Consider the following 142743-nt stretch of genomic DNA (forward strand, 5'->3'; position numbering starts at 1 on the left):
TAGCTTCTCCTTCTCTCCTCCCTTTTCCATTGTCTGGGGAGGAAGAAACAACAAAATGACCTCTGAGGTGGACTTCACTTTTGCTTTTGGTTGGGTTCTACATGCTTTGGGGAAAACTTCGTTCCGTGGGGTTTTTAAATCCCAACCAACACATTCATTTTCCTGATAATCATAGGGCCTCTGAGGGAAGGAACTATCCCCTAGTTATTTCTATATCTCTCATAGTGTCTGTTAAGTCACCTGTAACAGGTAACTGGTACTTTATCATTCATTCAACAAACTCAGTGAGGTCCCGGGAAGTAAAGACCAGGGCACGGGCTCTGCCCTCAGGGACCCTTTTGCCGTCATTTGTGTAGAGGACAAATGTGTCCACAGTAATGACAACCTCGTGTGACAGCGAATGAGCTACACAGGTCGTGCAGGGTCAAAAGAGCCCAGTATTTGTTGACTTGAACCGTTTAAGGTTGGAGGGCACTGGGTGTCTGGAATGTTAAATTAATTCATATGTTTACAAAGTTGTGAGAATCTGCGGCTCCATGAATATCTGTGTGTTCTACAAACTTGCCTCGCTTAACCCAACTTCCTGAGCCTGGGCTCAGCCCTACTCAGTACAGAACTCCCGGTGTCCGCACGCCCCTGGGCTCTTGGGCTGCTCATTGTTGGGAATGCTCATCAGCTGGATCCAAAATCCAAGCTCAGCTCCTCCTCTCACCCTACAGAGGGCCAGTCTCTGTCCCTCAGTGAAGACTGCTAGGACAACAGCAGAGAACTGGTAATCTAATAGGAAAAAAACAAACAAACAAAAAAAAACAAAAAACAAGAAGCTCCATATCATCCTTGTTGATTTCGGGGAGGTTGGTCAAAATCTTCAACAAGGCTTCTCAAACTCAGCATCCAGGGTCCTGGTTACTGGAGCACCTTCGTTGCAGGCCATCCAGTCATTCATCCTTTCAACATATGTTGGTTTGTTACCTACTATGGGCTCTAAAGACACACAAACGAAAAGTTGTGGTCTCGTGGGAAGAAAACAATACAAGCAAACAATGATGCAATGTGAAAATCCCTGGGAAGAAGGTGTGTGGACTAGCAATGAGACCATCGTACAAGTATGGAGACGCCTACTCAGTGGGGCCGGCACACAGTGGGAAGGTAATTACCATCTGTGGAAGGCAAACTGATAACTGAGACTTGAAAGATGAAACAGAGGCAGAGGAAGGAGAATGCATTTCAGACGGAGGAAACCGTGTCTGCAAAGAATGGAGGTCGGAGGGAGTATGTCAAGACTGGAGAATCACAGGGTCTGGGAGGGAAGTTGGGGGAAGAGAGAAAGGAAATGAGGCTTAACAGGAGTCAGGAGTCAGACAGAGATGTACCTGGTGTACCATGAAAAGTGATTGCACTGCATCCAATAGGTGTTGGAGTCACTGAAGAATCTTGAGCAGGGAAGTGACTTGTCTGAAGTGGGAGAGAATTTCAAGGAAGACATGGTCAACAGAGTGATCTAAAGAAAAAGAAGAGCTTAAAAACTACCCAACTTTGGACTAGGAAGCTTGGAGGTGACTTGGGTCATTTTGGAGAGGGGAAAGGCATTGGCAGGAAGAAAGGTAAAGAGGACATTTATTATAATAGGCGGAGGTCACGGGGATCCTTGACAAGAGCATTTGCTAGGTATTGGTGGGAACAAAGGATAGTTTGAGATGAGTTCAAGACAGGAAGGGAGGACAGGAAGTAGAGATAGGTGCTTCCAGGAGTGTCATGATGAGAGAGCTCAGACATAGGGCAATAACTGGAGGCTGCTGGGGGTCAAGGGGTCTTTTTTTTAAGATAGAAACGTCAGAGCACGCTTGTATGCTGATGGGAATTACCCCAGAGAGGGGGGAAAACTAGGGGTGCAGGAAATTAGAGACCCCTGCAGAGAGAAGCAAGCAGCATCTGCCAAAAAGAGCACGGAGAGGTGGTCCACTGCAATGCGAGGGAGGCAGGGAGAGCATCTCTTCTGTTGGGTCTATTCTCTCAATGAAACAGAAAGCTCCACCAGGAGCTGAGAGTGAAGATGGGAAAGTGTTGGAGGTTTTGAGGGAAAGGAGAAGCAGTGTGATGGCCTCTGGGAGCGGGGAGACAGAACTGGGTCTGGGTAGTCACTGCATCTGGATTGAGAAAGAAAATGGTGAGCTAGGTAACCGCAGCCCCCACGAACATATGCAGGGTGACCGGGAAGTCAGCAAAGATCAAGCTAGAAAGAGGGCAATGGAGGTGGGTTCTAAGGGGAAGGGGAGAGCCCCAATGGGACTGAAAACCCCAATGGGAAGTGTAGAGAGTACCACTCACTCTGACCCGGGTGTAGGGTGTGGAGAAATAGCCACCCTCGTCTCAAGAGGGCTGCAGTGGAAATGGGGTCTTCTAGTTAGAGCCTGGTTTCCATTTTGGCGAAGACTTGGAAAATGTCGACAATCAAGGAGCTCCAGCAGGTAGTGTAGAAAGTGTCTGGAGCGAGGTCAACAGTTGTGAAAAAGACACTGGAAAGTTCCTTTCCTGTGGATAAAGAGGGTGTTCTCCTTCACGGCTTTGCACCCAGTCAATATATATTTGTTGATTGAATAATATCAATGAATGAGTGGATGAGTGATACAATTACCAAAGGGATGGGTCCTGGGTCTCCCCGGGTCATCCGGTGTCCTTTTCCCTCCTCAAATCACGACTAAGTGCTCATCTCCAAATAAACAACAAGCTCCGACGGCCCCCTCCCCAAGGACACCAACATCCGATTCACTCACTGTTTCTAGAAGGCAGAACTGTGTTTGCCATCACTGTGCCATTAATTCATGCTGATATGCACGCGCGTGCGCATGCACACACACATACACACACAAAAACACTAACAGTCCCTGAAGAGAAATAACTCGTGCAGACACAAGAACCCAGGACCTCCCTCGACTTCCCGGTCACCCCACGAACATATGCAGGGTGACCTTCCTATAGCAAGTGGGGAGTTCCAGAAATGCATATGGGTCAAGAAAGCAGCAAGAAGAGAGGGCAGGAAACAGTGACGGTGACTGCCTACATCATTCCATCAGGCATCAAGATGAGATTTACTTTCCCATCCACTCTGGGTTTAAATGCCCAACCCCTGCCCTCTGTCTCCATGTTACAGCCTGGACAGTCAGTGGATAAAGCTCATTTGCATCCACCACCTTTATTCCAAATCGCTGAGACCCTGGGGCCACCCAGGCCCTCATGGCTCTGCTCTGTGTGCCATGTGCATGAACCAGCCTTTCCCTGGCTAAGCCCTGGCCAGGAAGACCCACACGCATCATAAGAGAAACAATCATTCTTCCGCAGGCAGCAGTCTAGGTGCCAGATTCCTGGTTTTATCAGCAAAACCCAGGCAGCCTCTTCACTGCCTTACCAGATGATGAAAGCTAGAAAGAGCATCTTAGCCATGGTTTATAATCTGAGAGGCTTTGGAAAGAACTGCCGCCAGGTGGTTGTCTGCATCCGATGCTTAGATAGGGTTTTGCTGTCTCTGTCACTGCTTTGGAGGACAAGGTGGCATAAGAAGCAAGTGGCATAAGCTGGTGGAGGGCTCAGAAGAGCCAGGAAGAGCAAGAACAGGAAGGCCTGTCCTTCATGGTGGACGAACACGCAGGCTTTGGAATGGCGGACTTGAGATGGAATCCTCACTCTGCCACCTCTGTGATTTTGAGCAATGGCCTAACTCTGCCGAGGATCAGTGTCTGGGTTTCAGGGGCTAACAGGACTCACTCGCTGTTCAGGAGGTTGCACAAATTCCGTTGCTAAGACAAGCCAAATTTCAGACACCAAGGAGGGCTGCTCGATAAATGTCAATCACCATTTCTTTCTCGGTGAGGTTGGTGTTTATGATGATTCTAAACATCACTAATGGAATTCCAGGCCCAACCAAGTTGAAAGTAGATTTAGTATAAATCGAGGCACCCTCTACCTCCTGTCCCACTGAGTTTATTTATAAACCACGTTTCGTATTAGATTAGTTTGCATTACTTTAAGTGCTATATTACTTTATATATAACCTTAAGTTTTGTTATTAAAATTAACAACATTAATATTTCTCAAAAACAATGAGCAGGAAGTCAGTAACTCGACTCTACCTTGCAAATGTTAGAATCGCTCTCTTAAGTTGAAAACTCTGGGTAAATACAGAGCACCTGGGCAGGGCGCGTCACTGGGTATAACTCCTCCCTGGCGCCACCCTCTCACGGCACGTCCTCCTTCAACTTCTAAAGTCAACACGTAGTGGTTATCCAATAACTGGATGAACATGAGGATGATAAAAATGTGCTTCAGTTTCCTCATCTGTAAAAGGAAATCAATAGCGTGAGCTCATAGAGGTTTTTGGAGCATAACACGAGTTGTTACGTGTCCAGCTGTCCGAGCTGAGTGTGGCACACCTGTTGGCTGCCACCTCTAGTATGTATTATCATGTATTCAGGTGATGTCCACTCACCATACGTCAACATGGCAAGATTTCCCAGGGAGAAAATGGCCTTCCACTTGGTGGCGTGCCTTAAGATTATCTCAATGTCTTACATTTCCTTCTGGAAGGAAAGGAGGGAGAGCTAGGGACGGGAAATAATTCGTCCTCGGTGCCTACTCAGTGACCTCCTCCCACATCACGTTCTTTCTTTTACTCCTCACGGCAACCCTGCAGATTATGTTTCTTGTTTTAATTTTGCCATGTACGATGAAAGACCCCAGTAAATCTGAAGCCGAGGAAGTCTAAGTAACTTGTCCGAGGTCACAGAGTTTGCATAATCTGAACAGAGCTGGGAACCCAACAGAGCTCTGAATGGGGACCTATTTCTAGCCACCTCTATCTAGTGCCTTGGGGGATTAGTGAGAATAAAGGAGGGGGTTTCGAATCGCCCTCTGGAAATACGTGAAATCACTTTCCCTAAGTCTTCTTCGCCTTCTGACCTCCAGGTGGTCTAGCCCCCGAGCAACTGACACGTGCACTCCATCTCCCGCTTCCATCCATCCGTGGTGGGGAAGTTCTTTGTCAGCAGCGACACAACTTATATCCGTGAACAGTTACCCAGATCGTTTCATAAAGGCCAAACCTTCATGCTATGTACATAAAGTGATATTTTATGCTATTTAGTGCTATGTGCTAAAGAAAAGATTCATGAACAAAGAAAAGATTCTTATACATGTACACATCTCGAGTAAAAGCATCGTAACGATCCCTCTGCTGAGGGTTGAATTGTGTCCCCCCCACCAAAAAAAAAAAAAGATATGTTGGAGTCCTAACCCTTAGTCGGTACCTAAGCATGGGCCTCATGTGGAAACAGGGTCTTCACAGATGCACTTAGTTGAAAGTTAAGACGAAGTCATACTGGAGTAGAGTGGGCATTAAACCCAGCATGACTGCTGTCTTTGTAAGGAGAGTGAGGTGCAGGGAGAGGACAGCCACGTGACAATGGGGACACACTGGGCGGTGCATCTATGAGCAAAGGAACGCCAAGGACTGCCAGCAAACAGCAGAGACTAGACGAGGCAAGGAAGAGTCTTCCCTAGAAGCTTAGGAGAGAGCGTGGCCCTGCTGACAACCTGATTTCGGACTTCCAGCCTCCGAGGAGAGAGAACACATTTCTGTGGCAAAGCTACCTTGTTTGTGGCCCTTTGTAATAACAACTCTAGGAATCTAATATACACCCTCTGTCAGTCAGCAGCCTGTCCACACACAGTCACTTACACCAAAGGCCACTGGCCACTCCACTTCCGGAAACCCCAGCCACACCTCTGGCCACCCCCTCCCCATCCCCCACCACAGATGAGAGTTCTGCTGCAACTATCAGGGCTCTGACTTGAGGGGTCCCCTCAAGTGTCCTGCTGGGGGCCCAGCACTGTGCCCAAATCCACACGAATCACCCAGCTCGGAGCACTGGTTCTCAAACTGTGGTACCCACTCCCAGATCAGAATCACTCCAGACAACTGTGTAAAATGTCCCCAAACCAACTGACTCAATATCTGGGGCCCACGAATCTGAATTCTTAACAGATATCCCGTGAGCCTCTTCCATACAGAAAAGTTTCAGAAAGGATGAGCTCAGATATATTTTCTGAAGGTGCCCATCTCCCTCCCCAACATGTCCTGTGGCCCTGCGGATGCACCTGCCAGCCAGGCAGGGCGGGGAGGGAATGTCAACACAGACTGCGCAGAACGCTGTGAAGGAGAAACAGGCCAGGAACCGACGATTCTGGACAGGGGCAAAGGGCAAAGGTAATGGGTGAAATGGAAACTATTTCAGAGGGTGGAAATGGGGACCTTCAGGGCAAGAGTGACGTGAGGACTGTGAAGACAGGACAGAGGAGCAGGGTTCAGAGAGAGGACGCAAAGAAAAAGGAGCGGGCAGCCTGGGTGGGGAGACGCCCCTTTCTGCTGGGAGGCTCCGGCTACCGCTTGGTGGAGAGGAGCAGGAGCACCTGCCGTAAGCTCCCACCAGCTGTGCAACGCTCCCTCTCTGAGCCTGCATTTCCCCATCTGTAATAAGATGATAATGCCGCCCGTGCTGCCTACTTCGCGGAGCACCAGGTGACATGAAGGATATGGCATCGTAAAGGGCTTTGGCAGCTGTGGCTCCGGGAACGATAAGGGAGACGGCGGAGGGGTCATTATCAGCAGCGGCCTGGAGAAACCTGAGGCCAAGGGGCCACCTGGCAAGCGACCACAGCTGGAGGGCATCGGAGCTTCGCTACTTTCTTGCTCTGTGTTTTTCAGGGAAGTTACTTAGCCTCTTTCTGTGCCTTTGTTTCTTCTAAAAAAAACAAAGCTAACCATAGTTCTGACTTCATGGGGTTTTTGGGAGAATTAAATGGATCACTGCTGGTAAAGTACTTAGTGCTCGGGAGTGCTTGTTAAACATCGTGGAGCAGAGTTAGGGCACAGGGAAGCCATGGTGGGCATGGATGGGGCTTCCAGGAGGACAAACGAGCCAAGAGCCAACGTTCGCAGCTCTACTGACACTTCTCCACCTCTTTATCCCTCTCAGTAACTGCTGTTAGCACCCCAGCCCCCCCAGAGGACTGACTCCCCCACCTCGTGTTTCCCCCTCCCTGCCCCCTCCCCCTCTCTGACGAAGCTGCTTTGGAAATCTCTCATCTTTCTTCTTAGCAAAGCCGCATGGCTTTGATGTTTCTAAAGTCAAACCCGAGTTTACAAACTTTGAGACCCAAGTTTACAAACTTTGGGGACTCACCTTGCCCAGAGGCCACGTCAAGCACAACTGCTACCTAACCAAGAGGGTCCTGAGAGGTTAGGCCCCGTAGGTCCTCCCAGCCCTTTCTCCCCACTGCCCCCTCTGGGGACCTTGGCCTGACCCCTACTACGGGAGAAGATTGATTCTGGGTGTTGGAGAGGGGGACACTCATTTCTTCCTCCTCCCCCAAACTCTCCCCCTCTGGGGCAGAGGCTGGGCAGGAGATTGGGGAGCTCATAGGCCCCATTAAGGGGCCAAGTGGTTATTGCCTTCTAGGGGCCCAGAAAGGCCACAAAGCCACCCAGCAGAGTGCCAGGAGCGCCGACTCTACAGCCCGAGGACCTTGGCTGGTTGTCTGAGATGATTTTCCTCCTCTGAAATCCCCCTGCCATGACCACCAGGCGAGTTAGCAATCCAGGGAGACCAGTAAGACCAGAATGTGGAGATGTTTTCTCCCCTTAGACAGAGGCCTCCCTGTGAATGACCCCTCTGGCCAGCCCAGCAGGCAACTGTCCCCTCTGGTGACCTATAACTAACCCTGTTGGGCTCCTGGATCAGCGTTGTTCACTCTCTCTCCCTGGCACCTGGCGCTGGGTCTGGGTGGCTCAGAGGCTGTTTAGGAGAAAAAGGAATGGAGGAGAAGGAGAGGAAGGAGGGAAGAGAGAGGGAGGGGAAGAGAGAGAGAGGGAGGGAGGGAGAGAGGAGCTCTGGAGGGTCACTTGCTCTGCTATTCTGCTTGCTGCAGTCATGCATCAATTTTCAAGGTCTCTACTATTTCATGAATCTCATTCTGGGACCCTTGGGTTCAATATTTCAAATTGCCCCTTTAATTAACTAACTTCCCTCTCAAGTCCCAAAACACTTCAACCTACTCGAAAACCCCGCCCTCCCCGCTATGGAAGCGACACCCCTGGTTCTCAGCCCCCTGGCCTGGGGTCTGGGAGAGTGCACTTCTCCTAAGTCCGGTGTTTGCATCCGTTTGTTTTAAGAATCATCTGATATTCGGGCAGCCCCCAAGAACACGAGACTTATTTCTGCTTAATCACTGGAGAGGCTTCAAGCACGGCAGAAGGACTAAGGAAAACATTGTCTTCCTCACCTGGTAGCTCTCCCCGCGCCCAGGTACCAGGAAGCCTGAGGACACAAGTCCCTAAGCAAAGGCTTTTCTAGTAATTGTCATAGCCAGAAGGCCAGGTTTTCCCCAGAGTCCTCAGCTTATCTACACACTCAGGAGGCTTCTGGGGGTGTTGCTGCCTTTGCCAAAAGCAAAAACCAACTCAAGGATTTCAAGAAATTTCACAGCAGGGGCCGAGTAATACCACTCCAAGTCACTTCCGGAAATCCACACTGAAAAGGCATTTCGGAAAATATCTAATCAGCTTGGCCTTGGGTCTTGACAAGACAAACCAAAATCATCTTTCATATTCCTAGATCAGAACTCCCCATTCCCCCCCACACGCATTCTCCTCTGCCTCCTCCAACCCCTTCTAAAAATAAAACGAGAACTCAGAACTCACGAGGCATGCAGGGGAGAAAAGAAAGAACCCTGGGGGTGTGGGAAGGTGGGCAAATCTGTCCTGGTCTTGAGGCCCTTCATTCGTCACTGTGCGCCATGAGGGCACTTTGTCCACACTGAGCACCAAGGGGGCTGCTGCACTTGCTGGCCTGGTGGTACTTCCATTCTAGTGGGGCAGACAGAAGATTGACAAGTAGACGAACAGTCACATCACATAACTGCGAGTGGAGACGTGTGCGAGGCAGAGAAGCGAAGCGGGAGAATGGGAGCTGTGACTGGGGCCGGGGGAGAGCAGCGCCTTATCCACAGGATCGGGCGGCCTCTCTGGGGAGGTGACTTCTGTGCAGAGCGGACATCTGAACATGGGGTGAGAGCCAGGCATGGAGATATCTGGGGGAGAATGGGTCCAGGAAGAGGGGCCTGCGAGAAGGTGATGGGAGATGCAGGTGGCGAGACAGCCAGGGGCCGACTTTGTCACAGTGCTGTGACAGCATTGTCATGGCTGCCTTTTTACAGATGAAGAAACAGAGGGTCCAGGAGGTTACAAGGCTTGACTAGACTACCCAGCAAACTAAAACCAGGCTGTCTGACTCTAAGAGGCATTACTCCCCGCTGTCTCCTGTCATAGGACACATGCAGATCCACGTCCCATAATATAAACCCTGGGCCAGCTGTGGGTCAAAAGCCAGAGGCTCTGATTTAAGGCACGTTTATGCAGTGCAGTGTGGTGGCATGGTCTGTGACAACCCCCGAGTATCTGGGACAGCATACAACAATCGAACATATTAACATAGCATGACACAATTAAATATATTCATATTTCTTCAGCAAAACGGACAATTATTCACGCTTAGAGAGCTAAATAAAGAACTATTAATAGCCTCAGTTCAGATGAGGTTTCACCACCAAATCTGGGTCACATTTTCATGCAAAATCAGTTACCAAAATAAACAATAAACAACTTTCAGTTTTAGAGCCCTTAGGATTTCCACTGAAAGCACTGGGGAGAGCACAGTGTTATCACTTCTGAAAAATGACAGCTCTGTGAAGACAGGCAGTAGAAGCCCGCTGGAAACAAGGTCACCCCCAGTCACCTCTTGGCATGGCCCAGACCTAAGGATTTGCACCCAAGGGAACGGAGCGCCTGGAGTGCAAACTTCCTCCTCGGCAAAGAGCAAAGGAGCCAACAGCAGCTCCAGAGCAGCTGGCAACATGCAGGAGAAAGGTGATGCAGAAGCCCAGGTCCACGGCCGCGTGAGAAGAGGTGATGGAAATGTCCAGCTTTATCAAATAAGCCACCAGCATGAAAATGTTCGTTTCTGCTCTTATTGTGCTCTTGATGGACAAGGCTGGGTTTGAAAATGTGGCGAGAAGCAAAGAAGTTAAAGATGGGAGAAAACAGAAAAGAATCTTTATTTAAATTAAAAAAAAAAAAATCACCCTAGTGCCTGATCTTGGTCCTCCTTCCCCCATCCCCACCCAAACCTGGGCTCCTCCGCCATGCTCCGCCTTGGCCCTTCTCTCATCTGCTCAGCCTCTGGGAAGGGCCGGAACCGGAACGAGGCTGAGGGTGTTGGGTAAAGGAGCCAGGCGTGGAGACGGCATTTCTTCCTCTGCCGCTCAGTCTGGGGAAGAGGCACTGGCTATCATCCCCACCCAAGTTCAGGTTGAAATTCAGTCTACAGCCTCCACTGCTGCCCTAATTAGCTTTAAGATTCACTGAGAATTAAATGGCAGCAGAGGTCAGAAAGAAATGGTACAACCCCAAGTTTTCCTTGGGAAGTTGGGAAAATAGCCATTCACTCATTCATTCATGCTACAAATATTTACTGATCACCTACTATGTGCCAGGGGGTCAGGATACATCAGTGAACAAATCAGTGAAAGTCCTTGTCCTCACTGGAGAGAGGAATCAGGCTTAGATTCAAACTATCGCCATGTACAAAGGTGATGTGTGCCCTGGGGGCGGGGGATTAGCACAGAGTAAGGGAGGCCAGGTGCCTGGGGAAGGAATCGAGGTTTTGAACAAGGCGCCAGATTGAGCCATCCCAAGAGTCTGAGGGAGAGTGTTCACGGCAGAGGGCACGGCCAGGTCAAAGGCTGGAGGAGGGACTGTGCCTGGCAAGTTCTAAGCACAGCAAGGAGGCCGGTGAGGCTGGTGCTGAGTGAGTGTGTGGGCAGGGGTTTTGGGAATGGGGCACAGATTCACTCAGGGGCTAGTCACTTAGGACTTTGTCTTTTACTGAATCAGAAAAGGAGCTTTGGGAGGGTTTTGAGAAAAGGGTTGGTTAGAAGAATCACTCTGGTGTCTCTAAGGCCTGGAGATCAAGACTTGGGGAACCAAATTGAGCTTTTTGCTTCTAAGTGACGGGGACCAGTGAAACTCCAGGATTTTAAGAAAAAAAGTATGGTTTGGAGAAGAGCTGGAAGCCTGGAAGGCCCATGAGGAGCTGCTGGCAGTTGTGGCCTGCGGCAGCCGGATGCTAACAGTGCGATGGGAACAGGGTATGAAACCCAGGAAGTCTTTCCAGTGTGATCCGGACTGGGTACAGTGGGTCAGTAAAAGGCAGGCAGCAAGGACGAGCCATAAACTTTGCGATCTGGGGCTCTGGACTGTGGTGTATATTCATAAAGTTCCAGAAATTAATCAATTGACAGGAACACTTTTCAGATGACCCACTCTCTGACCTTGTGCCAAATGTCAAGTCCAGGTCTTACAAATACCTCAGTGTTAAGGGCTCAGGCCTGAGTTCATTCTGCCTGTGTTTGAATTCTGACTCTCGCAGATGAAACGTTGTGGGGTTTTTGTTTGTTGAGGTATTTTTCTTTTTAGAAAATTTTTTATAATTGCTAGAACATATATATAGCATAGAAGTTGCCATTTAAGCCATTTTCAAGCATACGGTCCAGTGGCATTAACTACATTCACGAAGCTATGAATATGGTACTTTTAAACTTCAATAAGCCTCAGTTTTCTCAAACTGTTATTTCTCAAATTGTTATTCTCAACGAATAACGATAAAACCTATCTTTGAGGGCGACTGCAAGGATTAAACAGGATAATCCCAGTGAAATAGCACAGTGCCCAGCACGTAACTGACACTCAGCAAACACTAGGTACTTTACACTTTACTGCTTGTCTGCTCCTCGGCGTCTTCCCCAGTCTCACTGGCCCTCATGGTGTCCTCATCACGTCTTTCCGATTAACGGGTCCCCCACTGCTCCCTCCACAGTGCCACCAGATACATCCTCCTAAGGGGTAAATCAGGTCCAGTCCAGTCTCAGGCTCTAAGCTCCTCAGAGTTCATCGTCATCACGAGTGAGCAGTGGTCTCTAACTCAGCCACAATCACCTGAAAGGCATGTGAACCACGGATGCTCGGTCTCACCCCCTGATTCTCTGACTCAGCAGATCCGGGGTACACCTGAGAATCTGCATTTCAAACAAGTTCCCAGGTGATGCCCCAGTGGCCCCACTTTGGGAACCACTGACTTGGAGGATAAGGTATGCAGAAATCTAACCACGTCCACCACTCCGCCACCGCCACCCCTGCCCCGTCCGCGTCACCTCATGCTGACCTGTAGCGATACCTCCTCATAGGTCTCTCTCCTTGCGTCCTTTCTTCCCTAGTTTATTCCCAACACAGCAGCGAAAGCAATTCTTTTAAAACAGAAATCAGATCATGTTTTCCTCTGCTTCGAATCCTCTGGGGGTGTCCCATCTCATGTAGAATAAAACTCACAGGCCTTACCATGTCCCCCAAGGCCCTATGATCCAGCCCTCTGCGCCTCTGCGGCCCTCCTCTCCTTACCCCTGCATGCACCCTAGGGACTTTGCAGACGCTGTTCCCTCCGTAAGGAAGAAATCTATCCCAAATATGCACCTGGCCTTCTCTCCTCATTCAGCTCTCTCCTCAAATGCCGTCTTAACCTCAAAGAACAATGCCTTCCTTTCTCTCTAGCTCATTAACTTGCTTCACATATCTTTTTAAGTGCTGCTGTTATCTGAAATTATCTTGTTCATTTGTTTAGTTGATTATTGTCTATCCCTTCCCCACCATTAGAATGTAAGACCATAATGGCAAGCACTGGGTATTGATCGACATATACATCATCAGTGCCCAGTGATAAGAGAACACATAGGAGATGCTCAGTAAATATTTGTTGAATGAATAAAGGACATCCTAACTTCTCAGTGTGGCACACAGTCTCTCCATGGTCTGATCTCTGCCCACTTCAATGGCCAGATCTTGTTTCCCTCAGAGAAAACTGCAACTCTATTCAATACCTGTGGCTTAAAGGAGGTGACCCGATAGTTGACACCTCCATGCCTTTGCACAGGCCGTGCTGTTTGTCTGGAATGCCCTTTCCTACCTCGTCTGTCTGGGGTCGACTTCCTCATGTTTCCGGTTCAGCTGAAGCATCACCTCCTGATAAAGCCTTCCTAGGCTCCCACGGGCCTCGCTGCCCCTCGCACCTTTGCCTGGTACCTCCCCGACTCCGGGCCCTACACTTATCTCACTTAGGTACCTGTCTATCTGTGTCCTCCTCAGGCCACCCAAGGGCAAGGCCAGCATCCCCTTCACCTGCAGGAGCCGGCACAGAACCTGGTCCCTAAGATACACCCAAGGAGTGTGGGTCGAATAGAAGAAGCAATCAGCCAAGACCAACCAAATCTCCTGAGTTCTATTTTTTTTAATAGTGCTCTTAAAATTACAATAGTAGTACATGCTAAATATTTCTTGTGAAAATAAGAGCGTATACAGGGAAAAGTAAAATTCCTAACGTCCAGGACTCCCTCTCAGGAAGCGTGGGGGACCCCGCCAGCTTCCTGGCACCCAACCGTGCCACACACAGGTGGGAGTGCAGCACCACCGGGGGAGGAGGTGGAGGCTGACTCCACGGATCCAGGGTCGACCCCTCCCCTCTACGAGGAACGGTGACCTTCTCTGCCTTCCTCTCCTGCCCCCGTCGAGAAAACCTGCGTAGATGGTGATTTCTTGTCCGTCTTTCTTTCTCAACATGGGCAACTCTGAACTGATAAGTACTGTGAAGTTGCCCAAGCAATTCTCTGGAATTTCCCAGAGAAGCTGGTAACATTAGTATCAGTAAAATGAATTGAATGGTCAGCCTTTTGAGCTTTTCCTTCCCTGTTTGTGGCCTTATCGGAAACTGCAAAAACAAACAGATTCTTTCTCACGCTGGACCTTCACCATGGCCGTGGTGTTCCTCTCCTGCAGAAATCAAATGCAATAACCGAAGCTCCTTCAAGCCTGGCCCACACAACCCACCTCCAGGCAAGTCTGCCCTGGTGCACATCGGTGAATCAGCCCAGTTGCAATTCAAAAGTTGGCGTCTCACAGATTTTTACTATGGAAAAAAGACGCCCTGGTTGGCAGACACAAGTCTCTGGTTTGCTAGAAAACTATAATTTTAATTGTAAATCTTGATTTTTAAAGACAATTTTTTCACTCCTAAAAGAGAACAAGGAGACAACAAGATGTTGGAGAGGTGGGCAAAGACCAGGATTAAGGTGAAGATGGTGATGGTCGTGGTGATGTTGGAGATGATGATCTTTAAAAAGGCAAGAAAGATAACGTCAGGCCTAGTGCTTCTTTTGGACCTACAAGTATGAAATTAAAGCTGGGGTTTAGCTAAATATGATGCAAACCAATCTGATACCCAACCAAATTTATGCCTCCCTCCAGTGGTTGGATGAATTTCTACACTGGACACTTCACCAGTCTCCTGCTTTTGCTGCAAGCCAGCCAGGAATTGAAATCTGGTCATTGGCTTTCCAGAGTCTACCATATGTCAATGGAATATGACAAGGCACCGGGGATATCAGAGTATTGCTACATACAACACAGACGCATCTCACAAACATTAATGTTGAAAGAAACTAAATACACATAAAAAAATACTTGCTGTAGGTTTACTTATGTGAAGTTCATGGACAGGCAAACGTAAAGTATGGTCAGCATAGCAGTAACCTTTTGGGGAGGGGCATTAAGTAGGCTTCTGGGGTACTGATAATATCCTGTTTCTTAATTTGAGGGCTGGTTAGCTGGGAGTTTTCATTTTATAACAATTCATCCAACTATATAGTGATGGTTTTCTTAATGTATGTAATACTTCAATGAAGAATTTTAAGACTCTAATAGTTTAATAGGCAACAATAAATATTTTTTAAATGGTGGTGGTTTAGAATTGTTTAGATTGTCTGATCTGGCATATTTTCAAGTTGGCTGAGCAGTCTGGTTGATGACTAGAGTCCTGAAGAGTTGAGAACAGCTACACGGGGACTAGCCAAGGTGCTGCAGATACGAACAAACGGGAGTTGGAACAGGAGTCAAAAGACTGCGTGGATGGCAAGTGGCAGGTGAACAGCGTGTGGCTGTCTGTCGGTCTGACCACTCCTGCGCTTGCAAATATGGGTCACTGCCACGAGGACCCTTATCTAACACGCAGGAAGCCTTTTCAATAGGCAGGTGTCTGCTGCCCATATCCATCCATTTATTCAGCTCCTATTCGTTTATAAATCCATCTGATGTACTGTTTCTCAAACTGGGTCCCCAAAGGTTCACTGATGGAAGATTCTTGGGGGTCCATGAGTAACTTAAGTTTGAGGAATTCTGAACAAGAGGCCCAAATTTTTGTTCCAAAAATCAATGAGATATAAGGACACGTAAGACAGAGTCCCTTGAAAATCATGCCACGATATACTGTCGATTAAAAGAGCAGGTTACAAAATAATATGTATTGTATAGTCTCAACGTTGCTAAAATATTTACATGTACATGAAAAGAAAAGAGAAGATGGATATACCAAGATGAAAAAACAGCTTGCCACCACGGCCCTGAGGACATTCTCCTGGGGTTTGAACCTAGGTTCCTTAGGAGGCCCTCAGTCCTTGGTGACAGCATAATCTCCCATTCTAAGAACAAGCTGGAAAACTTCAGCTTGATCAGGCCCCCACCCAAAACTAAACGAAAGCCTCCTTGGTCATGAGTCTAAAGACGAACCCAGGAATGGCTGCTACGTCATTTTCAGGGCCCACTGTGGAATGGAAACCTGGGGTCCCTTGTCAAGAATTTCAAGACTGTGACAGCAGAGAGACTGAATATACAAACAGTCAGTGGCCAAACTACATATAAAAATAGAACTCTGACCCACAGCCTGTAGCAACAGGCTAAGGAAACCAATTCCTTATCTACGATAACCAGCGCAGGAAAGCCCGCCCGCTTTACATAAACTGTTCTGGTGGGAAGCCAGGCTGCCATCTCTAGTGACAATCCAAACAATTATCCTTGTAACGACTGGCCCCAATGGCCAGGACTTCATCAATAACAGCCTCCCTAATTTTCCTGCTTCCAAATTAGGACCAACTAGAGTGCCCCTAAGCAATCACATAGGATGCCCGCTTCCCGCCTCCAGGGGCCGGGCCACAGGCTCCACTCAGAACACCTGAGCCCGCCCGGCCTCCACTGTAAAGTGTTCCTACTCCTCTGCCTGCCTCCGAGACTCTGCCTCTCTTGCTCGAGCAAGCTCGGAACAAACAGCCCTTGCTTATTCTCATTTGCTTGCCCTCCGTTTTCCGGAGCCCTAAACCAAGCCTGGGCTCTTCAGAGCACAGGCCACGTCGAACCCACATCGTGAAGCCGACCCTAACACAAACAGCACAAACAAGTGAACTGCTGCCCTCTGCAGGGGTTTCCAACCGCCCTGTAACCGGCAAGCCCAGAAGCCCTCAGGAACCCAGTCTCCTGATGCGAACCCTCCCACGTGGTCTCCCTCTCTGGGATGTCCTTCTGGGGCAATGCGCCTGGCAGCGTTACACCTGGTGACCCAGCGTCAGCCGGGAAGCCCGTGTTGTGCCTGGGCTTCCTGGTTTGAGACATCTACAGGACTCCCTCAGAAAGCCGCATGGCCCAGCAGTGGGAGCAGCTCCCTCCTGTGTGGGGTGGCCTAGCTCTGCAGACCTGGCCTCCAGGGCTGGGAGCCTTCACCGCTGGCCGGCTTGGGTCTACTTAGACTTCTCAGGCACCAGGGAGCGCTATGGCTTTCCAAACAGGACTCAGAGTGCCCAGACTCCATCCACTTCAAGCCCAGGGCTTCCAGTAGGGTCCAAATCCTCAGTGAGGATTTACAACCAGGTACCTGAAGGGGCCGGGGAGGGGGGTCGGGGGGTGGGGCGGGTGTAGAACCTGCCCTCAAGGTGTTACAACTCCAGGAGGGACATGCATGTCATCCTTAAGTAAAGGGAGATGGTTGACCTCAGATGTACAGTGTATGACGAACTTGGGCCTTGCCCCTCACTAGCTGTGTGACCTAGGGCAAGTTACCTAACCTCTCTGGGCCTGTCCTCCTTGGTACAAAGAGATCAATGATGCTTCCTTTCTCCTGGGTGATAGGGTGGGAAAGCTGAGCAAGCAAATACCAATTATAGTGAGAACTCTCTCAGGACAGAGGTGACAGCCAGCCTCAGGCCAAGGTGGTGGGACTTAGAGAAGTTCTGAAAAAGCATTTGAATTCGACTCTGGGACAGATGGAGGAAATGCAAGGGACAACAATTTTTTAGTGTTCTAAATTAGGTGGACACATTTCTTACACTTCTCCCCGAGCAGCACCGTTCCTGTTGGCTTCAACCCATAAAACACTGTCTTTGTTTTCTTTTCCAGTGATTTTGTGTTTCATCTTCTCAACTACCTTCTGGCAGCAAACTGTCATCTGTCCCTTCAGCTTCTGAAAATTGGCTGGATCAGGTGGTAAGAGTCACATGCCCGCTGCCCAGGACAAGAACGGCTGTAAATTAGCATACATTTAATTAAACATAAACAGGCCATTACACAAATTTTAGAACTAAGGGGAGTGAAAAGTACTGGTCAGAAACCTGAGAGGTCTAAGGCTCATGTTTTAAATGACTTTCTCAGCCAATTTACAAATTTGTTCCTTCAACTTCCATTTCTCATATAGAAACTACATTATTGCATTTCCTGCTCGATCCTAAGACTGTCTCACCCCATAAAGCCCCTTTTACATGTTGGATGAGTAAATAGGATAATTGGCATGTGATGCTCTGAGCTATTTTGTGTAAAAACACAAGACCTGTTATTTTCTCGACACTGCATTAGCACAGTTCCAATTAATGGGCCAAATGTGTTTTTCATCTGTATTTCAGTCACAGCCTTTCTTGCAGGGTTTACAACTGAGCCTTGTTTTTAACAGTTTCTCTACTATAAACTGCAAATTTGCCCTCTGCTTGGCCCACGTATTCATTCTGAAGATCATGTCTCTCTGCCTCTTCCCAAGCTCACTGGTTTCCATTTTCTGTGGGAGCCTTTACCCACCGGAAGTCTGCAGAATAAAATGCAAGATAATCTTGATGAACTGCAAAGTGGGACAGAGAACATCCATGGCACAAATAACAGTGGGCAGCTTTCTGGGGAGAGCATGGCTATGCTTCTCCGACCTTAACACACATGAGAACCTCTCGGGAGGCAAAGAGGACACATGTAACTGGCTGTGGGCAGTGCTGTCCCGGATTAAACGACATTAATCTCAGGGATCAGATTTGGGGGTTCTGGTCCCAGCTCCACAACATGCCACTCCCATCTGCAGGGGAAAAAAGGCATTGCTACCTCGCACGGCCTTGCTCACAGAGCTGACAGCAACTGTGAATGAAGGAGCTCTGTGAAGAATAAAGCTCGTCACAAGTCTAAGCCTTGTCACCAGTCAGTGCCACACAGACATTCCAGTGGGCATGCCACTGCAGAAAGACTGCTCAGGGAGCACGGCTGTGGGCAAGGCAGCTGGGGGTGGGGAGTGTAGTGGAATGACACAGACCCCAGCAAGAAAGGCAGCACACGTGAGGGTTAAAGCAAGGGTTCTGCACCAGACTGCCTGGCTTCGCATCCCTATCCCACTCCTGCTGCCCCTGGAATTCCCATGGACAAGTTAGAAAAATGTCCCTGTGCCTCAGTTTCTTCCTGTGATGTAGGGATGATGCTAATAATTGCATTTATCTTGCAGGACTGTGGTGAGGTTCACATGAGTTATCCATAGCATGTGCATGGAGTGGTGCCTGGCTCTTATTTCTCAATGGTTGTTAGCAATGGTCATCTGGCCAGATGTTTTGCATCCTGGCCCGACCACCTACCAGTTATATGACTGGGACACACTGAACCTCTCTGAACTTTTGTTCTTTTCTGTAAAATGGGAAGAGCAATTCCTTCTTTGCGGAGTTCAGAAAGTTATGATGTCTATGAAGCACCTTGCAGTCTCTCCCAGCTGTTCCTCTCCCATGACAGACTTCTGCATAGAATCTTGAAAAGCCAAATGTAGACAAGTGGGGGAGGCGACAGCAGACACAGAGAGACCTTTGATCACAAGCAGCCTCAGGTCAGGCCTGGCCCCAGAATGTCTGTGGGCCCAACCACTGGGGGTTTTTGTGTACAGTTTGGCACATCCAGAGGTTCCCAGGTCCTGCTGGTCTAAGTCCTCCTGGGTCTGCTAAGTGGCGAGCTGAAGCCCTGTGCCATCTCCTAGGGGCCTGGGAATGGCCTTTTCCCCCAAACAGCCACAGCCCCTGGAATAGGCAGTCACCCCTGGCCCCAGGAATGATTGAGACAAACCCGGGAGAGGCTCGGCACCGTGGACCACCCTGCCCCAGAGCTTGAGGCCCCTAACTGCAGCGTCGCACGCGGGGCAATGCTGACGGTTCCGTTCATGCTCCTCCAGCGCTGAGCTGGCCTTTGAGAGGGGTTCGCTCATTCCCTCTCTCCTAAGCAGTGGTGTTAGTTGGGCCACACACAACTGTTTCCACAACCAGCAGTGCAAGAAGAACACAATTAGCTGGACAGCAAGCATAAACACTTCTCACAGGCAGCAGGGAAAGCTGCTGAGTCCAGTTTTAAAATCATATCAGAACTGGCCTCCACCTCCATACAGCCTTTAATCTACCTCCCAGAAGAAGTTCTAACCAATGGCTGATACACAAATTAAAACATTGCCCATGCTTGCGTGTTGACTATTTTTATTCTGCTCTGTGTCCTCTGCAATCACAGGCCTCTGTTCAAGTTCCTCTCAGGCAGTTAGCATGGGTTGTAGGGGCACGGCTCTGCCTCAGCCCACCTACGTTAGAATCCCAGCCCCACTACTTACTAAGTGACCTTTAGTAACTTACTGACCCTTCTGGCTTGTCAATGTCCTGGGAGCCTTGGAAGTACATGCAGCTTTTTCCTTATTCTCTTGTCCAGTCACTGCTGTCATCTTATCGGTGGCCACTCCTCAGTTGTGGTGACCATAGCACCCAAACTCACTGTTATTTTCTCCACCATTACTGCTGTCATTTTTTTGGCGATTCTAACAGCCACACAGATGAGTCATCCAGAAAACCCTGGCCACTCAGTTCTTGGCCTGCTTAGCCCTAGTGCTTTTCTTTCCCCAATAGCAGCCACTGCTGCCATGGTTACACCTGTCAACACTTCATCTCTGTAATTATTTGCTGCAAAAGACCCTCTCTGGCCATCGCCTCACCCTGTCTCTCCATTCCTGGTTCCAAAATTCCACAATTCTCCTCTTCCTGATCCACTGACCCTGTCACTGTTTTACCACCTTCTCCAACCCGCTTGGCCTGCCTTGTTGTAAGGATTTAACAATAACCCAATCCAGATTAACCTAACACTCCACCTAGTCCACCCCACACCTGGGCAGCCTGAGAAGACAATCCCATTAACTGGACTCACTTTAAGTTTATATCACAAATCTCGAGAGGGCCCCCAATGCTAACACTTCCTTTCTGAGGTGACCATTTCACACCTCTCATCTCCCCCTCTTTGCTGAGATCTTAGTGCCTATTTCATGGGAGTAAGTGTTGTACTACCACCACTGGCCAGCACGTCCCCAGACCCTCCCGTTAGGATGGAAGAAACATCCTGCTCCAGCCGAAGGCTGACTCTTTCGTCACTGGGTCTCAGCCCTTTCTGCCTTCTCAAGGACGTCACTCATATACGTTCCCCTGTCTCTGTAGATTGGTCAATTTCTCCCTGCTAGTGGATCACTCCTGTGGATATATAAATATGCCTTCACAGCACCAATCTCTTTTTTAAAAACCCTGATGCTCATGTCCTCCCCCACCGCCACCACTCACAGCAAAACTCTTCGAGTGCAGCCCACATTTGGGGCGCCACTTCCTCCTCTCACATCTGCTCCACAGCCACCCAGGAGGCTCCTGCCACAGCGCACTCCTCTGAAAGTTCCCGTTGGTGTCGCTGCGGACTTTCTTAAAACTAAAAATCATCTACTTAATGCATCATTTCTATCTTAAATTCACAAAAATGAAGGCCTTAAACATTATGTGGAGGCTGAGAACCACGAATTCTGATTTGAAAATCAAGGTCTATGGTCGCCAATATTTGGCTGGAGGTGAGCTTGCAGATCTACAATCGTTATTTTCAGTGGGCCTGGACCAATGATGGCAGGTCCTCTACAGAAAAATGTAATGAGTGTCAAATAACCAATTTGCAAAATTTGGAATATAACCCATTGGTATCCCAAATTCAATACACTGCAATGTTAAAATTTCAGAATAATTCATCATTTATATTTCAAGCCAGTGTCCAGCTCATTGTGTATTTGGCAATCCAGTCATCAAATATTTATTGAGCACCTACTATGTGCAGGCACTATACTAGGCACTTGGGTACAGAAAGGTAAGCAAAATGGACATATGTTACCGGGTTTCTAATCTAATTTAGACGATAAACCAATAAGCACAAAATTAACATATAACTACAACCTGTGACAACTGATATGAAGGACAAGGTTGAAAGAGACTCCTAAAATGACAGTAGGCTTTTCTAAGAAAGAGATGTTTCGGTGAGAAGTGAAGAATAAGTGGGCATTAACCTTGTGAGGGGGAAAGGACATTCCTGGCAAAAAGCATGTCCCAAAGCTCTGGAGTAGAAAAAGACCCTTCAGGAAATGGAAGGAAAGCCGATGAGCAAGGGGGCCAGAGCCCGAGGCGACCCTGGGCGAGACGGCCGCACAGAGCCCGCGGAGCCCTGCGTGACGGGCCAGGAGACCGAGGCTATGCGATCGCCACTGAGGCAGTTTGTCAGATTTAACAGCCGATTCTCCTCCAGTCCTTCTCCACTTCCAGGCAGCGTGTGGCATGGCCGACTGCTCCCTGACTGGGCTTCCGTCGACCCACGCACCTGGCCCTTCTCCGGCCACCCAGCCCACTCTTTCCAAGTCTCCTTTGCTGGCCCCTCCTCCAGCAGGAGAAAAGGGCTCTCACAGCTGGCGGGGCCTACAACCAGGTCTCAACCTCCTCACTACCCATACTCGAGCAGATCTTGACTTTGCATCCCAAGAGAGCAAACCATATCATATATATTTTTTTATCCTTCGCACCTTTTCCTGCAACAATTTGGCAGAACGAATTTCAGTGGTGGAAAAGAAAAAAGGAAGTAACATGTTATCAATGTTAGAAAGTTCTGCAGCCTCACTTAAAAGGTTGACACTCATTAGTGTTGTTTACAGCAGCCACCTAATTGGGCTCCTAAATACTCAGTTCTACTATCTGAACAGTGGAAAAAATACAACTTAAAATAACAATAATATTAACTCTCCAACAGGAATCAGAACTACAGAAATCAGCAAAATAGTCCCTAGCGTTTCCAGTCTGGCCGGAGGCACACGAGCATCCTGGGAGGCGGACGGCAGGGAGCACAGAAGTACGAACTTGCCTCCTTGTTTTAACACTTAAAACAACGCCACTTAAGATAACGTCACTACAAGTGTCATTTAGTTGTGTAGTAGGAGAGATTTATCATCCCTACAGCACACACACACAGTGCATTACACACCTGGGTGTATTGTGAGGTCAGTCTGACCACATGCACGTGATGAAAGGTGACATTTATGAGCTGAAATGGCCTATTTACTAACCCACATGGCCCATACGGCCCCAACTCAGCATCCGCCACTCAGCCGAATGTGACCTTAAAACTGGTATGTGGCCTTGAGGGATTCATTTCTACATGTCACAGTGCATACAAAACTGGGCTACAATCTGCCCATTTATACAGATTTTACATAAATGCAAGCATCTTGCATGTGAAATTAACCACCAGTTAGGGTCATTTTTAAAGAAAAAAATACATCAATTTTCAATGCATCTAAAGGAGAAGCTTTTAACTTTTTCACAAATAAAAATGATAAACATCTAATTACTAAAAAATAGCATCCATAGAAAATAATGGATCTTAGTGGGCACAAGATCAAGTGAGCACGTCAGGCTCCACATACACATTCTGATGAGTGGGCTCGGGTGGCACCCACAAATCTGCATTTTTAATCACTGGCCCAGTGCTGTGGCGATGTGCGCTTCACAGGAAATCTTATTCTAGTTCACTCAGGAAGTAAAAAACATCGATTACCTACCATATTAACAATTCATTTCTTAGAACCTTTTAATAATTGATAATTTCTGAACCTAATATTTCTCATAAGAGTCCAAGTACTATTTTCTTCTCTAATATACTCCTTGCTCTCACATTATATGGTTTTTGCGAACCTGACTTAGTGGAATCCTAAGTACTGTCTCCCTCTGCTCAATAAGAACTAAAACGATATGCTGGACAATCAAATGTAGCCTCTAACAATGCAAACAGTCTATAGCTAATAGTCACAACTTCAAGAGGTGCCAGAGAAACTGGCCCCTGATGAAATCATGCAAGCCATGATTCCAGTATAGCATCCTCCAGAAATAAGTACATGTCTGCCTGCTGACTTCCCTGAGAATGGGAAACTATTTAGATTAACATGGATATATACAAACTCCCTCTGTTATGGCATTATAAACTCAAGGCTATCCCATAATACTTTCTTCACATTTATATTTAAATGCTCTGACTAAAGAAGATAGAATGTTTTAGCATTTTGCTGAGTGTAAATTTTTATTTTGGAAGAAAATCAAGAACAAAATGAGAAAAACTAGGAAGCCAGAGAATCAGAAAGACTATTATTGTCATAGTCTTATTAAGTCTGGCAAAAAAAAAAAAGGCTATTTAAATTTCTAAAACATCACAATTTATCCTGGAAAAGAGCAGTACAAAATATTATAATAAGAAATGCTAATCTTTATCAGGTGTCTCACATACGCCAACCACAAGGCCCTACAAATACCCCTCCGTTTATTCCTCAAACTCTGAGACAGGTACTCACTCATCCCCAATGTATGAAGGTCAGGGCCCAGAGCCATCAACTGGGGAGCTCCACTGCCCAGGGTCCTCCATAATCCCACTCTTCACTTTTTTGTTTGCTAAATTAGAAACGCAAACCCAGCATCTAATAAGATGATTAAATATAGTCTAGGATACTCAAATTGGTTCTAACTATTAAAAGCAAAGTTTTTAACAGTATAGAAATTATAGCATATATCTAAGAATGCAATGATAAAATTATTTGCTCTATACTTATTAAAACTTAAAAAGAGATTCAGGTAAGTTTAAACCTTTTTACTTTGATATAATATAAATCCAGTTCCTAAATATTTGATATATCATATACATTAAAAGCATTAGTAAAAAAACTATCCTCTTATAATAGGACTGATTCACATTACTAACTTAACTCAATGTTAAGGGAAAGCTAGGTACATCGATAGAACTATTTCTGATCCCTGGTTCAGGAAAAAGGCAGAGACTGAAGTCTTAGCTATGATTTACCCCTATGCTGGAAGCACAGACAGCAAATGTGCACATATCAATAAATCTTTATAAATTTAATGAAGTCACATGGAACATATTACTGTCTAATAAAGAACTGGTTGATTATTGTGAAATCATAATTCATTCCAAGAACAAGCTATAATTATCTGTCCCCCAAATCAATCAAAGTTACTTAAATGTTACATGGTAAATTTGTGCAATTCATTCATTCTAAAATACTCCACATACCTACAACCTATAATTTCTCCATGTCATCTAACAGCTCACATTTCTCACTCACTAAAGCTAATTTAAGACATTTTGCCCTATGCCATGAACACTGACCAACCAGCAATAAACATTTATGTAAATTACATATTAATTGTGTTTTAAGGCCTGTTATGTGCAAGGCTGCAGGCTAGCACAGTCTGTCTCCTGCAGATCATAGCTCTAAACTCCAATTTTCTTTTCAGAACCAATAAAGATAAGACCAACTGAGGCACCTGGAGTATATAAAAAATGATAAACCTAAAATCCAAGTGTAACAGCTACCTATCAATGAAACGGACAAATGACAGCACTCCTGCAGTTACCCACTTACCTGGTTATAGTATATCTTCCTGCCCAAAGGTACTCAAAGCTTTAAAATTGATTCTTTCATTTATCAGTGAACTGGTATTAGAATTCATATATAATGGAAACTCTTTAAAAGCCACATGAGAATACCAGTCCACTTTAGGAATGAGCATTAGGAAATCAAGAGTGGCCTGTCTGCACTAATGCTGAATTATGTTTAGTTGATCCCATTTCTCATGTTCCCAAGGAGTCAACCACACAGACAGCCACCATATATCCTTCAGCAATTCTAAGCTGAGGAAAAAGACACTTCTAAATACTGCTGACTCAAAAATTCATAGCTCAAATACAGCACAAGAAAAGATAATCAAGTAGGTGTCAAGCAATGTTTTTGCTATTTAGATCATTAACACAGTATCCACCTTTGGTTATGTAGCAATATAGAAATTCAATAGAATTTGAGAACAATTCTGAAAGCCTTCTGGACAGACCTAAAGTAAACTAGAAGGGGAACATGGAAAAATAGGAATAAATGTCTACATTTAAAATGAATGACTATTTCGATGTAATTTCTTGCTAATATAGGAATGATTCCTGATACCTTTTGCCAGAAAAGACTGAACCTTTTCTTCACATTCAATTTGTTTTCTTAAAACACTAGTTCTGCACACGGTAATAAAAAGAAATTTCAGCAAAAAGAAAGTCTATCAAAATAACTAAGAGAATATGAAACAGAATAAGAAAAAATAAAATTTACTATTTATTTCTTTGTTATACAAAGAAAATTAAAAGTGGTTCAAGACATCTTAGCCCATCTCCTATGTCTTTTCTGACATAATGAGAACATACGAAACAATGGCAAGCTAGATTACGGGTCTAACTCAGGGTCAAGTTTTTCCACCTTAATGACTATCTCCGGAGCTAAAGCAGCACCAGCTGGTTGGTTCTCCGCCTCTGACTCGGACAACACCTCTTCCTTTATTTTTACAGGCTTATTACTGCCCTCCTCCTCTTCATCTGAAGACTCGTCCAGCTCCCATTCATCATCTATGTCCATTTCAAATACTCTCACATGACGGAGATTTGAGCTTAACTAAAGAAAAAGCCAAATAAAAGATTTTTAAATTAATGGCTTAACTTACACATCATAAATAAGGATTAGAAATCAGAAGTTAGAACAAAGAACGGTTTTATAGAAAAATTATTTTCCCATCAATTGACAACAAAATCACTAAACTCGGCTTTCATTTTGCATGAAAGGCTCTCCACATACAACAGTAACAATATCATACTTAAAATCGAGAACTGTTAATAAAGGCTTAGTAACCTTTCTCGGAACAAGAGAATTAAATAGGTAGGGTGACTAACAAGCTCATAACCAATAAAAGCAACATATCACAAAATGTTTGCACTGAAAGGACCTTGTAGATCCAAAGTCACTTCCCTGTTACTCTTAGTCCGTAAACAATTTGTAAATACTTACCACACAGGACACTTTTCGAAAGCCATTCCCAGCAACATACTGTGCTTTCATACTTTCCAGTAATCTCCAATGTTTCTCGAAATGCATGGTACGTGTGGGAATAGCAGCACACTGCTCATCCAGCCTAGAGAGGGTAAAACAACCCACAAGTGTAAAGGGGATCGCTTCCCTGGTTTACCAGGGGTGGTATCAGGGTCAATCATGGGTTTGATTCCAACAATATTCCCATTTCCGTTATAATTCTATCGGCCATGGTATAAAAAAGCTGGGTATTGTATTCTACAAAAATACTGCAATTCCAAATAGGCAGAATATCATCTTAATAAGGTTTTTGATTCCCTTTCAAGGAAAACAAATGGACACATTTTTAAATTCGAAAAAAAATTTGCTTACTTAAATCTCAGTCAACTAAAGCCATCTCTTGGAAATGGCCATGTACCCTCCACATGGCTACTAAGGTCCTAATTCTGGAAGGAAAACACTAAAGGCAATTAAAATAATTAATTCTACTATAAACTGGGGTTAATGCTACTCCTGAAAAAAATTAATGTAATTCGCACTCCTTCCTCCAAATAATTCCCAACTCTGTTCTAGCAAATAACTCTTGATTTACTAGTAAAGCAAAGGGACTAAAAGAGCTATTGAAGACAGCATTATTTTAATGAAAAAATGAGTATTTCTGCTGCTGACTTTATGATTATCCCTATTAATCATTATTTAGCATACCTAAAGAACTAGAATATACAATATACATTAAAAAACATTTATCTGTGATGGCAGAATGTCGATCTTACTAATGAGTTAGTTACCTTGTAGAGTAAGTCCCAGTGAACTGATAATCTGCAGAATCTTCACAGTTATATACTAAAGACAATGGCAGCTGGACCAATAGTCTATCTCTTCCTTCACGTCCTACAGTGTCTTTAAGAACTACCGTTACAGTTTCATCATCATAAAACTGTGCATCTAAGCAACTGTAGGTGCTAGAATAGAAATGTTTTGTTATATCAAAGATGACTGTTATTGAGAAAACATTGTAAGCATAACATTATACTTGTTACCAAGTAGAAAACTTCATAATAAAAAATCAAGTGACATTCTACTCAATAACATTTAAAATATATCCTTAGTTTGCACTAAAATCAGTTACCTGTTGTACCGACTATTCACAAATATCACTAAGCCCTAAGAATAGGTTATCATGAAAAAAGAGAAATCTGTGAGGCTGGTTCAGTTTCAGAACACTCATGACATCAAGTCAGGCCTTAAAGCCCATGGAGATTCCATGTATATGTATTTCGAGTTAACCAGACTGAAAAGTAAAAATAAGATTTACATATGAAGACATAACAGCTTCAAAGACCTTATCATAAAATACTCTTAAGCAAAGAAAAAGAGTGAGAAAAAGATGAGTCTGTGGTTAGTCAGTTCTTTTCTCTGCAAAGCCTCAGAGCTGACTTCGGTACTGTTCCCCTTTTCTACCCTAAGACAATCCCACCACACTAAGAATAATACCACCTGACATTTCTGTTGGTCGTACCAAGAACCTCAGACATCTGCCTCTGAAACCACATTCCTTTCTTCTTAACAGACAGGGAGCTCGGAAGTATTAATAATAGAAGATCACGCTACATAAATTCCTGCTGCAAGATGGTAAGGCTCTATTCAACTCTAAGTCAAATCAATTATCTAAGTATAAAACGTATATATGACCAATCTTGCCCACTATGTTGCAAGTGAGGAAGGCTTTCTAGGTTTATCATCACTGTAACTGAACTTAACCATACTCCTATAATTTGCATCTATTAAACATATATACGTATCATATGTGTGTGTATATCATCCAAACAAAATTCAAGATTTACCTTCTTCTCACTTTCTCAGTCGTGGCATATGTGAAGCTCCCAAACTTAATAGCGATTAGTCCATTACTTACAGATCTTGAAGAAAGAAGGGGGAAAAGAGACTGTGGAACAATCTGGACAGCAATAATCTAAATGCTTGAAAGAACATGATTGTCAGTGGCAGCACATTTACCTAAACACCATATTCCAGACCAGAGCGCCACTGTACTCACTCGAGAATGAATACTAACAACCAGTTTAAACACACAGACGGACAAACCTAACATCAAAATTACAACCTGGTTTAAAATCTTATACTTACTAAAGTACTAGATACCTTATAAAATTAAGGACATCTGGAACAACCAATTCATTTTTCTTTGGCTATATCTTGGTCTCAAAAAGTGTCCTTGAAATTCATATTCAAACCACTTAAGATACTAATGGCAGCAGTCCCCAACCTTTTTGGCACCAGGAACCAGTGCTCCTACGAGAATCTAACGCCTGATGATCTGAGGTGGAGCTGAGACGGTGATGCTAGCACTGGCGACCGGCTGCAAATACAGATGCAGCTTCGCTCACTAGACTGCTGCTCAACTCCATGCTATGCAGCCTGGCTCCTAACGGGCCGCAGACCGACACCGGTCCGCGGCTCAGGGGTTGGGGACCCTTGCTAATAACATTCTGAAAGGATTTGCCTTACAGAACTTTTACTTGGAGTCTCAAAAGAAGTCTCTATAGGTGAGGCCTCTTGTTTAATGAAACTCATACTTAACTGAGGTAAAAATCCTTTCTATAAGGAACCCAGAATTCAATTTTAGACTTCTACAAGGTCATGATATGTAACCCAGAGTGTTCCACTGATATTTTTCCTAACCCTAAAACAGTCCTACATGTAATTGCTATATATCAATACAAAATTAGATAATCTATAATTAGAAGGGATCATACAGCTTCCTAATTTGGCACTATCATCTTAATGATGTGAAAATTAACACTAAGAACGGTTCAGTGAGAAGCCTAAAGTCATAAGGTAGCTTAAATAAAACCTGAAATGTCGACGAGGCTGTACATTTTATGATTAAAAATAATAAAATCTTAACCCTTCTGATTCGAACTTCAGATTAATACTTACTGGGAAATATCAGTATGTCTCCTTAAGATGCACATTTTATAAAGTGAATCTTCCAAAATAGTAAAAAGAAGATAGTGCAGATTTGAAGTTTTATTATTCCACCTAAGGAAAAATAACTTAGTGTCAAAACATGATATTCAGCTACCAATGCAGAGAACAAAACTGTATTGTTCACATGAAAGGAAGAAACTCACACTTACAGAAAAGGAAATTTGAACAATCTACGTGTAGAGTCCTGACTAAAACAAAAGGAAAAAAATTAAGAAAAATTTAAATTGGCTGCTGAATTTTACCAACCAAAAGGTAAAAACAATTACCTTCTAGCATCTCTATATAATGGAATACAGATTGCTTGATTCATCGATTTTCCAATTACATCCTAAATAAGATTAAAGATATTATTAGAGCATTTACATACACACAGATAAATACTCTACAGAAAGTGACTGATTATCACTGGTCAAGTCTAGTAAAAAATATCAAGTACATCACCAAATCTTTCACACAAGAAACTTTCATGACAATCGTAACAGCAAGGAAAAGAGAAAATTGAGCTGTAAAGGACCTTGGAGATAAGCACACAGCAGGCTGAAGAACCACTTCTAAAATCATTGCGTCAATTATCCACCCATTGATAGTAAATAAGAGACATATCAGCTCTGTAACTAAGACCATGTATAGCAAGTTTGTTCTGGGAACAAATTCTAAAGATGCCAACACTTTCAATAATCTTTTTGTTTTTAATTTATATAAGGAACTAACAATAAGAGGAAATATTAGGGGGGTCCACATGAATAAACTGCCAATTTTTTTAATTAAAAACATTTGAATACCAGCATTTTCATATGGTTCATCTTAACGACTATGATCATTCACATAAACGAGTCACATGTTGTAGATATTCTTGCTCCTAAACAAAGACATGCATTTATTTCAAACTTACTGCTGGCTTTTGCAAACATTGATCAATAATGTTCTCCATCCTCCTTTTCACAAAATGCAATGATTTTCGAGGATAATAAGGAAACAGCAAAGGACTTTCTGGTTTGAAACAAACAAACAAAAAGCTATAGTAAACCAGATGACTGGGAGAAAATATTCTACTATTAGAGCCAGCCCACAGGGCTTTTCTGATGGTAGAATTCTTCCTGGCTACTTCATTACACCTTCATACAACCTCACAAAAATCACCATGACTGTCTGCATTTCATCATCCCCTGCTGCCAGCCTGCTAAAAACCACCACATTCACTATAAGTTGAGTTCCAGCAGCATATTATTCTATATGCTATTTTTTCCTACCAAAATCCAACAGTATGCTTCTTTTGGCTCTAAGAAGAAAGGGATGATTTGAAAACCATAAGACAATTAATAAAACAAAGTTCATTCTTTATTTTTTGCCACAATGGAGTGACAACAGTCCAATATTGTTTCAGAAGAGTATGCTAAAAACAAAAACAGGACACAAGAAACTAGTGCTATGAAAATAAGCTCTTTACTTTTAAAAAGGCTTTTATCTGTAGAAAGTAATACATAACGAAGTATTTACTGACACCAAGTATATCTGTTATTTTCACTGCTTACTGTACAAAGTAAGCATCATATACTCCATTTTATAGGTTAAAAAAAAGAGAGAGGCTTAGGTTTGGGCAACTGCCCACTGTGAAATGACTGAGTATCTAGACCTATGAATCAAACCTAAGTTCAATGCCCAAGCCCACCCTCTTCCACAGTGCCCTGCAGGCCTTCCTCACTTATAGCATCCCATGTCCCAGCTAAGCTGGATAAAAAGAATTGTAATCATGTTAACATTTTAAGCTCCCAAAAGGTGACAGATGCTGTGGTATCATAGAAAAATATTTTGTCTTTGTCCCAGTTCCCAGCACAGAGCTCCTAGAACATTTGGAATTTCCTGAGTGATAAAGGTAATAGTAACATCTTTTGTTTAATGAAGTGACTCTTGCCAGTCCCCTGATAGCTTCAAGATGGGGGCTGGTCGCCATAAAGGCCAAGTCTTGATTAGAAGCTTGGAACCTTCAGACCCACCCCCCAATACCCAGGGAGGGGAAAGGAGAGAAGCAGGAGTTGAGTTCAATCACCAACAGTCAATGACTTAAACAATCATGTCTACAAAATGAAAACTCCATAAAACCTGTTGTTAAACAAGAGAGCTCGGAGGGCCTCTGGGGAGTGAGTGACTACATCAGGTTCTGGGAGGACGACGCATTTGGAGGTGGCTCTGCGCCCCTCCCCCACACCTCACCCTATGCACCATTTCCACTTGGCTATTCCTTACGTGTATCCTTTATAATAAACTGGTAAATACATGTGTAGTGTTTTTCTAAGTTTTATGAGCCATTTTAGTGAATTATCAAACCTGAAGGTGGCGGGAAATTGTGAGAATTCCCAACTTTGTAGTCAAGTGGGACAGAAATGTAGGTAACCTAGGGACCCCAATACTTGCAACTAAAGTCTGAAGTGGGTGCATTGTTGTGGGATGAAGCCTTTAAACCTGTGGAGTCTGGTGCTAACAGTAGAGAGTGTCCGAATTAGACAGTAGGACACCCAGTTGGTGTCAGAACTGGTCTTATGAGGAAAAAAACTCCCATTTTGGTGTCAGAAGTGTTTTGAGTAAAAACCTCTCAGATGCTAATACAGTGACTATTTATGTGCTATGTGCCAGGCACTACGCTAAGTGCTTTTTATAGATCCATTCTGAATCTCCACAACAGCTTCTTGAGGGTGGTCCCATCATCATCTTCATTTTCATATGAGAAAACTGGGGCACAGAGAGGTTAGGCAACTCGCCCTCAGCCACACTCCTAGGAAGTAGCGGAGCGAGATTCCAACCCAAGCAATCCAGTTTCCGGAGCACCAACTTGGACCCAGTATATAACACTGACTCTTTCATGTGCCCTAACAAAATATATACACTAAGCATTTAGCACCTGATTTGTGCAACGTGTTAGAAAGAAGTTTCATTAGTTTTCCTGATAGTTCCATAATGATAGTTGTTATTAATACTAGACTTAGAAACTGGGAGATTACTGAGCTTGCTGAAACTCACAACTCGAACAGCAAACACGTAAGAGATGGAGTTAGTCTGGTGTATCTATGTTAAGCATGAGGCCTGTAGCTAAAATTAAGCCTTTCTATTCAGCCACAGAAGATGGGTGGGACCTATTTTTAGAGCAACAAAGTTCCCAGATCAATAATAGCCCAATACAGTCCAGGTGCCACCACTCCTGGCACACTATCGGCCCTTCTCAGGTACCATCCCTTATTCCTTGGGCATCCTGATTAAGTACAGCAAATGAGTCAGCTATACCTCTATTCTCCCTCCATGCAATAGCTAACTTACATTGCTATATTTCTCTAGTGATCTTGACTCTCAAGTAATACAAAATGTGTCCTGCCCTGGAAAAGAATTCGGACTTCTAGGGTTAAAACAAAAGAGCAATAAGCAAAGTTCTGGGCCTCAGAGAATTCTCACCCTCTTCTGTCCCTTCCTCCCTCCCTCCATCCAGATAAACACCAACCAGATAAAAGAGGCAGAGATTACTATTGAGTCCAGCTACAAACTGAGGTTCTGTAGTTAAGAGGATCTTAGCTCCCTCGCTTCCTAGCTTGTGTGATCTTGGACCTTCTTTAACTTTGTTTCCTCATTAGTAAAATGAGGATAACAAGTACCTACCCCACAGGCTGTTGCATGAATTAAAGGAGGTAATAACGTGTATGTGGCTATTACCCTAGAGATCTAAGAAACTAAACTGTGGTCAGATTACTCTTTGAGATAGCAAAGAAATGCTAACTTAAAAAATATTTTCATTTAGTGAAATTCTGACATTTAATGGTTGCTATTTTGTGTTGCATCCCTAATAATGCTAAAGTTTTACCATATCGACATTTTATGATCCCAGAGAATGAAAAGTATAACAAGTAAACCAAAAAGCTTCAGCCTCAGAATACAGTGATGCATCATTTTACTTTTAGGAGTTAAGAGATTAGCCCTGGCGAAACAGACTTCTTTAGTAGGCTCTATAGTTTTCTACCCAATATCTTATTTTTTTATAGGGTGTAAAACAGACAATACTTAAGAATAAGCAATCTTACTATATCACAGTTAATATCAGAGTGTTTTTGATAATGGTTATGTCATATATCATTTGTTATTTTGCTGTTTCTTTAGAATCAAATGAAATGGACACAAAACGTAACTCTAAAGAATTCAGAAGTACTCAGCAAGTATTCAGCAAAACTGTCAGCTGATATACTGGTCTCAAATAAATACGAACAGGGCCAAACTCTACTTGGTTCATGAAATACCTTTAAGGTGGCTGCTGTTCTGAAGGAAGTCATACCACTGATTTCCTTCTGTGTTGGGGGGTGACACAAGATCATCATCTTCATCTTTCAAGTACTAGAAATACAGAATTAAAGATTTAAATGTAAGAAACCAAAGAGGAAGCTTCAAAAATTTATATTTAACATTATTCTATTTAATAAGTTAGTTTTACTACCAAGTCCTCTTGAAAAGTGCATTGCTATTATTCTGAGTGAGGTGACCGAAGTTTGTTAAATGCCAAGCAACTAAACAAACTGCTAACTACTAAAAGATTAGAATGCTGTAGGTGTAGAGATCATAAATTGAGTTTAAATTTTGTGTTCCATTTTCATGAAGCAAACTTTAAGCTTATATACGTAACTTTACAAATCAATTTGAAGTGTCAACTGTCAATGTACTCTACAGGCATAGCTCTCAAAGTGTGGAGTCCCCAAGATGCTTTCAGGGACTCACAAGGTCAATACCATTTTCATAATATTATCAAGATGTAATTTGCTCCTTTCACTGTAATGACATTTACACTGAAGGTCAAAAGTACAGGTGGGAAAATCTGCTTGTAACGTCACCAAGAGCCAAGGCAGTGGCACCAAACCCTACCAGCAAGTCACTGTATTCTTCTTTGCCACACACGATTTCACTAAACACTAATGAAGCTATTAAAATAATTAATTTTATTAAATCTCAACCTTTGAGTACAAATCTTTTTAATATTCTGTGTGAAGGAACTGAAAGTATACATAAAGCACTTTTGCTGCATATCAAAGCATAACGGTTATCATGGGGAGAAGCATTTATAAAAACATAGCTGTGTCTTAAGCCAGGCACTTTTTGCTGTTAATGGAATTCCACTTTTACTTGAAAGAATGACTGGCAGGAAAACTATGATTATCCATTCTTGGGTATTTGGCAGATATTTTCTTGAAAATAAATAAAATGAGCCTGTCATTTTAAGTAAACCAACTGATTGTATCTGTTGCCAATGATAAAATTCAAACATTAATGCAAAAATTAAAATTTTGGAAAACGTGTATTTGCCACTGTGTGCTCGACAGCTTCACAGAACTCAAAGACTGTCTTGACGAAATTAGTGACATTAATAAAACCTGACTTTTGGATACTATATGAAGAAAGGTGTCAGCATATGGGAGATCTGCATAACTCAGTGAATCAATATTCTCCAATGGCCAAGACATGATGTTACAAAATCATGCATGGGTAAAAGACCCATTCAAAGTTCAAGGCAGATGAATGGATTTTAATGTATCAGAGTATGAAAAGTCCACTGATGCAATTTAGATTGCACATTGAAGCTAACCTCTATCACCTGTCAGGATTTGGTACAGTATCAAGTAACATCCAATTATCTAAAAAAGCTATTAAAATACTTCTCCCCTTTCCAATTACATACCTATATGAAGCCATTTTATTTATATACTTTAACCAAAACAACATATCACGACAGATTAGCAGATTGAATACAAAAGCAGATATGAGAATTTAGCTGTCTTCCATTAAACCAGACATTAAAGAGATTTGCAAAAATATTAAAAAATGCGACTCTTCACTGTTTTGTTTTGTGAGTTATTTTTTATTAAAAATGTTTATATTAACATGTAATGATAATTGTCTTTTTCAATGGTTATTTTTTAAAATAAATTTAGAAATAATTTTTTATTCTGTTTAATGTCTAATACCTAATAATACCTAGCATTAATAGATATGACCCACGTAAAAGCTCTTCAGAGTCCTCGATAATTTTAAGAATGTAAAAGAGTTCCAAGACCAGAAAGTTTAAAAACTGCTACTCTATGGTTATTTCCTGAAAATGGTACGGCTACTATATATGGTATTACATTACTTTCCGTAAACTTTGGACAATAAAGACTAACACTGCTAGTGTATTTAAATTAGTTAAAATTAATAACTTAATTCAATCCAAAACCCATACCTGACCAACTTTTTCAACATTGAAGTATTTTCCTTTTCGATTATAAAGGTCTGGAGCCTAGAAAGAATAAATATAGCTTCATTGTTAAGTCAACTCACAATAGAAAAAAATATCTTATATTTAAACCAAAAACTTTATTTTTTTAAGAGAGTTGTTAGTGGCAGTTACTCTTTCTTTCATGGGCTGTAAGACACACATACAAACAAAAGTTCAATTTAAAGGCTTTATGTTTTATAAATAAGAACTGTCATTAATTAGTTCAATAGTTTAAAAAGCTGAACTGCTAAAAACTTCATTTGAATTGCATTAAATTTGATTACTTCTTCCCATTACACAGGTTTATTGCAATTAAGAAAAAACAGCATCACAGAAAATACCAATTTCCTACCTCATTGAAATGTTCAGTAAGAAATTCAGCAACAAATGTGATATCTTTTTGAGTCATCTATCAAAACCAAAAAGAAATAAAAAGAAATCAAATCAAAAGAAAGCTTCCTAATAAAAGAAATACTATGTAATAAATGTGATCTTTTTTTTTTTTTTTTACTATATACTAAAAGCCACAGAACAAAGAAGCAAAGTTCCTTCTAAGAAATATCAATAAAATCCAGATGATTATTTAATTCTGAAAATAGGAGGAAATCCTGGGGTTCTGAGAAGCATGTAATTAAACACTTAAACTCATGTTCCAACCAGCCAATCCAAACGCTACAGAACTCCTTCCGGCCTAACATTGTTTATTATTTTATGCCTGTGCTAAGCTGAGGTGTGCAGGGTCCCTCCTTTGGGAGTGGAGGGGACTGTTAGCTCAGATAAATAACCTCGACCTGACTTTAGGGCTGGCCTCTGCTTCTTGCAATGACCCTTCTCTCACCCTACCCTAGTTCTTCAGCCCTCAAAAAAGTAAACATTTAGGTCCCTCCCAACAATTAACATATTTTATCTCCCAAAATAAAGGTAAGAGTAATGGTAGAGAAATAGCTAATGTGAACTTTCCTAGTTTGCAAAGACAGTCACCATAGCACAGAAAATCTGCTTCGTGTTAAGAGCTGTCATTCCTTAGTCATTTAGTTTCACCGAGGCTTATTTTAATGCTTGCTTATAAAAACTACCTGAATCAGACAGTTTGGGCAGGGGTGAAGATGACTAAGCTGCAGGAATCAAGTGGGAATTTTGCCCTATTCTTAAAGATCTTCCTGGAAGGAGATTGCACTGCAGCTTGTCACAATCCATATAGTCAGAAAGTAACTGCGCTTACCAAATATCAACATAGGCACGAATATCTAAGCACTGCGTTTGCAAAGAAAATAATGCACTTAAGATCTAAGGACATTAAAACAAGGAATACAAACACTCTATGTTACATAGATTATAAAATCGTATACAAACATGAAAATTATAAATTTAACAGCCATAATAAAGGTATTCTGAGATTAAAAGATATATATAACATGTAAATTTCTTTTAAAAATAAAAGGCTTACTAAAACTTGTCTCGTGTCTGCAGCCTGACACCCTGTTAACTAATAACTGAATAAGAAGGCCCAGATGACCAACAAGGCTGAGCTCAGGCAGGGCATACCTAACACGTGAGGAAAACATACTGCTATATAGTACCTTATTCAGCTCAGGAAGTACGTGGTCTTCTGTCATTCTCAACATTGCTGGAAATATAAATTTAAAAACCATTTCTAAAGGAAACATAATTTTAATTATAGATGCTTTCTCATGACCAATGTGTTTCACTGGACAAAATTTTCAATTGTCAACAGCTTCCTTTCTCTTAGGAAAGTTATTTTCTTCTAAACACAAAAGGTGAAGAATTTAAATTTGATTTATATTTTCGAGTTCAAAAAGGTTGAATTAACCATCCTAAACTATTATTTTTCACTTTCTCCTTCAACTCAACCCATTGCTACTCCAGACTAACAAATCTAACTGCTGCCTTGTGCTAAGACTACTAAGGCTTCGTGTACAAAGATTCCTCTTTTAAAATCTACAAGCGATGCTTTCCTCCGAAAGCCTTAGAATACCATAAACGGATGTGTTTCTTTCCCTTGGGCTTTTTCACCACATAAAGATACTTGCACTAAGACTTATGCATGTATAAATGCACTCACATACAAATTTACACACTGTCTTTAACCTAGTGTCTGTGGTTGACTCTTGTCCCTCCACAGGGTTGTCTTCACCTACACTGTGTTTCTGTGTTATACCCACCCAAGTCATGAAGCACACTGCATACGCTTCTGCATAGTGTTTGAACACACTCCTTGTGTTAGGTCATGAGAAAGCATGTTGGACTTGCTTCACAAATATAGATTATTTCAGAAACCATTTTTAATTACTTCAAACTTCTAAATTATCAGAAAAACCAGACATAAGCTAGTTCCATTCATTCATTTATCCACCCAAAAGCTGAGTGCACTATAGGCGCTAGAGATACAGGAGTATAAAAAGAAGTTCCTGTCTTTACGGAGACGGCATTTTACAAAAGAGCAAACCAAGGCTACAGGGCTAACTAGTGGCAGAGCCAGACTACAGTTAGGTCTGCAGTCCCTAATCCAGCACTGGAGCTTTCTATACTGCCCTGCTCCAATAATAAGGACTGAGCAGCAATTCATTTCTCTTCTAATCTGGCTTCTTATTACAGTTAGGACATGCAATAAGAATATAAACTATCTAAATTACTCAAATAAGTAAAACCAAACTACTACTTCTGTAGAAGAAAATTATTTCTAAGGTTTCGTTCAGTTTTGATACTGTAATTTATTCTAATTAACAATTCTGATCAATTAAACAGGCTGGCCTGATAAACACTCTGGCTCCCCATCCTGGCTTGTGCTGGTACAGTTCTGAGAAAAATCTAAGAAATATCAACATCTACAGATCACATTCATTATTTTATCAAAAGCAATTATGTTAAGCTAACCAATATAAAGTCTGTTTTTAAAACATCCAAATTAAAGATCTGGGCATTTGTTTAAAGGATGCTAGTACAATTCAGGTAATTTATTTTCTATTTTACCCTTTGGAATTTTAACAAATATGGGATAAATTCCATTTATAATTAAATTTGGCATATGTTGGAGGGAAATGTATATTGGATTATTTCAAAGATATTTAGAGGTCACTAAAATGACAGTTCAAACAGACCTAAATAAAATATGCATATACTGCATATACTGCACAGTATTTGATAAACATATGTTAATTACCTACAAATGCAAAGATTCTCTGAAGATACCGAAAAAGGCCACAAGTGGTCTGCATTCAATTAGCTAGGGGCATCACTGTTCAACAGGAGTGATAATGGAAACGAAACGTCCTAGCCTGTGCTGTACAACACCGTAGCCACTAACCACATGTGACTATTGAGTCCTTCTAATGTGGCTGGAACGACTGAGGATATGAATATATAACTTTATAACATTTCAACTAATTTAAACAGCCGCATGTGGTTAGTGGCTTCCATAATAGACAGGATAGATCTAGAGACAGAAGACCAAAGTATAAAACAGAAAATAAGCTATTCAAAGCAGAGGCTGTGTCTTATTTTTACTATTATTATTTGTTTTAATCTAACACCTAGCAGTATCTAATACATATCAGGGATTCAAAAATGCTATTTTAACCTAAGGAGACATCACAAGGTAAAAAAAGATTATCAGTGAGTGAGAGAGACAACCAATGCTACAGGTTACACCTGTGGGGAGGTGGGGATGGGTGGGGTAGAGAAGACCGGCCACACAGTAAAAACTGCTGAACTAGTTGGAGAGCAGGAGGGGTTCGTTTACACTATTCGCTCTCTCTCATAAGTATTTGAAAGTTTACTAGAGTAAATGAAATATTCTAAATTGATGCTTCACAATTAAAAAAATATATTAAAACAAGAATGCTTCATTCACTTAACTTACCCACATAAAGCCACCGAAAAAATGCTTTGAAGTTTTTCATACTACTATCTATAACTCTAAAAGATAAAAAGAAATCAGGAATAAATTACATGGCATTCATGTAATACTGTTAAATTGTCATGGAATATAATCCTTACTGTTGTATTATATCCTATCTGGATGACATTTAAGTCTTTAGAAAAGATTTTACAAATTAAACACATACCTAAAATAAAATTTTAAGAGCAAATCCTGTTTCTTTCTAAAACTAAAGCAAATAACTCAGATTCTAACTGGTTATAATAGCCTTGCCACAAACTGTGTAATAGTCTCCCCTAGTATTCGGTAAAGTGTGAAATCCTTTCTAACTCTACAAATAAAAGAAACCAGAAAAAAACAGTTTTCAGCATTATTCTCAGTTTAAAAAAGTACTCACTGGTCAGTAAGAAAAAACATCAATTCCAACAGAAAACCATGATTATAAGTTTCTACTCTTTCTCTACTCCAATACCACTCAACATTATTTGTGGTGGTTGATTTTTAACCTTATAATAACATCTTGAAAGTTGAATTTCCTTGTTCTTTACACAAATGCACCCCCAAAATCAAGTGAATAAATGGAAGTCATCATCATTTTAATGAAACTGTTTCTGAGTACAGAGATGGGTATTATTTTTAAAAAAATCTTTTAAGCTGACATCTATAAGGTAATTATTCTAAGCAAGTAACACCTGCACTTTTCATTCCTGTGTCTTGAAGCCCCTTCCAAGCATTAAGTGTCACAGCACCGCTGGAGGGGCAGGTCGTTATAACTAACCTTTCTGTACACAATAAAACCCTGCGCTTAAAAGACTGTGACATGTCTACATTACTGAAAGCAACATGATCAATTCTCCTGCAGCAAAAATGAAAAAATAAAAAAGTTCCTTTGCATTTTTCCTGATCTCACTCTAACCCCAGGTAACCACTGATCTGTTAGAGGCTAACATCAAAATTCTCACTGCCTCAGTTTCTCCATCTTTAACCTAACATGCTATATTCTACTTACATCAAAGGAGCAAGAAGTTAAAAATTACCTTGCATTCATATTGAAAGATGATCAGAGAAAGCTTAATTTTTATATTTACTCTCTGCGCATATGGCGAACCAAAAAACAATTCAAAATACAGAAGCAGTGTCACTTTTCCTCTCATTTCGCCTTCTGAGAACATGCATCTAGAAACTCTACTAAAATGACAGTGGATTGGTGGAGAGGGGTGTTATGTTATAAACCCACACAGAAAAAAGGGAATAGAAAAGAAACTAAAATAAATTTCAGAAGTGTCAAAAGCCAATGGAGGACTGGTAACTGACTAAGCTCTATAGAGGAGGCCTCATGGCAGACAGTGCACAGAGGGCAGCAAGGAATCATGCACCCTGCAGAATCTCGAAGATGCTCCATCCTCAGAAATCTCAGGTTCAACAGAAGACATGAGGATGACGTGGGGGGCTGGACACAAGAGGACAAACTGACAGTGATCGATATGTTCTTTCCCCAAATATATGAATGCCTCGGGGTTTACCTTCCAGATAAAAACAAAAAATCAGGGTTCTTCAAAGAAACGAAATGAACTGGGAAGAGCTGGGGCAGTTCCATGTGGGCACCAGCTGCACACAGCAGGGCCCCGCATACTCTGGCACTCGGACTGGCTCTGGACTGCCCTGCACTTGGAGATTCTGAGCAACTTCCAACTGCCTCATGAATAAATATGAGTAAACCATCAGGCATCATGTATCAGAAGGACGCTTGCAATAAGAGATCAAGACAAACAGAAAAGTGATCCAGGAAATGGAGATAATTCAGGGAGCAGCACAGACTTTTAAAAAATCTAATTACTGTCCTTGGAGAGATCTGAGACGTCACATCCACAAAGCAAGAGCAAAGCTTTGCAAAACGATTAAACAAACAATAAAACACTTTTGGAAATTAAGTTTCCTTTGCTAGCTCCCCATCCAGCCCATCTCTAAATGTTAGAAAGCCCATCACTCAGTCTTCAGATCTCTCCTCTTCCCTAAGCACACTGCCTCATCCAGGTTCACAGCCTGAAATAACACCAATGGGCAGCTGGCCCCCAAATTCACATTTCCAGCACGGACTCCTCCCTTGAATGTTAGTCTCATATCATCAATATGTAGTGAACAGCTCCACCTATATAGTTAAGTCATTTCAAAATTAATATGCATAACACTGACCAGGTGATCAAAATTAATGTCACAAAGGAGACGAAGATGGACATCATTTGCCTCTGGATGTGACACCTTGAGAGGGACACTCCACAGATTATGTAGTATTCTGGCCTGGAAGGCATAACCTGAATCTAATCATAAAAAATATCAGATGAACCCAAACTGAGGAACATAAAGCACACAGATAGATAGATATATATATACTCCCCCAAGTCTTCCCCCATTTCATTAAATGTTAATTCTACTCTTCTAGGTGCTTTTAAACACTGTTTTAGATGCTGAGGATATAGCAGTGAACAGACCTAATAAAAATTCTCATAATTACCCCATGACTCCTTTTTTTTGTCATCCATATAAATCATTCAGCAAATCTTGTAATTTCTACTTTTAAGATACATCCAGATTCTGACCACCATTTCTCTCTTGGCTTGTTCTTACCCTCCTATAATCTACTCACAACACTAAGTAAATAACAAGAGGGATGTTTTTAAAATGTTAAGTCATACCTCCTGTCACTCAACTATTCATAACTCCCTAAAAGCTTCTTATTATACCTAGAGTAAAAGCCAAGGTCTTTACAACAGCCTACAGGCTCCACACGACCTGGCCCATCCTCCATGACCTCTCTCAGTTCACGCTGTCATTCAATTCACTTTATCATGCCTCCTTGAGGTCCCCCAACATGCCAGGCATGCTCCAAACTCAGGGCCTTTACTCTTGCTGTCTCTTTTGCCCCCAAATATCAAGAAGGCTCATTCCTTCCTGTTTCTCTCCAATATCATCTTTTTAGCGAGGCCCTCTCTGACCATCTATATAAAAGTACACTCCCTACGCCTAGCATGCCCTAGGTCCTCCCCTGCTTTGTTTTTCTCACCACTACTTATCAGTATCTGACATACTATATATTTTAATTATTCATTCATTGTCTGTCTTGTTACATTAGAATGTAAGATCCATGTAGGCAAGAATTTTTATTAGTTCTATTCACTGCTACATCCTCAGCATCTAACACAGTGTTTAAAACATAGTTAAATGCTCACGAAATGTCTATTGATGAGTGATGGTGCTGGGATTATTAAATCAAGAAAATTTCTCAGAAAAGAGAATCATTTTTTCTCTCATATTTTTCATATCTTACTTTCCATACAGGACGAATCCATCAAATCTATTATCTGAAGAACTAGATTTCTAGAATGAAAATCTAGTTAAAAAACAAACAAACAAATAAACAAAAACAGAGAGAAAGAAAAGAAGAAATTATCAAAACAATAATAGAATTCAGGTTAAGTGATGTTTTCTTATTATAAGCACAATGAATGAAGAGCTCCACATCTAAAAGCACTATGGTGAAATTTCAAGAAAAAGCTTTTCTTGAAAAAAAGAGAAAAAAATACCTTACAAAGGAATGAGAATCAGATACACCAGATTTTACATTAGTAACAAAAAGGTCAGAAACAATGGAGCAATGCTTTCAAGGTTCTATGAGAAATGATTTCCCCTTCAAAATCCTACACGCAGTGGAAGCTATCAATTAAGTGTGAAGGTAAAAGACACAAAACGACACAGAAAAGTCTATCCATGCATGTCTGCTTCCTAAGTTACCGGAGGATGTTTTCCAGCAAAACGATTAAATGAACCAAGAAAGAGGAGATGCTGGAAAACCAAATCTACCCCAGGAAAGCAATGAAAAAGATGCCCATGTTGTGGCCGGTGGGAGAGCTGGGACACCACATCCAGATGGTGTGGGGTCGGAAGGCTAAAGGAGAAAGTACTTGGGACAGAGGGGAATTGCTGGGATATGATACTACCCTTGAGACAGGGAAAGAACCCCAGGACGTGATACAGACAGACAATACAAGAAAAAGAGAAAGCAGAGTCTAGGAAAAAAAAAAGAAACAAAGAGAAGAATAATTTCTAAAAAACTGATGAATGAAAAGAAATGCAGTATAGTTACACAATTCAGAAATATGGAGGTAACCTACAGAAGAACTAAAAATAGAAACAGCTACAAGAGTTAAAAGATCCTAGAGAGAGGACCTGGGGTAAAGATGGGTGGGACAGGAAAACACTGCTTTACTTTATGAAATCACTGTGCTATTGGCTTGTTTTAATCTTGTAAAGATATAATTTTGATAAAAACTTAAAAACTTGTTTTAATCATGACTGGGTTCTTATTTATAAGTGAAAAATGAAACATTCTCAGGTTAATAACTCTAGATATCCCTAATACTTACTGAAGAAGTTCATTTGCCTTGAGTATGAAAGAACCCACAGCAGTAATAGCATCTAAAGGGAAATAAATAAATATCATTTGTCAAGTGAGTAAAGGATGTTTAATGTATTCTATTGAGAATGAAATTACTACCTTCAATTCCTGCAGCATCTAGTCCAAGAGGTTCATATTTCTGCTTCCATGAAGCCATTCCTTTCAGTTCACTCAAGTGGTATAATAAAGACTCTGAGCCACTATCAAAACAGAGCAGAAACAAATTAGTATCGCTACCATCAAGTGGCAGGCAGCTACTAGCTTGAACATTTCTAAATTGAGAAATAAAAATGGAAAATAATTTTATTTCTATGAGAACTACTTATTTCTCAAAATTATCTCTAAGTAGTATAGCAGAATCATTTGGTTATAATGATTACTGAGATGAGTACATGACCACAAGATTAAATTTTCTAAGATCAAATCTGTTCCATAGTTAGTCCTGGCACTTTTAAGATATGCATATGGTTATCTTATTCACCCAATAGCTATGTATTTAACATTCAATAAATATTTATTAAACTCTAATTTTAGGTCAGGCACTATGCCAGATACTGGGGACTTAATGGTGAATAAAACAAAAGGGTCTTTGTGGCACTGACAGTCTAATGGGAGAGACAGTCATAACCACACAATCGGACATTACAGCATTCCAAATACAATAAATGCCTTGAAAGAAATGCACAGGGTGCAGGCCCAATAGAAGAACCCAGTATAATGTAGGGGAGCAGGGAAAACCTCTCTGAACAAGTAATATCTGAGTACAAGTGAAGAGCATGATGGGAGTATTCTAGAAAGCAAAAGTGATACACAAAAACCCTAGGTAGGAGAAAAAAATGCCAAGTTTGAGAAGGCCATGAGCATGGGTGAAGCCAAGAGGCAGGTATGCTAAAGGCCATGAAAGGTTGTGGGCCTAAGAGTAATGGAAAGGCAATAGAAGATTTTGAGTTAGAGCAACATGACCAGATCCACAGTGGAGAACACATTTAAGGGGCACAGTGCAGACTGGGGAAGACAAGGCTGAAGCGATCAGAGGGAGAGGTAATGGAGCTAAGGGTTAGGGGACTCAGCGTAAACAAATTTGTCAAAATTTAAGTCAAACACTGAGCATCCATCTGACAATTACTTCAGTGAGGTATCTGGCGAGAAACAGCATGAGATTCAACAATCTCGGAGAAGAGTCTTGGCTCTGACACTTAGTAACTCTGGGCCAGTCATATAAACATTCTGAACTTGTCTCCTCTTGTATAAAATAAAGATAACCATAACCAACACCTTGCCAAGGTGTTAAACACAAAAATACATAACATGTTTTGTAAACTGCAAAATGATATACAAACATATTTAATTTCACTGCTCAAAAGAGGGTGTATGCCCTATTCAAAATATACCTCTTGGTTGTCTGGGTGAGAAAAAAGCCCAGACAGGGCATAACCTGGTGAAAAGATGTTAAAAATTATTTTATAAAGTAGTATTACCATAATTGATTCTTTAAATCTTGGGTACTTCGAAATTCCCATCAAGTGCCAATGCAATAATTTTAGATAGAAAAAGGCTCAAAAAGAGAATGTCGAATGATGAAGTGAAGGCTGAAGAAACATGACCAATGACAATGACATGTAAATGCAATACCAAAAAAATTCTACATCGCTTTCATACCTCTGTAAGTGACTTATAACCAATTTTTGTATACTGGAATATGATGACTCTATAGACTGTCCAAGCTTTTTTAAGCCCTAATTAAGAGAAGAAATATATTTAGTATACAAGCAATATACTATACACCATTCTAAAAAAATTAAGAATGTGTTCATAGCCCTGTAAATACAAAGACACTTTCACCGTACCTTTACTGTTAACTGGTTCATTAAGAGGGTCTGAAGTTCAGCGCTACAATGAAAAAAAAAAAAGCATTTTTAGTTTTCTCTATCCAAAATGTGAACACATCGCTTTGAACTTTAAATTTCAAAGTATAAACAAAATTTTTAAACAAAATAAACTAAAAGAAATAGCCCAACAAGAATTCGGGTTCTGCTGCACTCACAAAGGGAACAGGCCAAAGCGTAGGGAGAGTGTCCTGTGTACCCAAGGGCACGTCAAAGAAGGGAGGAGGTGTGACACTCCCCACTGGGCAAGTACCTAAACATCTACACAAAAAGCAGCCTTCCACAGCACAGAACCAAATAAATCGCATCTGGAACATGTACATGGAATAAAACATAAACCACTAAAAAACTCTAGATGAAAATACAGATCAATCTATAAACACTCTTAAGATGGGAAATGTCTTTTCAAGAATGCTAGGGAAGATACTACAAAGAAAAAGACTGATTTGGCTATATAAAAAATACATGTATATTATACACACACAAAATGATCGCATTTACTTAAAAAAGTACATAGAAAACCCTAGAAAAATACATATTTTTGTTCTTGTGCACCTAAATTTTCTATTTTGTTTATGATAAATATGAGTAACTTTTGAAATATTAGAAAAGGGAAAAGCAAAAGCACGTATCATGAATTCATTACCTAGCTTTCCCCCACAACAGCAAGTGCATGAATTCATCTTGCACTGATGTAGTTGTGTTCTTTTCCTAGACAAAATGGATAATCATGATATGAATTTCTTAAATGAAAATCATATTTATTCAAAATTACAAGAGCACAACTCCTTTCCTTTTCCTCAACCGTCCCTCAAATCCGTATTTCAACTGATGATCTGAGAATCGGTTACGAGAAAACAGCCAGTCAGCTCTCCCAACACCCACCCTTACTCCCCAAGCCCCGCTGCTCCACTTCACAGTCCTGTCCTCACCTGAGTTTGTACCAGTGGCAAGAGAGTACTTTATCTTTTGAGAAAATAGCTTAAAGTTAGACCAAGGTCGCTGAAAGAAATCATGATCTTAACCTTTTACAAATCAGGCCGATTTCTCTCATGTAGCTCATGCCGTATATAAGGACATCATGCAGCCTTTAAGCCCTTCCATGGGAAACCTGTTACATTACCTGCACAAACTTGGTGAGACGAGAATCCATCTGCATTAGTATTTCTTCCCATGCTTCACACATACATGTCAGTGATAGGTTTATATACTATTAACAAGAAGAAAATATTAATATAGTAAAAAATATTTAAATCAATATGCTAACTAAATAATATATGCCTCTTACTGTCAATTTTCTCAGAGAAACCCAGAAATTATTTTCAATCACTTTAACTCAGTTAAGCTCCAGAAAGAGAAGACCATAGCTAACATATGATACTCACTTAACTATCAAACATTCTTAAGTTTTTATTTGGTAAAATAAATATCTTCAGCTTTTTATATATAAGATATGTTTTACATAAACTGTCAAAATGCTGGTTTGGTCAGCTATTCAATTTTCAAACAGGCCCTTCAAAAAGATACTGATCTCCAGAAAACTATGACATCAAGTAAATTAGTGACTGTAGGACTTTAAAAAAAAAAAAAAAAGGGCCACAATTCTTTGTAGCTCCTCTATCCAGACTCGGAGATAATTTCTCCAGTCCTTGAATCTGGGCTGCCCTAGTTCTTGCTGTGACCAACACAAAGCAGAAGCGACACTGTGAGTCCAAGGCCTCAAAAGGCTTTGGATATTTCCACCTACACTCTTGACACCTCTGCTGCTGCCACCACTTCATGAACGAGCCTGGGCCAGCCTGCTGGGAAATGAGAGATGTGGAGCCTAGACAAAGCCATCACAGCTAAGGGACACTTAAGTCAGCTGACTACTGATGCAAGACCGAGCCCAGCCGAGATTAGCTGAACCTGGCCCAGATCAATAGAACCTTCCAGCTGAACCCAGCCCAAACTGCAGACTAAGACACCAACCTAAAGAATCGTGAGCTAATTTAGGTTGGGTTTATTATGCACAAAAACTAACTGATATGACTATTTTCCTTAATACTTTCTTTGCAATAAAACTTTAAAAATTCCAAATGTTACTTTATTTATAAAAATATTTGACAAGTTTTAAACTACTTTTTCTTTTCTTTTGGAGAAGCAGAAATTGGTGGGAGTAGACTGTCAATTAAATTTCTTTTTCTTACTTTAATGGACATTATAAAATTACCTATCAGACTAGACACCTCTACCATAGATAGTTAGCTTTACAAAATAAAGTTTTCAAGTTTCCAATTATAGAACATTAGAAACTAATAGTAAATGTTCACATAAAACAAGCTAGAAATAAATACCTGTAAAAGAGCTGAAATGTGAGTAAACTTTCTGGCCATCCGAGTTACTTCAGGTAAAAAAGAGTACAACAGATTGGTTTCGAGCTGTAAAATCAAAATAATAAAAGTGAGTCACATACAAATGCACATACATCTTTTAAAGATAAATCAGTTCCTCTCTGGTACAAACTTCCAGTTATAAAATAAATAAGTCACAGGGACTTAATGTACAGCATAGTGACTCTAGTCAATAATATTTTAAATCATGTTTTAAAGTTATCAAGAGTAAATCTTAGAAGTTCTCATCACAAAATTATGTGTATACACAAACACACATACATATTTATATATATTCGTGTAACTCATACGGTGACAGATAATAACTAGAGTTATTGTGGTGATCATTTCATAGTGTCTACAAATATCAAATTACATTATATACTTGAAATTAATGTTACATGTCAATTATACCTCAATTAGAAAAAGAAATTTTAAAAACTTAATAGCAAAGCAGTTCCTTCCAGCTCAAAAATAAAAAGACCTATAATTTAGAAAAGTCAAGGTCTAACTACATATTGGAAAGACTGTCAGAATTCTGCTCCCTTTGTGCATAAGTTTTGAGACTAACTGAACATAACCTTAGAATTTTCTAACCTGCCATGTTTAACTGTACACAAATCACCCTCCCTAGATTAGCAATCCCCTCTATATAGCTAAAATAAATGTAATAATCTACTTTGCAACACTATTATGAGAAATTCAAAAAATGATCACAAATACATGTAAAATTTTTAAAGGAATTATAGGCTATTAATAAATACAAATTGAATATCCAGTACAATGATATATGACATATCTCAATAAAGCTGTTATTAAAAAATACTCATTATTAGCTTCAAAGAAATAGTGAATCACTTTGTTATAGCACCAAATGCAATCCTGGAAATCACAGTTTTACAGAACTTTAAGATGAAGAGCAAATATGAACAACTATTCCAGTCAATCAGGAAGTCAAGAGTTCTATGATGCTCTGAATACAATGAACGTTGGAAGGCATCACAGGCACATTGCATCTTGTATCCTTTTTGTTCTACCTTTGCTTGAGAGTTCATGTATACCAGACTAAGTGGCTGGGTTATTTGAGATGAAAATTTGGGGAAGATTTTCCTGAAGGCAAGGCTACGATCTAAATACACTAGGGAACCCTGTTTCCACAATGTACATAAAAACGACACTTGAAAAAGGTTTTTCCCACATTAACTGATCATCTGACACCAGAGGCAACATGCTGGTTAAGAGCACCAACTCTGGAGCGAGACTCTCAGCATCCCTTTCTAATTCTGTAAAAAGGCCCAGTCTCCCATGTGCCCATTTATGTCTATGTAAAATAGGGATAACAGTGCCTACCTATGAGGTTGCTGTGAGGATTTAAACGAATTGTACTGAATCACTCAGTTCTTGGCACATAATGAAAAATAAATATTAGCTTTTATTACAATTAGGGTCAGAGCCTTAAGAAAACACTTGGTACATAGATGAACTGGTATAGCAACCATATAAATATGGTCATTAATAGACCATCAAAACACCTTTTATGAAAAACTATACTGAGCCATGGAAATAATAATGCAGGTACTCATTATAATAAAATTCTGTAAATAAGATTTAGAAGCTGAAAGGCAATTTTTTTACTTTTAGATTTAATGACCATTAGACCGATATGGATAATAAAAACCTATAAAATCTTTAAAATATATATATATATATTCTCTGCTATCAGGTTTCGATACTCACCTGAAAGTATGAAACTTCTGAAGCACCACTGGCAGAAACCTCTGTGACCACTGATAATGATTTCAAATCACTTGATAAACACAATGCAAGACAAGTACCAACAATCTGTAAGAGAGTCAAATTCCCCAGTATATTTAGTACTATTGCTATAATGCATCTGCTTACAATACAGGACGCAAACTCCAGAGCTCTAAAAAGCAGTTTATAGCCAATGAAGGTATGCATCCACCTAGCTGCAAGGTCACACCTCCCCATCCCCATATCAAGGGTCCAAAATCAAGTGTTGGGGAACCGACAAATTCCACAGAGCCTACAATATTTTCTACCTCTCTAGAAGAAGATGATGAAAAAGCTATGGCGAAAACAACTACAAAATGCTATAGAGAAGATCAACACTTATTAGCAACCATGGGAGACTCAGCACTAGCAGAAGATTGTTTCTGATGACTTCCATCACATTCTAATCATGAAGTGTAGATCTTACTCACCATAACGCTAGAACAGCATTAAATCATAATCAAGTGTATCCTATCAACCTTTTTGTTAAGATAAAAAACTTGACTAATTCCACTAATAGCCACAGATCTTCATAGACAGAACGCTACTATTTTATCTTAGTAAGAAAATTATCCTTTTAATATTTAAGAACAAATAATTCTAACAACTGAAACTGAGAAAAATAAAGTGTTTATTCCTTTCCCACAGATCCTTTAGCTGCTATATTCTAACAGAAACGATATGGAAAATATTAAAGAAAAACTTACCCCTGTGACTCGAGCAATTTTGAACATTCCATAAGCATAAAGTTCAATAAAACCAGAGCTTCCTCCAAGGACAAGAATATTAAGCCTAATTAAAAATAATGCAAGAAGCTGAGGACAACAGTGAAGATGGAGTTCTTAAACCAAGATGTAAATAGTTTCTGCTCTCAGACAATCTGAATGCTAAAGTACCCCCATGGGGAAATGAAACATCAAACAAATTCACTAACACCCAATATGCAATCACATCAGGCTTATTCCATTTTTCCAAAGGAACAACATGAAATTTTCTCTAGCCTAAAAACATCTGTTTACAGCAAAATAAAAATACATTGTTTTAACAAGGATTGCATTTATATACTGTTACTAACAAAACAATCCTTTTTCCAGCTTATACAAAGTACCATTAATTTTATCACGGCTCTGATGCTAAATATATTAAAAGGGCTTAAGGAATTGAATATTTAAATTTAAATTTTATAAACTCTAGTACTTCAATCTTCCTTTACTTCTTGAAATAAACGAAGGTACATTATAATATTATTAAACTTAACACAATCAAAGACCATATAATAAAAACAAATAGATATTAATGTCTGTATTTTGTTCAGGGGTTGTCAGCAATAAAACAACATGACAAATAAAGGAACTAACTGCCCTTGAAACTCTGAAAACTGCCGCAAATATCAAGTATCAACTTTAATAAATGAGACCTATTATTTAAGAGATCTGCAAAATTTACCTGACATCTCCCAAAAGCTTAATAATTTCATCAGAATTTTCTTCACTAAAATATAAAAATAAATTAGGTTATTTTTAAACTATATCTTTCAAATAATATAAGATTATCTTACTTGAAAACAAAAAAGGCACACCTTACCTAAATATTTTTGAGGTGTTGCTATAACTAGAGAAAAACAGAGATTGGGGTAAAAAGTGTTAATAAAAATATATTTTTTTAAACCAGAAAAGAACTGTCACTGTATAAGAGAAATCTGCAAGATTAACACCAATAAAATTAATTCTGATACTTACTTTTTGGGCAATGTAGGTAGCTTAGGTAAGAGAAGATTTGATTCATCTTCAGCATTATAAAAGGATGTTAGAACACTAAAAAGGAAAAAAAAGTATAAAAACTCCAAAGATTTTACTTCTCTAGTAAAAAATATTAATTTTTTTAAATGTCCAATTTTACATACTATACCTTAGCAAGTCAAGAGATGCCACATATATGTTACCATTGTAAAATAGTCATAATAGTCACAAACAAGAAATACATACAATGGGCTTTATTTCTTGAAAAAAAAACCCAGCCTACTCACTTTACATTTAGAGGAACAAGTATTAATAAACAATTATCTCAGCATATGAAATATATTCATTTGTATTGAGCATGAGATACTGAGAATTTGATTTCTTAACTCTAAGAACCATCACTAAACATATGCGTACCGAGAGTAATTTTAAAGAACACTTATCATTTAATATGGGTTCTATGGCTTACATACATTTGTGGATATGACAGCCCAGCAGGTATATAAGATGACACCATGCATTTTGAAACAGACTTACTCATCTCCTATTTTTTCTCAATCCTACCTCCAACTAAGGTTGGAAATAAATGAGTGAGAAGGTGAAAAAGGGATGACATGGCAAGCATTTTTTCCCACTTTACCACAAACTACATGTCTCAAGAGACCCTGGAATCTCCACATAACATTTCTAAACTACTAAATTATTCGTAGAAAGTGTTAAAAATACACTTAGCAGGTAACTTGTCTGGGATGGAAATTACATAGTGAACACTGCTCCTCTAACTTTTCCTAAGTTCACATGACCATTTGCAACCCTTGATTATTCTTATTTATTTATTTCACGCCTACAGCACCCGGTATTCCTAGATGGTCTCCCATCCAAGTACTAAGCATGCCCAAACCTGCTTAGCTTCCAAGATCAGATGAGATTGGGTGTGTTCAAGAGGCATGGCCATAGACAATCCTTGATTATTTGATATTGATTAATTGCTTTATCTACAATGAATTTCAAAATCCAGGCTAGATTCTTGTGATCCAATTCTTTACAGGCCCCTCCTTAGGGAAGTTGTCAATTAATATTCAGAATTTATTATAAATTCATTTTATAATAATTACATACATTTGTGGATATGACAGCCCAGCAGGTATATAAGATGACACCATGCATTTTGAAACAGACTTACTCATCTCCTATTTTTTCTCAATCCTACCTCCAACTAAGGTTGGAAATAAATGAGTGAGAAGGTGAAAAAGGGATGACATGGCAAGCATTTTTTCCCACTAAAAAGAAAAGAAACAACTTGGCCATTTAGGCATTACTGAAAAAAAACTAACAAAGTATTAAAAATTTTTATCTTGAAACTAAAAGTTAAATGCAATATACACATACTCAATATAAAGATACTAAGTATCCATTTTAGAAAATGAATATTTCATGAACGCCATCCTATCGTGAAAATGAAGTTTTTCTCTTTCAATTACTTTACCTGCTTTCTACAGTGACTTCCATCCAATGCATACAAGAAACTGGAGCCTCCACAGAAAAGGAGTGCAAGCTTTCAGGTTTTTCTACATCACACAAAACAATTTTCTTGGTGTCAGCAAGAGCAAAGGCCAAAACTAAAACAAGAAGAAATAATCAGAATAAATTAGTGAAATGTTTGAGAAAAATAAATGGGTATTTTACTTCTTGCCCAGTTTTACTATTTTAAATACACTGAGATCACAGAACTCATTTAACCTAAAAATTCTTCCTGTAAATAATATTTTAAAACCTAAAAGATACCATTGCAGGTAGTTACGCCATTATCTAAGCTTACATCCAAATGCTCAAACTTTCATGAACGCTCTACTACTTTCTGTGTACTGCACTTAACATCTTACACATCAAAGCCTCTAGACTGGAACCCAGGTGCCAAGCAGAAAATACAAAACAGGTCCCAACTAATAAACAACAGCGTATCATCAAGACACATTGGTCCCGTAAACATGCCCAAAAGATAAGCAGCATTCCATCTGCTTGGTTCTTGGAAAGTCCCCCCCACCCTTTTTTTTTTGTTTCTAACTCTTCACAGAAAACAAAGCCATCAGATACTAATGAGTCCTTTTCCTTTCGCTGTGACTCAATTATCAAGTACAGTTTCTCTATGTAAGTCATTACCATCTTCCTGACAATCAAATTTAAGAATTTCTAAATAGAGGGCTGCGTTTCACTATGTACCAATACATGCAACTTGGCTAGATGTACGGCAATCCAGGTTTCCTCCTCTTCCAAACAATTTAAAGCAATCCTGAAATAACCAATACCTAATAAAACCTTTTTTACTGTCCAAAAATACAAGACATATTTTTTAGTGGTAAAAATATCATCTACTTAAATACATTTTCACACACTGACTTTCATGATTTATTTTTGAGATCCTGGTGTTTTTAGATGAATACTGTAAGATCTCAAGATGTTACTTACAAAAGTCCTCTAGTTTTACACATACTTTTAAAAAATAAGATAAAACAAGAGCAGAGCAAAATGAGTACAGGTAGAAATAGCTATCTGTAAATGACAGGCTTTCAGGGCATTTTTACAGACTTATTTATATAGAAAAAAAGTTATACAATGAGGAATACATATTTTACAAAAAACAATTCAGCTTTTTTTCATAAAGCACCAATGATACAGATGAACTCTAAGCTATGATTTAAAACATTTTACTGTACTGACTATATGTATATGATAGTTCATATAACTGTCGCTGCAAAAACAACACATGGGAGAAGAGAATTTAGTTGTTAGAGTCATAGTCATAGCGAGCTACAACATTAACAAGCTACAAAATAAAGGACATCAAGAGGCAAAAGATAATACAGAAATGGAAGAAAGGGGGTCAGAGCTGACAGTCTTTCAGGTGAGGCAAGCATATAAGCAGAGAGAATTTTTATGAGGCACATTTAATGCTAAGATACATTTTTGAGAGAAAAGGGCCATGAACTGACTAGTGAGTGGTAGACGAAGCTCTGGCCAGTGCAGGGCAAGACAGAGAAAAGAGCAAAACCAAAGTATTCTGTATACTCCACCAGATTTCATTTTAGAATTATCTTTGCCAAGAAGTCAGATTTTATTTTAGAGATATCTTTGCCCAGAAACTAAACAGTAGAATTGAGTTCTACGAAAATACTTTAAAGTTTTCTAAAAACCAAAGTTCCCAAATTGGCATTTAGAAATCTAGTATATAATAAGGACAATGAATTCTTTCTGGAAATAAGCTTTCTTTGTGGAATATTGTTTGTAAAGAATAAAAATGTATTTTTTATAATACTATCATTACGTTTGCCATCTGGTCTCCAAGCCAGACAGGTCACTTCCTTTCCTGTATTTTCATTTGGTGGAAAACTCCAAACTCGATGAAAACTTGCAAGTCGATGAAGTAAAACCTAAGACAAAACAGACATAATGGTAGAAAATAAAACTCCATTTCCAAAAATAAAATAAACCTAGATCCCCACTATAAAAAAGATTAAAAATCATCTCAAATATACTATTTAGCTATCAGAAAAGATTAGAAGACAACACTCTCTGAATCAATTTCAAAGGGTGAACTTGAGGTATTTTCAAAATGGGTAAAACAGGTCTAATTTAACCCTCTACTCTCTACATTTTCCTATCTTTTATGTCAACAGGAAACTTGTCTTTGGAAAGGAATAAAGGCTGTCCAAAAAGATGATGACAAAAAGGGAAGAACATGAATAGCAGCAGAAAGATAGCTGTGATAATATAGTCAAATAACAGTAAATTTGGAGTCAGATGACTCAGGATCTTATTTCAGCCCTGTTACTTAATGGCCAAGGATCCTGGACAAGTCACTTAGCCATTCCCAACTTCCATTTCCACATGAGTAAATTCCCATCTTGAAGGGTCAAGGTTCCTTGTGCTTCAAAAACATGACTGTACCAACTCCATCCTCTATACAACCACTAAAACTTTCTAAGAAAAGGCAGAACTGCATGTGCTCCTGAAGACCCCGCCACACCTTCTCAGTACCACACATTCACAGCATTACCACTCCCTGCCTTATGTCAGAGAGCTTCACTCCTGGTCACATGGGTCCCCACTGGGAAGCCAGGACTCCCAAAGAATCATTCATCCCCTCGACTCGGTGCTCTTTTCTGAGCCCATCTCTGCCATTCCTTACTTCTGAAACCCTTCCTCTGTACCCTCCGGGATCCACGGTCAGGTATCACAGAGATCCCCTATATGTTCATTCTCTTCTCTGAAATGTGTTTCTCGCCTGAGGACACTGCTTCCCTGCAGGATTCTCAGGTGATGGCCGTTTTGCAGCTCATGTCCCCTGTGCTACTACTGGGCTAGGAGATGAAGTAGGTTTCCTCGCTGATGCTCGATGCCATTTCTACACGATTTTCCTTTTCTCTAAAATAACTCTGAATCTTATGCAATCAGACCATACCTCCTGCTATCCCCCTGGGCCCCTAGGCCACGCTCCTCATTCCTGAAAGATGTGGACTCCTGTCTGGCTCACTCATGCTTTCCAACATTAGTCATCATCATTCTTGGTGATTTCAAGAGCTTTTAAGTTCTCAACTACCTCCCCTCCAATGACCACATCTTCTGCCTCATCTCAGTCGATCCCAGGGTCACGCCCTTGCCCTTGTATCATTACCAACAACTACAAATGCTGCCATAAGTTCAGTTTCAAATATCCCACTTTCCATCACCACCTCTCTTTCCAGCTCATTCCTACTAATACCCAACTTCAACTCTTCAACCTCATCGAGACAGACAACCTGCTGATTCTTCCTCCTATTCATTATTCCTCACCCCACACGTGCCCTCACTTCCCTACTAATCACGTTAGAATGCAAGGTTCATCATTATAATCACTCCTCTTGCATATACTTCACCTTCTTTGCATCTCTCTTGCTCTGTCATACCTGCAAAACAACCACCCTGGTTAAACTTAACCATTCCTGCACCCACACAGCCAAAAAGAACAGAAGAGACATACAGCCATGCTCACTGGTTTCCCTCGAACTTGCCTCATGTGACTCTTAATAATGACCAGCAATCCTATTGGGTTTCTCTAGTCCACTTGCCTTGTCAGCTTTCTCACAGCTCTCCCTTCTCCTCCAAGTGCTCAGTATTACATCTACCCATCTGGTGACGCTGATGCCTCTATTCTCTCCCTCCCCTCCTACTGCTGTGGCTGTACTATCTGCACTCCTCTCTAAAGCCCTTACAGAGTTCCAATGCACCATGGCAGAGGAGAGAGACGAGATTTCATTGAGGGCCTTGAGAAATAGACTTCAGTACTCTAGACAGGAGGTCACAGCAGTCAACACAGCGACACAGCCCTGCAGGCTGCTAAGTTTTCCTGGCTAAGTTTTCCTTACCATCTGGTTTCCAAGTTTGGCTGCACACAATGCAACTCTTAACCTGGCGGGATAACTAACTATCAGGAAACCTGCCAAAGGAGGAAATACACATAGGTGAAGGTTTCCTTATAAAACGGCTGCCAGCTAATAATAATTCTCAGCCCAAAGTTTGGCCAACTGGTTGAGCTTGATGAACTATAAGGTGTGAACAAGAAATGCTAACGGACAAAATTCATGCACATTCTGTCAGAAATCCAGGGAAACAATCACTCCCTTGTTTAATTTAAGGGTATTTTTAATGGGCAGTAGCTATCCAATCCATAGTATGAAACGTGGACAACATAATACAGATTCTTAAACCTATCCTTTGTGGCAGCTACACGCACGTACGTTCGCAGCTAGTCTGACAATAACTCATTTTTCTTCTGCTACTAAACTTCAAGCGAACTTCGGTCAGGGTCTGTGGATCTACTACTATGTCTAGTTCATGAGTGACACATCATGGGCTTTTAAAAAGCCCATTTAGCAAATAAATGATTAAAGGAGACCTGGCGATGCCAGACTGTGTGGTTGTGTTAAGCTATGTGAAAACTTATTTTCGCCATAAAATACGGAGAATGGACATATAAATGATCTTTCCCGTATATGGTCCCTTATACTTTCACTTGAAGTTTACAGCCGGCCTGGAAGGGAGGGGCAGGATACACAGATGGCCCGTCAAGTTCACAGAACGATAAACCGAGGCTGGGGCAAGCTGTACCTGCTCGCTGTCGGTGGGGCTCGGAGTTCTCGGGGTTCAACGCCGGCTCACTCACCTCGCCCGCGGTATTGGCCAAAGCAATGAGATCCCGCTTGGGTGACCAGACCAGAAAAATGATTTCTTGCGGCAGCTGCTTCTCTCCCACCACCCGGAAGGACGGGAAACAGGTCGGAAAACGCAACATGGGGGCGACCCTGCAACGACACCCTAGTCAGAGGCCGGCAGGGGCCCCGCCGCAGCCGCCCCGCCTAGGCCCGGCGGCCGCATCGCCCTCACCCCGGGCCCTTCCAGAGCTCCGTCCCCTGCCGTACCTGCAGCCAACGCGGCCAGGGCGGCCTGTCGCTCCCTCCGCCCGCTGCGCGGCGGCACCTCCGCGCTGCCCCGCGCCGCGCGCGCTCCGGGCACTTCCGGCGCTCGGACTTCCTCGCGAGAAGAAAGCGCGGGACTGGAAGCGGAGGGCGGGGGGTCTGGACCCGCATGCGTAGGGAGGACGCGGGGCTGACGGAGGGCGGGAGGCAGCCCGCTGGCTGGACCCGGATGCGGGGCTGGAGGAGGGCTGCGCGCCTGGACGGGGGCGTGTCGCTGAGACCGCACAACGCTCCATGGGTAAGGCTTGTATGCACGTGTGTGCGCGCCCGCAGGTCTTGTCCGCTTTCCCGAAAATTCCTTGCTGCGGGTGAATGGACAGTCTTAGGTTTGAGGGTGGGAGCGAGGTCTCAGAAACGGTGGGGAGTCAGACAAAAAGTACCGCAAACTTTAGGTCCTGATCAGCTGGAGCCTTTGGCAGTCTCTAAACCGGTGTTCACAGTGCCGACTGTTCGGTAGAATCACCTAGAGAGATTTTTTTGGACCCCCCCTGCCCAATAATCCAGACCAATTAAAAGAGAATTAATATGGGAGGGACCCAGTCTTTATGCCAACTCTGTAGGCGATTCCAATTTACAGCCTAGGTGGAAGGGCCCTGCTGTTAAACCTCTGACATGGACAATTATTTTTATTCTTTATCTCACTTAAGACTCACACCTTATTGGTAGTAGTGGCCCCACCACAATAAATGAGGGCTATGGACTCATCTAGGAGTTTTCTCATAGCTATTTGAGTATCTGCTACGTGAAGGAATCTGGAATACACAAATGAAGGCAGGCTAACAGGTCAGCCTCACAGGCAGGTAAATCAGAACCCATCTGATGCTTCTTTATACAGGACACGTTTAAGTGTGTCAACATGTTCAAAAAGTCCCACAAGTTATGACCAGGTTAAGAGAATGTGACAGTATCATCCTGTGATTCTTGAACTTAAAGTCTGTGGTAGAAAGCCATCTACCTTTCAGTTATTTTACTTGCTCAAAAGAGGCAGTAGGATCTTCAGCTTCCAGTAAGTCCCATCTTCTTGCACTTTGTCTGGATCTAGTCCCTGGGACGTAGGTGACAGAGGTAAACTAATTCATTCAGCAACAAATATTCATGGCCCTACTTTGTGCCAGTTCTTAACTTTTTTTTTTATATTTAGACGAGGCAACCCTTGGTTGACCTCACAGATTGCAAGGACCTTGTCAGCTTACAATCCTTTTTTTTACTTTTTATGCCTACAGCACCTGGTCTTCCTAGGTGGTCTCCCATCTAAGTACTTACTAGGCCCGACACTGCTTAGCTTCCGAGATCAGACGGTTTCCGGCTTGTTCAGGGTAGTATGGCCGTAGACTATTCTTACCTCTTGATGCTTACTCTGCCTGCTTCCTCTCAGAGATGAGTTTTTCTTCCTTGCCTTTGCTACAAACAATTTAGCATGTCTCCCAAATTCTTCCGGAGTCAACATTTCTAAGGTGAGAATGGACTTGCCTTTGTTATTTATGAAATGCATTTTCAAGTGTTAATGTTCCGGGTGCCAATAATGGATAATCTGGATGATGGGGGCCCAGTATCTATCCACTTAGACATTCCTGTGGGAAGTGAATGCCCATTTTCCTGAAACTTAGTCTGCATATGCACCCTCATACAACACATGAAAAGGACTGTTAATAGAGGTATACACTCAATGTTATGAAACCGAGGCGAGTAACTACCTGCACATTATGAAGACTTCACGGTATAGGTGTGGAGTTCTAGATGTGGCCAGGAAAAAGCAAATGATTTTATGTTGCCATAGAGGCTCATGTGTGCTGGTGGGAGTGGAGGCAGGGACTGTTCCTGGAAATAATCTAAAGTAGCCATAGGACAAGAGCTATTAACGCAGCTTTGGCTTTAGGCACTCCATTTCCTTGCCTTCCTCGTTCTCTAAGGAAAACATTGCTTTGTCAAATTCGTTTTATTTGTGCTTCTGTGGCACAGAATCAAGAGGAAAGGGGAAGAAGGCCGAGGGATCAGGCATTAGTGCCTTTTAAGGAGGCAAGGACAGGAGATATAAATGTATGGAGAATGGAAAGGGTGGAGAGGGGAGGAAATGGAAGAGAAAATAGACTTTAAGAATGTCTATGTTCTATATATCCTCTTTCTAGTGCTTAAAAAAAAATTCACAACTTTTTTTGGAAATAACTTTTTGGTAGCTAGGCTGTTTCTTTGATCACTACACACCTTGGCCTAGCCCATGCTGATGGCATCTTTCCAGGAGTTATAATGGAGTTGAATTTTCAAGAGCCAGTCAGTTGCCAACATAGAGATTCATGGGGGCAGGGGGCATATTGTTGACAGCATCACACTGGTTCATTATGAAGTAGAATAATAAGACCTGGTTATTGATTAGATTGGGGTTATTCAGGACCTTAATCCTTATCACAAGGGTGATGATGCAGTAGAAAGAAAGGACGAGGTAAAAGATGGTAGGAAGGCAAGTTGGGTGGGGAGGGCAAGGGAGGAAATTCCAGAGACATTTATGAAGTAGAATAATAAGACCTGATTATTGATTAGATTGGGGGAATGAAAACGGGAATAGTCAACACTGAGGTTGGGATATTTGGGTGCACAGACACACAAGGAATAGACAACTGGTGGTTGATGGGGGTGGGGGTGGAGAAAGACCAGAGCAAGAGTTCAGTGAGGACTACATTCAGGTGAAGGTGTGGTGTGGAAGTTTGTGACAGCCAATGGGCAGCTGGAAAGGCAGCTTTGAAAGGGAAAGGTCAGGGTCTGAGCAAAGAGGTGGGAGTCACTGTGTACAGGGATGGAAGATGGAGTTGTGTGGGATGTGACTAACCTATGCCATATGAAAGTCTGTTATGTTGAGAGGTCTATTGTGAAGTCATAAAATAGGTGAAACATACAAAATAAGCAAACTGACTGAATTTGCTACAAAGAGAAATAAATGTATATTGATGTTAGGATCTCTCTGCCCTTCTACAGTTTCATTCATTAGGCAGCCAAGCAAACCTGACTCAAAGTGGCACAAGTAATAACTAGAATGTACTGGCTCATGTAAATTGCAAGTCCAAGAATAGGGCAGCTGTAGGGTAGGCTAGATTCAACAGCGTCCCATCACCAGGGACCCAGCTCAGGGTGGGTGTCATCGTAAGGCTGGTTCTCCATCTGGTCACTGGTGCTACCTACTTCCTCATTCAGAGGGAGAACAAACACCTCTTCACCAATTGGATTCAAATCCTGAGCCCTGTTGTGATTAGAGCAACCCCTGTCAGAAATCACAGCTAAGGAAATGGAATTATGCCCAATAGAAAGCCTTAAGAGCTAGAGAGATGTCAGTTATCCCTCACCCCGCCCCGCCCCCAAAGTCTCATGGCAGGAATGACATTTGGGAGATGTTCCATCATGGCAGAGGGAGTCTAAATTGTATTAACTCATGGTCTTCTATTCGCTTCTCACAACCACTTCAGCTGCTGTTCTGGAAAAGAAATTCAGAGACTAGCTCTTGTGGTCTCTGAATTTCTCTGGAGAAAGAAGTTCTAATAAGAGCTACAGAACCAGTATTCATACATATGAGTTTATCCTAAGAATATAAGAAAAGATTTGGTTATAAATATGTTCATCATAGGGTCATTTACAATGGTGAAAAAATGCAAACAACTTAGATGTCTGACCACAGGATATTGATTTTTTAAAAAATATGATACATCCATACTAAAGAATACTATATTTGTATATATAAATTGATATTCACAACATGTTTTATAAAAGGAATATTACAAAACTATTTACAACTCTACTTAGTGGGAGAAATTTTAGAGTGTGTCTGTATGGCTATTTATACAAGAATCTATCTTTGGAAGCACACACACAGAAGCTGTGACAGTGCTTATTTCTGGGTGGTAGGATTAAAGTTGCTTTTCATTCTCTTTGATTTGCCTGGCCCCTGTACTAACTGTAAAGTTAATACACAGGAACCTTTGTTTCCTTTGTCCCCTTAGGCACATAGAATGTTTAGGGGACCATTCTAGTTTTCTCCTCCTCCTCGTCTCTACACCTGCTGATGAAGAAACTGGTCCATCTATTCAGGCTTAGTTTCTTAGTGACCAGCAGATGTTACACTTGTAGTCTGTAGAGGTATGAAGCAACTCAGCAGTGTGAGAATCTTGTGATTGCCCAGCTAATGGGATAAAACTCACCTGTCAGAGCTCTGAGCTCTGCTTGCTCACTTTTGGTGTTTTATTTCCTCAGTCTTGCTGAGTTAACATTTATATTAAATCGCCTGAAATCAAATGGTAGAGATCTTATCCTCACCTTATTGATTGTAATGACCTTCTTACCTGAGCCTCAAGTAATTTAACCCATGTCCTAATGTTCCAATTAAAATCACATCTAATAAATGAAATGAGATTTTCCTTTGCATTTTGTGCAAACATTCCTTACACAGCAAGCCCTAAGCTTAGTTTCTTACTTACATAGCACAGTTAGGGGTCTGAGGCATAAAGCGGTATATTAGATGGCATTTCTACTCACTCAATATGTAGTTATGAACAGCTATTACGTGGAGGGTGAAGAAATGTGTTAGCCTGGCCACCTGCTTTGCAGGGTTGCAGAGGAATAAAGAGATCACACGTGTTGCAGCCAGTGGTCTCTGATACCGCCGTGTGCAAGGCCCAGCTCTAGGAGCCAGTGAACATGTGCAGTGATGTCCACAGGCCCCTGCCATCAGTGAGATTCTAAACTGTAAAGGGAAAACAGGTACAAAAAGTCGTTCTAATACGTGATTTAAGTACCTTAAAAGAAGTATAAATAAAAAGACATAAACACATGCATTTTTATTTCACTGGCAAGAGATGTACTATTTCACTAGAGACAACAAGGACATAAAGGAGGTGGCATCAGATCAGGTCCTTTTGTAGACTGTGATTTTATATTTGAAAATTAGTCAGACTTCTCTCAGATGCCTAGTATTTTACAAATTACTTTGAAGAGGCCAGACATCAACTTGTGTTTTTCTTAAAATAACCTTGAAAGCTGAATTATGTTTAGAGACTTCCAGATAAGGCAGCCAGTGCTGCTCACACAGCACATCCCAACATTTAAACCCTCCGTGTTAGTTGGGATAGTCCTAGCTACTCTAAGTTCCTCTCAATATTGCTGAGGTCTGTTTTCCTTTTTCCAGTTCTTATAAGAAAGAGAAAAGAATAAGTCCTCTCCATCTCTTAGGCATGCCTACTGTTAAGGACTGAATTATGTCCCCCCAAATTCATATGTTGAAGCCCTAACCCTCAGTAGCTCAGAATGGGGTTGTATTAGGAGATAGGGCCTCTAAAAAAGAGATTAAGGTAAAACAAAGCCATTAGGGTGGGCTCTCATCCTATCTGACTGGTGTCCTTTTAATAAGAGGAAATTTGGACCCCAAGAGACACTGGGCATGCATACATATAGAGACACTAGGGATGCATACACATAGCAGACAGACCACGTGAAGACACAGTGAGAAGGTGGCCATCTACAAGCCAAAGAGGGAGCCCTCATAAGAACCAACCCTGTCAATACCTTAATCTTGGATGTCCAGCCCCCAGAACTGTGAGAAAATACGTTATTGTTATTTAAGCCACCCAGTCTGTGTTATTTTGTTAAAATAGCCCTAGCAATCTAATACACCTACCATCTGAAAGCCTCTATAAAATTCCATGTTTTCATCAGATATTTATTGAGCACCTACAATACATGAGAGAGACATAAAAGTGTGTAAAATTATTTCTGACATTAAGAAACCGAAATCTTTTGGGGATATGGAGTCTTTAAATATAATCACATAAGAATAATACATGAAAAGTGCCTCAAATGTGGTGCAGAACACCAAGGGCTTCAGAGAGAAAAGTATTGGTTGATACCAGGGTCTTGTGCAAGACTCCCAGAAGACAAGGACTTGGGTCAGGGCCTGAAGGCTCCATAGATTTTAATAGATGGCTGTATGGACGAAAAGATTCCAAACAGAAAGAAGAGAATGGGATGAAAAGACTGGGGCACATGGAGAAATAAATTAGTCTAAATATCACACTAAATATAAGAACTGAAATCTGATCATTCAGTGTCTACAAAGTGACTATTTCATTAAATTTGATAAGCACAAAGTAAAATGAAATTTGGCTGTAATTGTTTAAGAAGAATATCCTAAAAAGCTTAGAAAGTTTTATCATATTTCAAGGACTTTCTTCTGGTGCCATTTTGAGTAGGTATCTTAATGTTCAGATTTGCAGGTTTCTAATTAGAACAAATGACCTCATCTCCCATCATACTTTACTTCCCAGAGACATTTTTATATCCTATTGGTTTATTCTCTGAGAAAAGAAAGAAGACATTAAGTCCTTAATATCAGTATTGCTTGAACACAGGAGGATAATCAACAGTTTTCCTATAACTTTCTAAGAAGTTAACAAAGTTTTAAAGTACATAATCCCTGATTATAAGTAATACTCAATTTCCTCAAGTACATCTTAGAAGATGTACTTTTTTCACATTTGAATGTTTCTGAAAAAAGATATATCTAAAATTTAATATGCACAATTAATGAGATATGGAGTTTTCCCCCTGAAAAGCTATGATTACATTAACAATGCTTTTTTTCCCCGCCCCCCCACATTTGATGGTATCTTAAAACAAAGGAAATATGATGATGATAAGAACCACTGGACATTAAGACACAATTCTGCAATAGATGTCTGATGTCTGAATTTCAAGGGAGAGATCAATAAATTTTACCATGACATTGTGGATACCATGAAAGTCAGGCAGTGTCCATATCCACACCTGAATCAGAGAGGAACACTCACAATGATTCTACAAGGTTCAAATCTCATGGTAATAATCCTATCACCATAGCAACCCACAGGAAAGGGGGCAAGAGAAGAGTTTTCTGATGCTTATTAAGTCCAGGAGCTTAGCTTATCATCTGATGTCATCTAATGTACACACTACTACCACCATGACCAGAGAGGGCCCTGATGGAATACCCCACATGAGGGGTCAAGCAGTCCTAACTTAAACCCCAGGCAGAATTTAAATATTCGATGGAGGGCAGTTCTACATTTACAGGGCTCTGACTAAGCCCAAGCGAGGATGCCTCTAAAGCAGATGTCTGGGAACAAAAAATCACTATGCAAATGCAAGCCTTTCAAAACTATTCAACCTCAAGGAGATAATGTCAGGTACCTAACACAGAAATGGAGAGATGAACTGTTTGTTCTCAGTTCCAACTACTCCAGTCATCAATAACAGAACTGAGAACGAGGCGAATGCTCATTTAATCACAAGTTAAGGTATAGTTATTATTATCCCCATTATGATAATGAAGAAACAGGGGCTTCTAAAGAGTGAATGACCTGGCCTAGGACACACAGCCAGAAAGTGTTAGAATAGGAATGAGGAGATTTAATCTCCAAACTATCCTGCCTTCTACACTGCTTTTATAGACAGAAACTTACAGCCTAGGTTAAAAGACAAAAAATAACAGAGCAAGTCCTAATTCTGAATAACTTACTCATTCAAAAAACATTTAGGCGATTCTATACCATCAAAGGACAACTGTAAAAAGTATTTGAAAAATAAATATTTAATAATAATGTAACCATAATTATAATCTTTATATCTTTGGACTACCTTTGTCAAAATTCTTTACATCACCTTCAGATTCTCTCTAAAAATAATTGTACGTTATACTTCTCTTGACATGGGGTTTAAGCCATTGTACAATATTGAATATTTAATATAAAATATTTATCTTATTTAACATACACTTATATAATATAAACAAAACCTTAGGTTTTCATTTTCTTTGGACTCTGCAAAAGAATGCTGTATGTACACTTTTCAGATAAAAGAGGCTAAAATAATACGATTGGAAGAGATTTAAAGAGAGAAAAAGGACAGAGAGAGAGCCAAGAATGGAACAAATCTCCAGGTCTCCAGAGACGCTGCTGAGGGGTCCATAAACCAGCAAATACCACCTGCCTATTATCTAGCTTAGAAAGGGGCACACCTTTGAAAGCGACAGGATTTAAGTCCGGTATGGCACTTTCAGAAAATGGCATCAAAGGCTGGACTATAAATCTTTCTTATTCTCAAGTCACTGGACATTTAAGAGCAGAGATATTGATGGGCTCTTTCTCTCCTTTTCTTCTTCCTTGTAACAGATGTATGATTCATGGGTTGTCCTTTAGTGGTCTCCATTTTCATCTTATTACTTTTTCTTTGCTTCTGCTTTCTGACGGCTCTGAAAAACAAAGTGCTAAATTATTTTGTAGAACGAGCACAGTGAATAATGCAATTAGGTTGAAGTTTAATTAACTAGCTAACCAAATAAGAAAACAGAAGGGAAAGAATTTACTATATTATAAGCATAAATCCTTCGAATCCTAACCGTAATAAAAAGAAGACAATCAGAGGCCTGACCAAGCAAAATGTTTGAGGAAAAAAATATTCTTTGGAAGACGGTTACTAAAGATTTAGAACAATCTATTCAGGACAAATACAAGACAGAGGTAAATAGTCAAGCCAATGAGTTGGGAGATTTTTTGTTGATTTTTTTTTTTTTTTAATATCTGTACTGCTCAACTCAGCACTTCAATCTCCAAACCCCTGAATTACATTTTTCAGAAAAAGGACGATACATTCTGGCAGTTCGCAGAGGTAGAAAAATGAAATAGCACAACAGAAAAAACTGACAACACTTAAAGAGGCCCATCTCATAAGTCGCAAGGCTAATTTTCCTTGCTGCGGTAGATATAAAAGTCCTGATGAGTGCCATACAGGATGTCCACATTTTGTGGTCTCTGTTTTCTTGAAGACTAGCTTCAAAATGAACAAGTTAAAACTCACCCTTTAAGAACACTAACCCACGCCAGAGGAAAACAGATCTTTTGCTTCTGGTGCTCTCTGAACTAAGTTACAGTCAGTCTATAGTTGAGAGCAATTACTGGTCTGTTCATTCCTTTTCGGCAAGCTAGCAGAACCAAGGAATGGGTTGGGGCTGCCAGCACTGGCACACCTGGAACCTTTCCATGGCTGCGCAGCACTATCAGTGGTAAGGTTCACTCTCCTAAACCACAGCTCCCAGGGAAAAGCTTATTCTCGATCTTCCCAGGACCAAAACCTGGGAAAGGAGCTTCATAAACAGTATATAATCCCCAGTGGACCAAACTCAGGCCTCTCTCTGGTTCATTAGCATGTATGTTCAGTGCTGAGAATAACAAAAATAAATGGGTATAACCTTTAACTTCAAGGAGCTAGGAGACTGAGACAAGGCAGATGGCATCTTTCCCTTTTCTTCCCTCCAACATTTTTAGAGGAAGAAACTGAATCTATGAAATTCAACAAGAAAGTGGCAGAACCAACTTGATTCTAGAACCTGTGCTCTTAATTACCTTGACACTGCATATTCTACTAAAAATTATTCAGCTATGTAAAATGTTAAGCATATAGTAGTCACTAAATAAGTATTAGTAGCTCCATATGACTTATTCAGAATTTTGCTGGGCAAGTTTAAATTTTTCCATATTTAGATTTTGTACTGTGGACTGGAGTATCCTACCAATTAATAAAACAAAACAGTCATCTTTATACCGTTTTGTGCACATTATATAAATCTCCTTTCCCTCCGGCCATTTTTTAAAAAGTAGGATAATGTCCTGATAAGTGATGATTTAGCAAATTTAACGAAGTATAATCTCTTTATAGCAAAGTCAGTGAAGCTATGCATGCCTGCATACAAAATTTTTTAACAAATTTTCTTTGGCTTATCTACTCATAATAACTAAACATGAACCAGATTTCACTAAAGGATACAGTAAACAGAAACAAAGAAAATATTCACTGGTAATATGAATACCTAAAACTTTCTAGACATAAAGTTTTTCAACAGTGATGACTGATTGAAAATAAAGCAATTGTATTATTTTGCCTTAAAATTAAACTGACCTAGTATTTGTCCTCTAAAATCTAAATTATAGATATTTATGTAACTGATAAAATGAGCTTTAACCACAAGAGGGAGCCAGCGTCATTCTAGTTCGCAACCAAAGGAAACTAAGGGAAAACCAATTAATATGAGAGCAGTAAAATACATAAGATGAAAAGATATTTTTATGCCATATATGCTAACAAGGCTTATTAAAATTATTTTCTCTATTGTGCAGAAAAAAAATTTTGCATTGTCAATTTCATTATTTTAAAAAAAAGCAATACTAAAAGATAACTATTAACAGGAGTTTAGCAATTTTTCTCAGAGAAGAAAGTACCGTATTCTAAGAGATTTGTGCTTTGAATTAAACTTGATAAAATCTAGTACTAAAAAATACTAGACAGTTTCCCTCAATGAAAACAATGTATTTCTACCAAACAGACTAGCCAGGGCTATTTAAGGACCAATGAAGAGCCCACAATATTTTACTAAAATGCAAATTCACTTTCCATGTATCATAGGATCACAGAATCAAAGGTTGAACACGTTACTAAGTCCTGTCTGAAACCGGAAATACACTGCAAATAGTGCAACAATTCCAGACCAGTAGTTTATTACGTTGTATTCTATTCTTGAAGGTTTCTTAGGAAAAATATTTCATAAGATTCTTCAATACACCTCTTTAATTAATTTTAAAAATTCCACTTCTTTCTTGCATTACTTAGTGGAAATAATTATTTAAAGTAAGTTTGATAAAACAGTATGAAAAAGGCAGTCAAATGGCTGGAATTCAATGGAAAAAATAAATTTTCACTGACCAAAAAAATAAAATAAACAAATGGGAAAGAATTCCAATACAATCATAAAAACCAAAGAATCGGATACTTCTAATACTAATAGATTTTTTTAAATCACAAGTCACATGATAGCTCAAAATTTTTATCTTGATCTAAATTTTCAAGTAATGCTAACTCGACTCTCTGGTTTTCATATCAATAAAACAAGGGAACTCAATACCCATTATCCATTTTAGTTTAAAATGAAGTATAATCATTAAAGGTAGCTTAGTTGAAACAGCAATGGCTTTCCTAAATATGCTATTATCTTTGGTATAACTTTGCTCTGAGTTATAACCAATGCCCAGTATTGGTGGGAGATGGGAAATTATCATAGGGGGGAAAAAGAGGGTAAAAATTAAAACTTTAAATACTTAAATTGTTACATGTACCTACATATTTTTCTAGAAGTCTGAAATAACTTCATTTTCCAATGTGTGAAATTACACATGCCATTCCATCTGAAATGATTCTCCATCCCTACCTGCTATCACGTGTTTACATCTGATTTGTCCTGACTTAAACATCATGTCCTTCAATAAAGCCTGAACTCTAATCCCATAAATTATAATTTCACATGAACCACAGGAGATATAAACTCACTTTCCACTTTATAGTTTGTAAAATTTTAGGCTATTTGACTCATCTTTATATCCTCCCTCCCCCATCTATGCAAATACATTACACTGAAAAGAACAATTAATTTATCACTTCTGAATCCTATAACTAGCATAATTTTGTGGATTGCTCTGTATAAAACCATACATGGAAAATATTTTTTCTGCTAAGTAAAAGAATTCAACTAACTTGTTAGCTTTCTTAGATGCAGAGATGTTAGGACAAGTACCACGTTTATGATCTAATTCACCACAAATGAAGCAGCCGTCTTTAGGGCCCTCGCAAGAATGATCTGGAAGAGCACAGTGATTGCAAATGCTGCAGTGGATCCAGGCTGGAGAACATAAATTAAGTTTTAGAGGAGGTTCATTAATATAATTTTTCATTTGATTAACCTTTATGATAGGGAAGCATGAATAATGTTTACTTCAAATATTGTGATTGGTTTGCATAGCTGGTTATAATTTGGCTAAAGAGGCCAAAGTTAAGAGACTGGAATCTCTCATAAAACAGCTAACTTCTTTCTAATATGTGGCAACAAATTTAGCCTTCCTCCAATGAGTCATGATCTCAGAGCCACTAACACACTGGGAGCTAGCTGGGTGACACAAAGCCCTATTAAAATAAGCCAAACCAAATGCCACACTGAAACGTGTTAGTAGTCATGTCTCTCTATGAAGGAGAAAATGTACATTTTGGTAGCTGTAAAAATTAAAAAGCAAGCAAATTCATGCAGGTCTCTATATTATTTTTTTCTTTTATAAATACAGTTAAATTAAAATCCTACTAAAATGAAAAAAAAACCCAAATGTTTTCATAGGCTCTCAAATATTAATTCTAAATACTTACAAGGCTTTACACACTTTTTGCAGAGAAAGCAATGGTTCCATTTCCTGCCATCCTACAAAAACAATTTTTAAATTATGTTTAATTTGTCATTAAAAATCAAGTCCCACAATTAAAAATTAAAATGTCTTATTAAAATCTGTATAAATTATTAATTCCTTATTTCTCACTTTCCTGGGCTTCAAAATTACATACTTTGATTTTAATTTATACTTTTCTCCACTCAAATCAATGACTTCTTGGTGGGCCCCAATTTCCTTAACTCTAAAACAAGGGGATTTTTGTAAATGATCTTGAAAGTCCATTCCAGGTAGAGCAAAGCAATCTGCATAAGGAAAGGCTCAATGAAAATTTCAAGAGAATTAATGATTTATAATTTTTATGCGTCTATCTGGCACAATCCTTAATAAAATTCATATTTGAGAATTTCATGTAATTAGAAAGAGATTATAGGTTACTACTGAGGTAATTTTAAAACTGTGAAGTAAAACATATGGAAAAATGCATGAAACACATCAGTAAACAGTGACGCACCCCACAGGTCAAGAAAGAGTACCACCAGCCCCAGACGCTGCCCCACATGCCCCTTCCTGAGCCAGTCCCCTTCCTGCCCAGCTTAGTGACAAATATTGAAGTTTTGTGATGGCCACTTCCTTGTTTACTTTCACCAATATGTGTGCATCTCTAAAAAATAAAATTTTGTCTTCCTCATTTTGAACTTTTATGATTTGGGCATCATTTTTTAAAATGAACGATATACAGATAATTTCTAAATGAATTAAAAATATATGTAATCAGATGGGTTACCATAATTAAAAGCTAGTATAAACCAGTGATAAAATTATAAAGTTATGAAAAATGTACTTTCTAATAGTTATAAAAATACACCCTTTCTCTTTGAAAAATAACATGTGCTTATCGGCCAAACTAAACTTCACGTTTCTTTCTGACTGGACGTAGTTAAAATGACAGAGCAACTTTAATGGTGATCCCACCTCCCTAAACACAGAGGAGGTGTGTCCCGGGCAGCCCCTCCTCATCCCTAGAAAGCGAAGAGGACCCGCACCATCTGCTAGGGCTACTGTGAGCGGTGAATGACTTAGTTCATGGGCAGCTCTTACGAAAGGGCCTGGCACATAAAAAATGCACAAGACGTTATTAATTATAGTTTCTTCAAAACAGTGATGGTATCTCATAGTTCAACACCTTATTCGAAACATTGTAATTCTGTCCTCCACAAAATTCAGTGCTTTATTTGAAATACTAGTAATTTCAGCAGTCATATCTATTTTATATAGCAGTACTATACAAAAATGAATTCAAATAATTGTTAATGATGATGAAGCCAACTGTGTTACATGCCATTGAGTTGGCTCTGCTCTTGGCGACCCTACGAATGAGTGACATCCATAATGTCCTGTCCTCAACAGCCCTCCTCAGCTCCTGTGGACTCCTACCTATGGCTTCTTTTATGGAGTTAATCTATCTCATATTTAGTCTTCCTCTTTTCCTGCTGCCTTTTATTTTCCCCAGAATGATTGTCTTTTCCAACAAATCCTGTCTTCTTATGATGTGCCCAAAGTAAGACGGCTTCGATTTTATCATTTTGTGCTCAGTGATGTTTCAGGCTTAATTTACCAGAAGACCCATTTGTTCACCGAGGTATTTTTAAAAGTCTGTTGTACTCTATAATTAGAAATAAACTACTATACCGAAGTATAATAAATGATAATATATTAATACAAATATTAACAAAATAACATTAAACGAATGTAATGAAACCAGTAAACTAAAATAACTGACATATTTGAATAAAAAATGTATTTTAAAGAAACCTATACCTTGGATGTGCAAGAATTACAGTGCTCACAGTGTTGATTCTCTAGAGAAACGTATCGCTGACACAGAGGGCAAAATCTGAGGAGGAAAGACAGACTTGGAGAAATCAGCTGCGTATACTTATTGAGATTCACAGAGTAGATAAAAGTTTGTGGGGGCACTCATTACAAAAATTGGATGTTAATCCAAATTCAATTCAATATAAAATTACGGGCCAAAGTTAAAAGTAACAGAAGAACTACATGAGTCAATATTAAAAAGCATTTTAATGTTAGCTATATGGAACTTTATTTTCAATGACCTGTGTATTTCAAGGTCCCACTGTAATCTTACCTGTACCCTTCTTCAACAGGAAGGATTATTTTGTTGGGTGGAATATTGGTGAAAATACGCACAGGAGACTGTTTTCGACCCGTCTTTCCATGTTTATAAAGTGCATGATTATCGTAATCTACCTAAAAAATTTTTAAAAATTTAAAAAGAAAGTTTAATCAAATGAGTCAACATTCATTAACATTCTTTAACCAATAACTGAATGACCTGATGCCAAGATACAAATTAAACTGAAGTATTTAATAAGAAATTCTTAAAAGCAAAAGTTTACTTATTAATCAATAGCCTCAGAAAGGCCTCTGTGACAGTAAAATTTCATTATAAAAATGGCAAATTTTTTTATAACAAATTCACATTGCTTGGTTCTAAGAACAACTCTAATCTTTTATATAATACAATAGACTTTACAAGATAGGCTATTATGTAATTAGATTTAGCTCTGACATTAAAACATTTCACCTTTGAAGACATGTGCCAGCTTGGTTGCAGCTTTTCATTCTGTCTGTGTGAAATTCACTACACGCCTTTTCATTTCACCAAGTATCAGGACGGACTCAGTTTGGCCTTCTGCCAGTCACTATTTGACAGAGCACAGGCCAGACAGTGGCTGTGCCCCTCACTTCTTATGTGACCTTAAGCCCGTACGCATGATTTTCAAGTGGAAAAGGAGGGGACCTTAGAGTTGCTATGAAGGTTAAATGAGGTAATATATGTAAACACTGAGTTCAGGGCCTGGCATATGGTAGAGGTAGACGGACAGATGGAACTGAAGAGAGACCCATAACTACAGTTCTTCTCCCCACAATGACTATTTCAAACATTTACAGCTCTCTCAAGATCCCTAACTTGACTTTCAGTTTCAGCAGATTATCTCGAAAGTAAACTAAAGCTAAGAAGCACGATTTCTTTGGCTTCTTGCTCCTGTCTCCTCCCCCAACCACTCTATTATCCATACACGTTTTCAACTTGGTTTTAAACCTATTATGAATTCATCTGGCCACTTAGTCCATCTTTCTTTAGATCAGTAATTCTCAAAGTGTGGTGTCAGCATCAGCAACATCACCTGGGATTTTGTTAGAAATGCAAGTTATCACCCACCTAAGGCCTAATATAGCAGAAACTCTGAGGGTGGGGCCTCACAATCTGTATTTTTAATAAGCCCTCCTGGCACACTGAAATTTGAGAACCACTGTTTTAGCTTATCCACAAGAATACCATGAGATTTTTATGAGGTCAATACAGGTAGAGCCCAATTTTCAAATAGGTTGTAATTAATCATTTAGATTCTAAACAAGAATACTCTTAAAGAAGTGACAACAGAACTGGCTCACAAGCTAGCAAGCCACAAAAATGTAAGGACCTAAAGACAATGGAAAGGGGGGCCTTTCATGGGAGACTCCTAAGCTCTCTCCATGGCCCTCCCAAAGCCTCCTAAATTTATAGGTAGACAAATTCAGGAAGACTGATTAACAAGTTCCAGCAGTGGAGAAAAAAAAGTATGGGGTCGGGAGACTCAGCTAAATAAGGGACGGTATGAAAAAACTTTTGGGGGTTCTGTTAACTGTCAGTATGGTGAGGCCACAGTCTAGCATAACTTAAAAAGCTGGCACGGGCTCACAGCTGGCCTACACAGAAGTGTAATACCAAAACAAGGAAAGGATGAGGTCAGATGACATCTGAAGCCCTGCATTCAGACTACATTTTAAGAGAGACATTAATAAAACCAGTTAATTTCCACTGAAAGTAATGAAAATGAATAGGATTTAGAGTTTAACATATGGGTGTTTATTCAGAAAAAAGAAGACTGGGAGGATCTGATAGCTATTTTATAACTGAAGGGGTGTCATGTGGAATAGAAATTAGACTTATCCTTTATTGCTTTGGAGAACAGAAGTAGGACCAATGGTTAGAAGTTAATAGGGAGCATATTTTATCTCAATACGAGAAAATTTTCTAACGATTAGAGCTATTAAATAAATTGAGTTGCCTTGTTAGGCTGTAGGACTTTGCTCACTGAAAGCAGTCAAGTGAGGCTAGATGACTTCTTGTCATGAATTTAGTGGAGAGGATTATTACACTGGGAAGTTAGCCTATATTCACCTCTATGTTTCTTTCCAACTTTAAAATTCTATGAATACGTTACCTATTAGAGGCTAAGATACAAAAGTAGATTTTACTTCAAAATCACCTTAAAATAGTACTTTAAATAGTTTTCTTTTAAAATGACTTAAATTCATCATTTTTCCCCATTGTACTTCTCTATGGACTCAATAAATATATGGCACCTTATTAAATTCAACAAAGGTATTCCAAACATTCATGAGCGTCATAAGAAAAAAAATTCTTCCCAAGAACCTTAAGAAGATTTTTCAAATGTTGGAAAAGAGTATCTTAGAAAGATTTCTAGCAAATGGAATATTCCATGCAATATAATAGATAGCAGATGGAAGGGAGGGAGAAAAAGAACAATTTCTTTATGGTTACCCAAGGAATCAGAAAATGTATGTGTCAGGAAGGTGGTTGATTGCTTGATTTTGCATAACCTAATTGAGATTATTATTATTTTTAAATGCGGGTTTGTTGTGCTAATTAACTATAAACATATGGTATGTAAAATGCATGCTGCTAGGGTAAATTAATGTACCTCTAACATACATCCATATTTCATAGCTTCATCCACACAAATAAACCTCCTATGGAACCGTTGTAAAGCAAACACAATTTTGCAAATTGCATATCACTAGTGGTAGAGCTGATACACCATTTTCCCATCATTATCCCTGACATTTCACTCACAATGATGATGAGAGGCATTCTCAAATAGAAAATTTCTCCCATGGAACTGATTAATGTGATGAAGTACTGTATAGAAATGAGGGAAAGCACAAAATCTCTGTACTTCCTAACTTTTAATTTTATCTCTACGCAAATTTCTTCTGTAACATGAGACTGAAACTAGTTATACAGAAACCAAGACATTCAAGTCAACAAACATATATTTTGCACCTACTATGTTCTAGACATCAGGCCAGAAAACAAAGATTAAATAAAACAGAGTACTTATATTTTCCTAACTCCCTAAGGATTATGTTTAATTTCAGTATATTCAAAAGATCCCAAGTGAACTCTTCAGCTCTATCAACCAATTTCTATCACAATAGGTCTTTCAGTTGTATTCTCCATACCCCATGTAATCTCTTATTTTAAATTACTGTAAATATATTACCATAAAGTATATATATAATATATAATTATATATGTGATATATATTACATGTTATTATATATTATATTATAATTACATATGTGTAATATATATAATATATATATTATCCTCCTTGTCACTCCAAATCTATTGAATTGTTTTACATTTATTATATACTGAGTTTTAAGAATTTCAGTTGCCATCTTTTAATTTACAATCATTGGAAACTGCTGTCAAAATATCTTGCTTTCTGAACATGAAACTAGCCTTGAAAAACAGTTTTCTATACAGGATGATTTTTTGAAAGCTATCTTAAAAAAAAACAAACCAAAAGCAAAGAACTCAACCTTTAAGACTCCAGACAAATGTCCCAGATGAAGTAGAAACAAGAGATCATATATGTTTAAGGTAGAAGATAGTGAGATGATCTAGCTGAGATACAATAAATGTAAGAGTTGAATGCCATCGCTCCCTGACCCTGACCCTGTGAAGGCCATCGCTAATCAGTTACACTACTCTCTGCCACTGAGCCTGAGTATTCTCAACAAATTCTCCAGAAAGTCATTACCAATTTATCAGGATTAGCGCTAAAAGTGAAATTTATCTGCCATCCCTTTTCTGGTTCAATCATTTTATTTTATTGGTAAGGAAACAGAGACCTAGAAAGATAAAGTGACTTCCCCTATGATTCAATAGCCTCTAAAAGGCAGTGTAGAACTCAAACTTCTGACTCTAAATCAGAATTTCTTTTCATTATCACATCCTTCCTTTCTAATCTACCCTTAACAAAACTCTTGGGTTTCTAGGTCTTCGAAAATTGTTTTATTCTGCACTATTCAAGTGCTTTAACACACAAGAGTCTACACCGTTTATATTTTATGAAGATTTTGTAGCATTTCCACCTTGCTCTTATCTGAAAAGTATTTCAAAAAGAGATTTACTGGCTTTTTTTTTTTTAAACTTCATTGTGATCTAGGGTTTTATCATCATCTTAGGCCATGTCAGAAAGAAGGATTAATCAAGGTCTATGGGAAAAGAGCTGTGAAGTAGAACAGACTTTCGAATTTTTATTTGATGAAGGCTAATATAAAAGTTACCACAAAGTGAGGTTACAGTAACAAAAGAAAGAAAAAGCAAAAGGTTCAGAAAGGATAATAAGTCCAGAGAAATTTTTTTTAAGTTGAAAAACCATCGAAGGGGAGGTACAACAAATAAGGTTAATAAATACACAAGGAGATATGGTAAAGTCAATTTCTCCAACTGAGCTTGTCATGGGCAGTAGTGTTCTTATCTTCAGTAAGAGTCATGAAAAACAAGTTTTTTTTTGTTTCATAGATTTTTTCCTAATTTTTCTTTTCAAAAGTTGGCTTTCTCTTTATCGAAATGACTACTTTTCACCCTGTCCAATAAACATAACCTAATTAGAGCCTTTTCACCAATACATTGAATTACATAATTATTTCCAATAAGCTTGGACCTTGGAACTATTTCTCAAAACTAAAACTCCAGTATTTCCAAAAGTTCCTTCCTAGTAATACAGGCTGTCTAAACAAACAGTAATTGGCTACTCTACATTAACCTTTCTCATCTGCTTTATTCTGGATCTGCCTTTGCCTCCTCACCATTTCGAACTCTTGTCCACAGTGAAAACTTCTCTCTAAATGTAGATGAAACAGTTTTCTGAGGGACTTCGTATTTTGCAATTTTAATGTCTCAGATACTGTACAAAAAAAGGACCTGAAGAGAGTTTTACCTCCACCTTGAGACTATCTGAAAGATGACAATATAGTGATGGTTACGACAATGCTGATAGCAATAACCTTGACTCTATACTTGCTGTGTGTCAGGGCCTAGGCTAAGCCTTTTTAATGAATTATCTCATATAATTCTTAAAACCTTATGAGGCAGATATATTATAACTATGCTCATATAACAGGCAAGATGAGCTTCAGGGAGTTACATAAAATGTGCCTAGCTAGTAAATGACAGAACCAGGATTAAAACTCAGTTCCTTTTCAAATCCAGAGTTCATGCTCTTTTTTCATTCAGTTATTGATTCAACATGTAGGGTATCTACTCTGTACCGAGCATTGTACTAGGTGATCATTCACTGTCAAAAGCAGCAGATGCTCCTGGAAACTGGAACTAGTTTACTTAGTTAACAGCCTTGGGTATGTCAGCTAACTCTGCATTGCTAATGTCAATACTAGAAGCATCCCTCAGACAAGAAATAGAAAACTGGGTACCCTAAAAAGGAAAGTAAACCAGCTTTAAGAATAATTATGATATGGATTTTGCCTAAAGCAGAGTTCAAAACATCAAGGTTAAAATGGCTTGTGTTACACAGTTTTGGAAAGGAACCTATTAATATAGTTCAATAGTCATAAAAATGTGTCCATTAAATTTGATAATGTAATTTTTAGAATTCTATTTTAGTTTTGGGAATTCATTTAAGTTATGTAAGATATGAAAAGAATTATATGAATAAAAGATGTTTATGGCAGGGTTATTTGTAGTACCTTAAAGGCGGAAGCAACCTATAAGTCCAAAAAAAAGAGAATGATAACATAGCCGATGAATGAAATAATTAGGAGGATCAGAACCAAGTGCTAGCTTGGAACTACTAGTGAATACATTTACAGTTCTAGGGATGAAAAGCCTTCATCAGAGGCTAGTCAATTGCTCGGAAAACTCAAATAGAAAATTATAATTACAAAAGAGGAAGTAGTGCCCACCTGATGACCACACATAGTAACAGAGACAACAGGGTTAGCTTCAGCACCCAAGGAAAGTGGACATTAAAACAGAAGAACAAGCTGAGGGGCAGGGTGGAGCCACCATGGTCTCCAGGGTCTCTTCTCACCCATGGGAGGTTCCCAGGGCCTTGGGCAGAGACATGAAGGAGGGCTAGTCAATTCCGCCCTGCATCAGCACACGCACACTCACACACAGACTAACATTTCTGCCTCTCTGATGCCCCACGACCTTGGGCAACCTCTCTCTCCTTAGAACTCCTGGCACCTTGAGTTGCACAATGAAGTGTACATGGCAATGCACTGACCAGAAAACGCGATTTACTTCTCTACAACCTCTGAACAGAGAAAACCCAAGTAAACAATGATGATGCTGGGGTGCTACGAAATCTTCTGGTGATAATACCTGCACCTCAGAATCACCTGGGAAGCCAGGTAAAATGTTTTTTCTTGGGGCTTTACCTTCTGATTTTGATTTAGTTGGTTTATTTTGGTACCTAAGAATCTCTATTTTTAATAAGCACCCTAGGGATCACAGACATGTTAGATACCACTGGACTAAGCTATATAAGGTATAATTTCAGTGTTTAATATAGCTTATAGTATTTCATTAACTAAAATCAATGAACAGTTTTATCAGATTATTTATTTAAGCTAATTATCCATTCCCCAACCATGCCAGAAGACAGAATATTTACTATACCTGATAATCCAGCATGCAGAAGCTTGGAAAAAACTGACAAATTCGGGATTCAAAAAAATAGGGGAAAATCCAGAAAATGGGTAGTTCTTTGTGATTGTTATCTAATGGATCACAAAAAAGGAAGAAAGAAAATAAGAAATTGATATTAAAGAAAAAATAAAACATTATAACTAGAAAACTCTGGTATCAAGAGAAACTGCAATCATTCAATACATTTAAATCATACAAAAGGAAAGTGTTTACCACAGTGACATTTACAACCTTACCTTTCCCGACAGCAATGGGAATGTTCTTTTATATCCAAACACAGATAAAAAGGTACGTAAATGCATATTTACATACATATCGCTATAGTGTATGGAAAAGCAAAGATATTAACAAAAAAGTGTGAAATTAATTTTTATGAGAGGCAGGAAACACAGCTATTATTTACAGAGAGCCTCATATAGGCTGAGCACAATGCTGGGTACTTCCTATAAATTATCTCCTTTTAATAACCTCTAGAGTTAGATATTAATAGTCCCATTTTACAGAAGGGAAAACCGAAGCTGCGTGATTTAAGTAACTGGTTCAAGCTCATGCAGCTGGTAAATGGCGGAACCGGAATCAAGCCCACAGAGCTTTCTATCACTTCCCAATAACATACTTCATCCACTCTGATAAGTGACTTAAGAACAGAAAATAAGTGGAATACTTAATTAACACTACGAGTTATGTTTTAGATTCCGTTTGCATTCTGTCCCCAAGGCACACTATTTATGTAGCACTATTAATGGAGAAGCGCGATCACAAATTCTCAACACTCTTATAATTTATCAACTTGCAAGCTGGAAACTAAAAATATGATTGTACAGAGTAACAAGATAATTATATGAAATACGTTGAAGTCCTAAGCCACTTTACACTGCGGAATAACCCTCAGCCATTAACCCACGTCCAGGACCGCGTATCTGTTTCACTGGTAACCACAGTTAGGATACTGGATGTCTCACTTTTCCACCCAAATCTTGGCCCCGTTTAGAGCTCTGGGCCAGAAGTTGGGTGCCCTCTTATTTAGAGATGTGGGCAGGACTTTAGGAACAGGGACTGTAAAGTCCATGAGGCAGAGATGTGTGTCTGTCTTGTTCACTACTCTGGTCCTTGCACCTAAACAGTATCTGGTACACAGTAGCCATTCAGTAAATACTTATTAAATAAGTGACAACTCACTGCTATTCTTCATAATGTCCTTTATTCCCACCAAAAAAAAAAAAAAAGTATATATATATTTTACCTATAAAGCCATTTAAAAACACATTATTAAGATAATATAAAGTATGTCATGATGACAATTGACACATTATCGAATAAACCTGTTTTTTTTTTTTAAAAAAAAAAGACAAGAACCCAAGGCAAATATATTTTATCAATGCTCTGGTTCACTGAGATCACTAACATCTGACAGGAAGTAAATATATAGATACATATTTATTTTGCAGTAAGTAATAAATTATACACCTTGGCTTTGACCTTCTTTCCACATAGCAATTAACTTCTTGAATGTAACAGCCAGAGGTTCAACCAAGCCACCAAAAGGAGGATCTGTCACCATAATGACTCCTTCACCTTTATCTTCCTGTAAAAATGTTCTGCATACTTCAAGGGCAGCCTGGAATAAATAAGAATTCATTTCTAAATTAGGACTAGAGGGAGGCACTTCCTATGTGGAGGAGAATGCATAAGGCTCAGTTTCACCCTTCATACTGAAATTTCACCCATCCTGCCATCCCAGAGTCCCTCACTGACATCCTGAAGCCTTTCTCATTCAGCCCTTATAAGATTTTATCTTTGCGTTCCTTGATAAGCAGGTTTTTAAAACTGCAAATTCAAATACCATCACTATCAAAGGACTACACATTTCAAATGGTTAAATTAAAAAACTAAATTTAGTAACCTAAAAGAGAGAAACTCATTACCCATGAAGACTATCTAAAATGCTAAATTCAATTCAACAAACAGAAGCAGAGACTGCGCTAAACACTAGAGACACAAAGATGAGTAAGGCAGTTTTTTTCTGTCTAGTTTATCCACTGCCATGAGTTCAGTTTAATAAGAGCTACAAATTACCAGTTAAACAAGCACACGTTTTTGAGTACCAGGTAAATGATAGACATATTTGAACACATAGGTAAGTAAATAAATGAAAGCTGACAAATAACAAAACTTATCCAGGCCATGAAACCATGCTATTAACATATTTTCCCAACAACCTGGTTGAAGTATTTTAAATAATTGCAAATTTAACATCAACTACTGTCTAAGATATTTATCATTTTTTGCTTTGGGAGAAGTTAATAAGAGATATATCTATAATACTAACTCTAGTCATCTGACTTTGTAGTAGTTTTCAAATACATATTTACCTATAAAAGCAAATCAATACTCATACAAAATGGCATAAGATTTTAAAGTTTAATGGTATTTTGAACTTTAATAAACCTATATGTACTTTATAATAAAATATATATTGTTCTACGACTAAATCAATTTAGAAGACACACCGATGAGAGAAAAAAGCATAACATCTAATCCCTTTTCCCTTGGAAAGTCTTTATTAACTTCCTACTGGAAGTCCTACAGCAAAGGATAGTATGTCAAGAAGGTTAATCATTTTTCAAGTGCTGCCTAGTACTTTCTTAACCTGCCTATGAGAACAAGGACCGAAAGGTACATATGATGTTATTGAAAAACCTTCAAATTCTTTAGAGTTCAAAGCAGAAAAAAAGAAAATAAACAAGTAAACTATGCCTAAGAATAAACGCTTAACCAGATTTAAAAAACATTAAAGAATCAATGGCGTAAAGTCCCGTCATGCATTGCTAAGGGCCCTAACGTTGACCACCTATGGGAAACATGCTTGCTTAATGCCACCAAAGTCAACAGTAACAACTCTTCTGCATCTCAGTCATCACTAAAAACATGCTTGGCATTTTAAATAGCCATGTTCTACACATACTTTAACCCCCTTTACCATTAAGGCATATGACATTTTTGTCATCCAAAAGACTCTATTATTTACTATGAAAAAATCCTGTGCGGGAAACTCCTGCTTTTCAATCGAGCAGACCGTAAAGGGCACATGTGCAGTGACAGAGGAGGATAGCCTCAAGGCAGCACCCTGCACACCTTCCCAGGCTCCAAGGAGACAAATACTCAGTGATTGACTAGCAGATGGTAACCTCTACTGAAAATCTTGGGAAGTAGAAAAAGGGCCGATAATAAAATCATTAAAGCAACAGTTTTCTGTATATCAATCGCTATAGTTGCAGTGCTATTTAGAGGCTGTTCCTAAAATATAGAGAGGGGACAGCCTGAGCTGATGACTGTTTCCTGCTGGGAAAGGTAAGTGAAGCTCAGGTTTGGCAGCTTATTCAAACCCTTATTCCAGAAACTTATAAGGTATTTCTATAAAATTCCAATAAAAGTTACATAGAGTTTCCTAGAAAAAAGGTTGAATGCATGTTACTTTCTTAAAATATATGAAATTGCTAGCCAACTATTAGGGATTTAAATGTAATTTTATACTTATCTTTTCATTATTATTCAAAATAAGCAGCAAAATCCTGGTATGGTATTAAAATCACTTAACTAGACCCTGACCCACCGCTGCAGCGTCAAGCAATAATATAACTCAGTTACTTCCTTGTCTATGCCACCAGCTCAGACAGCACCCCTGAGTTCAAGGCCCCACAGTTTCAAGAGGCCATACTGGACACTTCCACTTCAACATTCCACCAGCCCCACAAAAAACATTTCCAAACGTCACTTCCAAACTTCCCTACCCTCTGTTTCGAAGGGTGAAATACAGATCCAGGTCTCACCACCAAGTCAGCTTTCTCTGATGTCTCCCCCAGTACACTGATCACGTCTTTCTATTTTTTAAATGAGGTATGATTTTTTTTTAAAATTCAGGTGTACAACATAATGATTACGCCAAGTCTTCCTGTTTCCATCTGTGAAATGCCAGAATCTACTTGTTTCCTCTCTAACCCACTGCCACTATCCTAGATGAAGAGTCCCTCAACATTTATTATCAAGTGATTTTTCGATTTCTCTCCTTCATGATAATCTAATCAGTTTTCAAATCCTAGTGATTATCAACACTAAATAAGCCCTTTGGGAAATGAAGAAATACATCTAATTCTAACTGTTATTTATTTCAATACCTGGTTTTCATGGCTATCACAGCTGAAAAATATGTATCACAATGCTAAACAGATTCTGATAGGAGGAGTAGATCGTTGGCTGTACTTACTAAATCAGGAGACTCATTTTTCTATCTCAACCAACAATTTAGAATTTGCTTGGCTTTCATTCTATCATGAGCTAGTATCTTAAAGTACAATATATGATAAGTATGGTTTGCAATTTTTAAAAAAAATTGATATACACATACAAACATATATGCTTCAAATAATCTTGATAATTTCAAAACATTTTCAAATTCAAAATCTCTTGTCAGGTGTGATTACTTGATTGCTTATAGACTTTATTTTGTAATAGTAGAAGTATCAGCTCTGCTATGTTGTTTTATTCCCAGTGACATTATTAACATCGTATTGAAAGCAGCTTTTTTTTTTTAAGCCACTATCTTTTTTTAAGACTATTTTTTAGAGTAGTTTTAGGTTCACAGCAAAATTGAGAAGGTGGTACAGGGAAATCCCACATATGCCCCATTCCAAAACACACACAGGCTCCTCCATTATCAACATCCACCACCAGAGGGGACATTTGTTACGTGTTGATGAACCTACACTGACACATCATTATCACCCAGAGTTCACAGTTTACATTAGGGTTCACTCTTGACACTGTTTTTAAAGGATTATTTTAATAAAACCATAAATCCCCCTAACTGGGATATGAAATTTATCAGGGAGGCAGACACCAAACAATACTAACCACAGAACTATTTAACTACAGTATTGTAAATCTACAAAGGAGAACGTGACCTTGTCTGGGGCTCAAGGGAGACTGAAGACGTGGAACAGAGCTCTGAGGGATTAAGTGACTTTACCAAGGCAAAGAGAGAGTAGAACACAGAGGGAACAGCATGGGTAAAAGCCCCTGTTGGAGAAAGACCAGTTTGAGATGAATTTCGTGTGCCCTGAACACAAACGACAAAGCAGGAACAGGGAGAAGAGGGGCTGGAGAGTGGCCTGGGCCAGATTACAGAGCCACAGGGGCCTTGGTAAGAAAAGTGGGTCTTTATCTAAAAAGCAGTTAAAAGTCACAAAAGAGGACTAATGTGATCACTTCTCCGATGCTCAATACACTCAGCGAATGAACAAAAATAAATGTCAATAAACAGGGAAACAGCCACAATTTGATCTTGAAGGACTTTAGAAAAATAACAAAGAAGGTACTCCTGAATTTGTTCTTCCACAACGAGAGAAGAGATAATGGTCATAATTCTTACCTTTCCGTCAAAGAAGTGATGATTAAACATATTATAATGGCAAAAGCTATCTTCCACATAAAACTGTGAATACCTGTAAAATAATGTTTATTACTGAAGATACTTGTCCAGTCACAGCTGTACAGTAAATAAATGTAAACTATAATGTAAAACTATGAAATCACACATTAAATAAAGTCAATTTCATCATTCTTTAGTTTTCTGAAATAAAGAATACTTCCTCAAAATCTCAGAGAGTCAGTAACAGTGGTTGATGAATAATGAACTTAAAAATTATGTTCCCAAGTTTGAAAAATCAGTGGCAAAACTACATATAAAGAATATACATGTTCTTATGGGCCAGTATACATAAACAATCAAGTTACTGAGAGATTATTATACAGTTTAAGCTTGAGATAGGTTGGTAATTAAAATATATCTCTTAGTTAATAATTTTAAGAAAAATAGTGAATCAAATTTCTGCTCAATAGCCGTTAATTGCTATATATTGTGTAGTTAACAACAAAAGTATTTGAAACAAAGCTTACCTATTTCAGATTAGCTTTATAAAATATGCTTCTCAATATATTAAAAAAGGAAGTATGTGCATTTCATAGGTATTGAATTAGTGCCAGGAAAGAGGGGATATTTATTTACAGATTGAATCATTTTATTCTTCTAATACTACTTTAAAAAGTTTTTTAAATTTATTTTTATTTAAAAAAATATTTTTAAATTTGTTTTTCAATTACAATTGGCATACAATATTATAGTGGTTTCAGGTGTAGTAACACACTAAAATGCTATCAGCAATAAATAAGAGTACCTACTTTGGATATTAACATTAATTTTTGCAGATTTACTAGGCAAAATTCATACTGAATTATGGTTATATTTGCATTTGATTTCTTACAAGACTGAGATTTCTTTATTCCTTAAATGTATTTGTGCTGTCTCTGTTTTCTCCATTTATGCAAATGAGTCTTAATGTCTTTCTTGCTGATTTCTGAGTTTTTGATATATTACAGAAACCTTTTTTTACCTCAGTAAGATTTTGAACTTTGCCAATTTTGTTATAAACAGCTCACATATGAACCACACCACCTTCTACATAGAGAATGAAAAAAATCAGGGACACATCCTTACTTATATGACTTCTTCAACCAGATCATGATAGTATCACTTCATTGTGTCTATTTCTATTCTCAGTTATCCATTACTGTCTATAATTGATTTATTATCCATGGGAGTATTTAATATAATGGACAACCCCTGCTTATCCTCTTCCTATTACACTGTGATTAAGAGCACAGGCTCTATAGTCAGAGGGTCTATTTTCAAACTCTGAGTCTCTCACTAATTAGCTGTGTAATGTTACTAAGTTATTTAACTTATCGGAGCCCTAGTTTCTTCATCTACAAAATGAGAAATGTAGTAGTTTCTACATCATAGGACTGGGTAAGAATAAATGAAATAATATATATAAAGTGCTTCACACAATGCCAACTACATAGCAATAATGAAATGTTAGGTATCATTATTTTAAGAAATACCAGCTGTAAAGATTTGTCTTCATGTCCCTAATATTAGGGAATTATGTTTATGTCCAAACAAAATCCCCCCCCTATAATCTAAATCCATTTCTTTTTGCTCTGTGAAGATGGAGGAACAGCTGTCCACCATTCTCAGTAAAATATTCCCTAATATTATTTAAGATACTGTTAGTACATCTGCTGATTTCATAAAATGTAAGTTTGCATTGAAGAAATAAACAAAAGGTTTCGATAACTGAAAAATATTTAAACTATATACTTAATGAACATCTCAAAAACTGTGGGACAATGTCAATTACCATGAGTAAATATCTTCTTATTGAACTAAATTCCACATAACTGATTATATATACATATATACTAGTACAGCTGTGAATCAGCTATATTTTGAAGGTTTTCTTCTTTCTTCCATTGCTTTGTATAAGCAAAAAGAAAAAAAATCCCTTTTTAAATCTATTTCTACCATGGCTCCATTTTTTTGTTGCTTCACAATGACACAATAGTCATTTTTTAAAATTAAAAGAGAAAATTTTATTTACATAAAATTCAAAACAGCACAGTTGTCCAAAACTTTCTGGACAGCAGTGGATTGAGCCAGAGAGAGAAAAAAGCCTAGATTTCAGCTCTAATTTTCCATCGATACAAACATTCATATTTTAAATTATGAAAAATCACTCGACGTTACCCTCTTAAAATGGAATTGGCCACAAAGAATTATTCTCTCCACTGAATAAGGCAAACAAAACCAATCAGAAATGCATGCACTTGAAAACTCCTCAAAAGGACACTCATTTAGTTTGGCCATTCGTTCTCTTTAAATGAGTCAGTTACCAAGTGTGAAACATGCCCTGGCACAAAGGAAACATAATCAAGAGCTGAATAAAATCAGTTCATGCAATGCACCCAAATCTATTTTTTTGATATAACTCTATTTGGATGATAGTTTGCCAAATAGAGTTTCACATTTTATGCTAAAATTAGAGCATACAGAAATCCATTTTACCAAATGTTAACTTCATATCTTAGACCCCCAGAAAAGGATATTTACAGCACATCTACACAGAACACTGGAGTTGAGGCAGTTCTCTGCAGCCTTAGACAGACCTGTTGTAGGGCAACAATAGACCAAAGTCCAAGTGCCAAAAGTAACCATTCACTCCCATATCACGCAGGAATTTTTTCCTGATTTAATTGTGGTCCTCGTGAGAAATCTGAACCAACTACACACTCCATCATACTCTACAGGCAACAGAGTTCATTCTGGCTACTCATATGTTTCAATAAACTAGCCTTCTTACCACTCAATGTTGATTTTTTGTAGCACTGACTCAGTAACAGTAAGTTATCAAAAAAACTAAGCTAGAATATCCTTAGTACAACACCTTCAGCCTTTTTTGCAATACACACACATACAGAGGTTTATAGACAAAAAAAGAAAAAAAAATTAGTGTCTTCCATAGTTATAAAAGAACTTTATCCATATCTCTTACTTCCTACTCTGACCAAAGAATTCAATTACAGGCTCAAGAAAGGTGAAGCTACAAGGTATGGCATATAGGGCTAAAGAGTTAAGGGGCCATTTAAATCTTTCAAATTAAATGTAAATGAGGTAAGATGAAAAGAGTTCTGGAGAATGGTTGCACAATGATGTGAATAAACTTTACTTAACATCACTGAACTGTATCCTTAAAAACGATTAACATGGTAAATTTTATGCTATGAGTACTTTACCACAACTTTTTAAAGTAAATCAGAGCACTAGCAATGAATAAACAAACAAAATTAAGAAAATTTAATTTACAATAGCAACAAAAAGAATAGGAATAAATTCAACAAAAAAAGTACAAGACTTGTACACTGAAAATTACGAAATATACTTTAAAGAAATTAAAGAAGAACTAAATAAATGGAAAGACATCTCATGTCTATGGATTGGAAGACTTAATATTAAGATTGTAATACTCTCCAAATTAATCTACAAGTTTAATGCAATCTCTATAAAAATCCCAGCTAGCTTTTTTGTAGAAATTGATAAACTGATCCTAAAATTCATATGAAAATGCAAGGAACCCACAATAGCCAAAATAATCTTGAAAAACAATAAAGTTGGAAGACTCACACTTTCCAATTTCAAAATGTACTACAAAGCAACAATAATCAAGATTGTGTGGGACTAGCATAAGGATAAACATAGATCGATGTAATAGAATTTAGAGTTTAAAAATAAACCCATATATTTATGGTCATTTGGTTTTCAATAAGGTACTAAGACAATTCAACGGGAAAAGAATAATCACTTTAACAAGTGGTACCAAGGCAAATGGATATCACCATGCTGACCCCCACCTCAAGCCATATATAAAAGTTAAATTAAATCAATAATCTAAATATAAGAGCTAAAATTAAAACTTCTTAGAAAAAAGCAGGTGTAAAAATTCATGACCTTGGATTAGGCAATAGTTTCTTAGATATGACATCCAAAACACAAGCAACCAAAGAAAAAAAGAATTGGACTTTATCAAAAGTCAAAACATAACCCACAGAATGAAAGAAAATATTTGTAAATCATGTATCTGATTTAGTATCCAGTATCCAGAATACACTGAGAATTCTTACAATTCAACAATAAAAAGATAAATAATTAAAAAATGGACGAAGAATTGAATAGACATTTCTTCAAAAAGATAAACAAATAGCCCATAAGCACATGACAAGATGCTCAACATCATCAGCCATCAATAAAATGCAGTCACCTTGGAAAAGTTTGGCGATTTCTCAAGAAGTTAAATACAGAGTTATCATATGACCCAGGAAATCTGCTCCTAGGTAGGTACCTATTATGGCCTCAACTGTATCCCCTCAAATTCATATGTTGAAGCCCTAACCCACAGTACCTCAAAATGTAACTGTATTTGGAAACAGGGCCTTTAAATAAGTGATTAAGTTAAAATGAGGTCACTACAGTGGGCCCTAATATGACTGTTGCTTTGCACTAAGTTTTGGAAGGAAATCTGCACACACAGGATGTGCACCCACAGGGGAAAGACCAGGTGAGGACACAATGAGGAGGCGGCCATCTGCAAGCCAGGAGGCCTCAGGAGAAACCAAACCTACTGACACCTTGATCTTGGACTTCTAGTCTCCAAAACTGTGAGAAAATAAGTTTCTGTTGTTTAAGCTACCCAGCCTATGGTATTTTGTTATGGCAGCCTAGCAAACAAATACAATACCCAAGAAATATGAAATATATGTTTGCATGAACATATGTTCATGAAAAAACGTGTACACAACAGTTCATAGCAGCATTATTCATAATAACCAAAAAACAGAAGCAACCCAAGTGCCCATTAACTGACGAATAAAGAAAATTTGGTATATCCATACAACGGGATATTATTCAGCCATAAAAAGAAATGAAGCGCTGACACACGCTACAACACGGATGAACCTTGAAAACATTATGCTAAGTGAAAGAAGCCAGACACTAAAGGCCACATATTATATGATTCTATTTATACAAAGTATCCATAATAGGCAAATCCATAGAGACAGAAAGTAGGTTAGTGATGGCCAAGGCTTAGGAGAGGATTAAATGAAGGGAGACTGGTTATTGGAAGAGTGTTTCTTTCAAAGGTGACAGGAATGTTCTGGGATTAGATAGTGGAGATGGTTATACAACCTTGTGAATATTAAAAACCACTGTTTTATATATATGAAATATATCTCAATTAAAAAAAAAGAAATATACCTAAAATACAGCAAGTAAAACAAAAAGACTGTATGTTATGATTCTACTTTTTAAAAATTTTATATGCATAAAAAGTTCTAAAAAGCCAAAATCTAAGATGTTTTGGGTGACAGAATTAAAGATCATGTTTCCTTAAAAAGGAAAAAAAAGTAAACCAGGGATCCTTGGAATTTGAACAAGTTCTTTGAGATGAAACACTATGATTCTTTTTCTAGTTCCCTTAAGTATAAACCAGTCCACCACGGCTAGCTTGAAAAAGCTTGTCTTTAATGAAATCATGATCATTATATAATTTATAATGTAACTTTAAAGAACCACTGTACTATTTTCACTGTAGTAAAGTACCAAAGGTAGGAATTTTAGAGCTCCTGACAACTGATACATGTTGCTTTAAAGAATTCAGTTGTAGACATAGGATTTTTTGTTGGTTGGTTGGTTTGTTTCTCCAGCACCTGTCTCCCTCTCCTTCAGTCGAACACCTATTTCCTATGGAGAACCCACTTTGTGTGGTTGGTCAGGGGCTGGCCAGGACACCCTACACGCGAGGCCACAGTGTTGGTTCTGGAATGGGCACAAGACTCCAGCCAAGCTAAACAGGGTACTTCCTGGAGTTTTGCTGCTGGAGCTCTCAGGAAAGACGGCCTCTTTCCACAGGGCAGTTGAGACTGTGTGAGCTAAAGCTGCTGCTGGCCAAAGTCCCTGGCAGTTTGAAGGAAGCTGTGTGTAAAACAAGGCCAGCACACAGAGGAAGACAGACGAGAGGCAGAGAGAGAGGGGAGCCCTAATGACATTGTCTGAGGCCCAGGATCTTGACTGGCCTGCTGTATCCTAGACTCCAGTAATATGAGCCAACACATCTTCTTTGATAGAAATGAATTTTCAGGACTCTAATGAAAGAAATATTCCTGAGTAGTATGAATGTCTTACCCTAAATATATGAATAATCTGGAAACCAGTTATTAACTCATTTGAAAACCACTGTGGAACATGGCAGGGAATTAGATACAGAAAGAGAAAACAGAAGAATGATGAGGGAAATGGGCTACGTAAGAAAGGCATATACATACTTTCAAAAGCAAAGTTATTTCCAGAAAATAACTTAATTTTTGGAGCCAGACTGGGTTTCAATCCTGACTTGGCACAACTAATTGTGACTTTGGTCAAGTTATTTAACCTCTTCATAACTCAGTTTTTTAATCTGGAAAATGAGAATGATAAAAGCATCTATCTTATAGGGCTATTGTGAGGACCAAATGAGTCATAACAGGGCTTAACACAAGACAAGCACACAATAAATACCAGTTATTATTAACACTGTTATAATAAGAACCCCAAAATTAAACTTCTACCTTTAAAATAATATATTTATAATAATTTAACAATAATAATACTTCAGGGGGAAAAACCATGATAGTTAAAAAAAGAAATTAATATACCTATACGATGGACTATTATATAGTTTAAAAAAGCAATTAATACACCTATACGATGGAATATTATATAGCCATAAAAGGAATGAAGTACTGTGGATGAGCCTTGAAAACATTATTCTAAGTGAAAGAAGTCAGACACAAAGACCACACATTGTATGATTCTGTTTATATAAAATATCCAGAATAAACAAATCCATGCAGACAAAAAGCAGATCAGTGGTTGTCAGGGGAAGTGAGTAAGGAGTTTCTTTTCAGTATTCTGGAAGTAAATAGTGGTAATGGTTAAAAAACACAGTGAATATACCAAAAACTGCTGAAATACACATTCTGAAATAGTAACTTTTAAGTGAATAATATCTCAGTTTAGAAAAAAACCTGAGTTTATCTTTAAGAAGAATTCAGCATTGTCATTTATGGACCCATTTGGCAGAGCATCACTTACATCAAGCCGCTGTTAGTAAACGTGCTAGCTCTCTTAATAAGGGGTGCATGGTTCAGAAAGTATGGGTTATTTCTGAGAAACATAGCTGCTTATTTTAGACAACCTGAAGGTGACCTGGAAATCTAAAAAATAAATTATAAACACTATACTTATTATTGTGACTTTAACACTTTAAAAGTCTGTCTGCCTTATTTTTAGTGAGAAAAAACATATGCAATTTCATAGACTCTCTCCAACAAATACTGGAATATTGGCCAAAGAGACTCTAGCAGATTAAATAAAAAGAAACACAAAGCCTGATTCCTTCAATACATTCAAGAACAAGTAAAAGATACTAAGAACATGGTGTCTTACAGACTCACTGTGAACCCCCAGAATTTGGTTACAGAAACTAGGAAGAGCAATTGGAATTTACAGAATCAGCGACTGTGGATGGACATATTTGCCATCTAGAGTTATAAATAAAAGGTTTGTATCTTCTAAATTACCACCAGAGGAGAGATTCAACATGTGGTTCCCTTTCTGTCTCATCTCTCTTTATCCCAACATGTCAAATGCCGTTTAATTCTGAAGCTCTCCCGCAAAAAGCTCAGCTGTTTGCTAACCCTCTGCTTTGGGACCTATCTGTTCTCTAGCTGTCACTCCCTTCTCCCTTCATGCCAGTGAAAGACAACATGTACATCATCTGGTAAAAGTATTAAATGTCTTATCACAGTTAAAACATGATGAAAGTTCAGAATTATCTTTGAAAATAAGTATATGGGAAGAAATTTCACTCAACAGGAATTTATCTCTAAATTATAAATCAGAGACAACTAGACACATTCATAGAGAAAGCTGAGGAAGCATACTAGCAAAGAGAAATCTACTGCCTCTCTTTGAAATGTGGAAGATTACATGTGACTAAAAAAGTTCTTTATAACCAATTACTATTTCTAAATGTTAATTAGGATTATAACAGTGTAATAAACAATTAGAAAGAAGAAAACATTAAAAAGAAACAGGAGACAATGAAGGAGAATAAGTATTATACTTTATAAACCTACCGAAAATCAATATCCAATAAAAGGCTTTTAATGTTGGACTTCTTGTCACCAGATGCTTTCAACCTGATCAACTCATGCAACCTAAAGCAACTCATGAAAGCAAATTTCATAAGAAATTACAAATGCCATAGATAATAAGCAAATAAAAAAACCACAATCAATATTCTCTTGATATTTCTAATATTTCAATGAAACACTGAAGAGAATTTTGCAGATATAATCAGAGTTTCCGTCTTGCACATATTTTTAAAAAGGCAAAACTTATCTGAAACAGAAAAATTTTAAATTATAAGCAATTTAAGAATCAAATCAGAAAGAATCTCCTAACATATCAGAAATCAATAAAGGTCTCTCTCAAATGGAATACAGACAGCAAATTCTTTAAGAGGGACCGTGCTTTATACTGCCTTGTATGTGCAAAGCTTTATGCTAAATCCTGGAACTTGAGAATTTTTTCTTACAATTTAAATAGTGGTGCTTGGAGAAGATTTTTAAAAATCCATACCTTGGTGTTCCAACACATAGTACTCTTCTGAACTCAAGAGTAGAAAGTAAGTCTATCAAGAAATGACAACTTCTATCAGCAAACAAATACTGGGCATTTGTCTTCTTGTTTTCCAATGGATAGAGGAGCTGACTGGGCCTTTTTAACTGGGTGACAGAAATATCACCCACTACCTGATGCTCAAGATGTTTCTCCCAATCATCTGGCAAAAGCAATTGCTGACATCCTTGACAAAACTTCCTCTGAGACAACGGCAACTCAATGAACTTCAAGTACCTTCGAGACACAATAAAACATAAAAGAATATATTTTAAGTTTGTTTTTTTAAAGACAATTTATTTTTGCTATTTTTAGTATGCAAAAAGTATTATTTCCTAGAGAGTACTGCATAAAGAAGCAAAGGTAAGAAAAATCTGTGGACTGTTGTCTAGAATTTATATCTGGCTGCATGCCTACAAAGTGGAAGAGAATCAGCAATTTCATAAGAATTGAGATGCTCCAATTCAGTCACTGAATGAAGATCAATATCCATTTAAAATGTGAATATAATATATTACTCAAACAGCTTAGTAGTAATGGAGACTACTATCATGTTTAAATGTATTGACAAATCCACGTGCTCTAACTCTGAAGTGTTAAACAGTATGGCTCAGTATGAGTCATTTTAAAATGAAAAAATACTATCATTCTTCAAGTTTTTATGACATACCTAGCAAGAAAAATTACCTCCCAAAAGAAAAAAATGTTTCTAAAAGTTCCTCTATTCTTAGCAATACTGATGGAGGCAGTTCTGAGAAGTTTATCCCCAAAACAGCAAGATGGTATTCAAAGCCTTAAAAAAAAAAAAAAAAAAATTCAGATATTCTATTGGATCTCTTTCAAGTCATCCTTACGACTGATTTCAAAGTCACCACTTTGGGTTTTGTCCGCCCTCCCCTCCTTTTTTTTGTCATGTTATTAGAGATGATTAAAGAGAGAAAATAATCATGGTTAGTGTGTTTTAAAAACTGTTGATTTTGTATATGCTATACCAGCTAAGAAATCAGAGTAAGAAAACGAAAGAAAAATAAATAAGATTATCGAGGCTCAAAGAAGGTCGGGAATGTCTATATCTAAGCATGTCAAATTGTATGCTAACAGATTCTTAGAGTTTGAGAAGAGTCATTTGGTTTCAAATGAACAAAACCCTGAAACTGCACTGTAAAAACTGTGAACTTAACATGGAATCAAAGTGGGTTTTAAAACTTTATTTCTAAGCACAGTTTCACTTCAAAGCACTGAAGGCAGTGACAAATAGATATTCTGAATGGCTAAAGCAAGAAATAAGCTTATCGTGCCAGTAATTTGTTTCTATTCCTGTGATAACTGTTCTTTTGACAGCTTTATCTATGACTGGAAAGAAGGAGGAGAGCGGTATTAGGAGAAACTTTCATAGTAATTCAAAGAAAGAATGTCAGTGGAGAAAAGGACCCCTCAGATGTGAAATGCAAGCAGAAAGAACCAGTACACTCTTCAGCAACAGACATACCAAGTTTGCTACTGCTACCTTTCATTATTAAATGTTGTGTGTCGAAGGCTTCCACATCCAGCAATGATACAGTAACAGAGACCAGATTTACCATCCTAGCCCTCAAAACATTTTTTATTTATTTTTTATCTTTTTAGGCGAGGCAACCCTTGGTTGACCTCACAGATTGCAAAGACCTTGTCAGTTTATAATCTCTTATGTTTTAATTTAATTTTATTTTTTACACCTATAGCACCTGGTCTTCCTAGGTGGTCTCCTCTCCAAGTACTAACTGGGCCCAACCCTGCTTAGCTTTCGAGGTCAGACGGGATCGGGCTTGTTCAGGGTAGCATGGCTGCAGACTCATGGCCGTAGACTTAAAACATATGAAACCAGAGTTTTAAGGTACTGGACAACTGGCAACCCAAACAATAAAAAATAAGAGAAAGGAACAAATGAGTGATGGGTACAACTGCCCAGCTTACGTACCTCCCCGGGGGGATACATTCCAAGACCCCCAGGGGATGCCTGAAACCACAAATAGTATCGAATCCTAGATCTATCATGTTTTCTTCCTATACATACATCCCTATGGTAAAGTTTAGTTTCCAAATTAGGCACAAAAAGAGATTAACAACAATAGCTAATAATAGACAATTATAACAATATATTATAATAAAAGTCATATAAATGTGGTTTCTCTCTCCAGTAATTTTTATATTTTTCAGTCCAATCCTATTCCTGAATCTGGACTCATAAAATTGTTCAGAATCTCCAGCCACTGTTGAATAGAATCAGTAAAAGCAGACATCTTTGCTGTGTCCCAGTCTTAGGAGGCACACACTAAGCCTTTTATCAGTACGGTATTAGCTACAGGTTTTTCTTAGATGCCCTTTACCAGGTTGTGGAAGTTCTCATCCAGTCCTAGTTTTCTGAGAATCTCTATCATGAATGACTGCCTCATTTTGGACTTGGAAGAACTCAGGTTAGATAGTGATATGAACTGGGTCCTTAGTGATAAATACCCGACTGGACAGCTGGGTAGAAAGGGCAACCTCCAGACCGGAGCATTTCTAAAAGCCCCAGGACGGATTTCTCTAGGAAAATGAAATGACTAGATTATGCTATATCTGAATGTTCTGAAAGGATTCAGACAACTCGCAGAGTCTGCAGCTGAATCAGTGATAAGCACATAAATAGCTAATAGCAACTACAACAAAAGTCCAAGACTGTTATTAACGCCAAGGAAAACAAAAAGCTGTGTAGGAAAGAAGTTATTATGATTTATTTAACATTCAGCTATGAGCAGCATTTATACGGTTATAATAATGCAAATACTAAATTCTGAATCTAATCAAAATCATGATCTAAACATATAAAAATGGGGTATGAAAAGGGCAAGGATTATAGCAGGAGGTGGAGAAGGTGTGTGGAAGGGAGAGGGCAGAGAGGAGGGAAAGATAAATCCTCATCTTCCATGTGAGATAAACAGACAATTCCAAAAACTGATAAATCACGAAGTAGGAAGACATGCATGTTTTGTATTTCAACGATAGGAAGGTAAATTCTAAAAGAATGAGCCAGAAGAGCTGACTGTGGTTGCTTCTGGGAATGGGAAAATGCATGGGTGGAGACAGGAGCGCCCATCTTTGTAAAACCTCACAGAACTATCTGATTCTACTGCTACATACCGATGTCTTTACTGAAATTTAATTCATATATCATACAATCATCCTTCTAAAGTATATAATTCGGTGGTTTTTAGAATATTCACGAAATGGTGCAACCATCACAATATAATTCCAGAACATTTTCATCACCTCAAAAAGAAACCTCAGAACCTTGTACCCATGAGTAGTCACTCTCCAATTACCCCCACCCCCAGCCTCTAAAAACTACTTAATATACTCACACCTCCATTATATATAATGGATTTGCCCATTCTGGACATCTCATATAAATGGAATCATATAATAGCCACATATAAACTTTTTTTTCCTTTGAAACACAAAAGCTTTATTTTGTTTTTTTTATTTTTACTTTTTTTATGGTGACATTAGTTAACAAAATCCATATATAAATTTTTATTTAAATTTTTTTACTAATAAAAGACTTATTTAAAAAATAAAAACCACTAAGAAGAATTTCAGCCCAATAGAAGATGAATGAAAGGACTACAGACAAGGGGCTGTCAGTAAGCACAGAACCCATTTGACCACAGAATAAAAACGGACATACGTATGAGTACTATAATTACAATACAAAATGTAAGTAATATAAACTCAAATAAAGGTGGTTAGGGAAGAGAATGAGAAGTGTCAGATTGTGTAAACATACTGATTTTCTTATATTTTAAAGCCATAGGGCAAAAGATATCATTTAAAACTGAAAAATCAAGTAAAAGAGCTATAAGTAATTCTCAAAGGTGTAAAAGTTAACTCTAAAAAATAATAAACTAAAATCAGACAGTGATTATAGAAAAAGAGATAGGAAAAAGAAATATACTAGGTTTATCATTTGTCATTTTTAAATGGATGAAGACTAAAAAATAAAAGGATGAAATATGGTATAGAAAGTTATGAAGGTAACTATTAAAACAAAAATATAGAAGAAATATAAATTAAAATAAGAACAGCAAAGAAAACACAGACCATATAGTGAAAGAGCAAAAAGAAGCAATAAAAACAGAAAGCATATAATAATACAGCAAAACTAAGACCAAGCATATCTGTTATACCACTATGAAAATGCACTAACTCTGTGCATTATGGAAAAGCCTATTGGATCAGATCACAAAACAAAACCCAACCACCCTATTTCACCAGTTTAAGAAGCATATTTTTTCACATTTTAGCTTCTATGATATTGAGATATGATTTATAATTGCCATCAGTCGGACAGAGGTCACGATGCAGCTGGGACTATCCACCTATGTGTGAGCTTGGTCCCAGCTCTTCACGCTGTCATCTCTTTGATGCTGTACTGTGCACGGCTGGAACTGCAGGCGGAGTGCCACTGCCACCACCCTACGATGCAGGCCCGAAACGCAAAGTTACTGTACATGCAGTCATCAGGCCCCAAAAGAGAGCGACAGAACATACATTTGATATTAGAGAAGTAAATAGTCATTGTTGAATGATAACAATAATCATGGGCTTTATTGGAAAGAGAAGGAAGATCTCCAAGCAGATGAAGTTGTGTCAGGTTCTGTGATGCCAGCTAAAGGCAGAAGCTGCAAAATCACCAGGAAGAGATGAAACAAAGTTCAAGGCAATGAGGGGCTAGTGTGACAATTCTCTCACTATATAGGCACTATATCTAAAGGCACTATAGGCACTAAGTGTAAGAACACTGTTAAATAAACCTCCACTTATATATCTCTGTGTCTTGTCAAAATTATCCTTTAGAAAGCTTTATTGCTTATCAAACTTCTCTTGACAAAAGATAAACTGAGATCGTGGGTATATTTCTCTCTATTCCAAATCACACCAAAATCATTCCACTATATCTCTTTAAATTTAATATTTGGACACAAGGTTTTTAAAGTTTGGTAGGAAGAACATAAGAGTATGAAGAACTAAGAATTACTCAGTGCTCCCTCCTTATTTGTACTTACTACACATACCCCAGGGGGAAAAGAAACTCATTCTGGCGCATGGCTCAGCATGATTCATAAATTGCAGGCTAGCATTTTGAAATGTCATTTTTATTGATCTCCATTTGATGTTCCATTTGCCTTTCCTGGAGTAGACAAATTATGTTTACAGCATTTCCCTAATAGCAGACCTTGAAAATCTGAGTTTAAATGAGCTCTGAAAAAAACATAACCAAATGAATTATCAACCAAACAAAACTATCTGGATGCACGTAAATTAATACTGATTTTATCATTAAAACATCTTCCTCAAGACTTCATAGGTCACCATAAAGGTGCCAATGTAGTACATAATAGAATAACACATTTCAGAGCGTGACAGGCAGCCTAAAACTATAAGGGAAGTCAAATCTCAGGCACAAAATGTAAATCTGTCAACTAAACACATGTGAAATATAAAGCATGATTCAAAGAGTGAGATTAGAAAAATGAATATCAAATCCTATTCTGCAGAACCTAGAAGTCTGTGCAGCACTGTCCATTCCATAATAAAACTCAAGTAACAAAGGTCAATTTATCGTGCTAGCATTATTATTCCTGACAATTTCAAAAAATAAATTAGTCAGTGAAAAGCTATCGTTATTCCACAAGAGCAGATGAAGTCTGCATCATGGAATAGGTATAATGTTTAAATACTTTTAACACTTTCAAATATAGTAATTGTTTAATAGCTTATAAATGAGATGTTAAATTAGAAAACACAATCACATCATCCTTAGATCTATTTACATAAAAGAATGAACTGCTAATTTTAAATTGAAGACACTAACAGAAAATACATAATTTCATAAGCCTTTGATTTTAAAAAGCCAAAATTTTTAATTTTTAAAGGAATGACTGATTTCAAACTTTTTACTCCATAGAAAGCATGTGAGAAATCATAAGAGCATCAATTACAAAGTAAAGCTGTGAAATCAATGATATTATATTTCAAAAAACTAATACTTCCACTTATCCTCTAAAACCTCTTTAAATACCATGTCCTTACAATGTATTGAACAGCAAAGGCACAAGTTAGCTGTAACGCTTGTCTTTCCAGAGCACTCGGTCTTTTCTACGAGTGCTTGTCTTTCCAGAGCACTCGGTCTTTTCTACGAGTGTCGACATTCTTCTTTGCACTGTATAACCTTTGAATATATCTCAACTCCACTATTAGCATTTTAAGTTATTTTTCATCCCTCAACAAAGAAAGAATAAGTGATTGGATGGATGGATGGATGGATGGATGGACGGATGGATGGATGGATGGATCGATGGTGGCTTGGGCAACAAAATCCAACATTAGGGGTTACAGATGATTTAAGATGTTGAAAATTATTTTAAGACATGCTCTCAAGAATCAGTACTAGATAACAGATGAAATTATGACCCCTGAATCTTACTGAATATGTATTGTCTTTTTCTTTTTTAAATAATTCCGATTCTGTGAAGTAAATAGCCTCTATAAGTAACCCAAGCTAACAACCTTTTGAAATTCTTTAATACTTCATATTTTAGCCAGTGTTTTTATATTGTAATTAGCATAAAATATGAATTTCAAAGACTTTATTATCAAAAAACATACTTTATCAATATAAAAACAAGAACAGTGTTTTAGCTCCAGAATAAAATTTTATCATGCAAAGAAACAAGATCACCTAGATTTTCTTATAGAATTTAAATCACCAATATCCATATGTAATAATATGAAAAACATGCTTATCAGATAAAAGAAAGTGATAAAGCAGAGTACAAAACTATGTACATATTATGACTACAACCTTGTAAAACAAACTTTGGCATAGGAAAAAAAGGCCTAGAGGAACTACTATAGAATGGCCAAGGTGATGGGTGCAAAGGGAGAAACCATGGGCAATGTTTTTCTACTTTCTACTTTCTGTATCTTCGATATTCTATTTTATCTCATTATGATATATCTATCAGCGGTCCCCAAACTTTTTGGCACCAGGGACCAGTGCTGCTATGAGACTCTAATGCCAGATGACCTGAGGTGGAGCTGAGGCGGTGATGCTAACGCTGGGGAGAGGATGCAAATGCAGATGAAGCTTTGGCTAGCTTGCCAGCCCCTCGCCTCCTCCTGCTGTGCAACCCAGGTCCTAATAGGCCACGGACCAGGACTAGTCCACAAAGTTAAACAATATCTCATGTAAAACACCTAGCTTAGTGCCTACCTCACAGCAGTGCTCGATTTACATTACTTCCTGTTTTAATTTTTTTGTTGTTGAATGAATTCTCATAAACTGAGTAGATATCACAGATTAAGTACTTTGGTAAAGAGGCAATCAATTTATCTTAAGAAATGCCTCTATCAAAGGATTTTAAATTCTAAGAAACTCAGGAAGACATTTGTAATAGATCCCAGCAATCCTTTTAGCCTGGATAAGACCTCAGAATTCTTCTCAACACAGCAGCCCGGGCAGCCAGAAGGAGCAGCCATAAGAGAAGACCTATTTGTCATCAGCAACCCAGACCAGGAGATTCTTAAGGAGCTTCTCCCAGCACACAGAGTACAATGCCTATGACCTAGGAGAGGGATGAATTCTTTTCACAGGTTTGCCAAAGAATAACATCTATGACTCAATTCCAGTTCACCCAATAAAACATTTTAACAATGAAGATTTTAAAAAATAGATGTTTATAACTTTCAAAAAAATTTTTTGGTGCTTTCAGTAGTTCAAAAGAGAAACATTACAGTAAATCTTCATGACATTGGATTTGGCAATGGAATCTTAGCTATAAAACCAAAAGCACAAGCAACAAAAGAAAAATTTGATAAACTAAACTTTATCAAAGTTAAAAACTCTTGTGTATCAAAGGATATCACCAAGAAAGTGAAAAGACCATCTACAGAATGGAGGAAAAAAATTGCAAATCATCTGACAAAGGTGGAATAGCCAGAACATATAAAGAACTCCTGCGATTCAACAAACCAAAAACCACATTGAAAATGGACAAAGACCTTGAATAGACATTTCTCCAAATAAGCTATACATTTAGCCAAAAAGCACATGAAAAGATGATCAACATGATTAGTAATTAGGGAAATAAAAAAATCAAAACCAAAATGACATACCACATCACAATTGCTAGGATGGCTATTAAAAAACAAAAAACAAAAAACAAAATAAGAAGTGTTGACAAGGATGTGGGGAAATTGGAATCCTCATACATTGCTGGTGGGAACGTAAAACGGTGCAGCCACTGTGGAAAACAGTTTGGCGGATCCTCCAAAAACTAAACATAGTATTGCCAGTAATTTCACTCCTAGGTACATATACAAAAGAACTAAAAACAGGGGCTCAAACAGATATTTATATACCTATGTGTACTGTAGTACTATTCATAATTGCCAAAAGGTGGAAACGCTGATGGATGAACAGATAAACAAAATGTGGTACATACACACAATGGAATGTTATTCAGCCATAAAAAGGATGAAATTCCAACACATGCTACAACACAGATAAGCCAGGACTGAAAACATTATGCTAAGTGAAATAAGCCATACATAAAAGGAACAATATGGATGATTCCACTAATCTGAGGTACCTAGAATAGTCAAATTCATAGAGACAAAAAGTAGATTAGAGATTACCAGGATTGGGGGGAGGGGTGAAATGGGGAGTTATTACTTAATGGTGAGAGTTTCTGTTTGAGGTGATGAAAAGTTTTGGAAATAGTGGTGATGGTTGCATAATTGTGTGGATGTAATGTTACTAAACTGGCAAATTTTTTGTTCTATATATATTTACCATAATAAAAACAATAAATTAAGCTTAAAGGCACAGGGGAGAAAAACAACACCAGGATAATAAATAAAAATGATACCACATCAGTACCTCTCCACACACTTTGTTCGAGATAGAGGAGGCTGACATGTTCGGTTATGAGCTTCTCGGGCAGCAAGTCTAGCTCCCGATAACTGAAAGAGGATACAAAAATCCATTTAATACACCATCGAACTTGCTACCATTCTAGAAAAAAAATGGTATCACATTCTGACATCAAGAAGCCAGAAATTCAAGCAACTCAAAATTGTAACTAAACATTCATTTTGGGGAGGCAGCGGGGCGGGGGGGAGGGGGCGGCCAAAACACATTAAACTGGAAAAATTCTAGAGCAGTTTGAAGCAGTATTCAACACATTAAAACACTGAGAGAATAACTCACATGTGATGATTTTAACAGGTCTGCAAAAGAGCGGTATACAAAACTGTTTTCTAATAAACCTAACAAAGCTCAAAGTTTTCCAGTCAAAACTTTCAGAAATTTTAATTGGAGCTGAGTTCAAGAAGATACTCGGCTCATAGCTGGTTCTCTAAGTGCCTTCATCAGTCATTCAAAAGCTGTATAAAGGATGTTTAATGCAAATGTTCAAAACAGGTGTTTCTCTAAAACACTTCCTGGAATGATCACAATCTAGACTCTTTAGGGAGAAATCTATATTTGCAAACCCAGTACTAACACCTCAGAAAGTCTTAATGGGAACTACATTTGAGACAGTAGTTTAAGATATTAGTAATCAAAGTAAGTTCAGAGGATGTACGAAGTCCAGTCTCTCAAACCAAAAAGCACGGTATCTTCATCTCTTAAGAGATTTATATCATACATTCTCAAAAAGTCACATACGTCGAAAATAAAAAATACACATATCCGCAAAGTTAATATACCTTTTCATCTTCCCACTGAAAAAAACTGCAATCTTTTCTATCTCTACAGGCAGAGCAGGCATAAAACCTCCGTGTTTCTTCTTTTCCTTGGCTCACTTTTACAAACAGAAGAGTGGGTCCTAGTTCCAGAATAGGAAAAACCATGTCAAACAACAGTCATCTACATCAAGTTCCTAGGTTTCATCGCCCTTAAATGAAACTTGTTTTAATTTTATGCACGACTTTCCATAATTAAATCCACTACTTAATAATTTTTTCAAAGTCACATTCAGGAACTGACAACTTAAATAATTTTTAAAAACTGGTCTCTCCAGAAAATGCTATTGTCAGTATAGTTGCTGTTTACATGGTGTATGACCTGATTGTAAGACTAAAACAAGCGGGGGAGTCCAGAGAACTGAGCACTTTGCCACCTCTGTCGCTTAGTTATCGGTTCCGTGAAAATAGCTTTTGGAGTTGGACACACCCCCTCTCCCCAAGTTAAGAGAAAAACTAGGTCTGGTTTCTAAGCAAGAATTCACTCTACGGTTCTCCCTAACTTTTTTTTATTGAAAAGGTAGCAAATCAACAGACAAAATCCCCCAAGTGCTTAGCAATGAGAATTACTCGATAACATGTATCCCTTTTCCCTGGCCTCTGCCTCTTCCCTTAAAAAAAAAAAGGTAACAGCCGTGGAGCCAAAACCACGACAGTGGGGACTTTTTATAGCGGCTTCTTAAGTTGCAAAACACAACTTCTCGAGGAAGGGGCGTTTTCTAGGCATCACACACGGTCGGGGAGAGAGGCTGATAATCCGAGAGCCCTAAAAGACCATGGCGCCTTAAGGCTAACTCACACCCCGAGGCGCCCGCCAGCCAGGCTGAGCCCAGACGTGGACCCACCGTGAGGGCACAGCGGAGCAGGAGTGGCGGGGTCAGAGTGAAGCACCACCTCCACCCCCGAGCTCCCCTGGTGACTCGTGCTCCCCTCGGCCTCTACGTCTCCAAGCCGATCCCTGAGGGCCGCCATCTTCCCGCCGCCGTCCCGAAAGCCTCAGTGCAACACAAGGAGGCTGAGAAAGAGTGCCGCCACGACGTGCAGGGACTCACAGCGCCCCCGCGCGCCTGGGATGAGCTACGGCCGCATGGGCGGAGGCCGCGCCCTGCAACGCAGTGGCCGCCAGCTCTCGGTTGCACCTAAGCGATCCCTGTCACGGGAGAGAGCGACTGCCGGCAACCTGTTGGACCTGTGCAATAAGAGCACCTATTTTCTGCCTCACCCTTAGCTCCTGTAAGTACCCTAGTGTCGTAAGAATACAGCCAGGAAATGAGATTTGGAGCAAAGATTTGGTCAGGATTAAATCCAAAAGGCGGCATCATCACCAACAGCAACTGACGGGTCTGCTCTTTATGAAACCATCCTCTTTTCAAAATCAGAGGCACAGTGTCATCTTCTACCTTTTGGAGAATGTTTATAGTTGCACGTTACAGTTACATATCCATTGACATTTATATGTTGTAAAGAAAGAAAGAAAACTGCATGTGACATAGCTGTCTACATAGAAAATCCCAAGGAATCTACAAAAATAACTCTGGTTTAAACTGAGTTCAACAAGGTTGCAGGATACCAGATAAACATACAAAAACCTACTCCGCTTCTTATATGCTAGCAATGATCACCTGAACAAAATTAAAAATAGAATACCACTTGCACCTGCTCAAAAAAATGAAATACTTAGGTGTAAATTAACAAAACATATACAGGAAGTGTGGAAACTACAAAATGCTGATGAAAAAAATCATAAAAGATTTAAATAAATGTAGAGTCATGCTGTGTTCATGGATTAAATGACATGATAGTAAAGATGTTAGTTTTTCCTAAGTTTAGGGACAATACAGATTTAGCTCAATTTTTATCAAAATCCCAGATTTTTGTAGATATAGACAAAATTATTTTAAAATTTATATGGAAAGTCAAGGGAACCAGGAGAGCTAAAAACAATTTGGAAAAAATAATAAAGTGGGAAGAATCACTTCAACTTCAAGACAAGCTGCAGTAAACATATGTACGGTTGTAGATGAAATAGTCAAATATCTCCTGATAGTATTTAAAGAATTGATAATACTCATACATATTTAAACTCACACATTTAATACTATGGTGTATTAATTTAGAAATATTGCTCTTTTCCATGCACATTTCATGCAATAGTTTCACTCAAATCCTTCACCTGCACCTGTAGCATCTGGTCTTTGACATAACGATTTCCCTTTTCAAGTTGTCCAACACAAATTATTGGCACTTCTACATCTTTAGGATAGGGCACTTACTGGCCCCATGTCTAATGATACTTGTGGAAATTTTATCTCAAGACCTAACTACTGGTTCTCATTAACACATCTATTTTAAAATGTTTAAACAATAGGTATAACTTTGTGAGCTTTAAAAGACTTATTTACAAAGCCTGAAATTAAATTCATAAATTCATAAAGTCATACCACCAAACAGTTACTGAATCTATATTTTCTTATTCTCTCTTAAATAATTCTGATTACGTGACACAAGCTTATAGAGCTTGCAGCTCAAACCAATATGGATTTGTAGCCTTTACAGGTAAGCTTCCCCAAACAGAAAAAGTACAACAAAGGTTGTCCAAATAAGGTCAATGAGAGAGCACCCCTTAGTGTGAGAGACTTGGAAGGTTTCAAAAATAAGGCAGTTCTCTCTTTCCTGAGGGATAATTTGAGAAAAAAAATCTCACCTTATATTCATAGTTGTATAGTAAATAGTGTATGTTGAATATTCACTAAAGAGGTCCTGAATATGAACAATAAGTTATACATATTTCATTTCATTGTCTAATAATATGTTTAGTTTGTACAGTAAAATTCTTTTAGTATATGTGCTGCCAAAGCGAGCACTGTACAGTAAAATTCTTGAGCAGTGAAAAACTAAGATATAGCAGGATCCTCCAAGGAAACCAGTGGCAGAGCTGGAGGTAGGCCCCTTGATGCCTGAGCACTGGGGTAGACCCCAGTTATACTCGCCCTCTCCCAAAGCACGACCCTTAATGCCCCTAAGACAGGTTCCAATTCAGCGACTGCCCCACCAGAGGATGTGGACAAACTAGTGAGCTTCCCATAGGGACCAGGATGTCTCACTCTTTGACTTTGTTAATAGGTTAAAAGCCCACCACTCTCCAAAGTGGTCGAAGGCAGAGGAGCATTTTATAATAGATGCCTGACTGACTTCTGTCTCCTGTTACAGAATCCAGACTTCCTTGGGGAAGCCAACTCTTGTTAATTTTAGCCCATGTAGTTTGAGAGGTACAAAAAGCCATAAGGACTGGCTTAGATTTCGGCAGGTGACTTTGGGAATGGCTGAAAAGGGTGCTGTAATAGATTTTGTCATCTCATTGGCCTTCATAATATTGTCATGTGTCTGAAGGGCTCTGCTCTCCAGTCTTTTCAGGGCTGTGTTGTGCATCTATCCGGTGGTAGGCTGGTCCAGGTTCACCTTGGCTGGGGTGACTAAGCTCTGCTCCATGTGTCTCTCCTCCTCCTTGCAATGGAGTGAATGTTTATGTCCCTGCCCCAACACACACACACACACACACACACACACACACACACACACACACACACGCTTAAAATCCTAACCCCATTATAGTATTATAAGTAGAACCTTTGGTAGGTGATTAGGTCATAAGGGTAGAGCCCTCATGAATAGGATTAGTGACCTTATAAGGAGTCCCAGGAAGCTCCCTAGTCCCTTCTGCCATGTGAGGATACAAGTAGGAGTCTGTGACCCAGAGAGAGCCCTCACCCAACCTTGCTGGCACCTTGATCTTGGACTTCCATCCTCCAAAGCAGTTGTTTTTAAGCTACCCAGTCTGTGACATTTCGTTAAAGCGTCTCTAATGAACTAACACATTTCTGGGAGCAGGGGCTAGCTGGGCATGTCTCTCGTTGCAGAAACACTAGAGAACTAGGAGAAACAGGCAAACTTCTGGAGGCCTAGGCTTGGAGCTGCCACTGTCATTTCCTCCTCATTCTTTTGGCTCAAGCAAGTCACATGGCCAACCACTGTAAAGTTACAGGGCAAATGGCACGGGTCAAAAAGGGGCGAAAAATTGGGGCCAATGGCACAACCTATCACAGAAGCACTCTTCACTGGGATAACCAAGTGGCTGGTGGCAGTGTTTCCCAAAAGTTAAGAAGCACCTGCCTTAGTAAGAAGTCAAGAAGGAGAAAGCAGAACTAGGAGATAGGCATATGTGATGAGCCCATGTGAGCACCTAGATCCAGCCATGCCTGCTGTTTTGGGTCATAAAAGGCATACATTCCTTTATCTCCTTAATCCTGTTTGAGATGGGGTTAGTTTTATCAGTTACAACCAGGGATGCTGACTGGGTATTCTCTATGGCTGCAGCCATAATATTGGATGGATGAATACATGTTTTGAAGCCCCTTTCCAGGCAAGACCAGCTAACCCTTCTCTCCAATCTCCCTGCCACAATACCTGTCAATCTGACTATCCTCCCCTCCATCTTTTTCCTCTACCTTGGGTTCTCCTGCTGAGGCCCTTTAAATTAGGCTAACAAAAGACAGGTAAACAAGAGGAAAAAAACAAAACAAAACAGAAGTTTATTAACTGTGCATCAAGCACACACATGAGAGCACTTAGAGATGAGTAACTCAAGGGGGTGATTAGAATGAGAGCATATACAGAAGTCTTAACAACAACAAAAACCAATAAATTTTTAGAGACACCGTGACGAAGGAGGACTTTGAGCTTCTAGGGGTGGCAAACTGTGAAAAGGCAAATATATAGGGAAACTAATGGTAGATAAAGGTTAATTTTAGCAAGGTTTATTGGGTGGATCTCTCTGGTGTCCTTTCTGGACTGATGAGGGTCTAGAATTGGCTCCACTGATTCACTTCCGTCCTTCCTGGTAGAGAGGGGCAGGGCAGACCTCTTTACAGATTATGTCCTACTTAATTTAGGCAAATGGGGGGAGGGCAGAGAGCATTCCTTGTATGTGCTTATTCTTAATTGCCTTCATCTCAAAATAATCCTTATGCATATTAGGGAGTGTCATATTCTGCTACCCTTCCATCCCTTCATTTCAGAGTCCGAGGCTCTTTCTAATGCATTTTTCTGTAGATTACATCAAATTCTGTGTCAGCGATGATCACTTGTCCTCTCTGAGACACAGACTTTCGGAATTTAAAGGTGATAATGTTTGTCCTCAAAACAAATTAGGGTGGATGCTGTCTAGCAACTGGGCAGCATTTTAGCTAGAGATTCAGAGAATTATGCATTTGCAAGTCCTCACCCACAGCACGGATAGCAGGTGTAGCTAGATGTTAAATTGTTTAGAAACTCTGAGAGGGCAGGGGCGACCTTGCTGTAAACCAGCAGCTTGGTTTAAATGCAGTTCCTGATTACCTTTAAGTACCTCAATTTAAAACAAACACTTGAAGGGTAGAATAGCTTTCTGGATTGTTCCCAAAACCACACTGAGATAAAAAACGGTTTTATTCATCCTGACAGGCGTTCAGGCATCAGCGTCACTGAAGCTGGTTAAACCAGTTGGGTGGCTGGGGATCAGCCCCAGATGTGTATACGACTTTGACTCAGGAAAGGAGAGGCTACCTGATTTTTCCACTGTTTTCTCAGGCCTCAAAGGTTTCTGAAGCCTTAAGTGTCAGGTGGGAATAGGGTAACCAGAGCTGAGATGCAGCCAGGGTTCCTGGAGTCGAAGGAAAAATAAACACATCCCTTTGCTTACAGAGTAGATTAACTGCTTCGTTTTGATATCACATTCTTTCAGTTTCCAGATCTTAAAAAACCCACAAGGTGACATACAGAGGCACCAGTCACCAACTGCCAGGTTAGCATTTCATGGGGTGGAATCAGGTGTCAGGATTCTGAACAAAAAGCTTTTGAAATGTCGGTTAGTTTCTCAGGGAGTCAGGTTTGGATAAATCTCTTACTATTATCCAGTGACTTGAGGTGCCTTTTCCTCTCAACCCCAAACCGACCCTTGTTGCAAAACAAAAAACTTTAAAATAGGCTTTTGGGCTTTTGGTTCCAAACCTGTCCCCATGCAAAGACAACATCAAATCTAGAAATCTGCGTGTGCACATACTACCTTTACACAAGAATCCAAACCCAGGAACCCAGATGTATGCCTTGTTTCATCATTGAAAGCCAAAAATCCAAATGTGCCATTAATACACACAGACGGCTTCTTAGGTGGAAACCAAATCTATAATTAACAGAATTTGAACTGCATTCCTCAGAAAATATACCTTATTTCATCCTTGTTACAACCTGAAGTTACCATTAGCTTGTGTAGAGAAAGCTGGTCTGGGAAATTGCAAGCTCTGCATAAGGACACAGAGCTAATAAAGGGGCAGAACCAGGACCTAAATACAGCTCTGTTCCAATCTCAAATTCTTAGTCAAAAGAGAATTGTGGCAGACTTTCTATTCATTGAAGATAAGCAATTTTAGAACATAAGTGTACAGTACTCTAAAATGACAACAGTTACATCTATGACATTACTTAGAATAAAAACTTTAAAGCTTAAGGATTTATTTTTCTGAAAGAACTCTACATGGATTCTGAAGCAGGCTCAAACTTACTGAATAAAATGATGCTGATTAATCATGCAATTTGCTTAGATAAATGCATTTTTGTTATATACTTAACACTATTTGACCCATGGGCCAAGAGGCTGAATGAAAGCCATACCCTTCACAATCCAAGAGAAATCTAGACATTGAAATATGCTTCTGTTATTAATAAGAAAAATATCGAGAGCTCAAGTCAAAGGCAGTCAAGCATTAGTTTACAAAGCATTTATTTTCCATCCCTTGTAGGCGAGGAATTTACAACCTAAGAGGCAGAGGTAGAAGTGTTCAGGTGTAGGATACACAAAGATCAGGAAGGACAATATTCCTCAGAAAATACTTGATTTTAGACCTGTTACCATTTTCAGGTTTTCCTTCTCCCTTTGAGCAATATTTGAAGAGTAAATCCAAGAGTTGAAATTGTATCTTATTGATTTCTGTATTCCTACTACCTTCTGGTGAATCTGTTGAAGTCCGTGAGTGATTTATATCTATCAGACAAACTGTTATCCACTCAGGAGTTGGGATTTTATAAAGGAAATAAAAAAGGATGGAAGCAAATTCATGTTATCTGCCATGACTGAGAAGTGAGTGGTTCTGGCTGACAAATACACAGAACAGAACCAAGAGCCCAGGAGTAAGCAAGACATTTACCCTTATAATCAAAATAATTATTACAAATCTAGGCTGAAAAGTTACTACACGTTATTAAGAAGATAGCCTCTCAGACTTCAATTCAGAAAATACTTACAAGTAGGTCTTTCTATTATCTGTTTTCCATGAGGAATATGACTAAGAAGGTGACTGGGACTGCACGAATGGTTAAGGTAGAGGCCGATCTAGGTCACATTAGAGAGAGTAATGCATATGCAGGTGCTTGTTTTGTACTTTGGGTGCCGTTATGGACTGAAATGGGTCCTCCACCAAATTCGTATGTTGAAGGCCTAACTCCCAATATGACTATATTTGGAGACAGGGCCTTTAAAGAATCAGGTTAAATGAGGTCATATGGGTGGGCCCTAATCCTATAGGACTGGTGTCTTTATCAGAGACACCAGGGATATAAGTGCATAGAGAAAAGGCCATGTTGAGGACAAACACAGTTTCTGTAAACCAGAAATGCAGGTCTTATCAGAAACCAACCCTGGCCCCTTGACCTTGGAGACTCAGCCTCCAGAATATGATAAAATAAATTTCTGTTGTTTATGCCACTCAGCCTGTGGTATTTTATGGCAGCCTTAGCAAACGAACAAAGGTGACAAAGCATTCATGTAAATGTGCTCCCTTATAAAAGCTTACTAAAAAATAATTGGAAAAAAATAATGGAAAATAACAGAGATTATAAAAAACACTCACCTACCACTCACAAATGTGGGCATTTCGTCATATTGACTGCAGATTTTTCTCAATCCTTTTACAGTTTGGTGCGAAAATCCTGAACATCCTTAGTTGAACTTATTCCCAAGAATCTGATGTTTTGCTGCTGCTGTAATTGGTATCATTCTAAACTTTTTTTCTAACTAATGTTGCTGGTATAGAAACCTTACAAAATTCACTTATTAATTCTAATAGTTATCGGTGGATTCTTCTGAATTTTCTACATGCATAATTACGTCATCTGTAAATAATGACAGCTTTCTTACTATCCGAACCTCCTACCTTTTACCGCTCTCCTGTCTCTACTGCACTGATGAGGCTCTACAATACGATACGGAGTAAGACCAGAGGAAGCAGGCATCCTTGTCACGTAACTGACCTCAGAGCAACGTGTGGAACACAGAATAATGGCCTCCAGAGATGTCCATGTCCTCATCTCCAGAACTTATGAATATGTTACATGGCAAAGGGGAAGTAAAGTTGCAGATGGAATTAAGGTTGCATATCAGCAAGGCTTTAACAGAGAAAGATTATCCTAGATTACCTGGGTGGGCCCCGTGTAATCACCAGGGCCCTTAAAAGTGGAATAGGGTGGCAGAAGACTCCTGTCAGAGTGACTTAAAGAAAAAAGGATTCCACCCCCTGCAGCTGCCTTTGAAAGTGGAGGAAGAGGGCTACAAGCCGAGGAACGTGGGAAGCCTCTAGAAACTGGAAAGGGTAAGGAAACAAGATTCTCCCCTAGAGATTCCAGAAAGGTACGCAGCCCTACGCACGCCTTGATTTCAGCCCAATGAGACCAGCTTCAGACTTCTAACCTGTAGAACTGTTAAGATAACCAACCTGTGTTGTTTTAAGCCAGTCAAGTTTGTGGTAATTTGTTACAGCAGCAATAGAAAACTAACTCAGAAAGCTTTAGATTTTCCAACACTATGGTGTTTGCTGTAGGGTTTTTGTGGATATGTTGTCTGTTTGCTCGTGTTGCTTCTAGTTTGTTTCTGAAACATTTTAAACTCAATATTGCCCGAGCTTTGTCAGCTTTTTATTTCCTCCTGTTGCTTACCCATCTCATTTCCAAACTTTCCCAATTTTGATGTTGTTGTTCTTTCTTAGCTTCTCTGATTTCTTAAATTCTTCCAGCATTTTGCAATATGTGACTCTTTTCCTCTGCTTTGTAAAGGTTTCTGGGATACCTTCATTTTCTGTTGGCATGTTAAACAGATTGTTATCCTGTTTTCCTAGAGCATATTATAAGATGTGGTCATGTTTAAGTGACATGAATTTTCCTATACTTCTCATGTATTTTCGAATAGTCCTATGCAGGAGGTGAGCTGAAGTGAGCCAGGGCAGTTTCTCAGTTATGTGGTTCTAGGGTTCTTTCTTCTGTAGTTACTAAACAGTTTATGTAATATGGATTTCTGTGTACATATTAAGTACTTTCCGACTTCTGTCTCATTTGGTCCCATCAGTGTCTGAACCTTCTCTCCTTTACCCGCCATGACCTTCTCTTGTCAATGTGTGTTCTATACCCAATAGTTTCGCTCAGTGACAGCCTGCGTGCTCTCACTGGCTACTTCTGAGAACCTGGAAGACCAGGCTGCCCTTGCATCCTCATACCTTTCTGCAGACTCCTTTTACTAGCTGCCGAGTGACTGCTGGAGAGCCCTCTCCCAATTTTGATTGTGGATTTTGGATCCACCAGCTGAGTCTGCCATCACTACTGCAGACTCCTTCTTTGGGGCTGAGTACATGCTGGCAAATTCTGGGTTCTCTGGCACTTAGGACCATCACAAGTCCCCCTTACTTTTCCTCTGCTTGCTCCTCCAAACTGTTGTTCCCATGTGATCATGTTGCTATTGACGGTTTTAGTCCAAACTGCTCAGATTCTTGATTCACAGGGATACTCTATCACCTAGTGAAGATGGTGGCACTGTATTTTTCTTTTGCTATAGCATAGGTCCATGGGGTTTGGGGGAGATTTAAAAACTACTCGCTGCTGCCGCCACTGTGCCTCCCATAATTGATTTTTTGTTTTAAAATGATTTGTATCTTTCCATTTACATTATAATGCCCAGGATAGGGCAGACTGTGCTTTAATAACAAATAACTAAACACAAACATTAATTTCTTGTTCATATAATAGTCCAGTAGTCAGCAGGATCTCCTGGTACCTTTCCAGGCAGTGACTCACATGCCCTGGCTGCTTCCATTTGCAAACTGTTTGTAGCCAAATAGGAAGACAGGAGAGTGTACAATCATGATCACTGATTATGATGGCAGTGAGTTTTACTGCTAGGTCTGGAAGTCACATATATCACTTGTCCCCGCATCTCACTGGCCAGAACTCAGTTACAGGCCTCAAACTAACTATAAGGGAGGTTTGGAAACAGGGCAAACTGAGACTCTTTGTCACAACTTTGTACAGTTGCCCAAGCAACTTTGGGAAAGAAGGAAGACTATAAAACGCAAAAGACAGTGCCTGTCTCTTCATATATCTATAAAGGAATTAAAGATGTAATCTGATCAAAGAACATGTCACCATCATTTTTAAATATAGTTTTAATACCATTAATACAGTATTTTAAATTTAAAAAAAATTATCAAATTGTTTTCAAGTCTGCAAAAAACCATGTTTCCACAGTCTTCAATTGCTGACAAACTTGGGGGAGAGTAAGGCAGCATATAATTATATATAATAAATGTCTCCATTTATAAAGGTTCCAGTTAAATATATCTTTTGGAATTATAAAGAATTAAACTACACCATTAATATAAGGAGGAAGAAAACGGTGGTTTGGCATCATTCATAAACGTAAATGTGTTCACAGACATTCTCAATATGCAATATACATACGTCAGGAAAAATCTAGCCTTAAGACAATGATTTTTATTATCTTCAGTCTACCATGTTTGACACTATAAAAATACTCGCTGAAAAAATTAACACAATATTTAAATAAGTAGTAAATTCATGAACATTTACAAAATATAACCAATGTGCTCTGACTTGTAATCACATCTTAAATAAGTCAACTTTACTTTTCTGGCCTGGTTAGGCCATTTAAAAATATATTTCCACACTATTTTAATTTTAAGATATAAAGCAGTAGCAATTTACTAAGTTTTCCATTATAAAAACTAATATAGCAATTCTCAAAATACTAAAAAACAAAACCTGTTTGATGAAAGCAGTACCCACCTCGTAATGACTTAGTTCTTTTAGAACAACACATTTTCAAAGGCACATTTCAATTCCTAGTATTTATCTAAAGATAGTAGCTTGAGTTTTGAATTTCCAGTTTTCCGTCATCTCCATATGAAGATGACGCAGGGTCGGGGAGGCAGGGAGACGCAGGCTTCTAAAGATTTCCAGCTGGACAGCGGTGTTCTCACTTGTCACAGCCACCAAGACCAAGAGGAAGATGTGACGGGAGGGGGAACGGCAGACCTGTCTTACATTCTAATGTGACCTTTAGGAAATACTTTTTACACAGAAATACTTAATTAAAAAAAAAATCACAAGACAAAAAGCTGAAAAAACAAAAGGCCAGACCACAAACTGCCCAATTTAGTTCAAATGGGGATGTTATTTGCCGGAGCCTGAAGAACGAGAATAAACTTCTGCTTTCTTGGAATGACATCTGCAGATTGGGCTCACCGCAATTTAAATCACTTTGCAAGTTAAAAGTGCTACAAATTCCCAGGATGTCAGACATACTGATGTTCAAAATCAAATATAAATGATTTTATGGTTCTCTCTGTCATGTCCCCTTCAACTAGGGCTGATATTCTAAAGCTGACTGTAATTATAATAACATTGATAATTTCAAGTACCTTAAAATACTACTATTTTTAAGAGTTTATGTCCTAGGATTCCAAAATGCAATCCAATCTGATATTGAGGCATGCTTTATTTTTCAGTGAAGTTTAACACTAATTGAAGTAATAAATTGAACAAGATTAGTACTCTAGAGTACTAATTGATTAAGTAATTGATACCATGCAAGAAACAAAAGGAAATTTTTAATGCCGTTTTGGAATTTCACAATACTGAGGAGCTTCCTTAATTTTATATAATTCTCTTCAAGTCTCAGTTGAGTATTACCATTTTTTTAAAAAGGGGATATCTTTAGATTTTATATCTCACTATAACAAAATAATTGATCAAAAATATTCTGAAGTACAAAAAAGAAATGGTCATCCAGATATAATTTTCTGGTCCTGAACAATGGTCACTTTAGGGGCACTTATTCAAGTTGTAAAACAGCAGCTTTTTAAAAATTAAGGCAACACTGCTTTATTCTTACCTGTTTTTCTATTTAACTACTCTGTTAGAGTTCATAAGAGCAGTCTCACCTTCAAAGGCCTTTTATAATGTTAGAAGAGTTAAAGGGAACATTCTTCTTAACTTTTAAAAAGTATGTAAAAAGTTATTGTATTCAAAGTCAAGAAATACCTTATTTTTCTATTTGGAATTCTAAAGTAATTACAGTCATTTCAGAATGTGTAAACCATGAAATTACCTTTTAAACTAACATCAACAATATAAAATACAATTTTTCTACAAAAATACAATGTAAGAGATACACTTCTTCCCTGAAATAGAAATTTAATATTTGGACAAAAAAAACTGTAAACTTTTGATTACATTCGAAACATAACCTTTTAAAGACTTATATTATTTGAGGTTTTGGCAACTGGAGCTCAACAGAAGATTTAAATTATCGTTGTAAAGCAAATAAATTCTACACTCTAACCACACAATAATGCCACTTTGTTTCTCTTACTCTTACATCTGCTACCAGGAGGAAAAAAATGGCTTCCTGCAATGGACAGTCTGGGTGAAAGAATTATTGAGGTGGACAATCCGACCTTGAGTTCCACCTCGACTTTGTTCCACAATCACACAAGGCATCTGTACCAGCTGGACAGGACTCTTCCCATCTCTCAAAGCCTGAGTAAGGTTTAAGACCTGTGAAGAGAGATTTTCACCAAGTCAAAAAAAGATAAAAACTTTCAGTTCACTGACATTACCTAATCATTTATTCATAATTAGTTTTTATTGCATCCGTTTATGCCCAATAGAGATTGCAATGAGGAGTAACTGCTATAAATATATATCATATGGATGTATTTTATACAAATGCACAAAATTAAATAACTTTGCCAATTGGTAACTTTAAAATATTCTAGAATGCACCTGTTTCCAGGAGAAGTGAAATCAGAGATTGAATAAAGTGAATGGTTCCATATACTCCACTTGACATAGAACCTAAACAAATAACTGGTCTAAGTAGTCTGGTTTTAACTAATTAATTACTTGCCTTAATCTACTCATCCACTGATAAATTTATTACAAGCCAACTACATGCTGGGCTCTGTTCTAAGTGGGGATACAACACTAAAGAAACAAACCAAATCCCTGCCTTCGTGGAGCTTCTGTTTTAGCAGGGGGAGGAGTCAATACACATCATGAATACGTAAATTATACCACATGTCAGTAGGTAAAGGTGGCATGAAAAAGCATGTCGCAGAGCCAGTAGGCAAGTGGGTTAGAGAATTTGGGAAGGCAGCCATTTAAAATAAAGTTTTATTTCAGACTCACAGACACAGAGAACAAACCGATGATTGCCAGATTGCCAGATTGTCGGGAGGCGGAGAAGGGGATGTTGTGGGGACTGGGTGAAAAAGGCGAAGGGATTAAGAAGTATAAATTGGTAGTTACAAAACAGTCAGAGATGTGAAGTACAGCATAGGGAATGTAGTCAAAATATTGTAATAGCTACTATGTATAGTGCCAGGTGGTATAAAACTTATGGGGGGATCACTTCATAAATTATATATATGTCTAACCATTATGCTATACACTTGAAACTAATACAAAATAATACTAAATGTCAGCTCTAATTGAAAAATAAAAAAAATTAAAATAGAGCTTACTCTTAAATAGAAAATATAAAACTAGAAAAAGTAAAATATATTACATTCCAGGTTAACACATATTCTTCAGATTGCTACTTGAGTACATAAATAAGGTTATGAAACTCAATACATAGCTTACAGCCTATTCTACTCCATTCAGATAACAAAATTCCCTTTATTGTGTATTTTAGAAATAAGGGTGTCTCCTTCAGGTATTTGGAAATATCTAATATATGGATGATATGCATTTCTTGGTTCTTGTAAAGACTAATAGTGATAAGCATAAAAGTTTCAACACAAAGCCATAATTATATATAAACTTCATAATACTTTAAATGGTATAAACTAGATGGTTTAGATCCTAGAAGATTTAAAGTATTTAACACATCAGGGAATTATTTCTAGCAACAGTAGTTATTCATTGCATTTATGTTTTAGAATCCTTTTTAAGTTTTTCCGTTAAAATCTTCTAGGGTGGCTGTATTTGAATAACAAGACAAGAACCTACAAAATTAACACTTATAAGCACTGTTCTTACCAAAATTAAATGTGGGCACTGGCATGGCTAAGGAATGAAATGTTCTGCTTAGTTTCCTCCACTAGTTTTAAAAATTCTGTTCTAAAAATGTTAGTCTACACACACTAACTTAAGTAACATGTAATATTTCCCTGACTCTAAAAACAACACATAATTGTTGTACGGATTCTGGAAAACACAACGGTATGAAGAAAGTGAAAGTCATTCTACAAGATTAACAATTTTCAAATATACTAATAGCAAAAATTATTCAATCCTAAGACTATCTTAACTATTGATACTTCTTTGGGAGTTAAGAAGACACTTGATTATCTTTTTTTTTTTTTTTTTTGACACTTGATTATCTTGCATTTATTTGCTAAGGAAATATTTACTCCCCAACACACCGTGTTGGGGAGAAGACTCCTTCCTCTCTACAAAAAAAAAAAAATATGCAAGCCCTAAAAGTACTCACATTCTAGAAACAACAGCCATATGAACAAATAACAGCAATATTGCGAAAAATGCGTTAACAACAGTGAACCTATGCCTTGACTTTAAAATCTGTTCCCTCCCCTACATACCATCATTTTTTCATTTCTCAAAAATAAACAAATTTATTATTGTTTTTTTCCTCATGAGAACTGAACAGAACCCAGTAGAGTTACAGTCAACCTGTAGCTCTCATGTGTTATTGTATGTTTAAATCAGAGATTTTTAGAAACAGAGTAAATATTGCAGGCAAGGATAAACACTTAAGAATTTTCCATCTATGCTACATTTGATAACTTGGCAGGGATGTGAGAGTTATCTCAGGGGCAGATGGTAGAAACTCTCAGATTTCCTTCCTTATTCACTGGTCCTCAAATTTTAGTGGGCATAAGAATTACCATTTAATCTCCATAAAGCCACATATATTCTACTTTATGATTGATTTAACCTAGTCTTTACTAATGTGCCCAATATGCTGATTTTAATATCAAATTTCTGAGTAAAATGTGACACCAGGATATCCCCAGAGTGCTGCAGAAATCAGCTCCCTGGGTGGCAAGGAGGGGCCTGGGAAGTCAGAGCTGGAGCTTGAAGGAAATCTCTTCTCCAGAGGAAGAGGAAGAGGCACCGGGGAGAGAGCAGCACAGCACGTCCAAGGGCACCACCGGGAAATGAAAATGGGAGTGAAGAGCACTTAAGAGTGCCCAGGCTTAGGGGAAGCTGCAAATGACAAGAGATAAAGGCAGGTGGGCTGCCTGGAGGCAGGCTGAGAAGGGTTTTGTTGACTCTGCTCAAAGTCAGGACTTAAGCTTGTGCCCAATGATGAATCATAGGAGTGTTATGACTGGATTTTTGCTTTGAGTGATTGTTCTTGTCTGATGTGGAAGAGAGACAGGAAATAAGATAAGGGCACTACTTAGAAGATCGTTAAATCCAAAGAAGAGATGATAAAGGCCTAGGCAGAAGCAATGCCTAACTGTTGCAGATGTGCTGGGCTAAGACAGACTCCCTTGTTTTACAGATGTTACTTAACCCCTTTGAGCCAAGTTTCTTCCGTAAAAAATGCAGACAACTATGGAGAGCTATTAGGAGGATAAAGGATAACCAACATAAAAATATCTAGTGAAGGGTCAAGTACTCAGGAAGTGCAGAAGTGCTAGGTTCATTTTCTTTAACAATTATTATGGAATCTGCAAATGAGATTCTGGTTTACAAATCACTGAATTCACTGTGTATTCATAAAGCAGTTTTATTTATTATTTCTGCCATTTTTTTTCAGATCATGTATAAAATATATTTCACATTGCCCATAAATATTTTCTGAGGTCTAGTGTGTTCCAAATAGGCACAGGGAGAAAGGGAAATGAATGATCTTACTGAACCTCATCATGACCTACTGCTATTTGATGTAAAATTCAAAACATGGTTTATCTTTAACTTTCATAAACATTACTAGTCCTGATTTTAAAAGAAATGTCTTTATCTTAGTTCCTTGTTCCATTCCACACCTTTATGTAAAGAATTAGAGCATGTCACTGATTATGTGTGTAAAACTAAAGACTTACTATAAACTAGGACAAAAGACTGTTGTGCAAAGCACAAACCATGAAGTTCACTGGCAAAACTGTAGTGGAGAGGGTTCAAGGGATAATTATAAATGATGGAAGAGAAAACAGTAGTATTTTGCCTCAGTGAAGAAACTAACTGAAATAATGATTTTGCTGTTTGGAACACAGGTGACTGTTATTTTTGTTTATTAAGCTTCTGTTTCATAAGCACTGAATATAAAACACTACCTTATTTTTCACACAAGATTTTTTAAAAAACAGTTAAAACTAGGGACCCACATAATCATGTACATGGTCAGAGTAGCTTGTTCTTTCTGGCTATCAAAAAGGTCAAAACCAAATTTAAAAAATAATCAAATCAAATCATGTAAAAAAGGTATCATTTTATTTTTTTTCTTTCCCCAGATCTCGATCTTGTTATTTTTCTATGTGATTACACACTTTTGTATAATACTTTAATTCCTCTGTGAATGAGACAGGATATGAATAAACACACTTGAAATAGCAGACAGACACTAGTACACATTGTAGCAGACCTTGGCGCTGGAATGTCTCCGTATCTTTTCAGATAAGCATTTTTTAATTTAAATTTCAATTCCTCATGTGCTAACTAAAGCTTACAAAATTATTCGCAGCTTTTATTTAAAAAAAAAAATATTCCTAAAGATATATATTTAGGTATAAGAGAATTCTAGAAGATGGAGCATATTGATAAGTTAACTACTTTCAAGCAAAAAGGTTAAATTAGGGCATAATTATCCATACCTGAAAATTTAGTTCAGTATCGTTTGGGATGGTAATACTCTGCAACATAATTACCATCACTGATCATCCAAGCCCTTCATTCATGACTGAATTAAGGAAAACATATCCCCAAGGGGCTCTAGACTCCAGATCCACTGAGTGAACCTGCACCCCCCACTGTCCACACCAACCTGTGGTGGTTTTTTGTTGGGATAGGGATCCCTTTTGCTGAAATATAAATCCTACCACTTCCTCCCATGCCCAAAAGACACATATAAACAGGATTTAGTGCACAATTTCAGGGAGTTCATAGAAAAAACTTAGGATAAGGAAGCCTCTCCAAAAATGACAATCTCATCATAACGCTTTTTAATGCTAAGTCTCTAACTGTTCCAATCCCTTCCATGTGGAATCTATACTTTCTGGCACTTAAGGCCCTATGCTACTGCTCCAGCCAGTTCGCTTACTATTTACAACTTATGACTCCAGCAAAGCACTGTATAAATGCAACAGAGCACAGAGATGTACCAGCTCAGGGGTCCCCAACCCCCGGGCTGTGGACTGGGACCAGTCTGGTCAGTGGCCTGTTGGAACCGGGCCTCACAGCAGGAGGTGAGCGGTGGACAAGAGAGCAAAGCTTCATCTTCTTTGCAGCCACTCCCCAGCTCCACCTCAGATCATCGAGCATAGATTCTCATAGGAGCACCAATCCCTGGCGCCAAAAAGGTTGGGGACCGCTGCAAATAACTGTCCTCCTTCCCTGCGCCCTGGCGTCCTCATCAGAGTAAGAGCTCCATGAGAAGAGGAACTGGGTTTTGCTCACTGCTTAACCTCAATGACTAGAACAATTTCTGGCACTCGTTCTGACAATAAACATTTGGTGAATAAATGATTATCTAATCTAATTATATTTATTTGTTAAAGTTATGTAATATAACAATCAGTGCAAAAACTAGACTCGCCTTCTTTGCCACAGGTAGGCAGCAAACAGCTACTTTAAATTGAATGTATATATTAGGAAGAAAAAGTTAATTAGTAAGTCACTAAAAGACAATGTTTATAATATAATTTATTTTTGTTTCAAGTCTTCACTTTGGAACCTAAATAATATTAAAAGAGTGGAAGAACCAGATGTCCTCTGCAGGTCTACACCAGCAGACCTACCACATTCTATCTCTAATTAAAGGAGGTAAGAAGGGGTGACAGTACTGAGTTACAATTAGTGCTTTTACGCCACAATCAGTACTCAGCCTTGGTGACCTGGCTATTTACTGACTGCTTTAGCAAAGGCCAAACACATTCTATGAGGCAAATAATCAACAAGCAACAGAACTCCATAGTGAAACATCTAAGCAAGTGGATTTGAGAAGGAAAAATATAGTACACTTAGGAAAACAGTTACCAAAGTGAGGACAAAGAATTCACAGTAGGAAGAAAATGGGTAACTAAACAAAATACAAGGCCGATGACACCTAATTTATAAGACAATAAGGAAAGATACTACTGAAATCATCTTCATTTCGAACCACCTAAGCTATTTTGTTTCGGCATAAAGACAGTATCCAGAGTTGCATCTTTGGGTCACAATGGAGAGAAATGGTGACGAGTATTTCAAAGAGAGATATTTTCTTAACAAGAGTATAAAAAGGTGACCTACCTGACCCCTCATCACAGACATCTGACTTTCAAAAATGGCTCTATTAAATCTTTTATCAATCTATCGCAGAAAGGGAAAAAACATCATTATAATTCCAAAAATCAAGATCTTTGAAATATTTGAAAATAAATTAATTCTTCAACTTAGCATACAAGGTCATTAGAAAGCTTTCCTAATTAATAAAATAACATGAAAGAGTATCTTTACTTGAGGTATTTTTGTACACCCTTAGAATGACAAGAGTAGTTTATTTACATTCCAACTTGTTCCAGAAAGGATTTAAAGTGACACTCCAGCCACCAGGTTTGGGCTTTTTGGAGAGAAGTAAATCATAGTGGGTCATCAAACATTTATTATAATTTTTAAAGTCATTTTTTAAGCATTCAGCTTTTGAAGAAAACAAATTCTCAAGTTTTAAGTCTCACTTCAAAGAATACTCATAGTAACTTCACAAATTTATGCTCATGTAGACTAAAACTGCTAATTCCTTTGTTATGTCTAGTTTTACTGCAAAAAGTGACACCAGAAGCAGTAAACTACGAATTATCTCTATTAAGAAAAATGTCTTCTTTTTTAAGACTAATTTCATTTTCTACAATAATTAAAATTAAAAATTGATTTACCTTAAAAAGTTCATGAAGATCTTCACATAAATCTTGCACGAAGTTCATGTCAGAAATATATGGTAGAATCAAGTTCTTTGTTTCTTCAGAAAAAGGAACTTTTGCTTGAGGAAGCCAAGCCCAGTGAAATGGATCTATTAGAAAAAAATATTCTTCTAATCAGTGGGGGAAAGGTTTATTTTGACCCACATTTGTCCTCGTTCTTTTCCTACAATTCCTAGGTCCTCAAAAAAAACAAAGAAATGGACAAGAGAAAGAAGTTATCAGAGAACGATTATCCTTTGTCATCTAAATTATTCAGATTTCAAGTTTGGATGCTCAACTCAGATGGCAAAACACAATGAGGTATTACCTGAACTACTTAGGTTTCTAAGTTTTAAAGAGTAAGAGTTTTGATAATGAGTCTATTTCAAACAGTCCTATATAATAATACATATCTGAATCTTTAGTCCTGAGTTTGGAAATTAAGAAGTACTTATAATTTGTTCACAGCCCCAGATCAAATACTGTGGCCAAGGTCTCCCTGCCCTTCCAGCCACAAGTCATCAGAAATTGTCCACTCTTGTGTATGTGTGTGTGTGTGTGTGTCCTAAAATTCTACATCATTAGTAGGTAAATAGATGAATGGCTTTGAGGGATAAAAGATCCATCACTGTGGGCTAACTCTAGTTCTCTCCCAACAGCACCATTAAATCTACACAGTGTCAGGACTAGAAAGATTTGTAAAGTAGTGGAATTTTCTGAAGAAGGTGCATATTCAGCTTCCTGAACCAAAATATATGGCTTATGGCAATACGATCACCCACAGAACCACTGTGGGTACACATCCAGTGAGAACTTCCAGCTTTAATGGCTCCTACTATTTAGAAAGCCCTAAAGAAGAAATCTGCCTTCGGAGTCATTCCTTACTTTTATTTATCTCTTTGTACACTGTGGGAACTACATGGTCCACTCCAAAGAAAGCTTTTCCTCTGGCCTACATCTTCCTGAAGCTATATCCAATTGCCTTTTTACCTTTCCCTGATCAATTAAACCAAAGAAAAGCCTTTATTCTATGCCTGCCTCTATTTCCAATCTCTATCTCTCAACTTCTACTATCACCATTCAAATTCTCTCCCCTACAGACACCAGTCATCTCAGAAGGGTCTCTCCAAAGACCCATTTGCAGTCCTCATCTACCTAATGTCTTTGTAACATGTAGCACTGTTTTCTATCATCTTCTGTGAAATTCTTTATGGGGCTTTGGAAATACCATTCTCAAAGCTTACCTTCTATCTTTTAAGCCACTTCTCTAGTTTGCTGGCTTTTCTTCTCTTCTTCAATGTCACCATTCCTCCAGGTTCTGTACTTACTTCCTTCTCTCCCTTGTTCACTAAACATTTACGAAACATTAACTGAGTACTTATGTACTCCAAATTGTCCTAGTGATGGTATCTGTTTACCATGATTTCCCTGAGTGATAGCAAACACCACTATGGCTTCCACTACCAAGGTGACAGTTTGAAAACTATATCCTCAATACCAACTCCTCTGTCAAGTTCAAGACCCTTAATCCTCAACTGTGTGTTTGATAAAATTTCCCAGATATAGTTTAGGCACCTAAACTTAAAACTTTTAAAGTGCAATTTGCATATTGATTCCAAATCATCATAGGAAAAAAATGGAACACGGACACCTCAAATTGGATCAAAAAAAGACAGGAAAGGAAAAAAAGAAAAAAATGAAATTCATGGTAAATAGAAAAAAAAATAAGATGGCAGTTGAAGTTTAAACACATCAGTAGTTTATTGAGATAAACTATAGAGTTAAGCATACCTAGTAAAAGAATCTCAGATTGGGTAAAAAAAAATCCAGGTAAGTGCTGTTTATAAGTCACATACTTAAAACAAAAGTATAGAATAATACTAAGTAAATGTTAACAGAAAGAAATGAGGCACAGCAATGTAACAACAGGCAAAATAAAGGAAAAAGACACCGAGGGATATATTTCACACTGACAGAAGAACAAGCCACCAGCAAGATAAAATGCTGGGCCTTTATGAATGTAAAATAAAAAGCAATAAAATGAACAGAAATGCAAAAAAAAATTGACAAAATTATAATCAGAGTGAACTCTAACTTCCTCTCAAAAATTAACAGATCAAATGGTCAAAAAATATGTCAAAAATATGATGTGACTAACAACTAACAAGCTTTAATTAGCAAACAGATAAAGAACTTTGTGCCCAAACACATTCTTTTCAAATACAATCCTTCAGATTGGCCATATATCAGATTACAAAAGAATAACAAACTTCGAACAGCAGATTTCGCATAGCCACATTCACATTTCACAAAGCAATAAAACTGGAAAATAAACAACAATGGAGTTTAAAAAAAATATCTACTGACCAAGAAATTTTAAACTCAAACAAAATACTTCTAAATTACTCTTGTCAAACAGAAAATCTGAAAGTATGACTCAATAAAGCACAATAATAGAGTAGCACTCTCAATCTATGGTTTAGCCAAAATGATACCCAGAGGGAAACATACAGGAATGCAATATAGGATGAATACAACACAATACAAGAATAATGATGGAAAACATAAAAAAAAAAGTAAATAAATAAAAAATAAATCAATGAAAGAGAAAAAGCAAATAAAAACAGAAAATCTGATCAATAAAATGCCAATCAATTATCTGAAAAATCAAATATATATAAAGACTATATATATATATATATATATATATGCCAATGCTTTACAATAGACAAATTTTTGGCAACTCTAATGATGAAAAAAGCCCACTAATAATCAGTAGGAATTTAAAAGAGACATAGTCATAGATAGAGATTTTTTTTTATTTATTACATATATTTTAAACATATACAAAACTCAAAAAAATACTACAATGAGCTCCCATAATCTGAATAATCTAATTCAATTATTGCCACATTTTTACAAAATTGGTTTAATCTATCCCCATTTTCCCTCCTCCTAAGTATTTTAAGGCAAATTCCAGACATTATTTCATTTCACCCCTAAATATTTAATATACGTAGTGGGAATCTTTTTAAAAAATTTATTTATAAGAGAATTCTATAAAAGAAACTTTTTATCTATAAATCTATAACTCAAGGTATGGACAATTTTAAGCAAAATAAAAATGTCTACAACTAACTCGAGAAGACAGAAATCAGAACATTCGCCACAGAAGAGATTGGTAAGGCAGATAAAGCATCACCCACTAAAAAGTGGGGAGGTAAGACCTACATTGTTTTATCAGTGAGTATTACCCAAAACATTAAAATAAAGCTCTACCAAAATATTTAATAGGTAATTCCCTTTTACATATATTTTTAAAATTGGAAAGCTTTCGAATTTACTTTACAAGGCTAAGACAAGTCAAAAAATCAAAACCAGACACAGTCATCCAGAGATAAGTGAATATACATGGCAAGACCCAGGCAACACGCATCTCTGCATCCCTAGGGCCCAGAAAAGAGCCCTGATGAATAACACTCCACACCCAGTTTTCCCTCTGCTAGTTTGGTACCCATAAATTTTGTTCCTTCCTATTCTGGAAAAGGGGAAATTATAGAACCCATAAAAAGTTCTAAGTACTCACATGTTCTCCACTCATCAGGATGTTTAAAAGGAAATGCTAGACCATTATCAATTGCAGCTATTTGAATAAGCGATGCATTATCAACACATTTTGTTTCCTAAAGGGGAGAAAAATGGTCTGTTGATATAAAATTGTATATAAATAGTTTTAACAGATAAAATATTTATAATAATTATTGAGGTTTAAAGACATTTTATCTGAAGGGCCTGTAAATATAAAAAATAAGCTGCTGGAAAGTAAAACCTCATCCTTGAGGGGCAAAAACTCCCTTAAAAATCAGTAAGAATTTCATAATCACTATTTTTTGAAATTTAATATTATAAATTTACATAGTGGTTTCATTCTTTTTCTCCTTGGCGAAGAGGACTTGGAATTATAAGACTTAAAGTGTTGTTCTGGATAATTTATTGCTAGATGCATTGCTTAAATGTGTATTTGCAAAATAGAGACATTTTTAAAATAACAACTTAAAACGTTACCTTATTAAAATCTAGCCTTTCTTAGGGTCCTATAGAAATAATTAGTTCAAATATAAGATGTTTCTAAATAAAACTCCCCAAAGATGGTAGCTAAATATAATAAAGTCCAACAGGAGGAACCTCAAGAAACTCCTGATTACAGAATCTAGGCCATTCCTACCTTTTATATTCTTTGGTAGCAGAAACAAAGACCTCAGGAGCAAGAGGGTTTTATGTTAGAGTACTTCCCAGTGTTTAAAGATAGACAGTAGTCATTATTAAGTGGCCTACATAAAATAACGAAAGGTGAAAAAGATAATATTTAAAAGTATCAAAGGTCTGAGTGATATATGCCAGGTTTGTTTCTTTAGCTTATATCAAATGTCTCATTTCAATGAAAATGTAGAAAATACTTAAGAGCAAAATAATGAAGTTTTCGGCAAAATCTATTGCTCAAGATATACCAATAAAATAAATTTAGGAACTACTATAAATATGTATATTTTAAACCCATTTCTGCTATAGCTGACATTTATTTTTATTTCTATCATTTTTTATCTATTTATAACTTTATTGAGGTATAATTTACAACAGTAAACTTCACATTTAAAGTGTACAATTTGATGAGCATTGACAGATGTGAAACCTTCGCCCAAAAGTTCCTCGTGTCCCTTTGCAGCGCCTCCCCGTCTTTACCCCACTCCCAGGCAACCACAGTCTGCTTTCTGTCATAGGGATTAGTTTGCACTTTTTAGATATTTATATAAATATTCAGATGGTATGTTTCCTCTGTATGTAGCTTCTTTTACTGCTTCTTTCACTCAGCAGAATTTTGAGATTCATCTACATTACTGCTATTGCTAAGTACTATGAATATGTAGTTTTAAATTTTTTGATAAACACTGCAAAGTATAAACTTTTTAAAGTGATGCAATAACTTTAAGTGATGAGAACACACAGATTATAAGTAAAGTTTTAACTAGTTAAAACTTTCTCAAAAATATACAGACTGTTGTAAACTAGTGAAACTACTCTGAAAATATTTCTCATATAAATATTAAAAATTTAAACTTGGGTAATCAAAGTTGAGAAAAATCAATGTAAAATTGATCATTCCAATAGTGTTAAGGGTCTATGCAGTCCATTATGTACATTAAACCCAACTTCTTATAAGTAGTAGAAGTACATTTTTTTAAATTCAATGAATGTAATTTATAAGTAAAGCACACATATTCCATAATACTGTATTAGCTAATACTGAGTCATAAGACTCAGGAAGAAGTGAATTAGTAATATATAAAAATGACCAAAAATACTAGAAGACTTTATTACATAAAAGCAAAATAAATCTGGTGGTTCTACAAAAATTTCCTAAGCCCTAAAAATAGTACATATCTGATATCACTCTTCTATTCTAATGCAACATAAAAAATAAAACTGGATGGAGATTTTTAAAAATAGAATAAAAAATTCAATGCCATAAGAAAAAAAAAGAAAAAAGATAAGGAAAAATAGAAAAAGGAGATAAAAATCAAGGATCTAAGTGAAGGAAATGAGGAAATGATGAATAATTTAACTTCAAGGATTCTTTTACAGAAATTGATTGCATGTACATGTGTGTGTGTATATACATATACATATTCTTTTAAAATTTCCTTACCTTAATTTTCTTTCTATGTTTCTGCTTTTCATATCTGATTAACCAATTATCATTTCCCCTGTCTTTCAAAAAAAAAATCTGTTACTTAATTTTTAGTTTTTTATGGATATCATAACTTAATATCAAGGAGAAAATCTGGTCACCTCTTGATTTTTGAGACCTTTATTGGTTATTTGTGACATATGTTTATGTATTAAAGGCTCCAACTTAACACACACAAACTGAAAAACTCATAAATGTCAGCTAACATTTTTGAGCATTTACTCTGTGCAAGACATTATTTTAAGTGCTTAATATGTATTAATTCATTATTCATAACCATTGTGAAGTAGGTACAATTATTGTCAAGAACTATTAAATTAAGGTTATTAAAACCCAGGACAATTTCACCTTAGGAAGAAAAAGCATCTACTTCTATTACCAGGCAAATTTCTGGACTGGCTCTCACCTAATGTCTGTAGAGGAGTATCCTAGACTCTACACTAGTTTTAACATTAACCTAAGACCATATTAATTAAGAAGGTAAATCTAGAAAAGTATATAATGCTTTCTCAGAAACCAATATAAATGAGCAAACATTTTGAACCTGTGATTCTCAAACTTCAGAGGGTATCAGAATTACCTGGAGGACTTGTTAACCCACAAACTGCCGAGCCCTGCATGCAGAGTTTCTGCTTCAGTAAGTCTAGAATGGGCTCCTAGAAGATGCACGTGTAATAAGGCCCCACATAACACTGACCTCGACAGGCCAGGGAACCACATTTGGGAACCACTGTGTTACATTATCTACATCTTTGCTCCCTTTCAGCCTATAAAAAACTAAGAGTTTAATGTATTCAGAAACTATACTACATCACCTAAAGTCAAAATAAGCATCTAAAATAATTTACACAATCAAGTTTTAATTATGCACATTATGCAGATAACATTTCTAATAGCAGGGCTTTGTCCTGCTGCAAAGAAACACCCCAGTTGGGATGGGAACTGATCGTGATCACCTGGGCAGGAGCCTGTTCTGAGTCAGGATCTCTAGTACAGTATCAATTCTGCCTGGAGAGTCAGTACTACATCTCTGTGTTCTAAGAATAAAAGTGGCCTCAAGACTCCTGCATCAAAATTTTATGTCATTGATTTGGATAACAAGAGTTGAATACAGTTTGAAAGCTTATAAGATTTGAGTGAACAAATGAGAGAACTTCAATACCTGTATTTCTGATGATGTAATCCAAAATAACTAATCTTTCAAACTGTGACTGAAATTGTTTTCTAATATTCTCAGGCAAAGGGTCAGCTTCGAATTTCCTAAGCCAAAATTCAGCCTCCTTGTAACCTTCAACAAATAGCTGAAAGGAACCAATCTATAATTTTAAGAACTATAGTTAGAAAAGAAAGTACAAGAACAAAGGTATTTTTTTAACTTTCTCAGCAGTATCATCATATATAATATATAAGCACAATAAAAACTAGAATAGTTAACACTAATTTAGATAAGCCACATTTATCAAGAACACTATTTTTACACAGTAATCTTAAATAATCACAAAAATAATTCATAGCAAATAAAAAATGCTCAACTGAGACTTTAAAGGACCATAGCAGCTATTGTAGGATAAAAGGCATTTCTATCACTAAAATTACTAGTTGTTAACATTAAAAAATTTATTAAAAGAAATACAAATTTAAACAGCACATGGCACAAAGGTAATGGGTAGGTAATCAAGTTGGCCTCATAAATACAGACGAATCAGAATCACACAATCTACTTCTCAACACTTTATGTTCTTGTTGGCATGACATTTAACAATTTCCTAAAGGTTTTTCTCTAATGCACATATAATTAAGTCCTAATGGTTATAAACATGAAAATAATATCTTTTTTTTAGTTATACTTATTTCAGCATATCCGCGGAATAACAGACCTTGTAAATTTTTTCAAACTTCCTGCTTACTTGGAGTACAATTTTAAAAACAAGTTGGGTTGATCATAAATTTCTACTCAAATTCTTTTAGCTAGATAAACGCATAGTACAACAAAATAACAAAATCACATATATATATATTTTTAAAAAATAAAGCCTAGAGCTTTTTCTAAAATGCCTTTCCCATTAACTCTCCTTAACCTTGCTTAGCTAGCTGCTAATCTAATCATCCATTACATTTATTTAGAAGTGGTAAGGAAAAACAAATCTATTATGAATATGTAAACATAGTTACTACCATTCACTTTACTATGTGCCAGGACTGTAGCAAGTACTTGACATAAATTTCTTCATTTTATCCTCATAACCCTAAAATGTATTTTTATCATCCCTCTGTTTGTAGAAGCTGGGTCTTGGAGAGTAAGAAATTTGCCTAAGGTCTCAGAGCTAACTGGTGAAACCAGGAACAAAACCTAGGTCTCATTCTCCACCTGTGTTTAGCCATTATTTTGTAAAGCTTTAGATGCAACCTCCTCTTAGAAACATTCCCTAGCCCCTCGAACTGGGTTAGACATCCCTTCTCTATCCTCTCTGAGCTCCCTGCAGTTAACCATCCTGACAACTTATCATTTTGCATTGAGACTCCTTTACTATAAACTCTTTGATGAAAAAATTGTTTTCTTTACTATTACATCCACAGCCCACAGCACAATGCCTAGCATATAGAGCTCAGGTAATAAGTGCTGAATTGCCCCCCAAATGAAGCTTACCACAGTAACTTACCTTAGGAGGGAGTCCTATCCGATGAAATTTTCTACCTACTTTTGGCACTTTCTCTAAAGCGTACTTTTTGCCTCTAGATTTTGCACGGTCAATTGTACTGTAGTTAAATGTCTCACTGACAAGCCAAACCACCTAGAAACACATGGTTTAGAAAAACAGTTATTAGAATTTGCATGAAAGTATTTCTATTCATGTACACCATGAAGCTCATTCTAATGCTGTAAATTAGCAAAGTTTAATCCTATACTAAATGCCTCAAAAAATCTAAAATAGAAAGGCTAAGGGATTTTGCAGTCAGTTAAATGGCACATCTTCTCTCTGAGAGAGGCCGTCTAAAATTGGCCAATGGAAACAATAAGTAATCATCCTGAAATGTAGAATTCGGAATATTTTGAGAAAGTCTTCAAGTAAAAACGCATGAAGGACAAAAAGAAAAAAAAAGCAGTGTTTTGAGCACATTAGTCATCTCTACCTTCAACAGAATTTCTAGATCCCTGATCTTTATCTGCTTTCTAAATGCTCGTTCTTCTTCCTCCGTCTGTTAGCATCATCTCGGTTCACATGTGCAAGAGATGTTCCTTTTGTGGCTCCACACTAGAATCAACTTATCAGTTGCTCATGACTCTGGACTCCCAAAAAAGGGGCTCAACTTTAGGCTCTGTCACAGAAATATTACCAAAGTGTTCACAGAGAAGTGGGCTATAAATTAGAAGTCCATGATTAAAAACAAATTCTCCTTTACCCTTGTTTTCGGTACAATGCCCAGATGAAGCTTTTCATCCACCAGGGAGGCAGCAGCTTCGGAAAGGTATCCCTGGTTAGGAACCAAGCAGCCTCTGCCAAAGCAGCAAGGACAGCAGATCTTATGAACATACTTGGTCCATTTTGGATTCAGTTGACTGTAAGGCTCTTCTGACTTGGGTTTAAACACACCAATAATTTTCTAGAGGGGAAAAATGTAGAAATGTAATTAGACTTTTAATACATCGAGATAGTAATCCATAAACTATATTCTGATAAATCTTTTGTGCTCTTTCCCTCTACAGATTTGGACATAAGCCTTAAATATTAACAGATTTAGTTCCAATCACACTTTTATATTCATTCTCATTCAACAGCTGTCAATCAATAATCCTTTGGGCTAGTGGTTTTCAAACTTCTCTGAGAAACTCTAGGGAAGGGGAGAGGAGAGGTGAGGAAAGAGCTCTAAGACCTCATGCCACTTAGCCAGATACCCTGATTCCCACCTGTTTTATATCACGGGACTTCCAAGTTATGAAAGGATTCCATGACTTTAAAATGTGCAAAAACCATTACTCTAGCTCAAACACTGTTATTATTCAATACCTATTAAAGATCCAAATCACACGTTTATTTGCTTATAGTCTACATTCCTCATTTGATGTACACTGTAAAAGGGCAGAAAGTTTCTAAGGACTGTATCTCAAGCACTCAGAACAGTGCCTGACATACAGTAGGTATTCAAGCATTTGTTAAATGAATAAATCCAATGACAAAAAATGGTCTCTAGACAAAGATAATGACAAAGATAAAATACAAAGGTAGACAGGATATAGTGAACATTCTATGTTGTCAGATTCTCCTACCTCATCTTTTTTCCAACTTTTTTTAATGAGCAATTTAAAATAAATTTCTCTTAAAAATTTTGCTCATGGGTGTCTAAAAGTCTATAAAATTTACTACTGGTCTGATAAAGTATATTTATATTAAATTTAGGGGCTGAATTATCTTAGACAAGAAATAAAAATCTTATTATAATTTTAGGTATATAATTGCTTTATAATGCAATAAAGTCTGAGCCACTAGTGAAAAAGTCAGCAAGCATGAATTGAGAAACACACGTGGAATAAATATTGAGATTGACATTACCTACATATATACTTAAACCTCAAAAAAACCCTGTAGTTTAAAATATAACTTCAATCTTTGCAAGAAATATCTGGATGAAACTATAATCTTCTTCCCTCCTGGAAAAGGAACTGCTGGCTATGCATCATTCAGAACACTTTTAGAAATAACATCGATTTTTGAAAAATTCTAGACTAAGTGGAACAAAGTCCCATATCAGCTTCTCTTTTCTGCCCTAGAATTATACTCCGGTTTATTTTACTTTGTCACATTCCAATGCCTTCAAACATTAGACTTCCCAGACTCCTTCTCCGGTACGATGCAGGGAAAAAATTTCCTAGGGTAAAATAAGCCTCTGAAAAAAAATCAAGCACTTTGGAAATGAAATTAAACAGGTTTTGAAAGTTTAAACTTCTACTGTGTTTGGCTAATATGGTTATAGACTACCATAATGTAAGGACTTATGAATATAAACTCAATAAATTTATAGCTGAGAGTATTCAATAAATGCTTGAAACCAAGTATTAAAATAATAGAACAGCAAACTATGACTTCAAATGAATAGTTCTATTTCTAGATAGTGCAGTGCTTTAGTAAAAAATAAAAAAATAAAAAAACTGACCTTTATTTCTGAAAAGAGGGTGCAATCAGATTTATTAGGAAAATATCTTCAGAAACTCATAATGACTTCACATTTAAATTAGTGTTTTCCAAAATTTCTGTTATATATAGTAGGTCTGTGAAATTCTCACCCTCTTAGGATCCTTCACAAAGTAACTTCCACTTGAACCTTGAGAGATTCTTTCTGGAAAAACTCCAAATTCTATTGCTTGCTCTGCTTTCAATATAACTTCAGCAAATTCTGGATCATCCAAGAATATATTCAACTCTGAAGAATCAACAATTATTGCATTAAGAAAATCAATGTTAATATAGCACACGAAGAAGAAAGAAAGAACACCAGCTATGAGAATGCTCATGATCTGGACCTGTAATACTGGATGAGGTTAATGCCGCTTAGGACATGAAGGCATAGGAAAATGTAATCAAGTATTGTATGAGTTGCTTTGATTGTTTTTTCCCCACTAATCCCACTTCTCTTTAAGCTTCAAGCAGTGACACATGGAAAACGAGATTCCTATTTGTTGAAAAAAATCGCACTACCTCACATTACTTTGAACTCCTTTCTTCCAGTGATTTTGTCCTCCCTTCCACCTCAGCCTCCAACTACACAGTCATATCTCAGATCTGTCATTATCAATACCTGCAACCTCTCCATACTTTGAATTTCAAGCCACTTCTAACTTCCTAGTTCACTCCCTCTGGCACCAAGCCCCAAAATTCTTCCATTCCACTACGACCTACAAAGCACTGATCTCCCATGTCTTCACTGACCTTCACCTCCTTCGTGCTCCAATTCCCTCTTTGATGAGCCTAACTTACAGATAATCATCATATAATCTCTCTTCCTCTCTTCCTGTATCATGGTCGCCTTTAAAAAAAAAAAAATCTTAACCTGGTTAAACCCAACAGTCTGCTGACTATGCCTAAGCCCAGACAGCTAAACTTGACAAGAGAAACAATACAATGTCTGGTCTCACTTTAAATGCTGCCCAGGAAGCATAGTGAATGTTTGTGTGCCCCCAAAATATGTTGAAGCCCTAATCCCCAATACGATCATATCAAGAAATGGGTCTTTCAGAGGTAATTTGATTTAGATGAGGACATGAGGGAAGGGCCTCCACAGGGGGATTAGTGCCCAGAGCGGGCTCTCTCTCTTCCATCTGCCATGGAAGGACACGGTGAGAAGATGGCCACCTGCAAGCCAGGGAGAGAGCCCACGAGACCCTGACTGAGCTGGCTCCCTGCTCGTGGAATGTACAGCCTCCAGAACTGAGAGAAATCAATCTGTTGTTTAAGCCACTGGTCTGTGGTATTTCACGACAGCAGCATGAGCTAAGGCAACTCCCCTGGTCCGCAGACGCTCCCACTCCTCCGGACAACTATCTCATACCCTCTCCTCTCCTCAAATTCCCAATACTGCCTCTCTCTCAGCAGATGATCTAGACTCCATTTCACTAAGAGAAACAATCAGAAAAAACTATCAGCAGCCCATAGCATCACATCTACCCGCCCACATCCTCTCCCGTCTGTCTATCACTACAGTTGAACTATCCAAGCTCTAAGATCAACTCTTCCACTCTGTGTACTAGACCCTAATGCGGGGGCTACTCCAGGACATTTCTTCGGTAATTCATCCCTGCATCAAAATTTCTCTCTCTATTCAATCATTTCTCTCACCCTCCACTTCCAATTCATCAGCAAATTGTATAGATCTGCCTTAAATAAATATCTAGAATCCAACCACCTCTCACCATCTCCATTCTTCCATGTGAATCGAGTCACTATCCATTCTCACCTAGGTTACTATAAGTCTCCTAACGGATTCCCTCTTCCACACATGCCCTCTCTACACTCAACAGAGAAGCTATAGTAATCTTTTTATTTATTTATTTATTTTAAGGAAAGGCAACCCTTGGTTGACCTCACAGATTACAAAGAACTTGTCAGTTTACAATCCCTTTTTTTTTTTAATTTTTTTTACACCTACAGTACCTGGTCTTCCTAGGTGGTCTCCCATCCAAGTACTAACCAGGACTGACCCCGCTTAGCTTCCGAGATCAGACGGGATTGGGTTTGTTCAAGGTGGCATGGCCTTAGACTATAGTAATCCTTTTAAAGTAAATCAGATTATCACTCCTTTGTACAAAACAGCCCTGTTTCACTCAAAGAAAAAGACCAAGTCCTTAGAATGGCCTTAAGACCCTACCCAACCTCCTCTAACCTACACTTTTTCTTTTTAGCTTATCACCTAACGTATAACTTATTTTGTGAGCTCTAAAAAAACAAAATTTCTTTCACTGCTGTGTGCCCAGAACTTTTACAGTTCTTGGAACATAATAGGCACGTGATAAACTCTTGTAGAATGAATTAATAATTAATAATTTAAAGTGGTAGGCAAGCCAAAAATTACTTTGGAAGGTATTTAAATGCTATTACATGCACTCAATATTACAAAAATTCAGAACATACTTTCATTAAAAATTTGCCTTAATTCAGACAGAAATAAAACTGTTATTTACTAATTTTTAAAAGTCAGTACTAAGAAAAAAAAGAACTACAAAAAGGGCTATTGGGCATGTTTAATCTACTTAAAGATATAAATAATTCAAGTATTTTACTCAAGTCTATACAACTGATATACTAATTCGAAGTAATTCTTATCTATCCCATGAAAATTCTTAAAAATGAAGGAATTGTTTTGTTCGCTGTATATTCCCAGCACCTGGAAGAGAGTGGTACTTAATAGTGAACTGAATAAATGTATTATTTATGTGCTAGAATCTGCCAGTAATCATTATCATTAGTCAAATGATATTTCTTATAGGTCATGGCTCTTAACAAGAAAAGACCTGAAAAGTTATTTCGACCTTGCTCCCAGCAGTGGTATACTTTCCCTAATATATTGCCAGTAGGTGGTCTTTGGGACAATGTTTAAATACTTTCAAAGAAAGATTACTCCTTTTTTCATGCTCCTACTGTTTGCTTGAAAACATATGTAAACATCTTCCTTTTCCAGAAGTCTCCTGTAGTTTACCCAATGTCTTAGATATGTCATCTAGAGCACAACAAAAGTCTATTTACTCCTTTCTTCCCAGGGATGGCCCTTCAAATAACCTGAGTTGCCCTCGTTTCATGCCTGTTTTTCAAGGAATAAACTATAGGGTTTTAATTGGTCTCTGCATCAAAGAATATTAAAATTTTCTGAGAATCTCAATTCTACCCGTGTGTACTCCCTTGGCTCTCCTTCAAGATGATGCAGTGGCTTTTTAGGGAAGTTCCAGTCCTGTTTAAGCTTCTCACTTTTCACAAGATGTCCAGGCAACCCTCTGAAACTCTGCCCCTGCTGTTCCCAGGTAGATGCCAAGCTGCCATCCCATTCATGGATAATGGTCATTCATCCTTCGACCCTACAGATCACCAGCAATGCTCTATAACAAAAATGGTCTAAGTTCCAAGAGGGCAGAGATCTTTATTTTGTTCTCTGATATATTCTAACTGCCTAAAACTGCCTGGCACATGGCAGACTCTCAAGAAATTTGAGTTAACAAACTATCCCCTTAACTGCAATTAAGGGTTATTATTTAGCAAATAGAACTTGAAATAAAATACGAGAATCCATTGTATAACTTTTATAGCTAGTTTTATTAAGTATGCATGGTAACTTATCAAGTTCTCATTTTAATAAATGAACTCTTCTTCACTTGATGGGACTGTATCTTACCCACTAAATAGAACATTTTCTATATAAAAAAAAAATAGCTGGCTCACAAGTTTGGGGACTTGAACCCTGCTTCAATGCTATTCATCCTTCAGGTCTCAAATTAGATGCCACTTCTAGTAGGTCTTCCCTGGCACCTAAATCTGGGCATGGCTCAAGGGAACCCCCAGCTTGCCCCATCTAGGCACTTATGTAATCTGCTAGCACTGTTTGTTTTAAGTGACTGATTCTTCCATTAGGCTATTAAGCTATGTGGGGATAAAGCTGGTGACTGGACATCCTATTTCATATCTGGTCCCCACTATTTCCCCAAGGCCTCCATTTCCACTGGCACCTAGTGGACACTCAAACATTTCATGAATGCCATTATCTCTGCAATAGATGGAAAATACAGAAAAGATATATTCTAATTACAGAAGGCTGTCAAGACACATAAGGCATCTGTTCTTTTAATACCTTCCTCTAAATCAAGCCGGATTATCAGCGTCTAGAATGTAGATCCAGCAATACTGATAGCACTACCCATTAGAATTACTTCTATTGAAATGGGCTTCAGGGAAGTTAGAAGAATATTACAAAATTAATCATTTTTATTACAAAGATATTATTAGCATATATTATTCGGCATACAGTCTCCTTTCCAAGAGAATACATGACAGGTTATCCTTTGTCAGTTCTGTTTTGGTTCAAATAATCAGCTCGTTTTAACTTTATAGACACAATGATTGTGTTTTTCTCAAGTTGACGGCTCAGTAATCTTAAAAGTCAACATTGTGGGCTGCCTGCATCAGGTGTCTAACGTGCATTTTGTGTACTTATTCCAGGCTCCATCTTATTTCATGATCCTTATTTCTCATTTTCATCTTTCCTCCTTACTTTTAAATGATTTTGTTTCTACATTTATAAGCCACTAATCATTAAATGGCTTATAAATACACACTTCCTTTGACTTTGGCAGCTCTTTGTGAATTGTAGCACTATTCTCTAACTGTCAGGCTCTCCAACAAAATTGATAAGTGCTCTTTGTATTACCTGGGTTCTTGGAGCAGTCACTTCACTTCTCTATGCTTCCTTAAAATGCGAATAAAAAATAGTACTCACTTCATAGGGTTGGTTATGATTAATATATGTGAAGCATATAGCTATTCTCTGCATGTACTGTTATGTAGGTATTAGCTATTATCATCTTTATTACTCTCCAATTCACTGATTAAAATGACAAAACGAGAAATGCCACTAATCCTACTCTGACTTTGATCCAATAACACTATGATTTATGCTGATTCTAGGCTGTCAAATGCCCTGTTAAAGATCACAGACATATGACACTATTCCACTGGCTAAAGTACATAAATTATATAAAGTCATAAATGATGTTAATCTAAAGGCAAGAATTTCTTGGAACTAGAGAGTTGGCTTCATGGAAATTGGATGGTAAGGACAAAGGAAGTTAAATGGACTCGCTGAAAAACAACTAAACTTAAAAATCTAATTAAATGACTCAGTCATAAACTTTTTAGGAGGCTGGTCTGAAATTTTTAAAATAGTTTTTATAATTCAAAACTTTTTAAAAACAAGACCTCTATAATTAATAACCAAAAGTAACAATTATTTTATAACACTTGGGGATCTACAGCAGGACAAGAAGGAAGTAGAATTAAGCTCAGTCCTGGCTTTACTACGTCCTGGATACTTGACTTTGGCTGACTTCTTAAGTTCTATAACTACCAGTCACTACAGTTTTATTCATGTTTGATCCTCAAAAGGGTGAGGGTGGATAACAATTAACTTGCTGTGCTGTTGTGAGAATCAGTGAAAAATACAAAAAAAAAAAAATCTTAAACTATAAACTTTGATGTTATTATGATTAAAAAAATAAGAATTCTCTTTAATAATCCATTTGTATTCTGAGTATTATATCCCCATTTTTACTTTTTCTAGCCTTAATTTATTTGTTTACAAAAACCTCACTTTCACAGATAAACACACTCGCAAGGTTTTAGGCTCTTTAAAAATTCATAGCTACGCAGGTAATGTTGGGGTAGAAAAGGGCAAGCTAGCCACACTGATCTTAGTTTTAGTTACTTCACAGACTGAAGTCCAAGTTATAACCAAATTATCAATGTAGTTAGGTGATTATGGGTTCATTTGTGATCTGGCTCCAACTTTTTTGTTCTGTTAAATGTACTGTCCATCCGTGTGTCCATTAGCTAACATAGTGGTTGCTGATCTGCATGTCTTGACTGGTTTACTAAAGCTTTCGTGAAACACTTGCATTGGAAAGTCTGTTTCCTTTAGGCCTCTCTTATTTACTCCAGAATATGTTTGACTGTAAGTTACTTGGATAACCTATTCAATTTAAAACGCTTTAGAACTGTAGAAGGATCCACGTATTAGTGTTTGAGTAAGAGCATATGTAAAATCTAATGGCTCCAGAAATACTAAGCAGCATTAATGAAAATTACAGGCACAGTGCACACACCATCTCATGTAAACCTTCCCAATCACCAGCAATCAGATGTTAATCATCACAATTTTGCAAACTAGCCTGTTTCATCTCTAATACTCTAACAGGTCTACTCTATTTTACTATCAAATTAGCCTAACTCCACTCGACATGCCAAAAACCTCGCTTTATTAACAAATATCCACGCCTGCAGTAGCATGCCTAAATTTTACTTTCAACATCATTTCAATTATCCTCTTTTATTTGAGGTTATCAGTCTGCTCAATAACGAAAAAGTTCTTTTTTTTCCCTAAGTATAAGAATAGAAATGACTCAAGAAAAAAAAAACTGCAAGAGAGATGACAGGTATAGAAATTCAACTGCCTCTGCCTCCTCTGGTTAACGTCACAATTACAACATTTAATAGCAGAAGTTTTGGGGCAATTGGGATAGTCTTGCTGTATATCTCCTTGTAAATTCGCAACTCGAGGAACTTTCTTGATAGTTCAGGGTTCTTAATCCAAAACTCAAGTTAAAACTTAAGCCAACAACTAAGTCATTTTACAAGGTTAAGTTTTCTTCGGTGTCTGATTCCAAAAGTTTAGGCTCATTCTCAGGGGAGGCCTCAAGGATCAGGCTTGGGTGAAGTAGCCTAGAGCCCCTGGAAAAGGTGCGAGTAAACGCAGGGGCAGGAGAGAAAGGCAAGGTGTGTCAGCTTGACTAGCTGCTGGCCCCTCGGCCTGTGCTCCGGATGGGATCCTGGCGCACTGCCTTTGCTGCGAGGCAAGTGCCAGCGCGAGACAGGAGATGGAGCCGGGGACAGGGCGGGAGCCTGGAGCGGGGACTCAATGAGAAGCCGGAATGGGGGGCCGAGCGGCGGCAGGGGCGGCAGGCGCTCTGGGAAGGGCGCGGGGAGAAGGGGAGAGCCGGGTCGCACCTGAACCCACCGCGCGGTTCCAGTCCAGGTCGGCGGGCGAGCTCTGAGGGAACTCCGCGCCTCGGGAGGGGCAGCGGGGCGCGTCCCCGGGCCGGAGCGGCTGTTCCGTGTCGCTAGCAGAGGCTGCGCCCTCCTCCCGGGTAGCCTCCGCCAGCCTCACGGCGGACCCCGGCGCGCCCTTCCGCGGCTGGGCCCAGGCGATCCGCGGCAGCAGCGGCTCCCGCTCTTCGTCCTCCGCGCCCGAGCTCCCGCTGCTCGCGGCCGCCAGCTGCCCGGGCTCGGAGGCCTCCGCCATGGCCTCCCTCTCTTGCTTTCCACGCTGAGGCCGGCTCAGAGAGGCGCGGTGCCCGGGCTTGGCCTCGGCATCGCAGGGACTGCAGCAGCTGGGTATGTGCAGGATACCTCACAAGCGTGCGGGCCCGCTCGGCGCCCGCCCAGCGGTTGCCCCGCCCGGCCGCTGGCCGCGCCCCACCTCGCACCGCCCTGCGCCTGCGCGGAAGGGCCGGGGCGGCGGTGGGCGGGGCGCGGTGCCGCCACCTGCCTCCGAGAGCCGCGGAAGATGCGGGGCGTTGGGGCGGAGGCTGACGTTGCTCCTCGTGGCGCACAGGCGTCAGAGTTAACTTAAGTTCCCTGAGTGCCCCTCTCCGACCTCAGAGTTCTGTCAGCGTTAACCGCACTTTATACCTATGTTATTTCTTCGTATGACTAATATTTATTTCCCCCATAGAAGTTCATGCGAGCAGTAATCTTTTTTTTCAGACGTTCCTGATATTGGTAGTTTGTATTTCTTTTCTTCTGACCAATCCTGCTAGTTTATCAAATTGAATCTTTTCAAGATGCTATCTCCTTGATTACATTGCTCTCTATTGTTTCCTTCATCTCATTAATTGGGATTTGATTTCCTCTTTTTCTAGTTGCTGGGAGTAAAAGATTACATTATTGATACTGGACCTTTCTGGTTTTTTTTTTGACATAAGCTTTCTATTTTAAAAATAAAGCTATGCATTTCCCTCCAAACACTGCTTTATCTGCATTCTGCAATTTCTGATGTTACGCTTTTATTTTCATTCAGTTCAAAATCGTTTTCTAGTTCCCTTACGAGTTGTTCTTTGATGCACCTCTTTAAAGTGTGTTGTTTAATTTCTGAACTCTTAGGGGCCTTTCTACATATTATTATTGGTTTCTAATTTAATTCTGTCGTGGCCAGAGAAGATACTCTAAGATTTCAAACTTTCAAAATCTATTAAGACTTACTTAATAACTTAGCATATTATTTACCTCGGTGAACATTCTGTGTGTGCTTTAAAAAGAATGTGCATTCCGCAGATGAGTGGTTCCATAACTGTCAATTGTTTTTATAAATATCAATTAAGTATTGATAATGTTGTTCAAATCACATATATACTTATGGATTTTTAAATTTAGTTGTTCTATTGTTCACTGAGAGTAGGGTACTACAATTTAACTATGATTGTGGATTTGTCTATTTCTTTGGTGAGTTTTCGCTTTACGTATTGTGAAGTTTTTATTAGGTGCATGTACAGGATTCTTATGTCTTCCTGATGATTTGACCATTTCCTCTTTCTTTCTTTTCTTTCTTTCTTTCTTTCTTTCTTTCTTTCTTTCTTTCTTTCTTTCTTTCT

General features: G+C 38.4%; 3 protein-coding genes and 4 pseudogenes across 8 annotated transcripts; all 7 read right to left on the bottom strand.

Annotated features, from left to right (window-relative positions):
- Nucleotides 1–25779: 25779 nt before the first annotated feature.
- On the bottom strand, nt 25780–63209 carry ANAPC4 (anaphase promoting complex subunit 4). 3 transcript variants are annotated; one of them, XM_039838056.1, is made up of 31 exons: nt 63002–63209; nt 58430–58788; nt 58174–58312; nt 57377–57447; nt 55297–55402; nt 53461–53593; nt 51975–52049; nt 51820–51846; nt 51682–51726; nt 50943–51027; nt 50179–50283; nt 48406–48489; nt 47193–47279; nt 46716–46780; nt 46031–46073; nt 45843–45919; nt 44283–44383; nt 44152–44203; nt 39713–39768; nt 37413–37459; nt 36185–36241; nt 35797–35853; nt 33830–33923; nt 30448–30545; nt 29822–29883; nt 29705–29743; nt 29505–29606; nt 28391–28465; nt 27335–27508; nt 26526–26649; nt 25780–26135 (listed from the first exon to the last, which is right to left on the bottom strand). In XM_039838056.1, exons 1-31 carry the CDS (start codon nt 63192–63194, stop codon nt 25911–25913), a joined length of 3057 nt encoding a protein of 1018 aa, XP_039693990.1. In that variant the 5' UTR covers nt 63195–63209; the 3' UTR covers nt 25780–25910. The 3 variants fall into 3 exon arrangements, with proteins under 3 accessions (XP_039693990.1, XP_039693992.1, XP_039693991.1); XM_039838057.1 differs by lacking the exons at nt 57377–57447; nt 63002–63209 and having other exon boundaries at nt 25790–26135; nt 58430–58562; XM_039838058.1 differs by lacking the exons at nt 57377–57447; nt 58430–58788; nt 63002–63209 and having other exon boundaries at nt 58119–58288.
- LOC120583053 (uncharacterized) lies at nt 52816–52933 on the bottom strand (annotated as a pseudogene).
- Nucleotides 59701–59819, bottom strand: LOC120582961 (uncharacterized; annotated as a pseudogene).
- Nucleotides 63210–66063: 2854 nt separating the features above from the next.
- Nucleotides 66064–104602, bottom strand: ZCCHC4 (zinc finger CCHC-type containing 4). 4 transcript variants are annotated; one of them, XM_039838061.1, is made up of 13 exons: nt 104441–104602; nt 103560–103678; nt 102730–102812; nt 93729–94004; nt 93224–93313; nt 85023–85095; nt 81062–81212; nt 79565–79665; nt 72905–73026; nt 72574–72649; nt 70736–70787; nt 70116–70220; nt 66064–66746 (listed from the first exon to the last, which is right to left on the bottom strand). In XM_039838061.1, the coding sequence occupies exons 1-13, from the start codon at nt 104565–104567 to the stop codon at nt 66706–66708; spliced, it is 1416 nt and encodes a 471-aa protein (XP_039693995.1). In that variant the 5' UTR covers nt 104568–104602; the 3' UTR covers nt 66064–66705. The 4 variants fall into 4 exon arrangements, with proteins under 4 accessions (XP_039693995.1, XP_039693994.1, XP_039693993.1 ...); XM_039838060.1 differs by having other exon boundaries at nt 70076–70220; nt 93224–93304; nt 104441–104601; XM_039838059.1 differs by having other exon boundaries at nt 70076–70220; nt 104441–104601.
- Nucleotides 95480–95598, bottom strand: LOC120582976 (uncharacterized; annotated as a pseudogene).
- Nucleotides 104603–114094: 9492 nt separating the features above from the next.
- On the bottom strand, nt 114095–141551 carry PI4K2B (phosphatidylinositol 4-kinase type 2 beta). The gene is made up of 10 exons (XM_039838065.1): nt 141101–141551; nt 134128–134264; nt 132249–132449; nt 131507–131638; nt 130009–130162; nt 128805–128866; nt 126687–126783; nt 123077–123210; nt 122454–122513; nt 114095–116525 (listed from the first exon to the last, which is right to left on the bottom strand). The coding sequence occupies exons 1-10, from the start codon at nt 141393–141395 to the stop codon at nt 116352–116354; spliced, it is 1446 nt and encodes a 481-aa protein (XP_039693999.1). The 5' UTR covers nt 141396–141551; the 3' UTR covers nt 114095–116351.
- Nucleotides 135980–136098, bottom strand: LOC120582963 (uncharacterized; annotated as a pseudogene).
- Nucleotides 141552–142743: the final 1192 nt, after the last annotated feature.

This window comes from Pteropus medius, unplaced genomic scaffold (assembly GCF_902729225.1).
Source record: "Pteropus medius unplaced genomic scaffold, Ma_sr-lr_union100, whole genome shotgun sequence".
Taxonomy (NCBI): Eukaryota; Metazoa; Chordata; class Mammalia; order Chiroptera; family Pteropodidae; genus Pteropus; species Pteropus medius.

Bases quoted from the DNA above. Each gene is read 5' to 3' on its own strand.
- PI4K2B (XM_039838065.1), bottom strand. From the start codon at position 141,395: ATGGCGGAGGCCTCCGAGCCCGGGCAGCTGGCGGCCGCGAGCAGCGGG. The intron at 132,450-134,127 runs GTGAGAATTTCA...TTTCCCCTCTAG, and splicing joins TTGTGAAGGATCCTAAGAGG to AAAATTATTGGTGTGTTTAA. The intron at 128,867-130,008 runs GTATTGAAGTTC...TTTTTTTGAAAG, and splicing joins TTACATCATCAGAAATACAG to ACAGGGGAAATGATAATTGG.
- ANAPC4 (XM_039838056.1), bottom strand. From the start codon at position 63,194: ATGGCAGGGGCCTGTGGACATCACTGCACATGTTCACTGGCTCCTAGA. The intron at 51,028-51,681 runs GTAAATTTTGCA...ATTTTTAATTAG, and splicing joins AAGCTTTTGGGAGATGTCAG to GCTTAATATTCTTGTCCTTG. The intron at 50,284-50,942 runs GTAAGTTTTTCT...ACTCTCTTACAG, and splicing joins AAATTGCTCGAGTCACAGGG to ATTGTTGGTACTTGTCTTGC.
- ZCCHC4 (XM_039838059.1), bottom strand. From the start codon at position 104,567: ATGGCGGCCCTCAGGGATCGGCTTGGAGACGTAGAGGCCGAGGGGAGC. The intron at 79,666-81,061 runs GTGTATAATTTA...GTGATCCATTAG, and splicing joins GAAAGAAGGTCAAAGCCAAG to ATAACAATCACAAAGAACTA. The intron at 70,788-72,573 runs GTATAGGTTTCT...TTGTTTTTGTAG, and splicing joins GTAATTCTTGCACATCCAAG to GATGGCAGGAAATGGAACCA.